We start from the raw sequence: 144,179 nt of genomic DNA on the forward strand, positions 1-144,179 counted from the left end.
GTTTTACCAGCTTGCATTCTCATCAGCAATGAATAAGGGTTATTCTTGTTCTGCATCCTCCACAGAACTTGATACTGTCAATTGTCTTTGTTTTTCACTTTAGCCATACTAATAGATGTGTAAAAGTATCTCTTTGTGTTTTTAGTTTGCATTTTTCTAAAGACTAATGATGTTAAATTTTACTACTTTTGTGATCTATTCATCTTCTTTGGTGGAGTATCTGTTCATAACATTTTTATGGGATTTTTTTCCCTATTACTGAGTTTTGAGAGTGCTTTACATTTCCTGAGTACAAGTCTTTGTCAAATATGTGGTTGGCAAACACTATCTTCAAATATCTGCTTTGTATTTTTGGCCTCTTAACAGTGTCTTTCACAGAGCAAAATGTTTTAATTTGATGAAGTCCAACTTCTCAGATCGTTTTTTTTATGAATTATATTTTTTGTGCTACATCTAAGAATACTTTACCCAATTCAAAGTCATAAGCGTTCCCCCACGTTTTCTTCTAAAAGTTTTATAGTTCAAGATATTACATTTAGATATATTGCCTTTTTTGTTGTTATTTGTTTATATACTGAGAGGGATGGTTTCAGTTCCATTTTATTTTGTAAGTTTGGCTTTGAACTGGTAACTGAGAGAGAGGAACAGACAAGTTGAGCCCTGAGATTACTGCAGTTTACTACTGAAGAGAGTTTGCAGAGTGCAGTCCAAGAAAGAAAACCCATCCAGAGAGCGGCAGTTTCCCAGAGTTGAGGAGACTAAGATACAACTTTAAGAGGTAGGCCAGGTGGGTAAGTTTGCAGGACAGAGTAGTGAAGAGGAGAGAAGCACACGGCCACATGCACAGACACACAAACTCACACAGAGCACTCTGGAAAACTGCAGAGGTTCTCCTTTAAGTGTTAAGCAGAGGACTGATCAGCACATGCCTGCAAGGAAACTACCTGAGGCTGGGAACAAAAAGATGCAACACCCAAAATGATTAAAGAGAACAATGTACACAGGCTGCTCACAGGACTAGGAATATGCTGCCTTCTCACCATTATAGGATCCTAGAGTGGAAAACTACATAATTCTCCAGACATCGAAGAGAATACTCAGAGGGGTATTTATCTGAATAGCAAACTAATATTAGCCCTATACCAAAGGCTGCTCTGATTAGCTCATTAAAAAACTTAAGCAAGGCTCAAAAGGTTCTAACAGTATCCAAGTAGTTAAAATGCACACCAAGACAAAGCTCAATAATATGTATACGGATGCAAAAATATCTGCACCCCAAAAATCCACAATACCTACCATTCAGCCAACCATTATGGTTGATCAATTAACCATCATACAAAAAGCAGGAAAATACTATAAATCAATAAAAACAGACTGATAGGAATATAAATTGATACAGCCATTATATGAAACTGTATGGAAGTTCCTCAGAAAACAACAACCAAAAATGGAATGGTAATATAATCTAGACATCCCATTTCTGTGAATTTACACAAAATATTTGAAATTAGTAGTGTCAATGAAATGTCTGCACCATTATGTTTATAAGCACTATTTACAATAGCCAAGATGTGGAAACAATTTAAGTGTCCATCAACAAATTAATGAATAAAGAAAATGAAGTATATATATATACACTGAGCACAACTCAGTTTTGATAAAACAGAAACTTTGTCATTTGCAACAACTGGGATGGAATTAGAGAACATTATGCTAAGTGAAACAAGCCAGAAACAGAAATACCACATGTTCTCACTTACATGTTGAATCTAAAACAATGGAACTCAAAGAAACAGAGAGTAGAATGGTGGTTGGTCATCAGAGGATAGGGGATTGGGGTATATGGGAAGATGATAGGTGAAAAGTATGAAGCTTCAATTAGACAAGAGGAGCATGATTTTTTTCTTTCAGATATATTGTGTATCATATAGTCAATAATAACTTATTGCACACTTCAAAATTGCTAAGAGAATAAATCTGAAATGTTCTCAACAAAAATAATTATTTGAGGTGATGGATGTGTTAATTAGTTTGCTTTAATTATTCCACATTGTATTCATAAATCATAACATCACTTTCCCATAAATATATACAACTATCATCTGTCTATTTACAGTTTAAAATGTTTTAAAAGACTCAGAAATGACGCGAATAATAGAATTAGTAAACGAAGACATATATATAGTTATTATCACTGCATTCCTTACATTTATTGGAGTAGAGGAAATTTTGAACATGTTAGAGATAGGAAAGACAAATATTAAAATCAAACTTTTGGAGTTTAAAATAACGTAAAAACTGCACTGGATGAAAGTAAGTTAATTCATTAACTTAAAGACATGGGGAAACTATCCAAGGTGAAACCCAGGAGAAGAAAAAGAGCTGAGAAAAAAATAAACAGAGCATCAGTGAGATGGAACAATGTCCATAGCCTACGGGATGTATAACTGAAGTCCTTAGAAAGTTGCTTTTTATATTATGTTCAGGGTTTTTCATAGTGATCAGTGAGATAGACAAATTGCATTGAACTTATTCCACCTGATGGAGCACCAGGCAAATAATAGCCTTTTACAATCACTCATAGAACTCAATCATTCTTGTTACTGACAACTCATAAATATGTATTCAGTTGACTAGTTATGAAGACGGTCAACCTCAGCCATTAATAATCTATTAAAAGAAACTACCATTTTATATATATGATATATAATTAATGGCTGCCATATATATATATATATATATATATATATATATATATATATATATATATAGGCTTTGCCAATTCATTTCACTTTTCCCTTTTGTGTGTTTGCTCTATGAAGAGTTTGAATTTCTCATTGTAGATTCTCTCACCTTCAGTAGAAAAATTATGACTTGCCTTAGAATAAAATTAAATAAGTAAAATGAAGAAAAGCCATTGAATGACATACTTTAACGCTAGTCTCAAAGGAAGAGTGTCGCTAATTTATTTGATGTATTGGTCTGTAATAAAAAATCCTTTGAGATGATTCCAATTCCTTAATACTCAGAGTTTCAGTCTGACTAATCACCTTACATAGTAAACATTTGGCCACATGTACTAAATTTTTTAAATCTTTCTATTCAAAAATCAGTTCCTACGTGAGCTAATATGTTTAGTCATCACTTAAACTAACCAAATAGAATTGACTAAAAAGAATCAGAAAGTAGTTTCATTAATTCTCACACAGGGAATGCAGGATTCTCCTGCAGGCTTCTATACTCCGGAGAGAAATTTTAAATTCCTGGCAGAAGTGTGAGAGCTAATTCCATGGTGATTTGTTGGCATGCAGAGCTAAACTACCATACTTCTTGCATCCTGATTGGATGGCCATTTTTGAAATGTGTTATATCCTGGGGACCTATACAGGCGAGTCACCTGTATATGATCTCTAGACAGATTCAGGTCTTACAATCTCTTACTTAGATTACTGCAATGGCCTCTTAACTGGATACACAACCTCAAAGCACTACTGTATTTAAAGCCTTATGAAAATGGATACAGAGTGTTGTGTGTTTACTCTCTCTTTAAAGCCATGTAATTTTCTCGTTTCCCCAGGACTGTATCCACTGTCCTTAGCATGACATTTCTTTACCTAGTTCTCACCACTAATGTTGTATTCACTTTCTCCATCACACACAGCAGTGTTTATAAGACACCGTTGTGCCAAAGGTTCACCTTGAATACCTTTTTAAATTCAGGCTTTATAGTGGGAAAGGGACTCAGGAGACTACATTTTTAACAAACTTTCTGGGAATTAGTAATGTAGGTGGTCGAGGGGCTACACTTGAAGAAACACTGCTTGATATCCTATTCTCATATGTCTCAATTATAACTACACATTGGCATTAACTGAAGCACTTTAAAATGTTCCATTGCTTGAGCCTAGCCTACTCTGGTTTACATGGTTTGAGGTGCAAGCTAAGGAAAAAATGCTGTTTCTGTTGTTGTTATTGTTTGTTTTAAGTAATTCCTTTTTTTCATTTTTTGAGATGGAGTTTTGCTCTTGTTGCTCAAGCTGGAGTGCAATGATGTAATCTTGGCTCACTGCAACCTCCACCTCACCGGGTTCAAGCGATTCTCCTGCCTCCACCTCCCGAGTACCTGGGATTACAGGATTCCCCACCACACCCTGCTAATTTTGTATTTTTAATAGAGTTTCTCCATGTTGGTCAGTCTGGTCTCAAACTCCCGACCTCAGGTGATTGCCTGCCTTGGCCTCCCAAAGTACTGGGATTATAGGCATGAACCACTGTGCCCAGCCTTTAAACAATTCTTTAAGAGGCCTCTAATGCACACCCAGGTCTTAGAGTCTCTGTGTTAACGACAGCCCTCTAAATATGACTCTGTGAAATTATTCCTCTTCCTAACATCTTGATCTCTTTCTGACTTAACTAAACCTTACTCAAGCATCCAGGCCTAGATGAAGTGTCCTTGAAACATACTTCCAGATCTTCCCAACTTAATGAAAGCAGAGTTAATTGCTACTCCAGAATTCAGCCTAATATACTAAGCATATATATTTTTTACACATTTGCCCTTCTGTCAGACTATGAGCACCTTGAGAGCAGAGACAATGGTTTAATTCACCTTGGCATCACCAATGTTTAGAACAGTGCAAAATATTCCTGGGAGCTCAGAACTGGCTGTAGAACAAATGAATCACTGCATGAGTGTACCAGTCTCCTAGGTGAGCTCACTCAGCCTCAGGGCTTTTAACACCATCTGTATGATGGCAATGTTCATATTTCTGTCTTTGGTCCAGATTTTGCCTCTAGATTTCACACTCTTCTATCCCACTGTCAACATAGAATCTCAGTTCAGATGCCATTTGAATGCATGGCAACATTGAAGAGGCTTTTGCCCCTAACCTGACTGACAACCCACCGCCAGTCTGTCCCATCTAAGTTTCATGGAAACTTCATCTTTCCTGTTGTTCCGGCTGAAGACATGGCAACATTACTTTTCCCCACTCTTTCACTTACCCTTCGAATATGACCTGTCTATAAATCCTATTAAGTCTCTCTATGAAATATATTTGATGCAGATGAGTTTCTAAACCTTGTATTTCTCCATTCTGTCCTAAGCCATCTTCATGTTTCATAGATTTATTGAGCAACACTCCTAAGCAATGTTCATATTCCATTCTTATCCCAGTACTCTATTCTCCTAAAAACAACCAAAGCGATGCTTTCAAAAATTAAATCTAAGTTTGTCATTCTTGGTCCTCATATGACTTCCCATTTCATTCAGAATAAAGGTTCTTAAACTGACTAGTAAGGCTTTGCACGAAATTCCCCCCACTTGACCACACCCTTTACCACCATAGCTCTTGTTCACTCTATTGCAGTCACACAGGGTCCTCAGGACTTGCATATACTGATGCCATTGCCTAATGCCCTCTTCCTACAAATGGCTTCACTTCTTTCAGGTCTCTGCTTAAAGTTCACCATGGGAATAATGCCTTTTAGAAAATAAGAGTCCCTAACACCATGCTGAAATTCTTTATCTTTCACAGCTTGGTTAATTTTATTTTCATAATGCATATTACCACCTAACATATTATCTGTGCTCGGCTGAGTAACATCTCCAAATGTATCAGGTCCTAAACACCAGAATTTGCAAATATTACTGTATTTAGATTAAAAGGATCTTTGCAGATGTAAGTAAATTAAAAGCTTTGAGATGAGGAAATTATCCTGGGACAGTACGTAGTCCCCAATTATAATCCCAAGTCTCCTTAAAGACAGAGGCAGAGGAAGATTAGATGTGCACACACAGAGAGGAGAAGGCAGAGACTGATGTGGCATCAAGTCAAGGAATGCTGGCAGCCCCTAGAGGCTGGTATAGGCAAAGAACTGGACCTCCCTTAGAGAATCAGGATGAAGTGTGGCCTTGAGGAGACCTTAAATTCAGCTCAGTAATACTGATTCCAACGTCCTAACTCCTGAAAACTGTGAGAATTAAGTTCTGCTGTTTTCAGCCATCCAGTGTGTGGTAATTGGTTGTAGCAGCCATAGAAAATGAATACATTATCTAATAGTATTTGCATCTTATGTGTTTATTTTGTCTGCTCTGACCACATACACACAAGAAAGCAGAACTCACAAATGCACAGACCTTTTCTATTTTGTTCACTGCTCTATTTTCAATATCCCAAAAGATGCCTGACACACAATACAATTCTAATAAATATTTTGGTTGGGCATGTTGGTTCACACCTGTAATCCCACCACTTTGAGACGCCAAGGTGGGAGGATCACTTGAGGCCAGGAGTTTAAGACCAGCCCTGACAACATAGTGAGACCCTGCCTCTATAAAAAAAAAAAAATATTCAGGCACGATGGGTGCACACCTGTTGTCCCAGCTATTGAGAGACTGAGGTGGGAGGATCGTTTGAGCCTGGGATGTTGAGACTGCAGTGAACCATGGTCATCCCCATTGCATTCCAGCCTGGGCAACAGAGAAAGAACTTCTATGGAAAAAAAAAAAGAAAAAAGAAAACACACACTTTTTAAAAAAAATAAATAAATGAATGTTTGTGTCAAAGAAATTAACTGCTAAAGGACCTCCGAATGACAATAAGAGGACATCAATGGGCCAGGTGTTCAAGGAAGGGCTTCCTGAAAAGGTGAATAAATAATGTCCTCCAGGAAGCAGTGATCACCACTGCTAAACGTTGATTGTGGAAATGACTCCTTTGTTCTGTTAATTTATGCTGAGCTCTGTTTCCAGAAATTACTTTATCTCCTGAACAGAGGGCAATGGCCAATATGAATAATTTTCCATGGATTTATTGTCACATGGTGACTGGCCACAGTTGTGCCTAAAAAAGCATGAATGGCAAAAAGTTCCTTGTACCTGCATGATCATCCTTTGTAAGGTTGATAGTATAACAGGTGACAGCACATAAAACGTGTAGGTCTGGGAGACCTGCGTTGAAATCCTGGTTCTGTCACTTCTGATAATAGTGAACATTTATTCAACACTTAACCATGTGTTGAGAATTGTCCTATGTACTTTTGGGCTGACTCCATGCCAGCTGTGTAAACTTCAACAAGTCATTTAACTTTGTATCCCCATGATGACTCTGAAAAGAGAATATTTTCAACCCTATAGTACAGCTTCTGGGCAGAAACTGAAGCATGGGTTGCTGAGGATACCTGCCAAAGTCATATAATTAATAACTTTTGAAACTGAAATGCATGTCTCTGGTCATTTTTACTTCAAATTTCATTTACTTTCTGGTATAATCCATGCATCTCTCTCAGCTAACTTTGATGTGATCTTTTTTGAGCCTCAGTTGCTTTGTCTATAAAATGGAAATAATTTCACAGGATGGTTGAAGAATTTAAAACTCAGTGGATATAATATAAAACGTTCAACAAAGAAACCGATCACACTCTTAATAAAAAATGCAGTTGACCTTGGGTTTTCATAATATAGCCAGGAAACCTCAGCTCTAGTGTCCTTACCTTTGTCTTTTCTGAGGTTGCAGTCTCCAATCTCTGCCTCTTCTCTATTCACCCAGCTTTTCTGCTACTCTGTTTTCTCACCCTTCTCTCTAGAATGATGGATCAGGTATTTCTGCTTTAATGTAGGGTTGTCATCACTTCATCCATGCTGAGGGATTTGACTTTTAAGGCCATCTTTTAGCATTAAAATTTTTGTTGTTTTGTTAGCAGAGAGGGATGTGGAGGAGTAGGTTCTGAGGTATCAGCAGGTGAACCAGTAGTTTAGGAAGCATCAGATTTTCCGGGTTCTCTAAAAGCACATCAAGGGAGCTTTCTCAGGCCTCTGAAACGGAACACAAGCATTTCCCCTGGTCAAAGGCAAAGCACTTCAGACCATTTCAGACCAATTGTTTCTCCGCAGATAGGACCAGTCCACACTCTTGCCACTTTGCAAGCTGTGCAAACATGTGTGGGCTTGAGGCAGCTCAGTTCCGAGACAGCTCTTCATGTGCTCTCCTCCTCCTGTGAAGACACAAGGCCAAGTTCTGAACTGGTAAATCCATATGACAAGGAGGCCTGTTGGGGAGATGCAGTGTCCCCCAAGCCGATCTTCCTGCACACATGACCCAGAAACACAATTCTTTCTTTCCTCAGAGAAGTGGCTCTGTGCCAGTGTCTCTAACAAAACCCTCAAGGGTGGGGCCGACATCTCACATCTTTTGCTTTCAGCAGATGTTCCACAGGAGTGGCTGCCAGGGCATTTCTGTAGCTGGGAAGGTGTTAAAGCTTCAGGCCGTCGGAATATGTCTCTGCTGACAGATTGGGGGAAACATGCTAAAGTGCTTATGGTGATGAGCATGTAAAAATAGGGCACAGATGTCTAATTTAAAAGACAAGAAAATTTCTTGGCATTTACATCTTATTAGTCATTACTATGTTGTTCTTGTATTTTATTCACACATTTAACTTTGGGTGTTCCTCTGATTCACTTTGCCAACTGCAAGCTACCATCCCATAAACCAAAAAAAAAAAAAAAAAAAAAAAAAAAAAAAAGACACCAGTACTATACATTCCAAAAGATCATTAAGAGCAATGGAAATTTCCAGTGATCTTTGCTTGGCACCTCATTTAGGTTTCCACGTAACTGTATTCAGACTAATATATCCACACATTGGGCCATCTTGACCTGATTTGGTAACAAGGAAGGAGCTTGGATGCATGCAAAATGTGTCTATGAGAGAAAAAAAAAAAAAGGACTTTGAAAATTACCTCCAGAAGGCTTAGGAAATAACCTCTCTTTGTTTTAATGGTTCAGCTTTATGTTAATGTATATGATGACTTTAATAGTTTTACCCAATTCACATCCATAGCGTGTTGAACAAAATCTAAGCGGAATTAAAAAGAAATAATAGTTCCAAAGTTACATACACAGTTCTTACCTTCATTAGCTTTTTATGAGCCTTACAATCAGAAAAAGAGACTGCCTCGTGGACTTCATGGAGGGAAAAGATTTGACTCAATAGACGGGAGGGTTTTGGGATCTTCAAAATTCTAGAACAGCTGGCGGTGCTCACATACAAGCAAAAAAACAAAAGCAGAGAAACCAAATATCCGATGAACAGTTTTCCCTTTCCAACACACCTTAGGGCCAGTTTTTCCGTAGCACAGAATGAAAGATCCTAGTCCATGCCGATAAATATCTTAGAGCAAAAAAAGAGAAAAATGCTGCATGTTATCAACATCATCAAAGCATGTGCTGATTAAATGCATACCACCACCTGGTGCTGTGAGAGGGGCTGCCCCTTTTCTTTTGGGCTCACAATACAAAGGCACACACACGCATACACACACACACACACACACACACACACACACACAACTGATTAGAGTTGTGAGTGATCAGTGGGGACATTACAACAAACTACCAAATTATGCAATTAATAGTTTAAGAAACTCTATAAATACCTACACAGCTAAATCTCAGCTACACTACACATTGTCTCTGTGGCACTGGGGAAATCAAGAACAGTCTTTAAGCTTCAGTTTCCTTACAGATAAAGTGTGGGATCACGTCGCCAACTCACTCAAGTGCTACAACATGTGTAAGATACTTGTCACGTTCCCCGCAAATTCTAAACACTCAACAAATAGTAGCTATTGTTCATTGATCTTCTTGGATGCAGTATCTTTAGAGACAAATTCAAGGATGATCAATAAGTAAAGCAGAATCCTGTTCTTCAGCATGTATTTTTATGACAAGTTTCTATTAAGTGTGCATACCTGTCTACCTTTGCGCAAGCACTTGACCTTTTCAGAAGCCAATAATAGACCCGAATATGCCAGATTCAGGACAAGGCAGAAATAACTATTGCTGTTGTTTTAATCGGTGGCTCTGAGCACGGGCTGCTCTGGAGTTTGTGTGAGATGAGCCTCCTGTCCTTGCTTGTGGAAGTGAAGTTCCCGTGCAGTGGGCCATGAAGAGTGCTGAGTCCGTCATCTCAAATGTTCTCTGCTTGTCTTCAGGAGGATGCACTGCAAAAGCTTTGTCTTCATATTGCAAAGTCCTCATTTCTAGAAACTTTTTTTTTTTTTTTTGAGACAGAGTCTCACTATGTTGCCCAGGCTGGAGTGCAATGGCACGATCTCAGCTCGTTGCAGCCTCCACCTCCTGTGTTCAAACAATTCTCCTGCCTCAGTCTCCCAAGCAGCTGGGATTACAGGCTCCTGCTACCTTGCCTGGCTAATTTTTGTATTTTTGGTAGATGTGGGGTTTCCCTATGTTGGCTAGGCTGGTCTCGAACTCCTGACTTCAGGTGATCCACCCACCTCGGCCTCTCAAAGTGCTGGGATTACAGGTATGAACCACTGTGCCAGGCCCATACCTAGAATTCAAAAAAGCTATTTCTTCAGCTAATTCACTCCTCTGGTAACTTTCTTGGCATACCCCCTCAAAACTCAGGGAGGGTCCTTTTTTTCATTAATCCACACGGTCAAAATATTTTTAATTAGTTAAGATAATGTATATGAAAAACACAGCACAGTTCCTGATGCATGCAAAGCACTCAGTAAATGATAGCTATAATTATTATCATTATTATTATTAGCCCATTTATAGAAAATCAATTTCTAGCACACTTTTAAAGCAATCATTAAAATTAAAATCATGAATGCAATCACTATTTGTAGTACCTAATTTTATTATAATTATCTTTATCTTAATAATCCAAATATTACTAACAACTCACAGTTATTTCAATTATCATTAATTACTTCTAACGTTATAGCAATCTATAAAGTAATGGCAGGGCCAGCCTTCAGCTAAACACTGAAGTAGACATATTGCTGTTTGCTTCCTGTCCTCTACTCCTGCAGTATTCTTCTTCTGTCTTGTGAAGACTTCTTCCTAAAAAGGTCTAGCTAAATTAGTCCTCAATAAGGAGAATTGGCTAATACAATCTAAGGCGTGGCCCTTCTGACTTTCCCAGTCCTTCTCCTGTGTCACCCTCTCTCTGGCCTGGTTTTCAGTGGCTGCCCACAAACCCCTGGTGGGTGACAAAGAAACACTTGGCCCTGGTTATAGTCGCTGCCTCTGAAAAAGTCCTCTGAAAGGCCAGAGCTAAGTCCGACCAAGTGGATTTCAAATGACAGGCTTCGTGCCAGGAATCCTAACTGAGGACCTTTGGGGAGGGCAGGCATTTTGAAGATGGAGTCTCGGTGTGAGAGAGTTTTGTTTTGTGTTGTTTTAGATTTGGAAACCCTGTAAGAGGTCATAATGTTGAGCGGCACCGATTCACCTAAAGGAAGGGATAATGAATCCCAAGTCACACTGTCAGTGGCTGCCTGCTTCTTTTACAGGAACAGCCTAACAGTAGGGGTGGCTTCGTACAGAGGGGCCTTGTCATTGTCATCAACACTTACAGAAAATATGTTCTGTGAGTTAGAGAAGAAAATTGGCCAAGTTGGCCCCAGTGACAGGATTTCAATTACAGAAGCTTATCACAAGGGTTAGTTATCCTTTGGGAGTCAGTACGTTGTTTTATTTGTTGTTTTTGTTGTTGTTGTTGTTGTTGTTTCTGCAAAGGCCTTGAAATGTCCCTTTCCTCCTCCTCTTTTTTCTCCTCCTTTTCCATTTTGTTTTCCTTTTAAAAAAATGTAAAACACATCCTTGGCTCAAAAGCCACAGTTTGCCACCTTTTGCAAAGTGACTGAAAGAGTCATGGGGATGAATATTGTGGGATGAATAAATATGGCATAATTTAAAAAGACTTCTGGAAAGAAAATAACAGAGATGTGGCCTCATTCATCCACCTCCTCATCTCCAAACCCTATAGATGTGACAATTATTAAGTTAGTGGATTATAGATGACATCAGTATAGACAAACTCTACAAATAGAAAGTAAAAACAGTATGAAATTTGACCTATACCCAGAGGTCTAATGAAGCCAGTTATCTACTGAGATCTACTGAGCAAGAAAGGGAAAGGGGCACCTTTCTCTCTGATTGAGCCCATTCTTTTTCACCATCTAGCTGAAAGGATAACACAGGCACAATGACCTCTCTAAAAATGTTAGCAGACAACAGATAGCAATATGGAAACTGACAACCTGGAGGAGCTGTCAGAAAGGCAATGTGCCATTAGAGTTATGAACTCATTAATTAAATATCAGTGTATCAAATGGGCTATGAGCTATTAATTCGAAAGCTATTACTGGCTTTGAAGTTGAAATTATAAGCAAAGCAATTAAAAAGTAACTTCTCAATAAGAGTGCAAAGAGAGCATCATATGTGTTTACGTACCTCAGCTCTTTAATTGGGGATTGAATTGCTCCCTTAAAACTAATGATTACATAAATGATCAAACTACCTGTTTTATTGCAAAGCCTGGCTGCTATAGTTAAAAGAAAATCTGTAATCTTCTCCTTGCTGCAGTTGTACCATGCCATGAGTGATACTCTCTCTTTTCCACATGGGTAAATATGGATCACTGTGAAAATTACAAATCAGGGAGAGAGTTGAAACATTTAAGATCCTGATATTTGCTTTGGCTTACTTCGTTTTATACACCATAACTGCAAGAGGGTCAACTATGATCAGATGATAGATAGTTTTGCAATTCAGAGGTGGATTCATGTAAAAAAATAAATAAAACAAAAAAGGATATTCTAACTCATGAGTCTACAAGATTGTTTTTTGGGTTTTGATGGTTTTCCCCCGCCCCGCCTCAAGGCTAAGTATTCTCACTTTGTTACCCAGGCTGAAATGCGGTGATATCCAGGCTCACTGAAGCCTCCTCCTCCTGGGCTGAGGGGATCCTCCCGCCTCAGCCTCTGAAGCAGCTGGGACCACAGGCGCACACCGCCCACCCAGCTATTTTGTGTGTGTGTGTATTTTTAGTAGGGATGAAGTCTCTGCCATGTTGCCCAAGCTGTTCTTGAACTCGTGAGCTCAAGCAATCCACCCATCTCTCCCTCCCAAAGAGCTGGGATTGCAGGCATGAGTCTCCATGTCAGGCCCAGTACTGTTTTTCTCAACAGACATAGTATTTTTTACTCATATCCTAATAGTCAACTTGTAGCACTCATCTCCTTTAAAGTATAATGAAATTCCCATTCGCATCCTTCAGTTCACATCCTTCCAAACTTCGGTATCTTTTCTTCTCTGTTGTACTCACATAGCCCTCTTTCCTCTCCCCTTACACTTTTTCTCCATCATTTTTTCATTTTACCTTTATTTTAAATACACATATGCAAGCCAAGCAGTTACTGGAATCATGCGGAAGTCAGGATCTCTCTAAATTTCATCCTTACTACAGAAAGATTAATTAGGAATAAACAAACTATCTCTATGAAATAAGTTGTATTTTGGGCAGAGTTACCATTCTGCTTGTTTAGACCAAGATATCCTTTTCCTCCTGTCATTCATGAACCAACCACAGCTGGTAGGGGTTTTATTAAGGACAAAAACTTAAGGGATTCAAAGGAGAAATGTCTATAGTTTATAAGGAGTGAGGAACTACTCTGAAAAAGCAGCTAGAGACTTTACGTCTATTTAGTTGCAGTTTGTAGAAACTTCTGTCATTTTTTTTTTTCTCAGTGAATTCGAAAAGGTTCATGTTTTCTTCCAAAGTGTGATCTTTCCTTTTCTATAACAAAACAAAAATAGTGGTCGGCAGTCCAAAGCTGGCACTGAGGTCACTTCAACCTGGAAGATCCATTTACTCAGCAGTGATTTGTTGAGCGTCTTCATGTGTCAGGCACTGTTCCAGGGAATTTGAGATACAGTACTGAACTAAACAGACAAATAACCCTGCCTCCAGGGAGCTTACATTCTAGTATTAATCATGTTTTAATTAAGTGTCAATATTGCTATGTAACAACAGCATTCTCAGCACATAGTGGGCTAAAAAATCTTTGGTTTTTTTTTTTTTTTTTTTTTTTTTTTTTTTTCAGACGGAGTCTCATTCTTGTCATCCAGGCTGGGGTGCAGCGACACGGTCTCATCTCACTGCAGCCTCTACCTCCAGGGTTCCAGCGATTCTCCTGCCTCAGCCTCGAAAAACTTTGTTTTCATCACTTAGAAACCTAAAACTCCTCACCAGTTAACCTCAGCCATTGTTATGCACGGAATGTTTGTGTTCTGCCAAAATTCCTGGGAGAAAGCCTAATCTCCAGCACCTCAGTATTAGGAGGTGGGGCCTCCCTAACGAAGTGATTAAGATATAAGGGTGGAGCCCTCATGAATGGAATTAATGACCTTATAAAAAGAAACACAAAGGTTTCCTTTCTCTACTCCACACCATGTGAGGACATGGCAAGAAAATGGCCATCTCGAACAAAAGAGGACCCTTACTAGGAACAGACCATGCGGGTATACTGATCTCGGACTTCCTAGCCTCTGGAACTATGAGAAATAAATTTCTGTTGTTTAAGCCACCTGGTTTATAGGATTTTGTTCTAGCAGCCTGAATTGACTAAGACGGCCATCAAAGGAAAGTCATAAAATTTGGATGGTTTCAAGACTAATGTCACCCACAGAGCAGCTCTGGGAAGCAGAGTATCACAGTGCCCACTTTGGTACCAAGAAGCAGGGGCCCCAAAATGAACCTTTTCATTTAAAAGATATATGTTATTAAAAATCTAACCCTCCATGAGATTCACTTTGATCATTTGCTTAGCGAAGCCCCTACTCAAAGGCTCTGTAAGGATATATGAGGATAATATGTGTAAAACACTTAACACAGTGCGTTCCCCTCAGCAAGCAAGGGTGAGTATCCCCAGGAGGCTTGCGTTTGTTTTGACAGCCAGAGCCTGCTGAAGAATGCTGGCAGACTTCCTTTCATCCAGGTGCAACCAGAACTTAGCGTGAGGACATGGTGAGGGAGAGAGAATCTGTGATGTCTTCCGTTGGGCTCATGAAAACACATGGGTAGTTAATGTCTCCTGGGCCAGACGCAGAAGTTTTGTAAGTTTTATGAGAGTGTTGGGTTCTGCAGTAATATCTCACATTTTTTGTCTACAGCTCTTCTGGAAATAATTTATACTGTTTATCAAAAACAAAGCCAAGACCATCAGATTAGCGAAATCCAGGATTCGTATTTATCCTGTTGTTAATGAATGATGGAACAGAAGATACAGCCACAATTATCCCATCATAACAGATTTGCCTTATTTCTGCCATGTGCTAGTCTTTTGATCATTGAAACAAAAGGAGAAAATATGTAGCTGCATTCTTTATAAGTTTTCCTAGTGCATCAATATTCTTTCCCAACTACACTCCTGATTCTTTTAATTAGGGGCAAGCAAATCACAATCACAAAGGTATTAATGCTCATAAAGCTTAAAATCTCTTGAATCTCAAAAGAAATACTTGTTGTAATTAAAAAATGAAAATCTATCATTTAAAAAACAGTTTGACAAGGCATATTTGTATTTGGAATTATAATAGTTAAGACTCTGATATTTATTTGTGGTTTACCAGCTGAAAAGACATAAGGGAAGGTATATCTCCATTCTCACTCCAAATTTGTTATTTTGCAGCAGGAAGTGATTATAGGAGAGAAAGTATCTGAGGGAACAAATGTGAATATATGGGTTTCAGGGAGGGAGGTGGAAAAAATCACATGAAATATGAGAATGCTCATATCCTGATCCATAAAATGAATATGTTCTAGCTTTACAGTTTATCTCTTCCCCTGAAAAATCATATTGTTCAATGAATCTACAAGTTTAAGATGTAATTCAACCATGGCAGCAAGTAGAGGTCATCTCCTCTAGGTCTAACATAATTAATGAAGGCAAATGGGCAGTCCAGAAGGGATTTAAAAAATTAATTTAATAAGTCTTTGTGAGGATATTTTACATGGCTGGCTCTGTGCTAAGTGCTGTGGGAAATGCAGAGCTCGATAATACAAGGTCACTTGCTCAAATAAGGCATACATCCAGGGCAAACACAAAGAAATGATAGGTTTATTAAAATACTAACAAACTTTAAAAATCTTCATTAAAATGTTCTACAATTGAGCCAAGATGGAATACTCATAATCTATGGATTCCATCATCTTCCTTTTTTTTTTTTTTTTTTTTTTTTTGGCTTGAGTTCTGTGTCACATTTATACTCTGATAAGCTTAATATCTTTAAATGACTTCTACCATTGCTTTAGTATATCATGATATTCTCTTGCATTTTGCAGCCACTATACAACTTTAGGTAATCTGGTTATGTGATAGTATGAAGACCAAAGATAATGACTAGGCAAATATCACCAGAACCACTTCTGGACCAAAATGTGCTTTTCAATACATAGACGTTTGTTAGCATAATCCAATCATGTACCATATTATATAACACTATGAAAAAAAATCTACTTCTGTTGACTACAGGTTGGGGTACTGTCTTCTCCTAGGCCCTGTGCTTAGCACTTATAACTGTTGGGAAAACAGAATTAGTTCTATATTCAAAGTAAGAAAGAGTTTTGTGCTTGTTTATGTGAAAATATATTTTAACTCACTTGTTGTTTTTTTAACACATGTAGAAGTAGACAGAATGGCAAAATAAACCCCCATATATGAAGCCTTAACAGTGGTCAGCTCCTGATCAGTTTCCTTTCCCATGTATATATCATGGAATACACCATCCACATACATATCAGTATGAATGAATAGAAATAATTTTAATACAGTGTTCTAGAAGTTACAGAAAAGTTGGAAGAGATGAGTGAGAGAAGGTCAGAGAAGCTACTGTAAGACTTCACAACTTCTGAAAGCCTCGGCAGCCACAGGTCAATTCCTGGAAGATGCACTCAGTTGCCTGCAGTAGGGGGCATGGGATTTGAAGGAGCTTGTTCAAGGAGGCTGTGGTAATTGATCTCTACTGAATGCAGGAGTAAAGTGAGCGGTTTGAGGGAGTTGACCAGAATGAGATCCTGTATCTTGCATCTATCTTTTGTTTACAACTTTGCCTGCAGCTGCCTTTACTTCCGCATCGGCATCTCAGACCACGGTTTCTCATTGGCAGACTCTTATTTATTTATCCACTTCTTAAAAAATTTTAGCCGGGCGTGGTGGCTCAAGCCTGTAATCCCAGCACTTTGGGAGGCCGAGGCGGGTGGATCACGAGGTCAAGAGATCGAGACCATCCTGGTCAACATGGTGAAACCCCGTCTCTACTCAAAATACAAAAAAAAAAAAAAAAAATTAGGTGGGCATGGTGGCACATGCCTGTAATCCCAGCTACTCGGGAGGCTGAGGCAGGAGAATTGCCTGAACCCAGGAGGCGGAGGTTGCAGTGAGCTGAGATCGCGCCATTGCACTCCAGCCTGTGTAACAAGAGCAAAACTCCGTCTCAAAAAAAAAAAAAAAAAAAAAAAAAAAAAAAAAAAAATTTAGTCTACAGCACCTGGTATTCCCAGGTACTCTCATCCAAGTGCTAACTGGACCCAACCCACTTAGCTTCCAAGATCACAGGAGATCAGGTATGTTCAGGGTGGCATTGCTGTGGACCAGAATATAAAAGTGTACTGGAAAAAGATTCCGGGCAATGTAGCCCCAGCTTCTCCACCATGATGCAATGGACAATAAAGATGAGGGTGGACGTGAGGCTGAGCTGATGACAATTTGGCATAGCAGCATGTATGTATTACTCTATTTAAAATGTTCAATAACTTTAATAAACATTTAATCTTTTTTTGAAATAAATTATTAATCTCATTTTTACAGAAGAGTAAACTTGTACATAAAAAGTTAAATAACTCATCCATGGTCACTCAGTTGGCAGAGCCATGATATGACCCTATGTTATGTATAAAATCCAAAGTCCTTGGTCCTATTCACTACACATACTATTTACCAACATTATGTCAATAAGAATATCTTCAAGTGCCCATTCTATGATTTATTTTACTCTACCTAATGCATTTCATTGATCTTCCAGGTTAGTTAACTTATTAACATAGGAAATTAGAATAAATCGATATGGCTTATTCTTTTTTTTTTTTTTTTTTTTTCACGGAGTTTTGCTCTTGTATCCCAGGCCGGAGTGCAATGGTGCCATCTCAGCTCACTGCAACCTCCGCCTCCTGGGTTTAAGTGATTCTCCTGCCTCAGCCTCCCGAGTAGCTGAGATTACAGGTGCCCACTACCATGCCTGAATAATTTTTTTTTTTTTTTTTTTTTTGGTAGAGATGGGGTTTCACTGTGTTAGCCAGGCTTGTCATTACCACCTGACATCAGGTGATCCACCTGCCTCAGCCTCCCAAAATACTAAGATTATAGGTGTGAGCCACCACATTTGGCCAATATGGCTTATTCTTAACAAAACCGTATACTATTTCCCTTTCTGATCACTTAAACATTTTCTTTTTAATATCTGATTCTAGATTCTGGCTCAGTATCCATGCCATGGTCATCTTTCAAAATTTAATTTATCCTTATGTCTGAGGTATGAACTGAGGCTTCCAGTTAAACATGAAGATTTAAACTCATTTGATTACTTTTAGTGACTCCCAAATCCTCAGTGACAAAGTAAAAGGAAAAGTAGGAAACAACAAAAACAAAATGACAAGGTAGAGGCTAGATGAACAAGTAGTAACTCACTTAACAGACTCAGAGGATAAACACACAAGCTAGTAATGACACTAACAAGAATCATGAAGATGTGAGTATATGTCAGGGAACCCCAGGAGAAAAACACACATTAGCGGTGCAATAATTTCTAAAAATGAGTTTCAGTGAGGCTATGCAAAATGGACTGAAAGTCTATAGGAGAAGTTAGGTTCTCTAAGACACACTCTTATTTCATTGACCAAGTCAAACTGGGCATTGCCCGCTCTCCTTTAATGGCGTGTGACTCTGAATTTTGAACATCAAGGCCGGCTCAGGGTAGGGGTGCTATGTTGAAAAGGTGGAATAACCAAAACCGTACAGAATGAGTTTGAAACCCCAAACTTGTGTACCCAACTTTCTTCTCCTTTATCCCTGGAAACAAGGTTTATATTCTGTCAGATATGATGTCCAGTTTCTGAAAAACTAAAAACTAATTTAGTCAAGTGAATAGAGTTACACATAGTAATGGCTGTGGGTTGTCCAAGAAGCAGTCTAACCACCTCACCCAACAATGACCTCATTAACATGAAAAAAAGAAAAACGCTCATGAACACAGACTTCCTCAGTGTTTCGATAAAAATATGAAAGCAGAGACAAGAATCAGTGGAAAGGGGGAAATAAATTAACAGAGAAAAGGATATATAAGAATAGATGAGAAAAGACAATGCAAAAAGATAAAACCCTAAGACAAAACAAAAACAAATAAAAACAAAACAAGCCACAACCATCTTTACTTTCTCCTATCTTCACAGCAACAAAATAAGGTATTCTATGCACGAACAAGAACAGAATGCCGTGAAAAGAAATGTCTGGAGAACCACAAAAAACTCTTGAAGATTAAATTTACTGGAAAAGATTCAAGTTAAATTTAGGAAATCTCCCAGAAAGAAAACAGAAAAAGACAAAGATGGAAAATAGACACCATAAAACAAAGCAAAAGATCATCAAAGGGTTAGCCACTTTGTTCAACAAGCAAATAAGATAAATTCCACAAAAGGTGAGCCAAGAAATTAAAGGTAAGAAAAGAAAGGCAGCACCTGACAGTGGGAGCTGGCCAGGAATTCTCAGCTGGGCCCTGGTATTGCTGGAAGCTGACCTAGCACTTAATGATTGTCTAGGCCTTGTTCTGTCCAACACACACAGCTTCACAGAAAATTAACATCAGACAAGGGCACTCTGTGTCCATGATGGAACAAGGCAAAAATAAGGCTAGTTCATAATCCTGATGAGCACAGACAGAAACAAGAACATTGTCTAAACTACAAAAGTACACAAATAGCCCTTTCCTAACTGATAGGAGTAAGTACTGCTTTTTTTTTTAACCAATCAGAATGTTAGCAAGCTTCATTTCTCTCATGTTCTAGAAAGGAATGTTTAAGATGCCCCATGTGATTGCCCCTACTTCCTGATGGCATCCAGCTGAGAACAGAATCCAATTCCTTCAATCCTTCCCAAACTTACTTACTACAAGACCAAACCCTATAATTAGTCCTTTAGTGAACCTTATTTCTGAAATGGGCCATGGTTTATCACAGATGTTGTCAAAAATGTTATTAAATATCTTTCTCAAGAAAATACTACAAAGTGAAACAAAATGATGGATTATCAAGACAAATGGACATGTGGAAAAGGAAATTCATCCCAAAAGATAGGGTCATAAAATCCAAAGACGACGGTGAAGGGAGACCTCAGAACAAGAGCTGGACAGCAAATCTAAAGAACAACTCATCAGAGTGGAGCGGGAAGATGGAGAACTTCTCCGAGATAAACTAATTCATTAAACTTAACAAATCTAAATTGAGAAATTCCCTGATGTGCTTAAATATGCCAAGAAGAAATATATATTGTCACCTGAAATCTTGAGGATAGATTAATGGTAAGTATAATAAAAATTGAAAGATAAGGGAATTATTAACTCAAGGAAAAACAAAAAAGTCATAAAAATGTACAATCGTACTATACCACATGGCTCAGCCACAGATACTATTTCATAGGCAAATAATAAAAATGCTAAAATTAATTTAAGCAAAACCTGATAGAAGCATATTTTAGGATGGAAAAATGAGAAGCCTGTATATGGAGTAATGTATGATGGATATTTATTTTCAACAGTATAAATGCAATGAAAGTTTCTTTAAAAATAGTAACAACGTATGCATGTCACTTAGAATGATGGAGTTGATTGGTAAAACCACAGGTTTAGAAAACCATGTATATGAGTAACTATTATGAAAATAAAAATTAAACTGAGAACAGAATAACAATGACAAAATTGCTCATGGAACATTATTGTGGTGGAAGCTTGAGGAGCAAAGCATAAAACCATGGCAGATGAGGCCAGAGAGATAGTGAGGTCCTGCACCCTGCTATGCCTTCCAGTTCTGCTAAGAAGCTCAGCAGCCAGGCTGCTTGCAATAGGAAGCCACTGCAGGTTTTTAGCTGAGAAGCAATAATCTCCAAATTCTGTTTTACATGGATGTTTGGGCTACAGCCTGAAGATCACCTCCAAGAGGGCCAAGATGAGGAGGATGAAGGTCGGAGGCTCTTGCACTAGTTCAGATGGTTAATGATGGTTTGGGAATAGGGTGGTTGGTGACATTAATAATATTTAAGACACATTTAGGAGGGAAAATCAGCAATATGTAGTGATAATTACTATGAGTGGGCAAGAATAACTGAGATGTTTCTAGTTTGCATAACTGAGAAAATATGAACACAGAAAAAAAATGCTTCCACCATAAAAAGAGATAATTGGAAGTTGGGTTTTTTTGTTTTGTTTTGTTTCGTTTTTGTTTTGAGACAGAGTCTTGCTCTGTCACCCAGCCTGGAGTGCAGGGACGCAGTCTTGGCTCACTGCAAACTTCATCTCCCGGATTAAAGAGATTCTTCTGCCTCAGCCTTCCAAGTAGCTGGAATTATAGGTACCTGCCACTATGCACAACTCATTTTTATATTTTCAGTAGAGACAGGGTTTTGCCATGTTGTTCACGCTGGCCTTGAACTCCTGACCTTGGGTGGTCCACCCACTTTGGCCTCCCAAAGTGCTGAGATTACAAGCATGAGCCACCGTACCTGGCCAGAAGTATAGTTTTGTACATATTGAACTTGAGATGAATTTGAACACAGTTTCCAAGTAAGCAGCTTCAAGGAGAAATCTGAGTTGCAAACCTCACTTTAAGAGGCAGATCTTTATTGATATTGGGATATGTAAAAGCTGACATGTCAAGCTTGATGTAAAATGTTGGTTATGAGATAAAACATAAAATGGAAAGAGAGAAGGCAATCTTTTCTTAAGGGCAGTCTTAAGCGCAATATTTAAGAAATACAAACATTTGAGGAAATTCCATTTGACCCAGCAGTCCCACTACTGGGTATATACCCAAAGGGTTATAAATCGTTCTATTATAAAGACACATGCACACATATGTTCATAGCGGCACTGTTTCAACAGCAAAGACCTGGAATCAAACCAAATGCCCATCAACGATAGACTGGACAAGGAAAATGTGGTGCATATACAACATGGAATACTATGCAGCCATAAAAAATGTTGAGTTTGTGTCCTTTGTAGGGACATGGATGAATCTGAAAACCATCATTCTCAGCAAACTGACGCAAGAACAGAAAATCAAACACCACATGTTCTCACTCATAGGTGGGTGTTGAACAATGAGAACACATGGACACAAGGAGGGGAGCAACACATAGTGGGGTCTGTTTTGGGGGATAAAGTGAGGGATAGCAGGGGGTGAGGAAGTCAGGGAGGGATAACATGGGGAGAAATGCCAGATGTAGGTGATGGGGGGATGGAGGCAGCAAACCACATTGCCATGTGTGTACCTATGCAACAATCCTGCATGATCTGCACATGTACCCCAGAACCTAAAGTACAATAAAAAAAATTATTTACTATCTAGTATAATTTTGAAACAGGTAAGAACTCTCAGACATGGGCATACATACATTTTAAAAGTCATGTGAAATTAAAACAGAAAAAGCAAAAGTAATAAATGCACTATAAAATTTTCATGAATTGGTACAATCAGTGGATCTATTTCTGAGAAACATATCACTAGAAGAGTCATAAACTTTGCAATAAAAATGCAGTTGTCAAAAAAAAAAATACAAACATTTAAAGGTTTGTTAGAGAGGCAAGAATTAGCATAGAAGAGTATGGAGAAAGCAGGAGACAATTTAAAACGCTGCGACAGGAAGTAACATGAGGACAGGAAAATGTCCTTAAGATTAATGTTTGTAAATGCGACAGTGCCAATGCAGTGATAGGAGCAGAAGCCAGGCCAAAGTGTACTAAGAAGTAAGTCAGGGGTGACCAAAGTCAATAATAATAGAATTGTACATTTAAAAATAATTAAAAGAGTATAATTGTTTGTAACACAAACAGTAAATGCTTCAGGAGATGGATACCCCATTTTACATGATGTGATTATTATGCATTGCATGCCTGTATCAAAATATCTCATGTACCCCATAATATACACATCAACTATATACCCACAAAAATTAATGTAAAAATGTTAAATTAAAAAAATAAGTAAGTCGAATGTTGGGAAATACAGACCACTCTTAAAAGTTAGGCTACTACATAGTAGATAAAGGAGAATTCACAGTCATTCTCAAGTAGCAGTTGCTCTTTCTAGGTCATCTTTCTTTTCTACGCAAAGTAACTACATCTTTTGCTTAGGATAAGTGGAGCTTACCATTGTTCATAGCTTTCAGTTCCTTGGGGGTTTTTAGTATCCCTGTCATCCTTCTTACCATTTTATATTTGTTTTTGCTATGTGTTACTTTCACTTCCTTTCTCACCCGCCTTGCAGATCTGACTCAGTCTGTTAGTTCTTTGGCATCTTTTTAGGAACCCTGGGGCATTTCTGTCAGTGTTGCTCATTAGAATCATTTACCACTATGAGCTCGAAATTCATTGCTGATATCTCCCCTGCAAGATCAAATCTCTTCTTCATGTAGAAACTCACATTCTTGGCCGGGAGCAGCAGCTCACCTATAATCCCAGCACTTTGAGAGGCAGGGGTAGGTCGGTCACCTGAGAGCAGCCTGGGCAACACGGCGAAACCTGTCTCTACTAAAAATACAAAAAAAAAAAAAAAAAAAAAAAAATTATCTGGGTGTGGTGGCATATGCCTGTGGTCCAGTTACTCGGGAGACTAAGATGGGAGGACCACTTGAACCTGAGAGGCAGAGGTTGCGTTGCAGTAAGCGGAGATCATACCACGGCATTCCAGTCTGGGCACAGAGTGAGACTCAGTTAAAAACAAAAAAACAAAATCAGAAACACCTCACATTCTGAAATCTGAAATCTTGTATACTTTTTCTCTGAATTTTCGACATCTAAATACCTCAGGTCCAAGTCCTGTTTCTTCTCCTGTCATTAATTATGGGCATGATGGTCTCCTTTTTCTAAGATACCTTGGCTTACAATACATAAACCACTTCTTTTTTGTCAGAGATAGAACTTTGTTTAAGGCTTTCCTTTTGGAGATTAATTTTTTGGTAAAGCAAAATTATAGATCATTAGATGTTTTGCCTTTAGCTGAGTAAAACTTCTAGCACATATATAGGAACTTGAAACCTCTATTACTACATTCTCTCTCAGTACCACGCTTGAGGCCCAGTATTGAAATACATAATTTCTTCCACTGAGTTCAGTGGCTTGGAGTATACACGTATGTTCATCCACTCAACAAATATCTACTTAGTGCCTACTGTGTGCCGAAACAATTTCGCTTGTTTTGCCTTCTCCTATCATCTGTTTTTTATAATGTATTTCAAACAAATTCCCTAAAACGAAGACTGGAGTATTTGAAAGGATAAACAAATCAGTAATATTATATTAAAATGCTCCACTCTAGCTAAATTTAAACCCCAAAATAATTTTAAAATGTTGATCCTGTGGCCAACCCAATTTTGATGCCATGAAGGTTGATAAGACATATACTTTAAACTAGCTACCACATCTTCATGTTTACCATACTCCGGTAGCGTGGCAGGCATTTATACATATGCACATAAGTCATCCCCAAAACAACTATAGGATATGTCTTTCTTTTTTTTTTAACACATGGGAAAACTAAGATTAAAAGAATCAAATAAGTTTGCTGGTATCACACAGTAATTGGTGACCCTGGCTTACAATTCAGATCTGTTGGACTTCAAAGTGCCCTTGAGGAATTTACAGTGTAGTTTTGTGGTATAGAGACCCTGTGGAGAAGTCATTGAGAAAATGGTGAAAAGAACACAACATAAACCACAAGGGAAATGTCTTCCAGCAAGAACGACACCAGCTTCTCCATCCATCCAATTTCATTTGAGGCTCACACTTCGAGGTTCACACTCTGGTCCTGGCCCTACACTGACAATTACTTTCGCTGAATTGCATCATCAGAATATATGATTATATGACAATTTTTTTTTGAGATGCACCACTGCTCTGTCGCCCAGGCTGGAGTGCAGTGGTGCAGTCTTGTATCGCTGCAATCTCTGCCTCCCAGGTTCAAGTGATTCTCCTGCCTCAGCCTCCTGAGTAACTGGGATTACAGGTGCCCACCACCACACCCAGATAATTTTTATAATTTTAGTAGAGACAGGGTTTTACCATGTTGGCCAGGCTGGTCTTGAACTCCTGACCTCAGGTGATCTGCCCACCTCGGCCTCCCAAAGTGCTGGGATTACAGGTGTGAGCCACTGTGCCTGGCTGATATGATGATCTTTAAGGTCACTTTGTACCCACCTATGCATGTAAACATACAAAATGAGCCTCCTTGACCAGGAAGGAAGCCTAATAGCTTTCAGAAGCTGAATTGCTTCCACTACCGTCTTCAAGACAAATTTCAAGTATAAGTTGGATTTTACTGGGTCTTCTAAATGATTTTTTGGGGGGCAGGAATTATCTGACACAGAGAACAGATAATGGTACTAGACAGCTCTAGGGTGAAATGTGAAGCTTTGTAAGAAGACTAAACCAGGAATTGACTGTTGTCCTTGAGTTTTTTTGGGCCTTCCTCTGTCCAGGTGTGTCAGAGGTTTGAAGCACTTGAGTTCAATGATTGAGACTGACATTCTGTCAAATAGGCAAACCAGAGGGTTTTCTTAAAAATACTATATTTGGGTGAAATCTTGATGAAAAAGGTAGAAAATATGCTGTTATGGAAGTACAGAGTCAGACCACTGAAACCACTAACTCCTGTGAATTAGTGGTTATTACATGCGGAGGGAAACACAAACTTTGTTAATACTTTTCCCATCTACTGTGAAATATTGAAACTCAGCTGTGATGTAGCATTTAACTGCACATCGAATCAAGAGTCCAGTAATAGAAATTGCCTTTTTGCAGTAGAAAACAGGGTTAGAAGCAAACGAAAATAACACATAAAACAGATCTCCATGGAGAAAATTGAAGGCTGTTTCTAGCATGTAAAGATCGAGAATGCAATTCTTGTTCTGTGAAAAGCTTTTTTCCTGGGGTTTTAAATTTTCCTCTTGATTATGTGTGGAATCAAGGGGTGTCTGCGTGATTGTACCCATGCATGACTCTGAGGAACAGAAATGGGGCAGACACAGACAGATGGTGACAGGCTCATTTTTAAGCCCAGCCAGCAGGAAGAGAAGTCAAGAATGGAAGGCAGATCATACAGTTGGCATTACATTTTCATTTCCAAATTCTACATCTTCAACTGGTTAAAACTAAGTTTACTTTACTGGTAAATGATAAATTCAGGAAAAAAAATGGTAAAAACAAGTCCTTTATTGAACTAGCTAATTTTAAAATTTAAAAATAATCATTTATACTCCATGTTAACAAGGGTACAGGAAAAAGAATGTTCTCCTGCATTGTACTTGATTTGTAAATTGGAACAGTCTTTCTAGAAAACGATTTTATATACGAATGATTATTTATGATGGAGAAGAATGACAAACAATCCTACTTTCTCAAAAGCAGAAGATTTCCATATCCATTTGAGCACATCAATAAAAATTATGTTTTCAACGAATTTTAAAGACAGAGAAACCTGGACATAATAGCCTGTTTTGCAAACCAAATGAAATACAAATCAAATATCCAGGATAATTCTCATAGATGGATATATAGTGAGTATTTTTTCCCAAAAATACATAATACACTCAAAATGTTATCAATTATAATCTTAGTACTAAGCAATGAGTTATTTTTACTGCTACAGCACATTTTTTAAAATTTTACTTTATAATATATAGTATTTTAGTGAAATGTGTTTAAAAACAATATATTTTTTCCTTTTTGAATGCAAATCCTTTTACATCTGCCAATGCATTTTTTAAGGTATATCCCCATGTTATCATAGAAAAATAATTCTCCTCAGGTAGGAGAAACACATCTCTATTGGTTTTGTTGAGTCTGGGCTCATACACCCTTTCTTCTACTGTGTGATATGACCAGAGGTGAATGTCAGAATCAGGATCACAGAGTGTAAAAAAACACAAACACGTATTGCTCCATCTCTCAGTTACTTCAACTCTCCACAAGACAAGGTGCACAAGAGAACAATGGCCAGATATTCACGGATTACCTTCCACGAATATACTCTCTAAAATGCAGGTGTCTACCAATGGATGTCAAAAGAGAAAACAGAAAAGAATCACAATACCCAACTTGCATAAAATGAATATTTGCTGACTTTGCTCAGAGACTCTCACTGCTATGTTCTAGCAACTTCTCAGCTCACTGAAAGCCTACTATAGTTGTCTGAAGGCTTCTTACTCTCTTCCTTCTTGAATCAATCCATTCTCTTTAAACCCAAATCAACTAAACTTTTATAATACTTCCGCCTGTATTTGTTGCTCACGCTTTGTTAGTTTCTGCATACACGTAAATATGACTTTATACAATTAATTTGCTGTGCTGCAGACACTTTTCTATGCACGCATTCTCTCTCCCTTTATTCTTTTTCTGTTTCAATTCATTTAATCAGCAAAACCATCTAAGAGGCAACTAATATTAGCTCTATTGTGCCTAGGAGAAACACGAACAGAAAAAGACTAATTCTCCCAGGGAGGCATGACTAATTCTTAGTGAAGTTAGGACTCAAATTCAGGTAGTTTAGCTCCTAATATTTTTCCTTTATCCCATTACTGTACACTGGCTGCACCTGATAGCTCCGTACAGATGTTTTCTCACTTGGGTCAAACACATGACATATGACATATGACAATTTATCAGGCCTCAGAAAAACATCTGATTACAATCCAATATGCAGTATGCCTTCTCAGGTTAGCAAAAACGATTTAAAGTCTAGAGTAATGATCCTCGGAATACTCACAGATCAAGTTTTCTTTTGGCCCATAATAATATGAAAACCAGACTAGACTTCTGTAATCCCCACCTCCCTTCAGATCTACTGAATCATAATCTCCAGAAACTACATAATTATATATAGGGTATATTTTATTATGTATCTTTTATTTGTAATATTTTATGTTTTATATATAAATGATTATATGTATGTTTACATATATAAATGTTTTATATATACATATATATATATATATGTACATAAGGCAAATAATATTATTAGCTCTAGTATAACTAGGAAAAACATGGAACAGAAAAAGACTGATTCTCCCAGGGATGCCTGACTGTGTGTGTGTGTGTGTGTGTGTGTGTGTGTGTGTGTATGAACGACTATGTATATATAAAACATTTTGAGATCTGAATGGGAGTTTCTTAGCTGGTCTTTGGAAAGCAGGTAATATATAAAATGTGCATAATTGGAAAAGTATACAATGGCAACAGTATATACATATACATATATGTATATGTATATATATATATATATATATATATATATATATATATATACATATATATGTATATGTTCTACAACTGATTCTCATGCAGACTGTTTGCTACCTATTAATCTAAGGAATTGAGGGCATTTCCATCTGGACCATTTGGATGGTCATCAGCAGATAAAATAAGACTGTTTATAGTTAAGGGACAACCAGGATTCTTGGTTTAAGATTTCATCCAGGCAGTGTTTAATATCAGGCCATCTTCTCCTTAAGCTTTAAGCACTTTCCTAATTTTGACATGCATTTCTTTAACAATTTAAGTACACAGTTATGTACCTTTCTGGATGGATGTATGAACAGATGGATACAATTCTTCATATTTGTATTTGGAGGAAAATACATATAGCATCAAATCTAGAAAACATTAACCATGTTTTTCATCATGCTTATCCCTTTTTGTCAGAAAAAGAAAATACATATGTATTATGTTACTGATACTTCCCTTTCCAGTGCTTCCTAAATAAATCAATAGACATTATTCTGTACACTTATGGCATTGTGGTATCAATTTTGTGGTGTGGTGGATTTGGGTGCCTTTTGCATTGCAATGATATTGAAAGTGAATTTTACTGAAGTAGTCATTTCTTCCTGTAGCAGGGTAGTTAGGAATATTCTGTGAAGCCTGATTAGAATAACTGCAAAGTAGCTTTGTCAACAATTAAAATAAGACACCAAATGATAGTCATAGACTGTGAAAAGGGTATATTCCTCATGTCTGACATACATTTGAGCTATTCGAATCTCGATCTATCACTTAAACTACTTTGACCCCTGTTTCCTCATACTTAATAGGGTTGATTTTCATCTAAATTTTCTAACAGAGTTCTTCTAAGTTTGAGGACTGTTGAGTTCATCTTGGCTACTGTCACTATAAATCTGAAGTTTATTTCATTCTAGAAACTTTATTGGCCAGTAGTTAGATCAACAGACTGTAGATTTAAAGGTTAGAAATATTATCAATATGAACATTCTGACTCATTTAAGATGACCCCTGTGGGAATGTTTTCTAATCAGCTAAGTAAAAATTACTATTCAGCCAGTATAAGGCTACTTTCTTTAGTCAAGACAATGAGGAATGGATTTATCACTTTCCCTAGAAAATAAGACATTTTCATGAAAAAAAATTATGACATACTCACACAGAAATTGTTCATGGGGCACAATTTTCAAATAAAACTCTTATTATATTGATAGACATTGAAATTGCTGCTTGTTGAGCAGGGACATAAATATCCATTCTGCCCAAAACAAATTTAGCAAAATCAAAATATATAACACTAAGAACATTTCAGCTTTTCTCTAACACATGGAGCCAGGCTTACATGCCAACCCAATTCTATCGCCTCTCCTCATTAAGCTTGAAAGCATATTTTGTGTTGCTTTTAGCAGCTCCTAAAATTTCTTTGTCTCTTCGCACAGCACCATAAAAGTTCCCACCTGACAGATCATAAATCGTCCTCACAAAGCAGTCTGTCCCCTGGCATACACTGGCTACACCCTATTCTCCAGATACATTACTAACAGCATTTATGCACTTTTGCACAAAACTTAGTTTCAAGATCTGGAAAATGCTTGACCCTGTCCTATCACTTCATAGCAGGGAATGGCCCACTTTTGACAGAGCATTTATTCACACTGAGAGTGAAAGGAGAGAAGGTTTTCTCCGTGATGAAACGCATTTCAGAACAATAAAAAGTGGGTTATCTGAAGTCAAGGATATGTAGACGCACAAACACGACCTGGATATTAGGATTTTCTCACACACTCTGGGATCCATATTGGTGGTATCTTTAACCCTGCCTCTAGATGATATTTAGGCTATGTAACTTGTATGTCATTCTATTATTACAAATAACGTCATCTAGAGGCAGGGTTAAAGATACCACTCTATCATTATTTGTAATAATAGAGTGACATACAAGTTACACAGCCTAAATGTAACTTGCACTTTTTTGAGAACCTACCAGATTCTAGACACTTTTCAAAGTGCTCTCTCAAAGACAGAAGGGACACAGGCCCACCACAGCTGTATGCAGATTTGTGGGTGGCGCGTGCAGCTAGGCAGACAAATTCGGTGAAATGCAATAGAGGTGTTATGAAGCGAGGAGAAACTTTCTCTGTGAGAGAGAAATAGGAGTCAGGAAAGTTTTTATAGAGAACATGAAATGTAAGAAGAAATTTGAGATCTGAATGGGAGTTTCTTAGCTGGTCTTTGGAAAGCAGGTAACATAAAATGTACACAACTGGAAAATTATAAGGTGGCAAGCAGTATACATGCATATATATCTCCACTATATAAGGAGATATATATATATATATATATATATATATATATATATATATATATATAAGGTGTATATACATATATATATCCAGTATATAAGGATATATTTATATCAAGTATATAAGAATGCCAAGCAGTTCTGAATGAGCATAATCCATGTTCTACATGGTAAAGATGAGGTGAAGCTAGAGAGGTTAATATAGTCAGAGCCCAGAAGGCTCTAGATGTGAGTACAGGAACCCCCATTATCTGCGGTTTCACTTTCTGTGATTTCAGTTTCCTGCGGTCAACTGTGGCCAAAAATACTAGACAACTCCAGAAATAAACAATTGGTAAGTTTTAAATCATATGCTCTTCTGAGTAAAGCGATTAAATCTCGGGCTGTTCTGCTCCGTCTCAGGTGGAACGTGAATCATCTTTTTGTCTAGCATCGTTATGTTCTATCTGCTACCTGAATTTAGTAGATTTCTTGTTATGAGATCCAGTCATTATCATAGTGCTTGTGTTCAAGTAACAGTTTTTTTTTTTTTTTTTTTTGAGATGAAATTTCACTCTTGTGGCCTAGGCTGGAGTCTGGAGTGCAATGGTGCCATCTCAGCTCACAGCAACCTCTGCCTCCCAGATTCGAGCAATTCTCCTGCCTCAGCCTCTGGAGTAACTGGGATTACAGCCATCCATTACCACGCCTGGCTAATTTTTGTATTTTTAGTAGAGATGGGGTTTCACCATGTTGGCCAGGCTGGTCTTGAACTCCTGACGTCAGGTAATTCACCCACCTCGGCCTTCCAAAGTGCTGGGATTACAGGCATGAGCCACCGTGCCTGGTCAAGTAACATTTTTTATACTTAATAATGATCCCAAAACACAAGGGTAGCAATGCTGGCATATCGTTATAATTGTTTACATTATGTTATTGTTGTTAATCTCTTACTGTGCCTAATTTATAAGTTAAATTCTATCATAGGCATGCAGGTATGGGAGATAACAATATACATATAGGGTTTGGTAGTACAGGCATCCAATAAGGGTCTTGAAACATATATCCTGAGGATAAGGGGTGACTACTATATAAACAGCTTTAGCTTTATTTCTTTGTTAATAGAAAATAAGTGAGGATATGGCATAGTGAAGTTAAATGGCCAGATGTTGACACTCTTATTTAAATATCTATCATTAATACAAATAACTACAAAAAGAATAACCAGTTTGAAAGAATGCAAAAATGGTCACAAATTCTCTCCATCCCTATACGTTTGATCCTTTGCAAAGTGCCTCTTAAGTTTCTCCCATCCAAGGTCCAATGAGTTTCTTTATTCATATAGTTTTTGCTTTGTGATGTCTTTGCTCGATGGAAAAATAGCAAACATAGCCATCAAAGATTTGACGCTTTTCATAGAGAGACTTGCACTCACTTGCTGTTATTGAAAACCTCAAACATGGCCGGGCGCGGTGGCTCAAGCCTGTAATCCCAGCACTTTGGGAGGCCGAGGCAGGTGGATCACGAGGTCAACAGATCGAGACCATCCAGGTCAACATGGTGAAACCCCGTCTCTACTAAAAATACAAAAAATTAGCTGGGCATGGTGGCACATGCCTGTAATCCCAGCTACTCAGGAAGCTGAGGCAGGAGAATTGCCTGAACCCAGGAGGCGGAGGTTGTGGTGAGCCGAGATCGCGCCATTGCACTCCAGCCTGGGTAACGAGCGAAACTCCGTCTCAAAAAAAAAAAAAAAAGAAAACCTCAAACTGTATGTAATGCAGTCTGGGCAAGCCTCCTGAATAATGACAGACATACTTCCAAGTCATCTTCAGGCTCTGCCTAGCAGCCTGATAATAGGCTGACACGTGAGTGAGGCCATCCTTGATCTCCTGGTCACCAACCCAGCCATGATGTGACCTGACAGCTGATTATAGAAATATCAGAAGAAAAGAACCAAGAAACTATCAACTCAGCTATCTCAGACAAGAAAAGCTATACAATCAATTCAAATAATTAGAGTTAAATAAATGGTTGTTTTAATTCACTGAGCTTTAGGATAGTCTAAAAAAACTTGACACAACAAATAGCACTATTAAATATGGAATTATAGTGACAATTTGAAAAGTTTATGTCCATCACCTCATGGAATTCTAGATAAAACCTTATGAGTTATGACTTATGTTCCAGTTTTATGGGTAAGGAAACTGATCTATAGCCATCCTTTTTGAATATTGAGCAAAATGAGCTACAGAGAAGGTCAAATAAGAAATCCAAATCTTTTTTTTTTTTAATTGCATTTTAGGTTTTGGGGTACATGTGATGAACATACAAGATTGTTGCATAGGTACACACATGGCAGTGTGGTTTGCTGCCTTCCGTCCCCTCACCTGTATCTGTCATTTCTCCCCATGCTATCTGCTCCCACCTCCCTACCCCCCCCGCCCCTCCCCCATTTCCCCCCAACGGACCACGGTGTGTAGTGCTCCCCTCCCTGTGTCCATGTGTTCTCATTGTTCAACACCCGCCTATGAGCGAGAATATACGGTGTTTGATTTTCTGCTCTTGTGTCAGTTTGCTGAGAATGATGGTTTCCAGGTTCATCCATGCCCCTCCAAAGGACGTGAACTCATCGTTTTTGATGGCTGCGTAATATTCCATGGTGTATATGTACCACATTTTCCCTATCCAGTCTATCATCGTTGGGCATTTGGGTTGGTTCCAGGTCTTTGCTATTGTAAACAGTGCTGCAATGAACATTCGTGTGCACGTGTCCTTGTAGTAGAATGATTTATAATCCTTTGGATATATACCCAGTAATGGGATTGCTGGGTCAAATGGGATTTCTATTTTTAGTTCCTTGAGGAATCGCCACACTGTCTTCCACAATGGTTGAATTAATTTACATTCCCACCAACAGTGTAAAAGTGTTCCTATTTCTCCACATCCTCTCCAGCATCTGTTGTTTCCCTATTTTTTAATGATCGCCATTCTAACTGGTGTGAGATGGTATCTCAATGTGGTTTTGATTTGCATTTCTCTGATGACCAGTGATGATGAGCATTTTTTCATATGTTTGTTGGCCTCCTGTATGTCTTCTTTTGTAAAGTATCTGTTCATATCCTTCACCCATTTTTGAATGGGCTTGTTTGTTTTTTTCTTGTAGATCTGCTTTAGTTCTTTGTAAATTCTGGATATCAGCCCCTTGTCAGATGGGTAGGCTGCAAAAATTTTTTCCCATTCTGTTGGTTGCCGATTCACTCTACTGACTGTTTCTTTTGCCGTGCAGAAGCTGTGGAGTTTGATTAGGTCCCATTTGTCTATTTTGGTTTTTGTTGCCATTGCTTTTGGCATTTTGGTCATGAAGTCCTTGCCTACACCTATGTCCTGAATGGTTTTGCCTAGATTTTCCTCTAAGGTTTTTATGGTATTAGGTGTGATGTTTAAGTCTTTAATCCATTTTGGTGTAAGGTGTCAGGAAGGGGTCCTGTTTCTGCTTTCTGCACATGGCTAGCCAGTTTTCCCAACACCATTTATTAAACAGGGAGTCCTTTCCCCATTGCTTGTTTTTGTCAGGTTTGTCGAAGTTCAACAACCCTTTATGCTAAAAACCCTCAATAAACTAGGTATTGATGGAACGTATCTCAAAACAATAAAAGCCATTTACGACAAACCAACAGCCAATATCATACTGAATGGGCAAAAACTGGAAGCATTCCCTTTGAAATCTGGCACTAGACAAGGATGCCCTCTCTCACCACTCCTATTCAATATAGTACTGGAAGTTCTAGCCAGAGCAATCAGGCAAGAAAAAGAAATAAAGGGTATCCAAATTGGAAAGGAGGAAATCAAATTGTCTCTATTTGCAGATGACATGATTGTATATCTGGAAGACCCCATCGTCTCAGCCCAAAATCTCCTGAAACTGATAAACAACTTCAGCAAAGTCTCAGGATACAAAATCAACATGCAAAAATCACAAGCATTCCTATACACCAGTAATAGACTTCAAGAGAGCCAAATCAAGAACGAACTGCCATTCACAATTGCTACAAAGAGAATAAAGTACCTAGGAATACAACTAACAAGGAACGTAAAGGACCTCTTCAAGGAGAACTACAAGCCATTGCTCAACGAAATAAGAGAGGATACAAACAGATGGAGAAACATTCCATGTTCATGGTTAGGAAGAATCAACATCGTGAAAATGGCCATACTGCCCAAAGTAATTTACAGATTCAACGCTATTCCCATCAAGCTACCAATGACCTTCTTCACAGAACTGGAAAAAAACACCTTAAACTTCATATGGAAGCAAAAGAGAGCCTGCATAGCCAAGTCAATTCTAAGCAAAAAGAACAAAGCAGGAGGCATCACACTACCGGACTTCAAACTATACTACAAGGCTACAGTAATCAAAACAGCATGGTACTGGTACCAAAACAGAGATACAGACCAATGGAACAGAACAGAGGCCTCAGAGGAAATACAACATACCCAAAACCATCTGATCTTAGGAATCCAAATCTTAAACTAAACTAACAAATCCAAACTAAACTAACAAACCAGAGTAAAAAGAGAGTAATTCCTTGATTGGGGATGGTGATGTGTGGTCCTATACAAATTCTATCTGCCGCCAGAGATTTGATAAAACTATCTAGACAGCCTCTGCGAGATGTATCCATTATTGCGTACCTGGTTTGTAAACTTAATTTCTGACTAAGTACAGTTAGGAATATAAATGAATGGAACAGAATTATGTTGGATATGAGAAGAAAACAAGGTAGAGAACATACTTCTTTTAAAATAGGCAACCTACATCTAATTGTTATCATGCAAAATGTGGGCCCAATATTTTCACACTTTCTAAGTCTTCGGGAAAGCTGGAAATCCGAGCTTAATGTGAAATAATCTAGCACAGTTGGCAGGTTTGAACTCTGTAGGTCCAGGTCCACTTACAAGTGGACTTTCTTCATCTCGGCCATCCCTGAGACAGCAAGACCAACCCCTCCTCTCCCTTCCTCTCCCTTCTCCTCTTCAGCCTCCTCCACATGAAGATGATGAGGATGAATAAGTGTATGATTATTCACTTCACCTTAGTGAATAGTAAGCATATTTTGTTTTTCTTATAATTTTCTTAGTCACATGTTCTTTTCTCTAGCTTAATTCATTGTAAGAATACAGTATATAATACATATAATATACAAAATATGTGTAAATTAGTGATGCTATTGGTAAAGCTTCTGGTCATTAATAGACTATTGGTAGTTAAGTTCTGGGGGAGTCTAAGTTATATACAGATTTTTGACTGCATGGGATGATGGCACCTCAACCACCGTGTTGTTCGATGGTCAACTGTTTTTAAATAATTGTAACAAATTCATAGCAACGTAAATGCCAGGTGGGAAAAACTCAATGTTTGTGTTCCCCAAAAATTCATATGTTGAAGCCCCGACCCCAAATGTGATGATATGACACAGTGGGGCCTTCACGAGGTAATTAGGTTGAGGTCGTGAGAGTGGGGCCCCCATGGTGGGATTAGTGTCTTTATAAAAAGAGGAAGAGACATCAAAGTTTTCTTTCTCCCCCAGGTGAGGACACACAGCCCTCATGTGCAGGTCCGTGTTTTCCTCTCTGTCTCAGGCTCTGAGAATTATTGTACCTTTGGACAAGAGAATTTGGATTTGCATAATTTCAGCTAAGGAGCTCAAAAACTACAAGATTATCCTCTGCATGCCACAAAGAGGGTCCTCACCACAACTTTACTGTGCTGGCACCCTGATCTCAGACACCCCAGCCTCCAGAACTGAGAGAAGTAAACATTTGTTGTATCATACCTGCCGAATGGCGTTATGTTGCTGTGGCATGAGCTTACTAAAACAGAAGGTGTGTCACAAACCAAACATCTTTGCTAGCATTTGGCTGGTGGGCATCCAGTTTGTGGTCTGGATGCGGTCAATCAATAGCTTGGATGAAGGTAGTGAGGACAGGTTGGCCAGTTGATTTTGAAGCTCCTGAAGTCACTAGCATCCTTCGAAGTTCAATGTGGGACTGCTGGTTTCACAGGGACAGTTTACCTGGAGGACCGGAGTCCATTGGTCCAGATTTTTACTTAAAACAAACAAACAAACAAACAGAAAACACCATTTGGGCACTATTCTGGCACTAGAAAGAGTGAAAACTTAGCACCTCTGGCTACTAAACTGTACCTATCAAGATTTAGTGTTGTAAACCTTTCCTAGCTACAAGCCAGAAAACATTTCGAAATCCTGGTCCTTCAAAAGTCCTGCCTTCTAGCAACTATTTCCTCCCACTGCCCAATGTGCTAGAACTTCTTGCCAGTTCTGTCATCTCCCTTATTTCCTCTGGAAGCATGTTCAGTTACTCCTTGTTTGAAGTCATTTAGTTCTATCCACACTTTCCAAAAAAACTGCCTTGTTATTTTCTTGGAGCTCTGCCTGTCTCGCCCTGGATGGTTCTTGAAGTTCTGTTTTGTTTGCATCAATGAGAAAGCTAAGGAGGTTCCCTCCTCATTCCCTATCCCTGCAGGGTGCAGGACAGAGGCTTGTAATTTAAGCCTATGTCTAGTGAGACCGCCTGCAGGTCACATTATGGGCAGAAGAGGGCAGCATTGAGAAAGGCCAAATTGCCACAGCAGGGACCACTCAACTCCAATGAAGACCCCTGACTTTATAAATTTTATTGTACATTTTACCAACAAATCCTACTTTTTCTTTGATACCAGGCTGCCTGCCCTATGCAGGTGACAGTGGCAAATGGGCCAGAATTTCAATGTCTTCTTTGTATTGATTTCCATTTATTTTGATCTTTACAGTCTTTTCTCTTTGCCAGAGAAAGTTTTTGACCAAGGGAAATGTGATTTAAACTCAGCTTCTTTCTAAATTGCAGCACTTTAAAACACACAAGTAAGTGATAAGACAAGTGACAGATAAGGGTCAAAGAGGACTGATCAAGGGTAAGTTGTAGGAAACCACATCAAGGCAGAATTTGGGAGAAAAGGAAGCCCTCATGTGCAGGTCCGTGTTTTCCTCTCTGTCTCAGGCTCTGAGAATAATTGTACCTTTGGACAAGAGAATTTGGCTTTGCATAATTTTAGCTAAGGAGCTCAAACACAGCAAGATTAAGCCAGGTTATATTTTTGAATTTGCTCTGATCTGTGCAACAGGACTAGAAACATGAAATGTGCTTATAACACCTGTTCCAACACCTGCACCCTGCTTCAGTCACCTGCCAATAGTTGAGCTCCTTAGACATAAGGTCGTGCCTTTCTTATTCCAGGTTTTCCCGCTGTACAGAGATGTGTAAAACCAAACCAATTTTTTTGAACCTCATATCCGTTGTGAATTTTTCCTAACGTCGTTTTTCTGCTTAATTCTTTACATATATTATTTTCTAAAATTCCTCATTCCTGTGTCTAGCTTTTTTCCTGTTTTACCACTCTGACTGCTGACTTTTTATGGCCTATCAGGGAGTTGGCTGTTCATCTATTTATCACCTGGATGTGCCCCACCTTTGACCTCAAGGCCTTTTTCCATCTCTTTTCAGATTTAGCATTCCTGATCTGCTGCCATTTTAACATGAAAGAAGTGTGGATTCTTTTCAGTTATTCTTTCTGGGTAGAATGCAGTAGATCTCATCAAGTCAACAAAGTTTGTTTGCAATAGCTAATAAAAACAGATGAGATATATATATATATATATCTCCTATTTTAAAAGACATGGGAGAGCTGCAAAATTAATGAGGACTAAATGAATTAAAATTCAGGGAAAAGTGAATGTGGATTTTTGATGTGTTGAAATTCACAGGAGATTTTCTCCCTTGAAGGTATTTTTCCATTTTGGATGTGGGCCAATAATCAGACTTGTCAAAAGCTGAGGGTGTCTACTAAAGGAAAGAGAAAACAGTGTTGTTGTTGTTTTTTTAAATACACAGGTTGATAAAAAAGATTAGAATATAGTAGAGCCCCAAACACACAGCTGGTTTCTCCACAGGGCATTTGCTGAATTTGGGATGGCATGGGAGTATGGATAGCTAGATCAAAAACTGCTAAAAACAGCAAGAAATCTCTTATGGTCTCACAGTGTTTTAAAAATAAAGTCCAACCAGAAGGACTCAACCTATGACTAGTCTCTCCTGAAGAATTTGAGTAGGAAACTAAAGAACTAAAATTAAAAGTCTAGAGGGAAGTAGTGAATCTCTCTGTTTTCCAGAGTGAGATCAAAAGCTCAGGGATGCCACATTCTACAGAGATAACTCCAAGCTGAACAGAGCCTTATGGAGACCCAGCTATGAAGAGAACGTGCAAACCCAACTGTCATGATCAGTGGCCCACATTCTCTGCTGACAGGTTAAACACTCTCTGGGGGAAATACAGCATCATTTAAAGTTTCTTTTTACCCTAAAAAAAATCATAAACATGAACATGTTTATGTGGCAGGAAAATGTATCTGAAAATCAAGAGAAAAGATACAATGGAAGCCAACTTGCAGGTAATCTGAATAGTGGTTTCAGGTGACAGAGACTGTTAACTGTTTAAACACATGAATCTTCTTAGGATTTGTTAAGCTTTTTTGGTGTCTGCCAATATTTCCGGAATTTCTTTTCACCTGTTGTCATTTCCAATGCTACCTGCTGCCTACTGTTGCCTCTAGAACTCTGTTTAGATACATGGCGGTCTACTCTCTTTATGTTGAAATCTTAAAATCCAGTCTTATTGCCCAGGCATAATGCACCTCTCAAAAGAAATATTCTAGATTGTTTCAATGAATTGCATAATGACTGCCTAGGTCACACCTGCATAGCTGTGAAAACATAGGAGTAGTGGGACTTTTCCTCTTTGAAGCTGACCATGAATGGAAGAATAGAGGAGAAAGCACTTCATTGACTGTTATAGTTTTGTTTTGTTGACTCTTCTGTTTTCTGAATGGACTAGTTGCTGATATGACTGGTTCTGCAAAACACTAAGGAGTAAACCTGGTGACACATGTGGGGAAGAGCAGGGGTGAGGGAAAACGGTTGGTTGTTCTGTGGATTTTCCCAAGAAAAGTCTATGCATCAACAGTAGCCTGCCCAACTTAGAAAAGGAAGAAAAATGAATCCCCAGCATTTTTTTGCCTAAGCAATGCAAAGGAGGCCACCAGCTCACTATTTCAGGACAAGAGAGGTACAGTGTGAGATCATATCACTTTGATTGAAGACTACAGCTTACCCCTGGAAAGGGATACACAGGTGACCTACACACCAATTTCTTCAATATCATGGGTGTTAGAAATGCCAGCTTTGCTTTGACTTTCATGACATGTGCTGTTCCTTTTCCTGTAAGGGCAAAAATTTGGAGCAAGGTATTATAAACAAGACCCTTTCTCCAGGATGATCCTGCAAAAGTGAACTCATGGTTGCTTTAAAGTTGTAAACAGCTCTTCAAAGAGGTAGTCTATGGAATTCTTAGAACTGTCATGAACAAAATGGCCTTTTCATTGGAATACGCTAGAGAGATTATTCAACTCACAATGATGGGATTTTTCTTTAAGCCATGTCTAGTGATTGCAGCCACATTGCCTAGTCTGTGTTCTATTCTGTGAGGATCTTGGGTTTTGTGCAGACGTTTATGAGGTGAGACAGCAGAGAGCTGTACGTGTGAACATGGATCTCAGGACAAAGCTCTAGTTTGCCTATTTACATTAATCAGCAGGCAGTCGAAGTGGTTTATCAAAGATGCAGGCCTCCATTTCTCTCCCCATACCCTTTCCATACCTTTCACACTTTCCGTAGAGAATGCTTCTCCCCCGGCTGCAGCTATCTGTAGCCAGAGGGCCCTGTGTATCTTTTCTCGCCTTACTTTGTACATCCAGCTGAGCAAAGTTTATTCTGTTTTATGTACCATAATCTGTCATAGCTGAGTTTGTTATAACAAGATCTGAACAGATGGGGAATGGTTTGCTCAAGAATTACTTGCATATGAGTGACCTATAGAAAAAAATTGGAAGCTGGAATGCAATCCCTGCAATAAAATCCCAAACTCGTTATCCTCCCTGCAGGACGCCCGTGTATCTCGCCCCCACATGAAGGTGTTAATGACTATTCCAAAGACCTATAAAGGAGTCTAGTCCTCTGGTAGATAGCACACATACAAATACAGGAGTAATACAGCAACAGAGAAAGGCAGCAACAGTTTTTTGTCATGACTTGTCTTTCTAGTACATATTTTTTCCTGTCAAGTGACACATACTTGAAAGATACAAACACAATCAGTTAACAAGGGAATGAAAATACTGCAAATAAAGCAATTTCCTTAGAACTGGAAAATCTCCAGAATTAGATAGACTCTCATCATCATTTAATAAACATTTTTTAACACCTACTGAGTCCAATTTCGTAGTTCTCCAAAGTTCTTGCTAAACATAACAGAGAAGATAATCAGAAATCCTTATGGACAATATGCTGTCTAAAAGAGTATTAAAAAAACAAAGAGTTCAGGCAAGGAGGGCTCCATTAATCCTCTAATCCAACTGCCTGTATTTATGTTGATTTCAGAAAAAAAAAATGCCATATTAAGTTGTTAGTACCCTCTACTCCAAAGAGATCATACAAATACATTTTAAAAATCCATACTAAACCACAAGTTCTCTGTGGTTTAGTATGTTTTGCAGTGACTGTTCAATTAGATCCAGCCTGAAGCCATTTCTACATTTAAAAAATTACAACATTAACCATACGATCTTTCAACAGCATTCATGGTCAAACTACATATTCTCTGCAAGACCTAAATTAACATGAATGGAGAAAATAAAGAAAAAATGGAATTTTACTTTTTATGAGATTCTTTCATGGACTCCTGCTTTTGAAATATACTATGTCTTTCAATCTACTTACCCACATCTTAGATATTTTTCATCTCTATCATAACTTCTCTAACATTTCTTTTTTTAAGACGGAGTCTTGCTCTGTCACCAGGCTAAAGTGTTGTGGTGTGATCTCTGCTCACAGCAACCTCTGCCTCCCAGGATCAAGTGATTCTCCTCCCTCAGCCTGCCAAGTAGCTAGGACTATAGGTGACCACACCCAGCCAATTTTTGTAATTTTAGTAGAGACAGGATTTCACCATGTTGGCCAGGATGCTCCATCTCTTGACCTTATGATCTGCCCACCTTGGCCTCCCACAGTACTGGGATTACAGGCGTGAGCCACCACAATCAGCCAACACATCTTTTTCACATATCAAAACTAGGGCATCATTTTTTGCCAGTATCTCAAAAGCTAACACTTGAATAAGCTATACCTCTATTGTCTTTTTCTGTTTTAGGTGAAATAGTTTCAACTGTACAAGTAAAATGGATTTCTTGAAGGTAAGAACCATTGACTTTCATCTTCTACAGTTAACCCTAAATATCATGAAATAAATAAGTACTAACTTCCATAGTTAATACTTAATAGTAAGATTAATGTCTAAATTTCCTTTTTTATGACCAAACACTTCACACCATGCCTCCTGAAAAACAGCACAAGGAATAGAAAGCTGTTTACTGAATGATTAAAACTGAAGATTTTTCATGAGTTTTGGTAACGGCAGATTTGAAGGTACACTTTCTAGATTTAGTACGACTCCATAGGTAGCTTAAGGCCTTCTGAAAAGTTAAGCTTCAAACTTAGCATCCTGAAATGTTATTGGCTGTCTACACTTTGAGTTCAGCATGGTTAGAAATCTAGAGTTTTAACACTGGAAACTTTCCGCACTGTGACTCACAAACTTTGCCAATCATATTCCAAAGCCACTCTAAAAAGTGAGTCACCAGGGTAATGACACTTAACATTTCAACAGCTCTTTATCCCTGTTAGTTAATTATCCTGCAACACAGAAAATCACAGTGGTTCTAATTTAAGAGGAAAAGGAATGGTTTTGCTCAAGTTGAGAAGGCTGGTGAAATTGGACCCCAGAACGCTGGGCATTTTGCCTCATATATTCCTGGGGGGATACATTTGCCTCACCCCTTTATTCTCTCCTCCCTAGCCATCCTAGCAACAAGAACTTTTCCAGTCAGTTATGCTGGCCGCTATTTACCAAGAATTCAGGCAATTATTCTTTCATCAAACTTTTCTCTGCTGCATTGCTTCCATGAACAAAGTAAATGACAGTGAGCAATTGAGGATCATCGGACCAATGATTCTCAGCTTTGCCTAAAATTAGGCAAACAATCATGGCTTGAACAGAAGAAGCAGCTGAAGGTAAAATCCATAGGGATTTGCTGGTTTCCCACCAACTATTTCGCCTACCGAAGTACTGCCACTTCCTCATCAACCCACATCGTCACCATCCCCATGGCCACACACACGCACATATAGAAACCATTAATGACATATCAAGGGCTTTCAAAATGTGCTTTGAATGTAAATACTTAGTATCATATTCTATAAATTGTTTTATAACTCACTTTTTTCTTAACACCATGCATTTAAAATTTCTCCAAAAGAAAAAGGAGACAGAACAAGAGAAAAGAGAAAGGAAGGAAAGAAGGGAAGGGAAGGGAAAGGATGCAGGAAAAAAATAAAAAAGGAAAGAAGGAAGAAAATGTATTTATTTCAAATGCTCTACAGTACTTCGCTGTTGATACTACATTAAATTTTATTAATTAAAAATTAGTGCCCTAATAACTCATCATTGGGCTTGTTCCAGGTTATTTTCGTGATTGCATCCAATGTGTCCATGTTGGATGTGATGTGTGACCTTTTTATTCCTGCATCATTTATTAATTTATCTTTACCTCATCGATTTGCTATTTTTTAAATAAGGAAAATTTTGTGGCATTATCTTTTTAAATATTCCTTCTTCCCAGTTCTTATTTACCTCATGTTTTTGAACTATAAGAAGTGTTTTGGGTCTTCCTACATAACTTCTACCTCTTCTAATTTCTACATTTCTTCTCTCTCTTTATATTTTAGGCTACATTCTTGAGGATTATTCAGATCTATGATCTACTTCATTAACTTTTTCTTTATCTGTGATATTTTTCCACTTAACTCACATTAACCAATGGAAGAGGACAGAAAACTATTAACTGTTACTTCTTTTCTTCTTGTTTTAATTTAACTTCCTTTTTAAAATTTTCAACATTTATTATAGGCTCAAGGGGCATATGTGCAGGGTTGTTACATGGGTATCCTGCACCCAGGTAGTGAGCATAGCACCCAATAGGTAGTTTTTCAACCCTTATTTCTCTAGTAGTCCCCAGGTCTATCATTCCCATCTTTATGTCCATGTGTACTCAATGCTTAGCTCTCACTTCCAAGTGAGAACATGCAGTATTTGACTTCCTGTTCCTGTGTTAATTCATTTAGGATAATGACCTCCAGCTGCATCCACGTTGCTGCAAATGACATGATTTTGTTCTTTATTATGGCTGCATAGTATTCTATGGCATATACATACCACATTTTCTTTACCTAGCTCATTATTGGAAGGCTTCTAGATTGATTCCATAGTTTTTTTGTTGCGAATAATGCCATGATGAACATATGTGTGCATGTGTCTCTATGGTAGAATGATTTATATTTCTTTGGGAGTATACCCAGTAATGGAATTGCTGAGTTGATTGGTAATTCTGCTTTGAGCTCTTTGAGAAATTATCAAACTGCTTTCCCCAATGGCTGAACTGGTTTACATTCCCACCAGCATTGTGTAAGCGTTCCCTTTTCTTTGCAACTACACCAGCATCGGTTATTTTTTGACTTTTTGCTAGTAGTCATTCTAACTAATGTGAGATTATATCTCTTTGTGGTTTTGGTTTGCATTTCCAAAACAATTAGTGATGCTGAACATTTTTTAATATGTCTGTTGGCAGCATGTATGTCTTTTTTTGAAAAGTGTCTATTTGTGTCCTTTACCCACTTTTTAATAGGATTGTTTTTGCTTGTTGAATTGTTTAGACTTCTTACAGATTATGGATATTAGACCATTGTTGGATACACAGTTTGCGACTACTTTCTCCATTCTTTAGGTTGTCTGTTTACTCTGTTGATAGTTTTTTTGCTGTGTAGAAGCTCTTTAGTTTAATTAGGTCCCATTTGTCAGTTTTTTGTTGTTGTTGCTTTTGAGGACTTAGCCATAAATTTCCAAGGCTGATGCCTAGAATGGTGTTTTCTAGATTTTCTTCTAGGATTCTTATAGTTTTAGATCCTACATTTAAGTCTTTAATCCATCTTAAGTTAATATTTGTATATGATGGGAGGTAGTAGTCCAGTTTTATTCTTTTGCACATGGTTAGCCAGTTATCCTGCCACTGTTTACTGAAAATGGAGTCCTTTCCCCATTTCTTGTTTTTGTCAGCTTTGTTGAAGATCAGATGATTGTAGGTGTGTGACTTCATTTATGGGTTTTCTATCCTGTTCCATTTGTCTATGTGTCTATATTTGTATCACACTGAAGCCTTGTGGTATAGTTTAAAGTTAGGGAATGTGATGCCTCTGGCTTTCTTCTGTTTGCTTAGGATGACTTTAGCTATTATTCAGGCTAATTTTTGTTTCCAGTGAATTTTAGAATAGCTGTTTTCCATTTCAGTAAAACGTGATGTTGATAGTTTGATAGAAATAGCATTGAATCTGTATATTGCTTTGGGCATATAGTCATTTTAACAATATTGATTCTTCCAATCCATGAGCATGGAATGTTTTTCCATTTGTTTGTGTCATCTGTGATTTCTTACAGCAGTGTTCTGTAGTTGTCCTTGTAGAGATCTTTCACCTTCTTGGTTAGATGTATTCCTTGGTATTTTTATTTCTGGCTATTGTAAATAGAATTGCATTCTCGATTTGTCTTTCAGCTTAAACATTATTAGTGTACAGAAATGCTACTGATTTTTGTACGTTGATTTTGTATTCTGAAACTTTACTAAAATCATTCATCAATGTTAGGAAACTTTTGGCAGAGTCTTTAGGGTTTTCTAGGTATAAAATCATATTATCAATGAAGAAAGATAATTTGGCTTTTTCTTTTCCTATTTGAATGCCTTTTATTTCTTTCTTTTGCCTGATTGCTCTGGCTAAGACTTCCAGTACTATGCTGAATGGGGGTGGTGAGAGTGGGCATGCTTGTCTCTCCTTCCGGTTCTCCTGAGGAATGCTTCCAGCTTTTGCCCATTCAGTATGATATTGGGTGTGGGTTTATCATAGATGACTCTCATTATTTTGAGGTATGTTCCTTCAGTGCCTAATTTGATGTGTATTTTCATCATGAGGGATTTTTCTTTTTTTATTTTATTGAACGCTTTTCTGTGTCTGTTTAATTTTGCTTATGTGGTGAATCACATTTGTTGATTTCCATGTGTTGAACCCATCCTGCATCCCAGGAACAAAGCCCCCTTGATCATGGTGAATTAACTTTTTGATGTCCTGCTGGATTTGGGTTGCTAATATTTTTCTTGAAAATTTTTGCATCTATGTTCATCAGGACTATTGGCTTGTAGCTTTCTTTCTTTTTTTCTTTCTTTTTCTTTTTTTGGCACAGCTTTCTTTTTGTGGTGTGTTTTTTTTCCCCAATTTTTATATCAGAGTGATGCTGACTTCACAGGATGAGTTGTAAAGGATTCCTTGCTCCTTAGATTTTTGAAATAGTTTCAGTAGAGTGGGTACCAGCTCTTCCTTGTATATCTGGTAGAATTCAGCTGTGAATCCGTCTAGTGTGAGGCTCTTTTTGGTTGGTAGGTTTTCTATTAATGATTTAACTTTGGAACTTGATATTGGTCTGTTCAGGGCTTTAATCTCTTCTTGATACAGTCTTGAAAGGTTGAGTGTTTCCAGGAATTTATCCATTTCCTTTAGGTTTTCCAGTTTGCATACATAGAGGTGTTCATAATGGTCTCTGAGGATTTTATTTCTGTGGGATCAGTTGTAACATCACCTTAGTCATTTCCGATGGCAATTATTTGGATATTCTGTTTTTTGTTAATCTAGCTAGCAGTCTATCAGCCTTGTTTATCCTTTCGAAGAACCAGATTTTGGTTTTGTTTGTCCTTCGTATGGATCCTTGGGTCTCAGTTTTATTCAGTTTTGTGAATGCTCCAGATTTTGTCTCTTACCTATTTTCATTTCAATGGCTATATTTGTTATTTGTTAATTTTTTTGCTCCTAATGTCCCTAATAGGCTCTATTTTCTTTATATCATTAAAAATTAGAAACATACTTTTTAATTTTCTCTTTATTGTTCTTTTAGCTCTGGTCTTTGCTTGTAAATTTTCCTGTTTATTGAATCTATTACTTTTTGCCCAAACCAATGGTATTTCTCATATGTTTGTAATTTTTTCTTGTGAGCTTTTCTTGGTAGAAGATATTTTGCTTGAGAATAGGATTCTGAAGTAAATCTTTTACTTGTCCTTTCAAGTTTTGAATCCTGGAGAAAAAGTACATTTGTTAACACAAGTGACTTATTTTCCACTCTTGGCCCAGGCCATGTGACTTGCTTTTACAGTGTGTTCAAATTTCAGTGGGCAATGTTTCTTTATGCTACCATATCCAAAGGGCTATCATTTATACAGCATGCCTCGTTTCCACTTCTTTCTTGATACAGTGCCTGCAGCTTTGACATCCACACCAAGATAGGTGGACATCCTTAAGTAAGAATTGACAATCATCTTGGTGCCAATGTCTAATCTCCATGGATTTAAGTTTCTTCTTCATCTCTGGCACCAGAAATTTCTTTTCATTAATTTGGATCTTCTATTCATTTAAAATTGGGTGTATGCGATGGAGGCTTCCTTCCCAGATATACGTGGTCAGTTCTTAGTCTCTTTTCCTCTCCATATCCTTATATAAATCATATACCATTTCCCTATAAATGCCTGGATCAGCCTCTTAACTCTCTTTTTCTTTCTGCTTATGAATTGGTTAGCCTTACATTACAGCCACAATGTTTTAATTAACACATTACATAATATCTTAATATCTAAAAGGGCAAGATTCATTCATCTGGCTTACTTAAAATTCCCTTGTCTATTCTTGAACCTTTAATTCTCTGTAGGAATTGTGAAAAAGTCAGTTTGTGGTAGATTTATTATGATTATGGTAACCATTAACACCAAGGTATAGGAAATCATACCCAGATAAATATTTGTTGATGGCATTGTGACCAATCTCACTCATAAGATTGCCTCATCACTAAATTATAACAACAGGCTACTGTGTGTTGTTCAACTGGGACTTTCTAAAGCAAATGGAAGTTCCACTTCTGTCTCTTGCTCCTTAGAGACATAGCCAGCATGGTACTGAGACAAGTCAGTGGGTAGCCTATCCATCAATGGGAAGATGGACCTTTCAGAAATGAACAGATTCTTCCTACGGGAAAGTCAGGACCTGAAAGTGCCAAGGCCTCGAAGAGCAACTCTATGGAAGAGCCATTGCCATACCCACTTAACAAGAAAACACAACTCTCCAGGATTATCCTCAATTAATGTTTCTAAACTTCTAAGTTAAAGCAGTAACTGAGATTTTTGAACCCAAGAATAATTCTCATTAAGTGCTTGGCTATTGATAAAAGAAGTCTGGACTGGGAGGTGTGGGAATTTTATTCCTTTCACTGCATCACACCTTTTTTTCCCTGTACCTGTTCAACACAAGCAGCACAACATCTTCTAGGCTGTGACAGTAAGAAAGGCATCAGCATGCACTGGGGTTCCAAGTGGGGGCTTTGTTCAGCTCCCAGAGCCTGGTTAATGTCTCAGTTCTAGGAAAAGGAGGGGTATGGGGAGAATGTCAAGAAGGAGAATGAATCACCACACAGATCTTCATCAATCTTACCCATGGCTCTTTAGCACATACAGGAGCAGGTAACTGTGGTAACTCTAACCATGTTACAAGGACAGTGTATTATCACAAAATTACTAATTTGTTGAGGCGACAGTACAATTTACACATCACCAGTCCCATCTCTAATTGTCTGACACTTATTTGGTGCTGAAAAGAAGCACACAGCAGGAAAGGGTCTGAGAGGCAAGCCAAACAGGGACAACTTTCAGAAGCCACAGTGGGCTTGCAGTGCTTCCCAAGGAAAGGTGGCAATGGGGAAAAAAGCCCCATATCTGTTGGGACAAGAGATTTTTGAGACAGAAAGCACTGTTTGATAGAAGTAATACAGGGAACATTTCTGCTTTTCTTATGCATAGGGCTGCTGTGAGGGAATTTGAGACCCTGGAGAAATGCTTTATAAATCTGGAGTGTTGAGACGTGAGGGAGGCAGACGTATTTTGGGGCCTATGTCATTCATCAGGACTGGAAGGTTAGCAGCTTCTACATCTTACTGGATAATTAATTGATTCCATTCTTTCCCTTGCTTTTTTTAGTTTTTATCTTTTAAGATCTCTAAGTCACTGATCAAGCCCAGGCTTTCTGCTTTTGTCCTGTAAATATTTTGGCAGACATGCAAAAAATGACAAACATGATGACAGCCATCTTCTGTTGTCACAAAGGCAACCGGGAGCTTCCCAAATTAATGGAGTCTCACTGTAGTCTAATTCAAGTCAGACTGAGCCATATGCAACAAAGAACAGTGCCTCCTTCTCAGCTCCCCAAAGACCCCAAAAGTAAAGGGGAACAATCAACTTGGAACATCTCACCTTAGAAGTTAAATGCAAACAGCAGCCACTTAATGTTGTAAAGCCGAAAAATATTCAAAAACCTATGACAATGAATTGCATGAATACTTGGTGGAATTAAAAGATAGCCCCTGCTAACAAAGGACTTCAAATATCTTACTGGAATATATATACACAGGAATGCACACTCATCTGTGTGTAAAGAAAATTAACATGATAAGGCAATATTATACCTGATCAACTGTAGGATGCTAACATAAAAACATGCTCTGAAATTTCAGAGAATGAAGAAAACTTTCTGCTGATGAAGAAAGCAAATGAGGCTCTTTATAGAGGAGGTCTTAATTAAGAAGATCTTGAAATACCTGCATATATATGTTGTTTGTTTCTTATTTTTTGTGTCTCCTGGAATATATGTATGTGAATATATAGTAATATATATTCCAGGGGACACAAATAATAAGAAACAAACAAAACAGAAGGCATTTAATGTCACGTCAAGGAATGGTAGGTTCCCTGAAGGAAAATTAAGCAGAGTGAGAAGATAGAGGGTTACAGAGTCAATGTGATAAATAAGGTGGTCATAGAATGCCTGCGTTACATTTAGGAAGAAACCAGATTGATATGTAAACAAAGAGAGGGGAAGGGAGGGGAAATATCGACAGATCACTTGGAGATATCATCAGTGAGAGCTCTACAGTGAGACTGAACAAAGCTTATTAAGAAGACAGTGGGATCACGTAAGTGGGAACAGAGGATCTGTGAAAGATAGAAGAGCAAAATTTTGAAGAGTTATTTCGTGAGATTGTAGGACATCCTCATACCAGGATACAAAGAAGAATAAAAAGAATTAAGGAAGATACTAGTCCTTTGTCAGATGCATAGTTTGCAGTCATTACACAAAAAAGAATCTTACACACACATTATAGTAGCACAATTCACAATTGTATTGCGAAAACATGGAACCAGCCTAAATTTCCATCAACTAACGAGTGGATAAAGAAAATGTGGTATACACCATGGAATACTACTCAGCATTAAAAAGGAAGAAAATAATGGCATTTACAGCAACGTGGATGGCGTTGGAGACCATTATTCTAAGTGAAGTAACTCAGGAATGGAAAATCAAATATTGTATGTTCTCACTTATAAGTGGGAGCTAAGCTATGAGGACAAAAAGGCCTAAGAATAATACAATGGACTTTGGGGATTCAGGGAGAAGGGTGGGAAGCGGGTGAAGGATAACAGACTACACATTGGGTACAGTGCACATGCTTGGGTGATGGGTGCACCAAAGTCTCAGAAATTACCACTAAAGAAATATCCATGTAATCAAATACAACCTGTTCCCCCAAAACTGTTGAAATTTAACATAAAAATAAAAAAGGAAAGAATTAAGGAGAGATTTAGTCATCAACACAGTGTTAAACAGTCCCAGCCACTAGTGGCAGCTAGTGAATGAAAGGAAGATGAGACTCAGGGCATATTAGAATTGTTGCTTTACCCAGAGGCTGCTGGTCTATCATGTGTGAGTTTAACTAAACAGTTGTAATTTATTATAATGCTTAGTCCTTCGATAGTTCTTATCAAATAAGTTTGTCGACAATATGCTTTACCTGGTGACAATTTTGTTGAATCATGTTTATTTACTCTGTTTCTGTAAGAGAATAAAGACTCTGGAGGAGTCTGAGATGGGCATGACTTGCCATAACCTCAACAAGATTTTAATTCATTTAGAATGAAACTGTCAAAAAAACTAATTGGAAAAATAGTTTACATCTACCTCCTATCAAGTCATTAGTCATCAAGATAATTGAGATTAAAAAGCCGACATAATGTGTAATCTAGGGAGATATATGTAGGTCACTGTGGCTCCAAGCTCACTCTGCATTTTGCTATGCATATCACACTTTTATAGTGGTCGTGAGCTAGGATTGAATAACTAATTTAAGTGGCAAGTGAAAAATCAGAAACTATTCCATGTGTACTGGCTAAATTGCAATCATTAACTTGGTTTGCATTAAAAGATAGATGACACTTAAAGAATAAACCAAAAAAAGTATGATTTCAACAATGGAAAACAACATCTAAATGTTAATTTATTAGATTGTTTATCCAGAGAGTTATCCAATAATATTTATCAGAAATATACATAAATTTAGCTAGATATCCTAAGCAAGTGATGAGCCTCCTCCAAATAAAAGCTGAGAGTAAAAATGATATTAAATGTTGGGAACCAAATTTTAGGCTAAATACTCACTTTTCCATAGATTCATTCATTCAGTAAATACTTATTGGGTGTCTATTATCTAGAATTACTGTTTTAGGTATTGGACACACAGCAATGAACAAAAATAGTCTTCACAAGAAGCTTATATTCTAGGAGACAAAAATAATAAGAAACAATTAAAAATAAGGCATTTATGTCATGTCAAGGAATGGTAAGTTCCCCGAGGAAAAATTAAGCAGAGTAGGAGGATAGAGTTTGAGGCATGTTGTTAAATAAGTTTGTTTTAACAAGGCCAGTGTAATGTTTAGGAAAGTACCAGACTCAAGAGGGGAAGTGGCCCTGAAAATACCTGGGGAAAGATAATTATAGGCAGAAGTGTTACCCAGTGCAGATATCGTCATAGGATCATGCTTGCTGCAATGTAAGAGAAAAAAAGCCAATGAAGCTGGAGCAAAATGAGGAGGTAGAGAGTGGTGGATGAATTAGCCGGACGCCCAAATATGGGACACTGAATTCATGTTAGGACCTGGAATTTGAATTTAAATATGGTGGAAAGTATTAGGAAAGTTTTATGTAGAAGACTTATTTAATTCTTTCCAGGGAGTTCATTCTAGCTTTTCTGTAATAAATAAACTGAAGAAAGCAAGCATGAAATTAGAGAAATCAGAGATTACTGCCATAGTTTAGGTAAGAGGTTGTGGAAGCTTGAGCTGTGGGGGTAGCTATGGATATGGTGAATGTGCTAAGTTTGGGAATAGATTTTGAGGTTAAGACTAACAGGATGGATTGCATGCTGAGAGAGTGGGAAAAAGAACTCTTATCAAATTTTTGGTTCAAACAGTTTGTGCCTCATATTTGGTTGGGAAGCCTGAAGAAAGAGATCAAAGCGGGTGTGGAGGGAATTGAATGCTTGTTATGAAAATGTTAAGTATCTTGAAGAAAATACCCAGGTGTGCTTATTTCTGAATGTATTCCTCTTTCTTTGATTTTTGTATCAGTCATTCCATTGCTTTTCATATATACCTGTAAGACATCCAAGTGGACAGACTGAGTAGGCACTTGATTATAAATCTGGAGGTGCCTAAAGGTCTTGGATAGATAGAAACATTTAAGAGACTTCAGCGTGAAAGTGCTAATTTAAAACTATCCAATTGGTTAAGAAGACATCTAAAGTAAATGTAGATAGAGAAGCAATAAGCAATTGCATGACCGAATCCAGGGCATTTCAGAATTAACAGGTTGCAAAACTGAGAAGTCAGACAAGGACAATGCAAATGCACAACAGAAAATTAAAAGGGTTGCTGAGAGAGGTCCCAGAGGCCAGGTGAAATGCTTCAAGAAGGATGATGTGATAAATTGCACTAACTACAACTGATATGTCAAATAAGAGAAGACTGAGAAATAATGACCCAGTCTTAAAATGGAATCACGGGTATAAGGGGGAAAAAGTATCAGTAGAAAAGTGAATACAAAGTCTGAGCACAGTGAGTTCAAGAGAGAGTGAGAATGGAAAGGCCGGGAAAATTTTATGTGATAAAGAGAAGTGGGAAGACAACTGAAGGCAGAACTTGTTTTCTGATTTGTTCTGTGTGGAAACTGGACAATTTATTACATTGCAGTAAGTGCAAGTGTATCTCATCAACTGGATAAAAACCCAACCCAAATTGGCTATTGTTCAGATTACAGTAATGAATATAGGTGTATTCCTTTAAATTTATTTTATTATTAAATCTATCAAACAGAAAAGTGAGTATATGTATATATATTTATATATGCATTACATATGCAAATATACATATATTTGTATGGGCGTTTATGTATATATGTGCATTGTGTGAGAGAGAAATGATGCATTCACAATTTAACATAAAAATAGACACCATTGGCCAAGCATGGTGGCTCATGCCTGTAATCCCCACACTTTGGGAGGCTGAGGTGGGCAGATCACCTAAAGTCAGGAGTTTGAGACCAGCCTGGCCAACATGGTGAAACCCTGTCTCTACTAAAAACAAAAAAATTAGCCAGGGGTGGTGGCAGGTGCCTATAATTACAGCTACTCGGGAGGCTGAGGCAGGAGAATTGCTTGAACCAACGAGGCAGAGGTACAATGAGCTGAGATCATTCCACTTTATTCCAGCCTGGGCGAAAGAGTAAAACTCTGTCTCAAAAAATAAATAAATAAACAAAAATTAAAAATAAATGCCATTTACCTTTCTCCCAACTTTAGGAATATAACCTCAGCAGCATCTAAGATAGTCCAAGTGTGCTCATTTCTGAATGTATCCCTCTTCCTTTGATTTTTTGTATCAATCATTCCATTGCGTTTCAAAAATAGTTTTATCACATATTAATTATTTCAAAAACAATGTTATTGTTTAGTTTGGCTTACTATAATTTTACTTAAATGAAAATACTCTACATAAGTTGACTTATGACTTACTTTTCAATGGACATGATATTTTTAAGATTAATTTGATTTATAGCTATAGCCCATTCAGCTTCACTATATATAATATTTATTGTGGTATATAAAAATAACAATATTTATCTATCAATTTTATTACTAAAATTTTTAAGTTGCTTCTAGTACTTTGCCCTGCCCCCCCCCAAAAAAAATGTTGCTATGTACTGTTTTGTACATAGCTTCTGATACACATGTACTACTTTCTCTTGGGTTTATACCTAGAAATTAAATTGAAAGGTCATGGGATTCATCCATCTTCAACTGTCTGGTAACAACATACTGCTTTTCAAAACTGCTGTAATAATTTACAGTTCTCCAGCAGTTTGCGATGGTTCTCATCACTTCAAAACCTTGCCAGCACTTGGTACTTTCAGACTGTAATTTCATTCATTTTGTAGGTGCGAAATAGTAACACGAACATAAGTTAATTTGCATTTCTCTTGTTGTTGATGACATTAAGCATCTTTTCCTATTTTTATATCCCATTCAGGTTTTCTATCTCACTGTGCCTACTTTTCTTCCCTCTCATTTTTCTCTTGGGCTTTTGGTTTTGTGAGAATCCCTGTAATGATAATATCTAATCGCATTACGAATTATTCTGTCTCCTGCAACTTCTAAGCGCAGTAAGGGTACAAGTCTGTGATAATCCTCTACAGGAAAAAAAAGGGGAGGGGCACTGGAAAGTTTTGCTTTGCTGTTTCATATTATTAATTGGGATAGTTTCAACTCCCAGAAAGAGAGAAGCTAGGCACAAGCACTCGCTCATGCTTATCGACTTCATGGGCTCTAAGTACAGTGGGTATTAACTGAGTGGATTGAGTACAAGATTGCAGACTTCTCTTGCCTTGCACTTCATCACTCCAAACGATGTCATTCCCAATGCAGGACTGACAGGCACTCATGTCCAGTCTCGGCTCTATATCCCTAATCCATTACTATTGGCTCGGGGTCAGCTTTTTGAAGACAAGATCAATTCTAATATAGTTACATTGACTTCCTTGTCTATCAGGGAGTAGATATAAAGTTGAGAGGGATCAATACATTCCAAACAACAAATCAGAAAATACGTGGCATATATAAGCCAGTTAGCATGCATGGATTTCTCTGTGCTGGTCATTGATTTAAATATAGGTAGTCCAGAAATAACATGCTTGGATCCATATATGAAAGCCAAAATGGAAATAACTGTTTGAGCTATGTCTTTAGTTGAAGAGAAAATAGGAAATGACAAAATCCTTGGCCTTGAGCTCAAATATCTTAACTTTTCTGGGTCTGTATTACCATTGCAGACCAATGTATATATATTTCAGCCTCATGTATATTTTTTTCAAGTGTTTTTCTCAGGCTAGTCAAATTTCCTTGTACAAGAGAGTACATGGTCCTTTGTATATATTTTCCAGGCTTCACAAATTATCGCCCTCTACCTGTCAACTCCACCATCATCATAAATTTCCTTCCCATCCCTTTTTTGCCTGTAGAAACCATCCTCAACCCAAGGCCCTCTCCAAATCTATGTCTTCTATGAAGTCTTTCTTCAACTTCGTGGCTCTGAACAGACAATCAAGCTGCCAAAATCCTGTAGCACTTATTATCATTAGCACTCATTTAGAGTATGTCTGCCTTATTGTTGGTGCCTTGAATGGTTAGTTTCTATCTTTGCTACCTACCAAAATAAGGAAACCTGAAAGTCTGGGAAGGTGTCTGAAGTATTGATGTATGTTCGACCCACATAGAATATTGCCTGAATCATGTTTAACTAACACTCATTCTTTAGTATAGACATGAGCTTGCTCTCACACCTCTCAATGATAGTATGTTAATCAAAGTTGACTAACCTGCTCCACTAAGATCCTGCTTTCCTTTTTACCTGAGGTTCTAAGCCTGGCAAGTTCTATATGCCTGTTCTGTTCTTCCACCCATACAGACTGTAGTTTTGTCTATTAAACCAAGAGTAATAAAGCTAAAATAGGCTATGTAGTCCTGGCTGAAATGTTTGACCTAACAAACACCCTATTCCTTCCTAAGGTCTAGTGCAGGCATCCCCAAACTTTTTACACAGGGGGCCAGTTCACCGTCCCTCAGACCGTTGGAGGGCCGCCACACACTGTGCTCCTCCCACTGACCACCAATGAAAGAGGTGCTGCTTCCTGAAGTGCAGTGGGGTGCCGGATAAATGGCCTCAGGGGGCCGCATGTGGCCCGCGGGCCGTAGTTTGGGGACGCCTGGTATAGTGGCACATCTTGGTATCTCAGAAACTCTAGTTCCTTATTTCTAAATCTCATTACAGATATCTTAAACCCTTCTAAAGATCAGACAATCAAGTTCTTGTAGAATCCTGAGCTATCTTTGAGACTGATAACTTATGGAGATGATCATTATATTAATAATTAACAACTTCTGTAAAAAAGCCTCATGTAATGCTTATTATACACTAGGCACCATTCCTCATGCTTTAAAAATATTAACTCATTTAATTTTCATTAAGAACTCCATGAGGCAGGTACTAGCACTGTGCTGAACATTCCAATATCCCCTATTCGTCACCTGCTTCAGCCCTCAAGAGCCTGACCTCATCAAGCAGCCTGCTTAGTTCTCTGACTTGTCATTGAGTTCAGCCTGTAGGAGACACCAACAGTATATGGATGATGGAAGGAGAGAAAAATCACTATTTTACTTCATTAGCTTCCTTTCTGCCAACTGCACTTTGACAATAAATACTTTTCTCTGCCGAAGTCCTCAATTGCATAGCTAACCCATTCCTACAGTTATAACTGTCCTGAGATTCTATTCACCTTTCTCCCGCCTTGCCTCTTTAGACCTAGGCAGGCTAAGATGTTTTTATTGTCAAAGTACTTTATGATTTGTTATTAGTTTTTCTTAAGCCTGTTCACAACTTTGTGAATATTCCTTTTATTAAAATATATTACATTGCTCCTGTTTAGTATAATATCTGATTGTTTGAACCCCAATCATTACAAGTCAGGAAACTGAGGCACCGCAATATTCAGTTCCTTGCTTAAGATTATGCAACTAGTGAGTCGCAGAGTAGCATTCAGATCCTGGCTGTGTGGCTCCAAAATCTGTGCTCTTACCAGTACACTATGTTGTCTCTGAGTCTGTGTGTCTCCACATTTAGCCAAACAACTGTCTTTCATCCCTGATAGAGGCCTCTAATTTCTCTTTCCCAGCTGAAGTCAAGAGTAACAGATTCTTCCTTTGCCAAGAGAGAAAGATCATCCAATCTATTTTAGAAAATATCATGGGCAGATTTAACCGTGAAAAAGCAAAGTTTCCCTTTGGGCAGTGGTTTTCTTCTAATCTTCTGAGTACTACTGCTACCTGTTTTGCATTTAAACAGGAGTGATAGGAATTAATTTAAGAATAATTAAGCAGAGTACAGAATTGAAAACAAGAGACAATTGAGTCATAGAGAGCTAGATTCGAAAGTCAAAATCCCAACTGGGCACCTCAAAGGCTCAACCAGTCCTTAGTTCAAACCAAAACCAATAGTGAGGTTGAATTTTAATCCAGAAAGGGACTTTGGAAAGGAAACTTTCACGAAGTTACTCAAGGTGGCTGATGAGACACTCTATTCAAATCCAACAATATATCCCTCAAATTCTACAATTAAATTACAGTGAACCACTGCAAATCAGTTGCAGTGGTCTTCCTGCAATTTACCAACAAGACAATATTGTTTTAATGCCACTGTGTATTAAATACCTACTCGACGTAAAGAACTTTATCCACCTGCTTCTCATTGTTAAATTTCTCCACAGTCTTGAAAAATATATAACATTAGCCCCACTTTTCAGGTAGGCAGTGGAGGATTGATTGATTAAATTATTTTCTTAAAATCAAAATATAAGGACAGAACCAAGGATCCAAAATGAAATGTGACCTGAAATATTGTGTTGTGTGTGTGTTGATTATTATTATACTCACCAATGTAGAAGTACACGATCATTCCAAATCTGATACCCTGGGAAAGATGAAAGCCACCGTGAATTCTGCTTAAGCCTTTCCCAGTTCTGCAGTACATGTGTCCTTTTGCTGGACTTTTGAGATTATGCAAATGCAACAAAATGAATTTTTTATAGTTCCCTGATAACAACCACAAGCGAGGTAAGAATGAAATATTATTCCTTGTATATAGTTGAAATCTTCACATCTGAAAGCTGAAATAATTAAACATGTTAACTCTACCAAACTCTGCCAGTTGTAGGGTATACTTGGCTTTTTGCAATGCACAGGTCTCTGAAATTTTTATGACATGGGATTATAGGGAAATCCTGTCCTTTCCCTGAAGACTTCTAAGACCATTTAAGAGTAAGCAACCTCAATTTTTTATAGAACTCCTCTCATATTCTTTCCATCTTCTTTCCCTCGTCCTTGGCAATGTGCTCAGCAGTAAATCAAGTACCTTATTAAACGTCATTTAATAAAAAATTATGGTTAGCTAGACATAAGCCAAGAGTGTCTACATTGATTGTTCAGTTTTGAGAGACTTCAATAAACATAACCACAAGATCTGGTACAGGGGCTTTTTCTTGCTGCATACAATTTTCTGCGCAGAGGTAGAGAGATTGTAGACTTCTGCTGTTGTAGGCAGGGCTGCTAACACTGTTTACAAAAATGGTTGAGAAAACCCGTGTCTGTCTGACAGCTTTTTACCACATCAATTATAAATGCATTTTCCCTTGGGTAGCATTATCTCTCGCCCAAGGAATTTTCCACTGTCCTGGAGCATTTGCTGAGGAGAATTGATTAGGAAGGCGGCTTCCCAGTAGATGGAGGGAAACTGCAAATGCTACTTTTTGTTGATGCTGTTGCCCTCGTAGCATAAGTACTGCAAGAATGTGAACAATTACAGCCGAAAATTCAAGCGGAATCTGCTGTGGTAGAATTGGCAATTCACCCCCGCGAAGTGGAATAGACCCAAATATGTGGAGCTTGAATATATCTACCTGAGTAAAGTGATATTTGCTGACAAGGGAATTACAGACATCAGTCATCTGTATTACAGGTATTTTTTTAACCCTTTCTGTTTATATATGTGACGTTTACAATGAGTACATTTATTTACTTACTTTGATGATAAAGCTAAGTTGAATTTGATTCTATGGTAAGGTAATTGCATCTCAACTTTCCTTGCCACTCAATATTGGATTAGGGTGGCAAAATTTTGTTTTATGAGACTTTCTCTGTAACATGTGGCTCAGGATCAATGTATAGTAAGTATTGAATAAATTACCTTTAAAAAAATACAGCTTAAGGTTATTGACTTATTTGGAAAAAATGAGTAAGTATGAAACAAAAGTCTTGAAATTGTTCAATTTTTAAACTAGTAATCCCGTGACTATGAATTTTTGTTTAAGAAATTCTCCAAAACTGTTGCCTAACACAGTAGCCACAAGCCACACACAGCACGTGAAATGTGATTAGTCTACATTGATGTGTGCTATTAGCGTAAATACTGAATTTTAAAGACAACATAAAAAATGTATCTTTAATGATTTTTACTTTGATCACAGTGGGAATGAAATATTTTGAATATATTAGATTATATAAAATACGACATGAGAATTAACATTGCCTGCCTCTTTTTACCTTTTTTTAAATTTTTTTTTCTTTTGAGATAGTCTCACTCTGTCACCCAGACTGGAGTACAATGGCACAATCTCAGCTCACTGTAACCTCCACCTCCTAGGTCCAAGCAATTCTCCCGTCTCAGCCTCCTGAGTAGCTGGGATTACAGGTACCCACCATCATGCCCGGCTAATTTTTGTATTTTCACAGAGATGGGATTTCACCATGTTGGCCAGGCTGGTCTTGAACCACTGACCTCAGGTGATCTGCCCACCTCGGCCTCCCAAAGAGCTGGGATTACAGGTGTAAGCCACCACACCTGGCCTCTTTTTACTTTTTTAATGTGGCTATTAACAGTAGGATATTAAAGGAAATTTAACATTAGGTATGTTGTTCATATTTGTGCCTTGCATTTTATTTCTGTTGAATAGATGTTCTAAAGGAAAGGACTACATGCATATAAGGATGCCTGCTATTACACTGTCTATGATGCAGACATTTTAGCATGCAACTAAAATATTTATCAATGAGAGAATGGCTATGAGTATTGTAATACTGATATACTGAATAGTATGCAGACAATGGGAAAAGTAATTTAATGACTGCAGCAATATAAAACCTATATAGGATGCATATACAAGTGAGAAAGTAAAAAGAGAACTTGTATGTAAAATAGGCATAGAACTTTTTAAGAATATGTTTGTGAACAGAAAAATACCTGAAAGAAAATATAAATAATAATACTTATTATAAAGTAAGGTTTGGGAAGAGTTGCTTTTCTTTTTAAAAGCCCCATTATTGGTATTATACTATAATTTCACAAGTAAAACAAATAGAGTAAAAAGTTAAAACTGATATAGAAAGGTGTTTTAACCACAATCAAATCTGGGTTAAGAGTTTTCAAGAATCCTGCAAACCTGGGTATTGGAATGCAGTCTACATTTCGTCCACCTTTGGGCTTTGTTGTAGAAATGCTAACCCTCCACATCACCACCAAAGTACAGTTTGAATGTTACAAAAGAAATCACACCATCTCCACCCCCGCCAAACGCAAATAGATTGATCCATTTTAACCACTAAACTGACAAACACAAGTTCTTCCGCTAGCTCTCTCCACTAATCATTTCTATTTCAATTGCAACCCCTATATTTAAACTTGATTATCCCATTGTCTCATGTTTTTATGACTTGATAGTAGCCTTCTCACTGAACTCCCTGCCTCTATTCTCCTATCCCTCCAGTCTCTCCTAGACATTACCCAAGATCAGTTTCCCTAAAGTGCTTCTCTTATGAGGTTTTCCCCTTGCTACTAGGAAAAAATGATAAAAACATACGTAACAAACACTTTCTTATCTTTAGACTCAAAACCAGTTGCCTTTCTATGGGTTTTTATTCAGATCACCAATCCTGTGCTCTCTCTCCACAACAGCACATAGATCCCAGTCTCCAGCTAACCAGGTCTAACGATGCTGATCTACTTTCTGGTCTTCATGAATTAACACAATTTTTATCCCTTAAGGCCTAGCCCCAGTGTCACCTTTTAATAAAATATTCCATCTACTACATACCAGTTACTAATATTTGGGTAGAGGTATAAAAACGAGATACTTGACTTTAACAAACACACTGTATCTTTATTACTAAAATCTATTCAGACCTCATGATTCAAATCTGGAGCTCAAACTGCATTCTGCCTTCTCCTTGAATAAGTGCGCTTATCAATGCACATTATTTTCTGTTGGTTTTCTTCCGAAGAAGCCCTCTGTTTTATCTCTTCATCTCTACTTTTTCTCTATTTTGTGCCTACCATCTTCAAGATGCCTGGATTCTGACAACTGCCTCCTAAAGGCTCTTACCTCTTCTGATCTTGTTGCATCAGCCAAACCACTCTCCACGTAACCACTAAATAATTATTCCTAAAACACAAGTCTGATATTAGTCATTCCCCTCACTGAAGACTTTCACTTACTCTAAATCACCTTCAGGGTGAGATTCATAGTGGTTTACAAAGCTCTTCATTACCAGCCCTATCTAGCCACATCTCTCAGCACATGTTGTAGTTTAGGCTCCAGCAACACCAATACGCTTGCTTGTTGCTAAATACAGAGCCTGGTTTTTAGGTGTTGTGTCTTTGCTCCTGATCTTCTCTGTGTCTTTGACCTTCCCCTCTCCCACTCCATATAAACAAACTCCACAGGACTTATTCCTCTTTATCATTTGAAATTAAAATGAGCATGGTTTTCCCTTGGAAATGATTAGAAAATTCGTTCTGATTGATACTGACAGCTGGTTTCATTGCATTTCCTTTTTTCTCTAAACCTACAAGTATTTATTCATTTCCACAACATTTCAAAATTATTTGTGTTTATCCCCTGACAATGGAAAGCTTGAGAGAAGAGAATACATTGTATTCACTTCTCTTTCATCAGTTCCTAATATGTGGTGGGCACAATACCAGTTTGTAGAATGAGCTAGCAAAGAAGGCCAGCCTGGCTCATTGCATATAATAGGGTTATAACAAGCGTGCAACACAGTTTTTATTTGTATGTTTCCAGTGATGAAACTGATATTTTTTTATTTAATCGCAGGACACTTTTCTATTCGAGCCACAATATTAACACTAAGGTGGACAATAATTTTGGCTTCTCTGGCATGTTAGGTTTCATATAGTGAGAGATCTTGACACAGACTACCAAGAGAGACACAGTGGGAAGGGGTGTGCAGGCAGAAATCACCTTGCATCTGTTTGGCAACTTTCAAGTTTATAGGCTCAGTCAGTTGCAGCTTGAAAAGGTGAATCTAGGTCCGGGTAAATGTTAGTATTAGATATTTGAGTTTTGCAAGAAAAATATTTTCCATTGGGTTGCTCCTTTTAAATACCATGACCAGAAGTGTCTATGGCCTGCAGGGAAATCAAAGAAATGTGTTTGCCTTTACTTCTCCTTGTATATGTGCTATCTATTCCAGGATTGTGACATTGTACTGCTTTTGTTTGGTGAGTATGAATTTCCTAAGAGGCCCTGGTATCTTTTGAAACACCAGAAGGTAAATTGCCATCTTATACAATTAGCTGAGTAAGAATTTATGTTACATTTACAAAATGCCTGTTGAAAAGACTTTTTAAAAATCTAGCTACATTTACATACATTTTCCTCTTCTTATACAATTTATTGTAATAGGAACTAGAAATAATGTTTCCATGAAATGAGTAAGTAATGCAATAAGACCTGGTTCTAAGTGACACAGGGGTATTTCAAAAGAAAACAAAATATATCTTGTCAACTAAAATATATATTTAGACTATAATTCTGAAAGCTACATGTAATCGTAAAATGGCAGGTTTTGATAGTCTGATAATTTCCTTTGTAATTCTGTACTAAAGGATAGGCCACTCTTGAGTTTTACCAAATAAAAACTTAAGTGAAAAATGTATTGAAATATTGATAAGGTACAGCATTAATTTTTTAAAAGAAATATTTTCTGAAGAATGTGACCCTGTATTTTAAAAGTGAGTTTATCCTGTTTCATGTGTTGTCCTCAGCAAGCTTGATCATTGAGCAGCTAATTGACTGGATACCTTTTAAATATCTATTGCTATCAGGCTAATGTGCTAGGATATAAGAACTCTAAGAAGTACACAATAATTCAAAAAACTTTTTAAGATAATTGAGACAAGACTCCAGTGAAAATACTCAGTAAAATCCCAAAGACCACTTGAGAGACTTACTTTAAGGCCACATAACATCTAGATGTCAATGAATAGCATTAATAAAAGAATTAATACAACACAGTAGTTTCGCCATTCGCCAAAAACGTATCCTAAATTTAAGTCTCCATTTAATGCATGTTGGCATTTCTCATTAAAATGTTTTAAAATGGAGAGAGTACAGTGAAGAGTGAAAATAAAATCATTTAAATATTTTCAAGTCTGTCGTTGCCAAGCCCAGGGTGTGCTGTGGGGTGGGGAGAGCAGGGTCAGGTGTAGAAGTGATCCTCTCCACAGCCCTGCTCTTACAGATGGCCCATTCCAGACTGTGGCACAAAGGCTGCCCTTCTGGCCAGTAGCCACCCCCTGCTCTAATGCCATTAGATGGCACTAACGAGGGCTTTGCATAGCCGCTGATGGCCAAATAATCCAAGTGTAATTAAAAGTCATGTTTAGAAAACAAAGAGAAATCCCCGCAGAGCGGTTTCCAGGAGGAAAGCTATCAGGCATCCACATGGAAGGCCAAATACAAAGGATATATGAGCCAAAAATGACTTGAGAAAGAAAAGGGACCCGGCTAAAGATGGAAAACTAAGGAGAGAATCTGGAAACTCACAGGCTCCAAAAGCAATGGCTGCTCGGAGCTGATTAGCTCACCTGAAGGCAACAGGAGAGGAAAATAAGAAAAATTCCTGCCTTGGACCTGAAACAAGAGAAATGCCCTAAGCTCATTAGCATCAGGAAGCCAAAAGGCTTTGTTCCCACACAAAATTAGCAGAGAGAATTACAGAATAATAAGCGTCTTTGGTAAACAGATTTAATGCATAGACCTAGCTCTCCTGCCCCAGGTCCACAATTTCTTCTGTGGACAAAAGGGAGCATTCCTATTGAAGTCTCTGATGTCAACTAACAAGCTTGGCTGGATTTTCCCTCCGGGGGCAGGAGGAACTTATTGAAGCAATGAAAAATTATAAAGTGGTAAAAGAATTTTGACAGAAAAACCCTTTAGAAGAAAAAATACCCTTCCTTCATCAAGGCAAGTTTCTGTGATTTAGATGAGAAAATAAACATGTCAAATGTGTATTCCAGGAAAATCATATTACCTGAGTCTTCTTGTTGGGCAGGTTTATAGCTAAATACTGAAGGATGACTCTTCCAGACACCATTTTTTCTGGATTATCTCAATTTTACAGAAGACATGATCCCATAATGAAATATTTATGCTGTAGGTAGGGAAGTAAATTTGCCTCTGTATTAATAGAATCATTATCTAAAATTCCTATCCAACTATCTGATTTCTGCCTGTTGAAGAGAAACAGGGTATTATTTGGATCACCTGTCATACAGAGCAGAAGCTGACACAGAACCTGGACTGTTTTGTGCAGAGTGCAGGATAGTGAATTTGGGTTTTTTAAACTGCTGATTTAAAATATCTAAAGAGTACTTAGAAACTATGCACATGAAGTTATTATCTTTCACATAATATTGTTTCAGACCAAAAAGCTGGATAATTTGGCATCACATTTGAAGAAGTGCTTAGGGTGATCTGGCTTAAAATATAAACTGTGTGGCATTCATGATATTCAAGTGTTTTGGAGGCTCTGAAAAAATGTCACTTATCTCTAGAGCAGCTGAAATTAAGGCCCAATGAGAGGCTTATGTTACTGTCAACCAGGAAGGAGGAATCATTATAATGGCTACAGCAATGAAGGAGGGTGGGAAGTAAAATATAAAAATTTAAAACAATACTATGATCTTTCTTAGAAAAGTTACGTTTCCATTCTGGAAGGAAAGACCCAATATAATTTCAAATATTTGAGGAAGCACCTCCATTGGCTATGGGAAAGAGTAGAGAAGTCTTTTTCTTTTCTTGAATTACTCTGAATCATACAGAATAAAGTACTGTGTATAGAGAAAATAAACAGCGTACATTCTAGGCTGGAAATGACAAGCACAGATATTTTAAATCATGGGCAATGATGTATGATCTAGCTGTTTTTTCATACAGGCAACTGTAGCATGAATGGCTGTATACTCATTGGGATTTTAAACGATACTTAATAGTCTGAAGAAATCCTATAGACACCATATATTTTAGAGTAATGATATTAGTTTTGTTGAAAAACACTTTATATTGAATAGGACCACAGGATTCTCTGGCACAGGTAGCTAGCTCCTGGTTTTGGTCTGACATATCCATATAGATATTTCCATGGGAGGCATTAAAGTATAGCGGATAAGAACAATGATTATAAAGTAAAATAAATCTGGAACAAAATCCTGCCTCAGGCTGCACATTACTTAATTTTTCAGAACTGTAATTTCTTCATTTATGAAATATACAATAGTAATAGTATCTACATTAAGAATTATTATAAGTATTAAATGAGATAATGTGTGTTCCATGCTTAGCACAGCATCTGGCAATGGATAATCATTTAAAAGTTACGCAATAAAATAAACAAAATAGACTCAATAAATCATGAATGATGTTCTATTTAGTGAACCGCTTTGGAGATTAACAATGACTGACATTGAGTAAAAGGTTTCTTGGACAAGGAAACCTCTTGAATATAAAGTCTTATTACTCCATGGAGAAGTAAGATTGCAGCAGCTGCTATTATTATAAGGATACCCAAGAACACAAATGAGCAGAATTATTTTATCTGCAGCCCTCTCTTTCTCTTCCTGGATTTCTCAGGGTGGTAAAAGCATCAGACAGTACCAGGTAGCCTTCCCTGTTCTTTCTGTTGTTTTGACAAGTTGCTTTAGTGTGCTTCTTCCAAGACCTTGACAAGGCCCACTATGATGTCAAAGTAAATTTTAGGCAATTTATTTAAATCGCAAAGTCAAAGGGCACAAAACAAAATAGCACAAAAATCCTCTTCTACATTTACGTGATACAGTGAAGCTTGAAATTAAGGGAATTGAGAGGAGGCAGAGTTAGTGAGAGGTGGGATCTCACAGTTACTTAAGGAGGACTTTATCTCTGAGTCAAGCAAGAAAAGGCATTTCTTGACACCTCCCCTCCCCCGCCACCCCACGGCAGCCTGCTGGATACCATGTAACACTAGTTTTCCCATCCAAGTGGATTCTTCTAAATTAAGCTCAGACACTCTGGACAGCCACATATTTTCAGAAAATGCAATAATTTATCTGTAAAACATGATTTTGGTGCTTTGGTGAAGAAAATTTATTGTTATTCATTGTTTTCTAGAGCTGCATAGTATGATTTAAACAAATCTTGGCTTATTGCCACACAAACCATTCTCTTCACGGGCCTTAGACCTTAAATCAATACTATTTAAGATAATTTTCAAGAAATTCGAGTAGAATGTGAATATTATTACTGTGCAGAAATTATTTGACTTGCCAGGAAAATTCTTAAAACATATGAATGAGTTTCAAGTACATTTGTCTCTTTTTTTTTGAGAGAGAGAGAAAGAAAGAGAGAAAGAGAGAGAGAGAGAGAGAGAGAGAGAGAGAAAGAGAGAGAGAGAGAATATGTATCTCTTAAGGCATGTTTGGTCCTGTGAGTAAAGTGAAAATTTCAGTATGCAACCTGGAAATCATTGTAATAGCTACAGTAGTGAAGCAGGGAAGGAAACAAATTATAAAATATAAAAGTATAAAACAAAACTGAAATCTTTCTTGGAGAAGTTATGTTTCTACTCTGGAAGGAGAGGCTGTAAGATTTCAGATATTTGAGGAAGCATTTCCATTGGCTACAGGCAAGAGTCGAAAAGTCTTTTCCTTTTCTTTTTTTCTTTAATCACTCTGCAATCAAAAGTCAGTTATATCTAAAAACAACTTTTAGAGGTACATTCTGTTAAATAATTTCAAAATTTAGATAGATTTACAGAGGAAATAAATCCAGGTGATACATTGTAATAATGTATCCAGATAATACAGAGGTAATAAATACAGGCACATCAATGGTGTAGAACTTTCCAGTTACCTAATTGACTTCAGGACAAAGAAAGAGAATACTGGCACATGAATTCAACCTGAAGGATTTTAAATAATTCTCTTATTTCTTGAAGAAAGCCTGCTTCCATCTGCAATGTGAGCCATGAGAACTCTGATACTCTTCACCTATCCTTAACTTTGTGAGTCAGAACTTTCAGTATTTGCTGGTGTCAAAACAAAAAGTCAGAATTGGTCGATGTTAAAGTTGACATCTATCTCATTGAAATTTACTTCTGAACCACAGAATGGGTTATATTCTGTTTATTTTCTACAGCTTGGGTTTATTCGCCCTATTTGAGGAATAAAGCATTTATTTTTGCATGAAAAATGAGAAGCATAATATTTGTGAAAAATTTTATGGCCAATATATGTGAAGGAAATATACTCCCAATGCAAAAATAAGTTGTGTGAAAACAATTGCCAGCATATGTTTATGTGCATTATTCTGTGAAGGAATTTTATAGATTTTTATCAAATTCTCAAAAAGTTCTGAGAGTCAACATGTATTGAACAGATTACCTATCAGGAAACTATTCTGAATAGTTTAAAAATATATTGAATAAGTGAGAAAATAAAAACAGAAAGTTTAGATTTTGAAGAATATTAGACTTGTAATTCATGTTTTTAAGTGCTCTTAGTAATAGAAGGGAGAAGTGTGATGGCTATCTTTCCTGAAATTACTTAGGAAATGTCAAGGGCTAGGGCACTATGTATCCAATATCTCAAATAAATTAAACCAATTAACTTTATTCTTTTTTTGAGGTAAAGTTTTGCTCTTGTTTCCCAGGCTGGAGTCCAATGGCGTGATCTCGGCTCACCACAACCTCTGCCTCCCGGGTTCAAGCAATTCTCCTGCCTCAGCCTCCTGAGTAACTGGGATTACAGGCACGCATTACTACGCCCAGCTATTTTTTTTTTTTTTTTTTTTTTTTTTTTTTTTTTTGGTAGAGTTGGGATTTCTCAATGTTGGTCAGGCTGGTCTTGAATTCCCCACCTCAGGTGATCTGCCCTCCTTAGCCTCCCAAAATGCTGGAATTACAAGTGTGAGTCACAGCACCCAGCCAGAAACCCATCAACTTTCTATGAAGAAAAATACGTTTTTCCAGGCTACATTTGAATTTGAAAGTATATCCTTCATTAATCAGAGACACAGAATCACCTAGAAATTATTAAAATGCCAATTCTGATTTTGCAAGTGCAGGTAGGGCCTGAGATTCTGCGTGTTTAACAAGTTCCCAGGTGAGGTCACAATTGTTGCTAGGTCACATACTGAGTAGCAAGGCCTACAGCTAACAATTAATGTTGTGGTGGGCAAAGAATATGTTGCAGTGTGTTTTCTCATCGTGCAGTGTTTTCTTTGCCTTGCTGGTTTATCTTGTCTCGATGCTTGGTTGACTTTTCTCTACTGCCTAATACCTACAGCAAGCATCATTAACTTATATCTACATTAATGCAATTAATAGCCTATTAACTGTTCTTCCTGCACCCTATGTGTGCCTCTTCCAAAAATAATTACTATTAATATTATTGTTATTATTATTATTCATACTGTGTGCCAGGTACTCTTTTAAACATATTGTAAGGATGGACTCATTAATTACTTCTGCTGTCACATTAATCAACATCTCACATTATTCTTATCTTCTGAACTTGTCATTAAGTTCCTATACTTATTTAGACCTGGTGCAGATTTTTCCCTTGGACTTTCCCAAACATCACCATTATTCTAAACTCACTCAGCTTCCTTACTGAGACAAATTTCAAGTGACATAAATTTGCAAGGACTCATTGCCAACCTTGACAATTCAAACTAACTTATTTAGAATTTGAGACCTGCTATTATATTATTGGTCAATGACTCAGTCTCATTTCACATAATATCCCAAATTTAATCTGTGCTTAATACAGATAAAACACCTTGGAATTCTGTCAGTGTGTCAACAGTATTTTAACCTCCATACCTTTCCTGAAACTATGAACCTTAGCTGATATAGCCTACCCTCTCCACTAAAGACATCCTATCCATTCTCTAAATCATCACTAAAGTTGCATCAGTGTTTTGCCACTCTTTTCTGAAAGACCTTGTTTCCTTCTGAAATGGTGAAGTATATCCAACCCAAGTCAAGGGTTTTCTTGACTTGCCTTCTCAACTAGTTCCTGAGAAAAATACCTGCCTTAAACCACTTGAACACATACCTCTAAGCCCTGTAAACATTCAAATTCTGATTTCCCCAGTGCACGCATTGCTGAGACTCAATCAAGGTGGTGCTCCCTACCATGTGACCCAGCAATTTTCCCTCTGAGCATATACCCAGAGGAAATAAAATCACCACCTTGTAAAGACATATGCACTCCCGTGTTTACTGCTGTATTATTCACAATAGGCAGGATATGGTCATTCCCTCAATGCTCATCTACAGGTATAAACCGTTTTACAAATAGATAGACAGACAGATAGATGTTAGACAGACAGACAGATAGATAGCAATAGGATATTATACAGCCCTAAAAATAAGATCTTGCCATTTGCCACATCGTGGATGAGCCTGTAGGATATTATGCTTAGTGGAATAAACCAGACACAAAAAGAAAATTGCATGAGTTCACTTAAAAGCGGAATCTGAAAAAAAATCAGATATCCAGTGATAGAAAACTGTGGTTCCAGGACAGGGAGGGTGTTTGGGTATGAAATGGAGAGATACAGGTCAGAGGATACAAAGCGGCAAATACGTAGGATGAACAAGTCTAGAGACCTAACACACAACAGGAGGGCTATGGGTTATAAAACTTTACTGCATATGGGTTTCATAGTAAATAAGTAGATTTTATCTTCTCTTGCCACAGAAACAAAAATAAATGGGTAACTGTGAGATGATGAATATGTTAAATTGTTTCATGATAACTTTTTTACTATCAATATGTATTCCATAACATCATATTTTATTCCTAAATATATACAATTAAATTTATTCTTTTAAAAAGACACAAAATCTTAAATTATAACACAATAGTACCGAGGCTGAGCAAATTAACTCAGCCTATTGATCCTTCTAAAAATGTTACTTATTAAGCTCTTAAAAAAGATGATATTTTCTTTTAATGCAGAAAATCTTAATACATTTAGTTTTTCTTGATTAGCAGCTTTCTAAGGATAATTTAGGGGTTCAACATCGGAACATATGGGCAGGACTTTCTTACACTCTGTTCATATACCAAACCCTGGCAGATACAGAGAGATGTACTTCATAGAGGAAGGAAAGCAGGAAGGCAAGACTTGCATGTGAAGATGAACAAAAAAGCAAAGAAAGAAAAGAAAGAAAGCAATAGTCCTGGGTGTCATTTGTTAGCCACATGTCATGGTGTGAGCCATCACTGTGCAAACAGCATGTGCTATGAAGAGCTAAGGTTGAGGAAGAATCTGGTCGTGAGTTGGAGCTTCTCTTTTAATTATACGTACAATTATTAGCCACCTTCTGGGACATACATTTTCAAATTGATAAGTCTCTTTCCTGGAATTTTAAAGTAATTATTCTTAAATTGTATCATAACTCTCTAAGGAAACCAGGAATCATGGGAAGACCTCCTGAAGGTACAATGAAGAATCTCCTCTGGATTGGGTACTCTCTTGTGGCAGTGGCTAAGGGGGCTGCAGTGTTGAGGTGATGGGTCACTTACTGATACCTAGAATTCTGTAGAGTAAATTCACATTCGTTTAATGTTCATGTCACTGATTATTTCCAACTATATCCTTCTGCATCATTTGTGTTAACTATATAGATTATCCTTCTATTATGACCTGAACATTAAAGAGAGAATAGGGCTTTTAAGTAAGTAAATTAGCAGACTCAGAAAATGAAACATACGGGAAACCAACAATTCTACACCCAAACTTTGAAAGGAAAAAGTCTGTATGATGCTATCAGGAAAACCTTAGAATTATCACCAGAGAACAAATGATAAGGCATCTTGCATTACTGTATTATGAGGTGGGAAAAGCGTATTTAGATGGTAGGCTAAGTCCCATCCACAAAACCAGCAAGCAGGAGGATAACAGCCTTTCTGCCCTTGGCCTTGGTCATACAGCATAGCAGGAGACACTGCAGTATGTGCTGGGTGGAAATCTCCATCCTCGGTGGGTGACTACTATGCCTTGGAGAGTACACTAACCTACGAAAACCTGTCAAAGGACCCTTATCGAGCAGCAAAATACCTGGATTGTTTTCTCTCCTCTGTTTTCCATGGTATCTTTCTGCTGCCCTTATTACAACATTCATTGTACTCTTATGTAGTTTCTTATTTATTCCACCTTGATTCTGAGTTATCTAAGGTAGGAACCTTCTTTATACATTGCTACATTCAAATATTACACCAAGTGTCTGGTATTTATAGATTCCCAGTCATATTCGGTATACAAATAAACATAGTCCTAACTCAACATTGGCTTTTCCTTGGCTTACTTCACAACCTTAGGGTTTCCAAAGATACTTCATGAAAACTCTGAAAGATATTATGACCACTGTTTTCCCTAATTACTAATAATACAACTCTTCTTTAGGCCTGGTCATTTCCATTGTAGGGGCTTATTAAAAACTTCTCATTTCCCTATAGTTTACAAAAAGAAAAAAAAGTGGAACTATATAATGTCAAAGCAATACTTCAGGAAAACAGAATAAAAATTGTTCTAGTATTTGGTCATAAATGAAATAATACATCAATATATAATGAATAAAACAGATATGTAAATATACCTTTTTAAAAAGCTTCCAATCAAATTATAAGAGTTACTGAATACACTGACATATTTAAGAAAGACTATATTGTCTAGAAAGAGTATTGGTCCTCAAAGTGTTCTTCATGTTCATATGACCCAGAATTATTTTCTGAAGTTCTATAACTTACTTGGATAGTTCTGTGATTGTCAACTGGCTTCCAGTGCAGGACCTCCTACTGAAAGACGCTGACAATTTCCAGAGACATTCTGACTTGTCTCTGACCATGCTACTTCTCAGCACATTACTGGGCTTCTTGTTTAGATATAAGTCCCCAAAAACTTCTTATGGTGAGGTCTCTGAAACATTGAACTGCTTTCAATGTAATGGCGAAATCAGATCTCTTAGCCTACAAATATGAAGCCCATGTAGGTCACTCTACACTTTGAATTCTTTGACATCATCACTTTCCTCTTCAATATCACCATTTGCCCAAATGCTTTAGCCTTTACCCTTTCACCTTCCATGTTACAGAAAAAAATAGAACTCCTTTATCTCCTCTACTTCAAACTCATCAATCCAATTTACTTTATTTTATATCCATATTTTCGTCCTTCCTTATGGTATCTATGTATTTATGCATGTATGTGTGTGTATATATCCATCACTCTCATATATATCTATAATATATATGAAATAATATATATATAATTATAATATATATATAATATATATAAAATCTTTGTAAGAGTATAAATATGTGTATCTATGCATATATGCTTCCATGAATGTATCTGTGTTTATCAACTATCCTTCTACCCTTTTAAAAGTGAATACTGTCACTGTGCTTTTAATTCCATTCTACCCCTCTTAACTGGATCCTTTGTGTTACTAAATTTTCATTCAACAAATTTTAATAAAATGCTTGCTATATCACAGGTACTATTCAGAGTCACAAATTTCTTCTTATCTGCATTACAACCTTTCAAGGTCAGCATTCCTATCTCAAATTTGCAGAAAAGGAAATAGTCCCAGCAAGATTAAGAACAAGACAGATGGTAAGTAGCACAGCTGAGATTTGAAACCAGGCCATTCTAATCCGTAACATTTTTTTCTTGTTTGTTTATTTCTTGTATTGCTTTTTTCTTCCATGAGAATATTGGCTCTGTGATAGCTGGGCTCTAGTCTATACTGAGAATGAGTGTACCTCAAATCTTAGAATAGTGACTGCCACATAACATGTTTTCAGTTAAGCATAGTTGAATAGATTTATGGATGAGTAAGTGAATTCTCCTTTCACTCTCAAGGATACAGAGGCTGAGGCTCTGTTCCTCTGCTCCCTTTGTTCTCTGAAACCTGAGGTTCCCACTCTACTCATCGCCTTGTAAACATGATTCTTCCATTTTCCTTGAAGTGGATTAACTTGGCCAAAATATGGCTGTTTTTCATTGATAGTTTTCCTTTTGAGTTATTTCCAGTTATTTCTCATCTTGAAAGATTCTGGCTACTTCTGACACAGCCTGTGCAGAAGGCTGAAGGGGAACAATTTGGTGCCCTTTTCAGCCTGGACCTGACCTTGTTGTTTCAATCACCCCCAAGCCAATTCTAAGGTATCTTTTGCCGCATGGGCATATATTACCCCAGTTTTCAGTATTCAGTAGCTTGGTGTATCTTACATTGAAGTTCTTTAACTAACAGAACCTCTACGTTCAACTAACTTCCTCACCATATTTTCTTCTAAGCAAATAGGTTATATTTTTGAGGATAGAAATAGCTGGTAGGCATGCTTTCTTCTCAAGTCTCCTTCCTCTACTGCCAAGAGCTGTTGAACTGTTTCCACGGGACCATTTTCCACCTCTTCCTTACTTCCTCCCTGATCCTAGATCTCATAACAATAATCAATAGATTGTTAGATGTGCCTTTAGGGAAATTTCTAAGTTCCCAGAAGTCTGTAATCCCGTCTTTCCTCCTATGATGCTGCTTATTTGGGGCCAGAGTTAGGGATTAGTACATTGTTTTAAATGTTTGCCCCATGGAATTTGGTGCCACTCTCTCAGTCTTCTTTGTCATGACTTTTTGTATTTTATCTAGTAGCTAATATAATTTATTAGAAATATTTGTTGTTGCTGCTGCTGTTTTTAAAATACAGAATCCCAGGGCCTACTCTTGGAGAGTCTGACCACAGATCTGAAGTTGCATCTAAAAAAGCACATTTTTAAGTGCTCTCTGAGTGATTCTCATGCATGTATTTTCTCAGCAACACCTTGCTACCGAGATATATGTTCTTTATAGTGATGAGCAAAAAGGAGAATGGGTCTGTTATTTCTCTCTCAGTTAAAAAGCAAATTCTTATAGGGGTAGATACTTGGCTTTACCTTCCTTTACAACACATTGCTTGTGAAATAATAGTTAAACATCTCATCAAAGCTTTCAGGAATTTACTGAGGCCCAGGTTTCTGTATAAATAAAGAGAAGGGATGGAAGGTAAGAAGTTAAGTCAGTTTTCAGCTAAACATAAATGAGGTAGAGGAAGAGAAAGCAGGGTCTGTCCCTGGAGATTTGAAGGACTTAAATGTTAACACTAACATATTGAACCTAATTCTCAGCTTCAGAGGTAGTCAGGGCAATCACCCAAGAGATCAATGCCTGCTCTCCCCTGAGGATGAATGCGCTCCTGGCTTTCCTATTCCATACCCCAAACCTCATTTCTGACCAACTGCTCAAGACAGAGAATAGTTGTTATTTTGTTCTTCTTCTTTTGCAGTGAAAAATTCATTTAGGACATAACATCATAATTCTCCACTCCCACTCATTTTTCTTCTATTGTAAAAATCAATAACCTATGGGGCTGGATTCTATGAAAGCTGCAGCAGTTAGAAGAAAATAAAGAAATGAATCTTTTGGTTCATTATATTTCTCACACCCACCTGCTTACTGCCTTTGTGCCAGCCAGAAGATACTCAGGGAACACTAGGTATGGATGCCATGTGTCTGGGCAGTATATGTGACAGAAAAGACAAAAAGCAGATCCACCAAAGAGAAAGAGAGAAACAGAGACCCAGAGACAGAGAGAGCCAGCCATGGACTGAGATGCCTGAGTTCTGATTACAATGCGTGTTCCATGAGTAGATGCCAGCCGTTAAATATATGTTGACAAAGTGGCTGCTAACTAACTTAATAAATTAATGAATATATTAATATAGAAATAGATATTTGGTAGTAAGTGATAGAATTCCAGCTGCAAAAATACTAGAAATATCTAACTTTTATGTTAACGGTCTAGAGAGAAATTTTACTTCTCTTATCTTAGGGTGCTGTGATCAAAACTGTTTTGAAGATTCCTTAACCTGGCAGAGGTGTGTAGGTTGTATTGGACTACGTTATATTAACAACAAGCAGTCCCATTTTGAGAATAGTTTTGTGCTCCAGGCATGTGATGAAGACAAGCCTTAGTTTAAGGATCATAATGGTGCGCCGTGGGCAGTAAGAGGTAGTACCTTAGAAAACAAAAGGAGATTGTTTAGAAAAATACTAGAATCTGAGATGAAAGACAATGAAGAATCTTGTAGGAAGACACTTTCCTACAATTCAAGAAGTGATTATCCCTTCTAGGGTAAATTTTCCATATGGTTAATTACTACCTTCTCTGGATTTTCACTGTAATTTATACATGTTTTGTGTAGAGTTTGCATTGTAGGTTTAATTTCAGTTGATTTGCTTTTATCTTTATTTATATTGAATTGATGGCTTTGGGGGAAGTTATCTAGTCACAAACAAACAAGAATCAGTGCATTGGTTCCATGTAGGGGTCCTAGGATAGTTATTAATGAAAGACAAGACTTGCTTGGTATCTGTCAAGTGTTTCCAAAATGGAGACAGATTGATTAGAGGGTAAAAATACACAGTTTGGTGAAAGAAGATCTTTGATAGGTAAGTAGGGTGACTATGACTTAAAATAGTCTATTGTATATTTCAAAATAGCTAGAAGATAATAATTTAAATGTTTCTAACATAAAGAATAAAACAAATATTTAAGGTGACGGATATCCCAATTACACTGATTTGATCTTTACAAGTTACGTAAGTGTATTAAATTACTATATGTATCCCCAAAATACGTACATCCATTATGTAACAGTAAAACATAAAATTACAAACTGGAAATCCAAAAGACATATTACAAGAGTAAGTCACAATTTAGACCTAACATTAGAATCCAATGGAAGCTCCATTGCAGAATCAGAGTGAACACAAGATAGAAGGTCTATGTAAATAATCACGATCATATGTTTTGAGCATATATGGTATGTGCCAACACTATGCTAAATACTTCCACTGGTTAATTCTTACATCAGTACCAAGAAAAATATATTCCAATAAGCAAGCCTAAGTAACAACTTTTATCACTTGTGTTTATCTCCTCCTCTCTCTCCTAAAGCCTATTAAAGTTACCATCAAGACATTCGAAAATATGTTAAAGAGGAACATAGTGAGTAAAAAAGAATGCAGCAAAAGGTAAAACTTTCTGCATTCATTTTTTCAATTATGGGAAGAGGTTATGATCTAAGTAGCTAACTCCAGAACTCTCTGTTCTTCCCCATCATGCTATGTTGTCATTATGGAACAAGAAGAGATTACATTGCTTGCTAACCAGTGGACTCAAAGGTGTTTTCATGTGATTCTTTCAGGTGATTCTACATTGAGTGCTAAGCAATGAACTCAGGTGTTTTCAAGTGATCCTGAGTAGCATATTATAGAGGAAATTTGGGGTTATCTCATGTAACCCCAAGTTCATTTTTAACTTCAAATTGAGTATTTGTTTTATATATTTTAGACATAGTCATACATATTTCTGAAGACATTTCATTCTAATTGAAAAGTCAGAAATATGAAATCAGGGTTGGCATGCAGAGTGATGAAATCCATGAAAAAGGAATCTGCAAATGTGATAGGAGCCCAGAAAAGAACCATCTAATCAGACTGGGAAGGCCATTGATATTTGTGAGGATGTAATTTCTGAGCCAATTCTGGAATGGCCTGAGTTAAATAAAGCCCGTGAATAAAGAATCCCCTAGAGATATTGGCAGAATGACAGATTTGGGAAAGTACAAATAATCTGTTCTCCTTCCAAACTGGGAGGTTTCTCCTTCATCATTGTTGAGAAAGTCATAACGTCTACAGCAGTCCACCGGTGGAGTGGGAGACAAGTTGTTCATTTGACCTTGTCTTTAGCGTAATTGTTAAGAAAGATGATTTTGCCCTAACTAGTATGCTGAAGCCATAGAAAGGATGTCATTTTATAAAAAAAAAAAAATGTCATTTTATAAGATGAAGAACTACCTTAATTATTTTGCATTTTATAACACACAATATTGAGACCGTAACACCAGTGGCTCAGACTAAGTCCTATTGGTCATCACAGAAAAAGCCAATCACTGAGACAATGAATATTGCCAGGGAAGAAAGGCTTTATTCAGGAGACGTCAGCTGGAGAAATAGAAGCCAAACCGTTTGAACCTAGGAGGCAGAGGTTGCCGTGAGCTGAGATCGTGCCCCTGCACTCCAGTCTGTGCAACAAGAGTGAAACTCTATTTCAAAAAAAAAAAAAAAAAAGGAAGCCAAACCTCAAATGTCTCTCTCCTTCACAACCAACGTTAGGAGGCTATAAATATAAAACAGAGAAGGAATGTAGCTATGTGCAGAAATTTATCAATAAGAAGCAGATGACATTTTGGGAGCCCGAAGAGAGCAGATCACCTGAGGTCAGGAGTTTGAAACCAGCCTGGGCAACATGGTGAAACCCCATCTCTACTAAAAATACAAAAATTAGCTGGGCGTGGTGGCGGGCACCTATAATCCCAGCTACACAGGAGGCTGAGGCAGGATAATCGCTTGAACCTGGGAGGTGGAGTCTGCAGCGAACTGAGATCAAGCCACTGCACTCCAGCCAGGGCAACAGAACAAGACTCTGTCTCAAAAATAAATAAATAAATAAATAAATAAATAAATAGAGGCAGGTGATTGGTTAGGCAGTCATAGGGGTGAGGGATACAGGGTCTCATCGTACAGATGCGATGATACAATGGGCTTCAATTCCTTGAGATTATCAGAGAGACCTGAGGTTCAGATTCCTGAGAAAAGAACTTGGAGAAGACAAATGTAAGTTTCAAGCTTTAAGACTGAGAGGGACAATTTCTCTGCTTATTTTTAAAAAGAACATAAACATCAGTTCTATGGGGAAATTGAACCAGTTTCAATGTTTCTAGTAAATAACAACAAAAACTGTTGTACAACTTTTGCCCTAATCCCAAAGCATTCCTTTGTTTTATGGTGAGTTTTGTTTCTCAGTCCTTTGTGTTATGATATTCCTCAAATTATCTGTAACAGGCATTCACTTGAGTCTACCGGTACTATTAGGTCTACCATATTTTTCTAAGTGAGTGTCCTCATCCCCCAGATTTTTATCCTTGGGATTGAGGTATAATTTTCTCTGAATGAGGGTGACTTTTCGGGTGCGAAAATGACACAGACTTGGTCCACATAGAAAGGATATGCCTTTTTGTTCTACTTCTTGAAACTTCTTGCCTTCTCCAAGCTCCTGTATGACAACTACAGCCTCCACTTTAAATAACTAACAGCTCATAAATTGACAACTAGTCCAAAGTTCTAGGCTTTTACAGATTTGAGTAACTTAGGCCTGCAGAAATGATTGTTTTAAAAATATATTGCCTTTGGATATTACTCTTCGTGTGATGGTGGTTTTGTACATTTTGGTGTGAGCTTCATTCCTAACAAATAAGGCAGGAACTTCAGGTTCAATGACCATCCAGTAGTGTACAGCAGGAAGAAAAACAGTGGATTATGTTGGCATGCAATTACGGAGACAACAGTAAGTATGAAAGTTAGTAAACTTGGAGAGAAGTTAGTAAGTACTCACTTCCTCAAGACTCAGTTCCAGGCTGCCTGAAGCAGAATGTTTTTGAAAATCTAGACATTACATCATGATTCCCCATTTTCTCTCTCATTCTAAATTGTGTTAGGATTTTCCTTTTTATAAACACAATCCCTCAGACTTTGGGGTTAGCCACAATATGATTTAACAAGGGTAAGAGATAAATAATGTATCTTTCCTCTCATCTAGATCAAAATTTGATAATTTTGTATATTTTTTCTATATTTGTCATCTATACACAAATTATCTGCAATGTATTATTGGAACATCAAAAAAGTTAGATATACCTATCACATCAAAAAGTATTTTGTTGGGAAAAGCAGAGACTACTCAAAAAAAAAGGGAGGGGGGGAAGATAAATCTATCTTTTGCCTTTACTAAAAATGTTTGTTTCTTCCATATCCTAACCCTGTTATCATTGTTAGGTGTTTGCATTCCAGGTTGGGGAGGCAGTTGTGAATAAAAGCAATTAGATGATTTAGAAGTTGCTGCAAATACAAAATCTTTGGTTAAGGCTAATTTTGTTGTATTTAAAAATTTTAAAGCCAAACAATAAAAATAGTACCTAAATCATATATTTCTATGTCTGGAGGATGACTCATATGTCTCTTACTTTCACCTTCTACTATCATTTCTGATAACTCACTAATATCCCTAGCTAGTCTTGATATTTTGCAGTGATGAGTAATCTCACCCCCACTAAGGAGGTGCAGTGAAGATGGGTTTAAATTGCACATATTTTATTTCTCATTTCTTGACACTGAGTTTATTCATTCAGTCATTCAACAGACCTTGATTAGTGCCTCTCCAGCAGCAGGGCTTTCTCTTAGCATAAGAATTCATACATAATGAGTTTTAGCTAATAGATAATTCAATGACAGTTTCAACATTGACAACTCTTCCTGGCTACATCCACATCTTCTGTACAAGAGTCTTGATGATTTTTAGCCATGAAGAATTGCCTGTCCAAAGAGATCTCAAGTTCAAAGTAATATCACAGAATTGAGATTAAAGCAATCTCTACCATAATACACCTCAAGATATATTTGTTCAATAGAATACCAGGGCAGAAAGATAAATATTGCATAATCTCACTTACATGTGAAATCTAAAAAAATGAAGTCACAAAAGCAGAGAGTAGAATGATGGTTACCAGAGGCTGAGGGGAGTGGGAAAGAGGAAGGTAGCAAGGGTACAAAGGGTACAAAGTTTCAGATAAATAGGAGGGATAAGTTTTGAGATCTATTGTACGGCAGGGTGACTATAGTCAATAACAATATATTGCATTATCTCACAATTACTAATAGAGTAAATTTCAAATGTTTCACCATGAAAAAATAATAAGTAAGCAAAGTGATGGGTATGTTACATAACTTGATTTAATCATTCCACATTGTTTATATATTTCAAAACATCACATTGTATCCTATAAATGTGTGCACCAGATTTGTTAATAAAAGCATTGCTTCTGCTCTGGTGGGTACAATGATCTCAAAGGCTTTGAGATGCAGCCCAAAATTACGGGACTGTGGTCCTACAATAATCTTGGTTACTAGCTTCTCCTTTTGCTCCCAAAAGCGACCTTGTTTGAATGGCTAATTTTATGGGCACCCTATCTATATCCTGATTTCCATAGAACTTGCAGAGTGGGCAACAGGCACCCATTTTCTTATTAGCTGAGTCCCAAGAAAGCTATGTTGACACATTGAGGTATAGCTGCAGAAAACAAAACAAAACTCCCTAGAAACTCTGTCCTGGGCAAAAAGCCCTCCTATGGTTTGAAAAGATAAGCTGTTATCATGTTAGTCTGGCTTCATTCTAGCAGATAATATTTGTCCCTGTATACATTTTGTTTGTTTGTGTTCTTAGCAGTTATCAGCTGTCTCATGTCTAGATTAGAAGCTTCTGGGAAACAGCTATCCATGTAGCATAATCAAGATGGTGCCAGTGATGAGGAGTGGGCACGTGTCTCATTTTGCCCTTCACAAAGAATCTATGGCAATTATTTAAAATGAATCTCAAAATTCTATGAGTTATTTTCATTTACAGGCAAAGAAACTGAAGCCTAGTTTATGATTAAGCATGAGTTGACATTGCATTGATGGTGCTGGTACTAAATTCGGTCCTCTGAATACAAAGTTGAATCTCTCTCTACTAGACTACCCCTCACTGTTTTTGTTGATAAGAGTTACGGTTACAACCAACACCATGATAGAATTGGTATGGCATCAGGAAACCTATTGGGCTGTACTTTAGTGGTTTTTTACATTCTCTCAAGGTTTCTTCCCTTGCTGGCCCCTGAGGCTCACCCAGGTTCTTCTGCCAGTCGCTTGATCCAGCCTGAAAACATCTTCCTTTACCAGCCTCACACCTCCCACTTGTCATTCACGTCCTCACCTCCTCCAAGAAGCCTTCATTGGTGCCTCATATCCATGAGATGTCTCTTTTCCCTGATTTCTTACTCCACTGAATTCTGGAAGCATTCACTTAGAAATTCAGTTGTTGACTGTTCATATGTGACTGTTTCTTACCTCCTCCTTAGTCTCATGTAAACTCACTGTGAGCAGAGATTGTGCCTCTTCATTGTACATTATGACCAGGACTCAGAGACTTGGCATGCAGAACAGACACAGGCAGAAAGTGTTTGACAGTGATGGAATCCTCTGGCTAAAGGTTGGCAGTACTGTCTCCCACTGTAAAACTCATTTCCGCTAACCAAGATCAGGCTTCCTGATGGGCTGTGCAAAAAAATAAATCAGGCTCAGGGACCCAGCAGCAACGTAGGCACTACCCTTTGCCCTCTCTAGTCCCTTCTACCTCTGGGATCTAAAAGGCTTTTGCTCAGGGCGTAAAGAAGCAGGGAGGCCTGAACAGATCTCTGCATGGAAATCTCTTTTCCTGAGGCTGGAATGTGTTAATAACTGTGACAGTTTCTGAGTTCTGATGTGTTCAAGTCTCTAACCATCATGAGACTAAGCCTTCTTTCTGCCACAGGCTGTGGTATCCGTTCTTGTGGGGTTTCACATCAATCATGACAGGCCCTACCATTTCAAACCTATTAATTTAATTCATATTTCAAAGAGTAGGGGGAGTCTCAGAGGGAGAAAAAGAGACAGGGAACACAATTATAAAAATCTGTTATATCATTTAAAACTATATATGTGAGTGTATTCATATTTTAGAGGCTTTTCCTAGATACTTTCTCTTCCTGGGATACTTGTCCCCAGAAAGCCACATGGCTAAACCCTATCTTCACAAGGAGTATTATCTTTACCAGTAGACTCAAAATTACTAGTGCCTCCATCCTGCTATCTCTCCCCAATTCTCTTTCTTCACCCTGTTCCTTTTCTAAATATCTATAGATGTTTCTATAAAACATCTTTATTTGTTCTACATATTAATTATTGTTTCTTCCTTTACTGAAACGTAAAACTCTGTGTGGGCTGGAATTTGGGGCTATTTTTGTTTGCTGATATATTGAAAACACTTCAGGTAGTTCCAGACACTTAGTAGGTACTCAATAAATTATTCTTCTATGAATAGAAAGAATGAATGAATATTGCATCCCTATGAAAGCTTGCATATTTAAAGACTAGCTCACCTAGAGAGAGTACAGTCAGAGGAGGTGTCAGGAGACCTCCAAGAGCACAGTACTACCTGGGAATAAGCCAGTCACTACAGACATATGGTCTCTAAGAATGTGTCTCAGAATCTTCCCTGCAGGATGGGACCCCATTGGGATCTTTGCTGTTACAAGCTGTGAACCCAGCTAGGAGAATGTTAGCACTACGACTTTCTAAAGACCCAAGCATTTGAGAAGTTAAACTTGAGAAGTTGCATATCCTCCTCAGCCACCTCTCATGGACAGGGATATGTGTCATGTTCCTCACATTGGGCTCTACTTTAATGAGGAAAAATGCAAAAGGGCAACGATTGACCCTGATATGAAGGTGTCTATGGTTAGGATACAGGCGATGATAAAGGAGTAACGAGAAATGACATGCTAGGAAAAGTGCACAGAACCCAAGCATTCACTAAATCTCCATTACGATTCAAGCTGAATTCTGGGTATTGGGCATATAATGATGACAACATGGGATTTCTGCTGAGGATCTAGGGGGTCTGTAGATGCATCACTACAAAGCAATGCTATAAGATTTGTATTTAGAGAGTGCTATGGAACACAGAGATGATAATGAATAAATTTTCCCATAAATGTAAGGAAAGCTACAGTGATACAGTCACGTTTTACTTGGGCCTTGAAGGATAAATAAATGTTTTCCAAAAGTGAAAGGCATTTCAGAGAAAAAAAATGGTGGAGGCAATGTATACATATTAGCATGACTTGGATTTGGGAAAGACAAGACCCTCAGTGTCCTCAAAGAGCTTTCTTTACACACAGTGGCAGAGCATGTCTGTTTCTCTTGGTCTTGGTCACAGGATATTGGAAAGTGCCTGCTTCTCAAGACACACTCAAGTATAAATTTAGTAAATGCATGAAAGAATAAAAGCAATCAGGTCCTAGTCAGATCATCAATCAGGGATCCTAGCCCATGTCCTAATTTTAACAGAAGGGCTGATGTTTTCAAAAACCTACTCTTATACTCCACAACTTTATAAATCTATGCTCTGATTTTGCCAGGATTCTTCTCCATTTTGAAGGTGAAATGATTGCCCCCTGCAATCAGGGGTCACATAGCCGCTTCTGACCCTGGAGGGCTCGGCACCAAGTTTGAGCATTTGAGTATGGGTTGATCAGTCAGAAAATGATATAGAGGAAGAACCATATGGAGAGGCATTAGGAGAGTCAGACAGACTACTCGAACGCTTCCCCTTCCAGCTGCCAGTGTGTGGTCTTGCACAACTTCTTAATATCACTATGACTCTATTTGTAACACATGAATAAAAGAGTCTAAGTGCTAGTGTTAAAGATTCAAATGGATAATACTAGATGAATGCTTTGAACAGCACCTATGACTAAAACAGGTTCTTGGTAGTTAGATGTTGTTATTAAGTATGACACCGATTTGATGCCTCCTTGCCTGTAATGCTGCTCTGTCAGTTGTCTCATCAGAGAGAAGGAGCTGGGGACCAGGTGTTAGGAGGCCTCTGTCCCACCCCTGTTTGTGCCTCAAAGTAGCCATCTCATCTAAGGGAAATAACTCTGCCCTCTTAAGTTAATGATAACTCAGCTTCTTAAGGGAGTTATCATTAGGCTCAAATATGACTATAGGGATAAAAAAACTTTGCACACATTTCATAAAGCTCTGGGTTTTCAATTTTTTTTAGACTCCAAGATAGGTACCAGAGTATTGATTTAAAAGTTCCCCAAAGGGCTGGTGCTTCTTTACAACTGGCTGAGGAACAGGGCACAGAGAAACATCCTGAACTCTGGTCTAAGAACCTGGCGCTATGCCCAACAGAGTATGTGTGAAGGCTTCACTGTCAGCCCCCCTGATGTGGTTCAACTGGACCTTGGACAAACTAGGCACAGGGAAAAGCAACCCCCTCTGCTCCTGGCATGGTGTGAAATGCAGGAGAAACTTCCTCCCAGCAGCAAGCACAAAGTGATGGGAATGTGACAGTTAAAGTATCTGTCTTCCCCTCCACTGAGGCACTTAACTTTTTGAACTATAATTGCAGGATTTACTTATCTGTGATTCCTGCCAGATCATGAGCTCAGTAAGGGCAGGGACTGCGTATTATTTTTATCTATATCCGTAGCATCTTGCAAGGTACCTGAGACAATAAGTATTTGTTGAAAGGTAATACGTAAATGAAAAAGAAGTAATGCAGTAGTCACCACAATAACAAAATTGATGGCAGCATTTAACTCTATGTTAGTCTGTGCAAACCTGTGTTGTGCCACGTACTTTGGTGCGAGACTATGAGGTGCCTACAGCTATCCCTGATTCAGAGATGGGGAAAGAAAGGCTCAGAAAGACTAAGAAGGACCAACAAGTTCACACAGCCAGCCATCAGAAGAACCCAGATTTACGCTGGTGTTTGCATGAATCCAAAGCACTGGTACAGTCAGAGGTAAGGTATTCAGCATGTGAATGGATTAATCAGAGCCCCCACACCTAAAGAAAACCTCCAACCGAGCGAAACTTAGATGTCCACAATTTTCTTCTTTCCCACCTAGTTTTTTTTTTTTTTTTTTTTTTAAAGTAAAGCATATGTGCTCAAGTCTTTGAATTCTTAGTTTTTTCAGCACCATGTCTTTATCTGGTTGTGTTGGCAAGTCCAGGAGGCAACAGTCAAAAGAAAACCATCATTGGCAACCACCTCCAGGAGGTCAGACCATGTCCATCTGGGGGAAAGGAAAGGGGATTCTGAGCACTGAAAAGTCCACATGGGTGCTTTGCTCTTTCAAATAATTCTCTTCAAAAATCTGTCTAACTGAATCTTAGTTCAGCATCATGTTGCACATCAGTTTAACTGGTATTCCATGCAATGCTCTGCAAAGTCCACTCTGGTAAGAAGCCTGATTTTCATCCTAAAGCCAAAAATCATTAGTGTCCTATTTGTTAATAAGACTATTAACTGGACACCGTGCAAACAATGGGGCTCTTTCAAGCAGCGATTTGTTTCTTAGGTGCCTCGTAATTGCTGACACTGGAAATTCTAGACTAAAATAAAAATCTGACACGATGGACTAATTTAATCTTAGGGCAATTAACTTGATTAATCACAACTGAGAGGCTGGAGGAAGAAAGAACAAAGTGATCCATTTTTAAAGAACTTATCATAAAATAACTGATTTGGGGCTATTTATTTGCACAGTCACATTATCATCTGAAAAGGTAATAAATGAAACAAGAATTATTATTTCTTGGGGTTGTTGTTTCTATTATTGTTTTTATGTGGACTACATATGGGGAAGGGATTGACAACCCCAGAGAATTAAGACCCACAATGTCTCAAAGAATATGAGCAGAGATGCAACAGGTGCTCCAGAATAAAAGGAGTAAAAAAGAACTCTCTCGGGAGAAGCGGGAAGATACAGGGCTGTGCTCAGAATTCTCTCCTGCCCATTAAAGGGAAAGGGCTCTGATTCATGGGCTATATCCAGATTGCAGAATATTAACTTCCCTGGGCTCATGCCAATCACTTGGGTAAAATCTGGGTGTTGAAGAGATGAAATGTCGAAGACCCCTAAGCATCAAGACATGCAAAGTGTCAACAACTCTAATTAAGAGTATTACTGAAGGAGAGAGAGCTACAACCAAGGGAAAAACCAAACACTAAAGGAGGCCTTGCAGGTCATGAGAAGTAAACTCTAAGTTAGGAAACCACAAGTGAAGGCCTCAAAAATGAGCATGATCAGCACACTCACTACCCAGCCTGACACCATTTTGGATGTAAGTCCCAAGTTCAAGTTTGTGGCTGGCTATCAATTTGTCCTGGATAAAAGCTGAGAATCGAACAGTGAACCACACATAAGTGGTCCTGTTTCTCCTGAAGTTGATATTATATTGGAGTACACAGGAAACACAAAATATAAAGATAATTGCAGGTTAGAGTGACTGACTCGTCACAGGTTAATTAGCCTTATTGTTTCTCTTCCCTCAATATTTGAAAATGTGGAAATAATCATGTCCACCTTGGCTAGATTCGGGGGTAGGGTGAGAACCAAATGGAAAAGCTCCTGAAACATGTTAATCCTATTAACGTAGATGTTGCTTCATTGTTTTAAATTGCTTTGAATAGTATGTAAAAGATAACGGCAATTAAAATAATAGAAAAGATTCGTGCAGATATTGGATTGGAACAATGAATGCTTACAATGGTTGAGAGAGAGAGAGAAAAAGAGAGAGAGAATATTCTGGAATCAAATGAAGAAATCAGGCATCCAAAAGGGTGAGAGGTGACTCAGCTAATACCAGTGGCCAAATTTTAAAGCAGCATATGCTTACTTCCACGAGAGAGCTGTCACTTTTGGAATCTCTGTGTCTCTTTGTGCCAGTGGGAAATGACTGAAGACAATTTACAAGGTGGCCACACACCCAAGACTGGGAGCCAGTGTTACCAGGAAACAGCCATAGATGGGTTTTTATTAGTCTGTGAGATATCAAGTATACCAGAGAATGGAGAAATGAAGAAAAGAAAGCAGGAAAGGATATTTATAAGAGTAAGGGGTGTGTATGTGTGTGTGTGTGTGTGTGTGTGTGAGAGAGAGAGAGAGAGAGAGAGAGAGAGAGAGATAAAGAGAGAGAGAGAAAGAAACAGGGCCAGGACAAGGAATATCCATGAAGAACCGCTCTGTGGGACAGTAGTAGTCACTGATAAGGTGCTTAGTAGTAACAGAAATAACGGAGATGCAAGAGACCACACAGGTTGGCTTTACGTAGAAAATGCTTGGAAGATTAAAGGCCACACTTTTATAAATCACCTAGAACAATATTCGACCCAGAGCGTGCACTGATAATATGCTAGTTTCATTTCATTTTCCTCTCCTTTATACTGTGAATAAATTGAGATCAGATGTCATCCCTCCCATATCTGAATGTTTCACAAGAGCTTCACCCCCACCATACAAATGCTTGTTATTTGGGGAGAGTTTGTTGAGTTTCCATAGCCAAGCTTCTCTGCCAGGTAACAGAAGTCTAAAAGCCTGTGACATCTTGAGTAAAAAGAAGAAATGTAACTCCAAAGCACCTCAGAATACAGGAGATTGGGATGTAATGTTTTTATATCCTGAAGGAAGAGGAAGTAGGAGTTGAGATGTTCTTGAAGGTTTTACTAAAATAAGTGGAAATAGTTTGTTAAAATGAGGTGATGGTTATATGAATGTACACATATAAAAACTTATCACGCTATTTACCTAACCTGTTTGCCTCTTTCATAGGACAAAGGGAAAAGCAACTGAAATACATTAACTGTATTAATTCACTGTATGTAATTAATAACTAACAAGCATGTACTAGAAAGAATGTACTAGAAAGAAGGTCAACACCATTTCTGGTTTCACAAAATAAATTGGGTTACTGCTACAGGTAGTCCATGGAAGAGCTGGACACACCTTAGGCTATGACTATCACATGGAAAATACAGCATTTGTCAGGAAGGAGGGGGCCATCTAGGTGTGAGCTAATGTCACCAACATAGCATGGACCCAGTGTTTGTGCACTGTTGACACGAAATACTCTGGGAGGAGGAGAGAGGAAACCACCAGTATTCTAGGTCTTACCATGTGCTTTGCAAATTGAACCCTCACTCTATTTAACAGGTGAAATCACTGCAGTGCATGCAGAGGGCTACATTTTCCCAAGGGAGTAAAATGCCAGGAAGAATCAGAGAAGAGAATGTCCCTGGCAGAAAACGCTTCTTCATGCCAAACTGGGACACTGTGTTTCTCTGCTTTTTATTTTTCTAACTTGAGTGATTCCCAAGAGATTCTAATGGTGGTCAGAAGACGATTCTTTTATAGGTTGTTGTCTACTCCGGACTGTTTTTTCCTCGTGTTACTGAGCAAAGCAAACTCTCTCCTGGAGTAGAATACCTGTGTGACAGCCGTTCCTCAACGCAACTGCCTCCATTACTCACCAGATGAGAACCATGGTGAGGAAAACACAGAATGCAGGCTGGGAGTAGGCGTTTTAGAGCCTCCTCCATTCCCGTGCACAACCCCCATTAGCAGTAATGGCTGTGGTATGCATGGGCCTAGGGAATACTCCACTTCATTAAGAGGTAATGATACACACAGTTACATGTAGAGTAAAATGAAACAGCAGAATTGCTGTTTGTCAGCCAGGAGCAGTGGTTCACGCCTGTAATCCCAGCACTCTGGGATGCCGAGGTGGATGGATTACCTAAGGTCAGGAGTTTGAGACCAGCCTGGATAACATGATGAAACCCCATCTCTACTGAAAATACAAAAATTAGCCAGGTGTGGTGGTGCATGCCTGTAATCCCAGCTATTCAGGAGGCTGAATCAGGAGAATTGCTTGAACCCAGGAGGCAGAGGTTGCAGTGAGCCAAGATTGTGCCACTGCACTCCAGCCTGGACAACGGAACAAGACTCTGTCTCAAAAAGAGAATTGCTGTTTGTCTACAGAAACTCTTTCTTATCGATGCATGTAAGTGCAAGTAGATGCTTAAAGAGATTATTAACGCATGAGTTGCGTGCGCCACACTATCTGATTGACTAAAAGCCAACTTTTAAAGGAGGGGTATGGCTTTTTCCTACATTTGTAATAAGAATTTCCCAATCTTAGAACCAGGATTCTGCTGCCTAATATACAGAATAGAATGCAACATTTCTGGCTCTTAAACAAATCTGGAAGGCAAACAGCAAAATGTGGTGAGCTAAGCATGTTTTCTCTCACCTCTACCTTCTCTACTAAGCAAAATAAGTTAATGAGTCAACTCATCCCCAGCCGGCATGTTATGTGCCAATTGCTGAAATCAGATGAGAAGCTCTTTTTTCCTAGTGCAGGACCCAAAGCTCATGTGAAAGTTGTCAGATTTGATAAAGTACATTTGTTCTAGAAGAAAACACTCCCTTTCTATTTTCTAGGATACATCTGTTTGCCAGAGTGCATTTTCCAGCTAATACCAGTTTGTCGACAGAATTTGCAATGAACTTTAATTGTGTGCTTTACCTGACAGTCTTAATTGTAATCTGACTTCCTTCAGGTAGCAATCAGCTGAGTGAAATAATCATATCTCCCTGAAGGCCATAAATACTACCACCTGCACCTCTTCTGTTGCGTGTTCCTCTTTTTAACTCCAGCATCACGTGGAGAGGCGATACAGAGCCTGAAAAGGTACAGCACACTCAAAATAGCTGCTATTTTCCTATCATTACAGTGGTGTATAATTAAACACAGGCAGAGTAACTGAGGACAAAAATAATCCTATCATTTTAAAATTGTAATAGTAAAGCTGCTGTATAAGCAGAGATTGCCTTTTTTAGTAGGGAAGAAATTGGTTCTAATTCATGCTCATGCCTGCCTTTGTAGGTTTCTCTGGAAGCTCTTCTTGGTATGTGGTTTTCTGTCTGAATATTAGGAGCCTTCCCTTCATCCATCTCATCTTGAACCTCCACCCTGTTCCCTATTCTCTATTCCCACTGCTTACTTCCCTGGTGCTCATTACTGCTCTCACAGATTCCTGAAAAGGATTGTAGTTGGTCTCCATGTGTGCAATTTATCTCTGTCCAAACTACACCACTTGTGATACTTGAATAATCTTTCTAAAATGAAAATCATTTCAGGTCACAGATCCAGGCAGAAACATTCAGTGAGCTGAGTTGCCCAGAAAGATGACACTGTAATTACCAGTTTACAAATTATCACCACTGTCTGCCCAAAACCCACAGAAATGACAAAAAATAATAATAATAATACAAAGGATGTAGAATAACTTTGCCAGGGTGAAAACTAATAAATAGACCCAAACCGATACAAAAATCATGGACTATAAATCCCATTTTTATAATTAAATGCATATGTAAAATATACACATTTTAAAAAGAGAACACTACCTAATTAGCATCATGAATTCATCTATGTGTATTATAAATTCTTAAATTAGATATTCATCTACAATTAACGGCATTTTACTGGTTGAATGTGATATAATTGCCTTTCACAGCAATTTACTGGGCAGTTTCCTTTTTTCAACATTGGCTTTTTCCAATGTTCAGAAATAGTAGAGATAACAATATAGGATTAAAAGTTTTCAAGCATAATCAATTATTTCCTTGAGGGAAAAATTTCTTAAGGGAGGTGAAAGAATAGGCATATAGTTGAAATTAGTTATATTTTCTCACAAATTGCTCTCTAGAAAAAAAAAATGCTTCAAGCAATATCAACCAGTGTGTTCATTTTCTTAGATTAGGAATGAGATTCATTATTTCATTTGATTATTGGCCATTTCTTTCTATATCTATTGTGTGTGTGTGTGTGTGTGTTTATTGTAAATACAAATTCTATCTCATGTTTTTATTGGAATGTTCATCTATTTCTTGTTAACTACTGGAACTCCATATATATATATATATATATATATATATATATATACACATAGCTATATAGCTAGATAGTTATATATATATATAGGTATATACAAATATAGTTATATAAATGTCATTACTGTAATTTTATGAATATAGATATAAATAGTATATATTTAGAACTCCTTATATATAACTCCTTATATATAAATAGTAATTATAATATATTTCTCTAGTCTATTAACTCTCCCAATCTTATAGCTGGCTATTCCAGTTATTTTTCATTTTGGCAAGCCTACCATGCTTCCTCCACTATCCTTACTTTTATTAAGTGTCCTTACTCCCTAGTTCATGGAAAACCTGAAGCAATGAGAAGAGAACTACAAGTCACCATGTATGAGCACGTACCAATATCTGCACTCACACAAGCCGCCTTCTCTCCCCTTACTAACGATGAACTTCCCGCCTTCACCTACAATCACTCATTTCTCTTCTGCATCAGCTCTCAATTCCTTGAGGACTAATCGAAAAGATTACATTAGCAATGTTTACTTTTCTTCCTTGTATAACCAATACTGGATTACTCTGCTAGTACATAAAAGTTCTCTTTTTATTTCTCCCATCTAAAAAATTGAAAAAAAAACTTGTCTGTTGTCTTCATTTCCACCTCCAGCTACCAGTTCATATTTCTTCTCTCCTTTCCAGCAAAAGTCCTTGAAAAGTTGTCTCTATTTCTATTTTACTGTTTCCAAATCCTGTTCTTATGTTATTTCTCAAGCTAAACCCTAGACTTTCTTCCCCACAACTCCACCATTTGAAATTTTCTTTTGAAACATTTTCAAATAATATCTCATGTACCGCAATCTTCTGATTTTCCTTTTTTTATTGACTCACTCATTAGTGAAAAAAAACAAACTAAAAAAGTTTACATTTTTGTGCTGTCATGCCACAAGCCTCAATCTTTCTTTCTTTCTTTTTCTTCTTTTTTTTTTTTCAATCCTGCCCTCTTCTTTCTTGTCTGTTAATACTCAGCCTCTCTCTCTGAGAGTTCCTCAATTGCTTGGCTTTAAATTCTGTGTGAGAGCTGAACAGTCTCAGGATTGTGTCGGGAGTTCACACTCAGATTTCCAACAACCTCATCCATGTGGAGATTAAGCTTCTCAACTGTAACAGGTCAAAACTTGAGCTTGTGTTATTTCCCCTCAAATTTGCTTCTTTCAAAATCTTTTCTAGATCTGTTATGGCATTTCAACCATTCCACTTGCTGAGGCCAAAATTTTCCTTGTTTCTCTCTTTTCTCTTTTAGTCCACATCTAAGTCATCTATATCCATCCAGATTAGATGTGGGTTAAGAGAGCAAAGGAAGAAACAAGGGGTCAAATTCACCAGACCATACCTCAAAATATGTTAAGAACCATACTACTTCTGATACCTGTTTTATGCTGTTATCATCATCTCATAGCTTTATAACTAGTCTCCCTGCTTTTTATCTTTTATTAATTATTTACAATAGAAAAATCAGAATGATCTTGTGAAACATAAATACAATCACGAAACTCTCCTACCAAGTCTGCCCAACATGATAAAACCCCGTCTCTACTGAAAATACAAAAATTAGCCAGGCGTGGTGGCATATGCCTGTAGTCCCAGCTACTTGGGAGGCTGCGCCAGGAGAATCCCTTGAACAGGGTGGGGCAGGGTGGAGGTTGCAGTGAGCTGAGATTGCATCACTGCACTCCAGCCTGGGTAACGGAATAAATTCCTATCTGAAAAAAAAGAAAAAAGAAAACAAGAGACACTCTTCTACCCAAAGCCCAGTGGTTGACCATTTCTTGTAGATTATAATCTAGAGACTTTTAAAAGGCCTGAAAAGTTTGACACTAGACCTGTAATAGGTCCCTGACTGCATATCCTGCTGCTATCTTACTTTTCTATGTCTCTACAACCATGGTGACCTCCTTGCTTGTATTCAGATGTGCCAGATACAGTCCTATAACACAGCTTTATAATTTGCTGGTTTCTGCCAGGAACCTTCCTCCCTATAGATATGCATTGCTCACTTTCTCAAATACTACATCCATTATGAAGATTTCCCAACCATGTTTCTTAAAATTTCCACTCCAACAAAAATTTCCACTCCAAATGTGGGTTTCCACCCCGCCTTCTGCTTTATTTTTCCCATAGAGTTGTCATTATATAAATTGCTATATAGTTTACTAATTTAATTTGTCATCCATCCAACTTTCCAAATTTGACTATAATTCCATGAAGGCAGGGTTTTTCTATGATTTAGTCACTAATTTATATCCCATATCTAAAACAATACCTGGAACATAGTAAAGATTCAATAAGTATCTGTTGAATAAAAAGTGAGTGAGTTAAATAGATAAATTAAAGCCCCTGAGTACCCACCTCAACTTGCACACAGAGGCCTAATGTTTGAAATTGCAAAATAAATAAATAAATAAATCACTGATAAGCAGAAACATTTAGAAGCCACAAGGGAGAGAAAATCGATCTTCAAAGACCAACAGTCTGATTGACGCCAGTCTCACTCATTAAAACAGTAGGTGCCAGTGCTTGAAGGAATAACATCTGAAAAGTGCTAAGAGAAAAACTGTCAAGTTTACATTCCTTAATCAGCTAAACTTCTATATGAAAGCATGAAGTGGAAATAAAGACACTGATGACATCAAAACTCTGAAGGAAGTGAAATAATCAAACATCGATATCAATGTTATTATTCCTTTAGGGAATATAATTAGCAAAATTGTCCCCAAAATAGTTAGAACTTCACAGACTAAAATTCACAGAAACAAGTACAAAGGCAGTTGTGGATTTACCCATATGATAATATTATGTCTAGTTAATTTCTAGCAAATAGTTCATTACAATTAATAAAGAAACATTATTAGACTTAAGACTCTGGTATTGTGTGTTTCCTAATTGTGTGACATTTTCCAAGTTATTTCACGTCTTAGCTGTTATTTGATAATAAGTGGATAGTTATATTATTGTTTCATCTGGCCTATTGTAAATAAGTGGATAGTTATATTATTGTTTCATCTGGCCTATGGTAAGAACTCAGTGAGGTTATACATGCAAACCTTTTAGCATATTCTCAAACTTTAGCTGTTTTAGATCAATATTATTATTAGAAAACAGAAGTCTCTTTACTACATTTCAAAAGCTTACCCTAATTCTAATATTCATCTTAGCTACTAAATGAAATAAAAATATATTAATTTCACATATAACTCTAGATGAAATATTGTAGATAAAATAATAGCAAATCAAATATACAGTGTGTCATTACTACACAGGGTGTATTCCAGGAATGCAATGCATGAATAGACTAACATCAGGATATCTATTAATGTAATTCAATATATTAAAAGATTAAAAGTGAACAACTATATGATTATCTCCATAGAGTGCTGATAAAATGCAACAGGCAATTTTGACAAAATTCTTAGTACACCAAGAGGAACTTTCTTATCCTGAAAAGGTTTTGCACCATACCCATACAGTCCAGATTCCCTCAATCCCGTATTCCACACTCCCTGTTAGTGCTGTGCAACATGCAAGTTGCATATTTATTCTACACCTTTTCCTCATATGAAATGTGGATGCTCTATACTCAGAGTATCATTGAATAGTAATGAAGTTTAATAAAACATTAGTAAGTATTCCCAAATGATGGCTTACACTGTAATTGTAAAACATGATTTCCACTAAATTAGTGATGAAGGCAACTTAATGTCAATGACTTTTTAACGTATTATTGAAGGTCCCAGAAAAGGCATTAAAATAAGAAAATAAATAAACATTGAAAATGAAAATTCAAGATTCAAAAAAGTCCCAAATAGAAGCCAATATAAATATTTACAAAAATTCTAAAGATCAACCAAAGTACTGTTAGAACTAATATGAGAATTTAATTGTCTGAATACAAAATTAATGTAAAACATTACACAGTTAAATTAGAAATCATTTTGCAAATGTGATTTTTAAAATCCACTAACAAAATCTATAGAAAGCTATTCATTCTTAGGAACAACATTAATGAGAAGCAAACTAGATATCTGTCAAAAGTAATATAGACATTTATAAAAGACCTAAATAAAGACTTCTCATTAGGAAGATACAATATTGTAAATCTGTCAATTTATTCCATACTCATTAGCAAACAAATCCCAGTACATTCTAAAATATATCTTGTTGTGCTGATTCTACAGCTGATAAAGAAAATGCACAACAATAAAAAGTTTACAGCAAAGAATAATTAGGTAAAACATGACCCAATTCACACTATAGAGTAACTTACAAAAGAAATGGAGATGTGTGCCATAAAGTTCAGATCTAATAGAGTTTTACATCTTTAGCTTAGGGAAGAAAAGATAGGCAATTTGACATGTTTTGGAGATAATTGGATATCTTTTTTGCAAAAAGCAGACAAGAATCTCATCTACTTGCTTTCCTACACTTCTACCTCCATACTCCATTTCCCAACAGCAGCAGAACAGCTTTTGGTTTTTTTCTCTTTTTTGAGACAGAGTCTCGCTCTGCCTCCCAGGCTGGAGTGCAGTGGTACAATCTCAGCTCACTGCAACCTCTGCCTCCCAGGTTCAAGCAATTCTCATGCTTCAACTTCCCAAGTAGCTGGGATTACAAGCACCCACAACCACCCTCAGCTAATTTTTGTATTTTTAGTAGAGGCAGGGTTTCACCATGTTGGCCAGGCTGATCTTGAACTCCTGACCTTGAGTGATCTGCCTGCCTCGGCCTCCCAAAGTGCTGGGATTACAGGTGTGAGCCATGGCAACTTTTAAGATGCAGATCTGACCGTTTAGATTTCCTGCTGGAAATCCTCTAATAGCATTTTACCACACTTAGAATAAAATCTGAATTTGTACTTATATTCTGGTTCTGACAGCCTCCTGGCTGCTGTTCTAGACCTTGTATCATCTCCAGCACTCTGCCTCTTTGTTACACAGCTCCAGCTTTCCTGGCCTTCTTGCAGGTGCTGTGCCTGCAGTTTCGTTCCTCCAGATCTTATCATGGCTTGCTAAATCATCTCGTTCAGACCTGCGCACAAATGTCGCTTCCCCAGAGAGATCTTCTCCATAAACCGTACCTAAAATAGCTACCATTATCATTGATTCATTCTTCTTGAGTTCAATTTTTACTACATCATATCATATCATATTTTATCATACATTCATTTTTTATTGTCTGACTTTCTGATGTAGTTTTGTTCTTTGTTCTCACCCAAATCTCACCTTGAATTGTAATAATCCCTATGTGTCAAGGTTGGGACAGGATGGAGATAAGTGAATCATGGAGGGAAGTTTCCTCCGTGCTGTTCTTATGATAATGACTGAGTTCTCATGAGATCTGATGGTTTTGTAAGGGGCTTCCTCATTTGCTCGACTCTCATTCTATCTTGCTGCCCTGTGAAGAGGTGCCTTCTGCCTTGATGTAAGTTTCCTGAGGTCTCCCCAGGCATGGAGAACTGTGAGTCAATAAAACCTCTTTTCTTTATAAATTACCCAGTCTCAGGTACCTCTTCACAGCAGCATGAGAACAAACCAATACCATAAATTGGTATCGCATCAAGTAGGATGCTGCTATAAAGATACCCCAAAATAGGGAAGCAACATTGGAACTGGATAACAGGCAGAGGTTGCAACAGTTTGCAGGGCCCAGAAGAATGCAGGAAAATGCAGAAAAGTTTGGAACTTCCTAGAGACTTGGAGGGCTCAGAAGATGGGAAGATGAGGGAGTTTGGAACTTCCTAGAGACTTGTTGAATGGCATTGACCAAAATGCTGACAGTAATATGGACAATTAAATCCAGGCTGAGGTTGTCTCTGATGGAGATGAGGACATTTTTGGGAATTGGAATAAAAGCAATTCTTGATATGCTTTAGCAAAAGGACTGGCAGCGTTTTCCTCTGACATAGAGATCTGTGAAACTTTGAAGTTGAGAGAGCTAATTTAGGGTATCTGGTGGAAGAAGTTTCTAAGTGGCAAAGCATCCAAGAGGAAGCAGAGCATAAAAGTATGAACAACTTTCAGGGCAATGCAATAGAAAGAAAAATTGATTTTGGGGGGAGAAATTCAAGCTGGCTGCAGAAATTTGCATAAGTAACAAGGAGCTGCATGTTAATTGCTAAGATAATGGGGAAAATGTCTCCAAGGCATGTCAGAGAACTTCAGGGCTGCCCCTCTCATCACAGGCCCAGAGGCAAAGGCAGAAAAAGTGGCTTTTGCCTCAGGCCCAGGAACCACTGTGGTGTGAAGCCTGGGGACCTTGCATCCTGCACCCTAGCTGCTGCAGTCATGGCTAAAGGTGGCCAAGGTACAGCTTGTGCATGGTTGCAGACGGTACAAGCCTCAAGCCTTAACAGCTTCCATGTGATGTGGAGCCTACAGGTGTACAGAAGTCAATAACTCAGGTTTTGGAACCTCTGATTAGATTTCAGAGAATGTATGGAAATGCTGCATGTCCAGGCAGAAGTTTGCTGCAGGGGTGGAGCCTTCAAGGTAAACCTATGCTAGGTCAGTGGGGAAGATAAATGTGGGATCAGTGTACCCACAGAGAGTCCCCACTGGGACACTACCTAGTGGAGTTGTAAAAAGAGGGCCACCATTCTCCAGACCCCAGAACGGTGGATCCACAAATGGTTTGCACTGTCTGCCTGGAAAAGCTGCAGACACTCAATGCCAGCCCATGAAAGCAGCCAGGATGCGGGGCTGTACCCTACAAAGCCACAGGGGCAGAGCTGCTCAAGGCCATGGGAGCCCACTTCTTGCATCAGCATGACTCAGATGCGAGACATGGAGTCAAAGGAGATAATCTTGGAACTTGAAGGTTTAATGACTGCCCTATTGGATTTTGAACTTCCATGGGCCTGTTGCCCCTTTGTTTTGGCCAGTTTCTTCTATTTGGATTGGGTGTATTTATGCAATGGCTATACTCCCATTATATATAGAAGGTAACTAACTTGCTTTTGATTTTACAGACTCATAGGCAGAAGGGACTTGCCTTGTCTCAGATGAAACTTTGGACATGGACTTTGGGGTTAATGCTAGAATGAGTTAAGTCTTTGGGGGACTGTTGGAAGGGCATGATTGTGTTTTGAAAAGTAAGGATGTGAGATTTGGGAGGGGCCAGGGGTAAAATGGTATGGTTTGGCTCTGTGTCCCCACCCAAATATCACCTTGAATTGTAGTAATTCCTATATGTCAAGGGCAGAACCAGGTGGAGATAATTAAATCATGGGGATGGTTTCCTCCATGCTGTTCTTATTATAATGAGTGACTTGTCACAAGATCTGAGGTTTTATGGGGGGTTCCCCCTTCACCTGACCCTCATTCATTCTCTCCTGCCACCCTATAAAGAGTTGCCTTTTGCCATGATTTTAAGTTTCCTGTGGCTTCCCCAGCCATGTGGAACTGTTTAAGTCAATTTGACCTCTTTTCTTTATAAATTACTCAGTCTTGAGTATTTCTTCATAGCAGTGTGAGAACACTTTCCCAACTATAATTTAAGCTCTATAAGAGCAGGGACCTTGTGTTGTTTTATGCCTGTGTCACTAGGGCCTAGAACAATGGAAGACACTGTAAATAACTTAGTAAATAACTGTTGAATAAACAAGTTAATTAAGTTCCCTTATATCATATTTTTAAAAAATCTCTATTAAACTGGAGTAGAGAGTTAAATGTTTAAAAATACAAACTCAAAAAAGGCTAGCATGGAATAGTAATCAATTAGTCCTATTTTATAGTGGGAAAGGTTTCTGAATAGAAAATTCGGAATCCATATAGGCAAAGGGAGAGATTTCATTTAAGGAAAAATATCAATGAGCAAATGTAAGAAAACTTTACACATTTAAATAACAAACTTTATGTGACAAGGAAAGTGATGAAGCACAGACTGGAAAGAAAGTATTGACATCATATTTCTATTGACAAGAAAATCATTGAAGAGGTTCACATAGGAGATTGTACATGTCAGACAGAACAATACAAACAATGGAACAGAAAAAAATAGATGAACACAGTGTATAGCTAATTCAGAGAAAAATACATTGAAATAGCTTTTAAATGTGTTCAAGTTTGCTAACAAAGATAAAAGTATAAATTGCCCACTAGCATAGCCAAAATTGAAAAGATTAATACTTTCAAATATTGGTAAGAAATACAATGAAATAAACATTCACATATATAACCGGCAAAACTGTAAATTTTATAATTAATTTGGGATGAAAATTTTACTCTGTTTTATTCAAAATTAAAAGGGCAAACCCTAAACATGCCTCAAAGTCAGAGGAAAATTGATTATAATATATTCACATCATGGTATTCTACGCAGTTAGCAAAAAAAAAAATCTTTAAAATTATGTCACAAAGAGAAAACTAAGTCACAACAATTTAAATTATATGATCAATGATATTATGATACCACAGATATGCATATAAACACATGAAAATTATTAAAAATGACATGTACTATATGTACTAAGAGTTAGTACAATGGTTATCTCTTGGTAAGAGGGAGAAAAGTGATTGGGAGGCTGACATGTTTTATTTTATATTTCCAAATATTTGCTGGAATTGTTATAATCATAAAATATGTATTTTTCTACTATGAATTACAAAAAATTTAAAAGTGAAAAGACAAATGTTTAAAGCAAGCAAGATACAAACACAAGAACTTGAAGAAAATTAGTATATGCTTACTGCTTTTTAGACCCTACTGTATGCTAGGCACCATAGAACATTCTTTGTAACATTGAACATTTCTGTGCTAACATCAACTGAATTAGGTATTTTCACTTTCAGTTTTCAATTGGAGATCCCAAGATTTAGAGTAATCCAATAACTTCTGTCTTCTAGTTCCAATAATGTTCACCCAATGGCAGAAACATCTGCAAGAGTTAAAGATGGCACCATGGTGAGGAGGGCTAGGGAGAGGACAGGGACAACACTGGCTGATATGTAAGAAGAGAGCCATGTGAAGCTGTGCTTGCTTCCCTGTCATCCACGTTGTTGTTAGCCAAGCATAATCGCTAGCCAGGCTCCTGACAAACATCTCCAGCAAACAGTTCCACACAGCCAGAGCAGACCAAAATTGTCTTGAAAGAGGATGGCGTGAGCTTCTGGAAATGGAAGTTCACCAGACTGTCTCAAAAGAAACCATCTACCTCTGCTCCCTCCATCCTTCACCCATACACCAGTCACATCAGGGAGCCATGGAATTAAATTGACTACAGAAGCTGAGAATTGTATTTCTTTTTATGTCCTATTATCCAGTATAATATTGATTCAGGTTATTGCCATTTGCAGATAATTAAGATAATTACTATCAATAAGTGTTTCTCAAAAACAATGGGGCTTCTCAAAATAAAATTTTGGTCCTTAACAGATTAGATCTTTAATTCCTTTCATCTCTAAAAGCAAACAAACATGCCAGGAATAACTTAACATATTAATTTATCTTCAATTATTATTATTATTTTAAAAAATCAATTAAAAGTGAATCTTTTTAAGAGACATTTTGTAGCCACATGTCATAAAAAATTTAGTGTGGTTTTATTAAAGATAAGAGATCTTTGACAATTACCTTGCTGGTGAAGGAACTTGAAGAGCAAAGCCTTAAAAAATAAATGATTTTTGTTAACAGTGCTACAATAAACGTACATGTGCCTGTGTCGTTATAGTAGAATGATTTATATTCCTTTGGATATTTAGCCAGTAACAGGATTGCTGGTTCCAATGTTTTTTCTGTTTCTAGATCCTTGAGGAATTGCCATACTGTCTTCCACAATGTTGAATTTACATTCTCACTAACAGTATAAAAGTGTTCCTATTTCTCCACAGCCTTTCCAGCATCTACTGTTTCCTGATTTTTTAATAATCTCCATTCTGATTGGCATAAGATGGTATCTCATTGTGGTTTTGATTTGCATTTCTCTGATGATCAGTAATGTTGAGCATTTTTTCATATGCTTGTTGGCAGTGTAAATATCTTCTTTTGAGGAGTGTCTGTTCATATTCTTTGCCCTCCTTTTGATTAGGTTGTTGGTTTTTGTTTTGTTTTGTAAATTTTTTAAATTCCCTGTAAATTCTGGATATTAGACCTTCGTCAGATGGGTAGATTGCAAAAATTTTCTCCTGTTTTGTAGGTGGCCTATTCACTCTGATGATAGTTTCTTTTGCTTTGCAGAAGCTCTTTAGTTTAATTAGAACCCATTTGTCAATTTTGGTTTTTGTTGCAATTGCTTTTGGTATTTTTATCATGAAGTCTGTCCTTGCCTATGTCCTGAATGGTATTGCCTAAGTTTTCTTTCAGGGTCTTGTGGTTTTGGGTTTTACCTTTAAGTCTTTAATCGATCTTAATTTTTCTATAAAGTGTAAGGCAGGAGTCCAGTTTCAGTTTTCTGCATATGACTAGCCAGTCCCTAGTACCATATATTGAATAGGAGATCCTTTCCCCATTACTCTTTTTGGTCAGCTTTGTTGAATATCAGATAGTTGTAGATGTGCGGTGGTATTTCTGAGGTCTCTGTTCTGTGCCATTGGCCTATATGTCTGTTTTGGTTGCTGTAGCCTTGTAGTGTAGTTCGAATAGCATGGTTTGTAGTGCAGTTTGTAGCATGATGCCTCCAGCTTTGTTTTTTTTTGCTTACACAGGGTCTTGGCTTATACACGGTCTTGGATTATACAGGGTCTTTTTGATTCCATATGAAATTTAAAATAGTTTTTTATAATCCTATGAAGAGTGTCAGTAGTAGTTCAGTGGAAATAGCATTCAATCTGTACATTACTTTGGACTATATGACCATTTTCACAATATTGATTCTTCCAATCCATGAGAATGGAATGCTTTTTCCATTTGTTTGTGTCCTGTCTTATTTCCTTGAGGAGTGGTTTGTAGTTCTCCTGGAAGAAGTCCTTCACATCTCTTGTTAGCTGTATTCTTAGGTATTTTATTCTCTTTGTAGCAATTATGAATGGGAGTTCATTCATCATTTGGCTCTCTACTTGTCTATTGTTAGTGTAAAGGAATTCCTGTGATTTTTGCACAGTGATTTTGTATCCCGAAACTTTGCTGAAGTTGCTTATCAGTTTAAGAAGCTTTTGAGTGGAGATACGAGGTTTTCTAATTATAATATCAGGTCGTCTGTAAACAGAGACAATTTAAATTGCTCTTTCTATTTGAATACTCTATTTCTTTCTATTTCCTGATTGCCCTGGCCAGAAATTTTGATACTATGTTAAGTTGTAGTGGTGAGAGAGAGCATCCTTGTCTTGTACCAGCTTCCAAAGGGAACGCTTCCAGCTTTTGCCCATTCAATATGATATTGACTGTGGGTTTGTCTTAAATAGCTTTTATTATTTTGAGATAAGTTCCATCCAATGGAACTGCCATTTTTGGTAAAATATTTTTGTAGGTCCATTTACTATTGCTTTGTAAATAAGTTTTCTTTCAGAAAACATAATTCTTTTTATTTTTAATGCTATTTGATTTTATTATAATTCAACCAGGTGTGGGTGTTCTTTCTATTCACCCTATTTAAGACTTGGGGGATTCAGCCAAACTAAAAAAATCGGACTTTCATGTAGATGAGAAATTTTTGAGTGCTATATTGTGCCTTCCTTATTCTCTCTCTTCTTTCATTTCAAACACTCTGATTTCATCATGTCTCCTAAAACCTCTTTTCCCTGTTCTTACCATTTTGTATGACCACAGCTGATTTCCTGCCCTTTGTCTTACAATTAAGAAATTCACTCTTTATATCAGATTTCATCATAAATCAAATAGGATTTATTATTTTTATTTCAATAATTTTGTTTTCTAGAAATGTGTTTGGTTGTTTTACAACAATGTCTCTATCTGTACAATACTGAATTTTTCTTTGAACATTTACTATTTTTTATCATCTAAACATTTAAAAATTCAAGTATTTTAAATTCACTTTTGAATTAATTATATCTAGTTCTCTTCTTTTTGGTATGCTTGCTTGCTCTCTCGCTCTCTCTCTCTCTCTCTCTCTCTCTCTGTCTCTCTTCTCTGTCAATTTTTCACTTCATACATGCTTTATAATTTTTAAAATTTAAATTTCATCTGCATCGGGAGCTACATTCTGTGAAAGTTCTGTTTTTCCTGGGTTGTAAGAATGTCATTTCAGAGACAGTCAATTCTAATAGACCTTTTCTTTGAACTACTTTGGGGTGTGGATTGTGAACTCTGACTTTAGTGAAGGGAGGAAAGCCTGAGATGATGATTTATTTTGGGTCACTCTTCTGACCATGACCTCAGGCAAACTTGAGATTTTGAGCCATTTTTCACTGCTTTTAGGAGTTTGTATAATTTCATAAATGGGTCAGACCTTATGAATCTTGGTTTTATGCAGCAGCTCATTTCTAATTATCAGCACAAAGAGTTTCCTTCACTTACAGTGGTAGAGTCCAAGGCTCAGCCATTAATAATGCCCATAAGTTCCTGGGTATCAGTTTCCACTCACAGCTCCAATGTTAAGTTCCCTCTTTATGTGGAGATTTTTTTTCTTGTTTATATTTGAGCTCAACTATATGTTTAATGTGTAGTCGTTATATTTTAAATGGCATTTCTGTATGTTTGAAATAAGAAAGATGATTTTCTGGATCAGTTCGGTCCAGATATTTAATGGAAATAAACTTCATATTTACATGAAATATTCTAATTGTCAATTTAAGCTTCAGTCTTCTATGAAGAATGATTTCCTTGAGGGCAAGGACTATATTGTATTGATCTGTGTTTCCATTTGTTAAATGGATAAACTTATCACCTATGTCCTCATCTTACTTTTGCTATTTTCTGGTGTTTCTAAATTTGGCTGGCAGCTGATCATTTTTGCAACATTTAGTTGCTACAACACAAACATATGAAAACCACAGTGACCTTTACTGTTTGGCGGGGTTTAATGAAGCTTTGTCTGAATGATGGTTTGAAATCCAGATGTAGAAAGCTGACTTTCCCAGTCACTGTTATTAGGAGGAAATGAAAACAGAAGCATAATTATAATGTATGTCTTTAGTAAAGCTGCCGCCTGGGATTAGAAGTAGGCTTCTTTTTATTGAAAATGTTAAATAGTTGCTCCAAAAGTTCAATGAATCAATTAACATTTCTTCTTTGTGTTTAGGTCTGCTTTTTGTGGGGGAAGAAAGTTGAAAGTATTTTGCATATATCCTATTCTTAGCAAGAAAACGCATGTTTTCATTCTTAAAACAAGATTGAACAATATAATTTTATTAACTATTTTTGAAAAGTCTCAATCCAGTAGAATAATATTGTTTTAATTTGTCAACTCTAGTAGACATTTCTATGTTTACAGTTACCTATAAGAACTCCTATGAAGGTTCAAAAGATACAGGCATAATTAGCTTTTGAGTATAGCACATGGCTAGATTGTGATTATGTCTCTTTAGATGATAAGTAGCAATATCATTTTATGCTTTTTCAAGGATGGTGATGAAACGAGCACAATTTTCAGGTAACTACCCCCTTTAATTCTACTATAAGAATTAAATTAGAATTTCTCGTTTTTTTCTTAATCCACATGGCTTACAATGCTTTCTCAGTTGCCCGCATGTTCCAATCAGCCAAGAATATATCATAGAGCTTTTTTTTCCTATAGCCTCTTTTAAGAAGGTGAGTACATTGAAAATAATTTTTCAAATTATGCCTCTGCATTTCAGAATATTTTTTCACAGGACTAACAGCTTTAAAATAAATATGGTTGGGTTTATACTGGAATATGACCCACCATAAACAAAATTTTACAGTTCATATCCATTAGTGAAACTTCTTTCAACAAGAATGGATAAAACTCAAGATCTCAACAGGTTATTCTAAATTTCTACTCTAACGAGACAAGAACAAATCTATTCTGAGATTGGCAAATGCTCAGCAAGACAAAATCCAGTCCATGGATTTTTTGTTAATAAAGTTTTATTGGAACACTGATATGCCTATTTGTTTCTGTAATAACTAGGGCACTTTCTGAATATATTAGTGGATTGAGAAGTTGCAAATGTTGCAACAGAGACTGTATGACCCACAAAGATGGAAATACATACTATCTGACTCCTTACAGAAAAAGTTTTCATATGCCTGCTTTAAGTCACTTATGGCAACATTGGGGTCAAATTTCTTAAATTAATTAATGCATCAGGAACTCTTCCACTGGCGTGGCTTTGTAATTCTAGAGTCATATTAGCTAAGTGCTTGAACAGATTTGGTGATAGTATTATTGTTCAAAATATTTGCTGTGCCTTTCTGGGAGGAGAATTATATTTTCTGGCTTCTTTAACATCAACCCTGGTCATATAACTTTTTTGTCCAATGAACTGTGAATTGAGTAATATGTTTCACCTCCAGGAAGAAGCTTTAAAATCCAATGCTTGACTTAACATGCATCTTTTTTCATCTGCAAGGAGACCGGTGACGTCTCAGAGGATGTTCTGTCAGACTGAGCCCCCAGTGACAGCAACATGGAATAGAGCTGCAGGAGACCCACAATAGACATCCGCGTGGATGAGAAATAAACCTTTGTTACATGAATACCACTGAGACTTTGGGGTGTCACTATACAATAAATAAACTAGAGTTAACTAATAACAAATTCGTTAAAGAAGATGTTTTGTTTTTATGAGACAACAAAAAGCTAGAGAGATTAAATAGGCAAATCAGCGCCAAATAAATGAATGAATTTTTTTAAAAGTCTGAATCTAAATGAAAAACAATTTAAAACTCCCTCTTTTAATCAGCCATGTTCATATCTACTAAATAGTATCAGAATAAGTTAAATAGAGAACACAACTTTAAACATGTATAACATAAGCTGACATAAAAATAAGAATCACTATGCTTCAACAATGCAAAGTTAAAGATAAACCTAACTTTCTACATGTCTATTGTACATATGCAATAAAGAAATACGTTCAATTTTGTTATTTGACTAGCCAGATTTGTGTTTACTTTATTCTTTCCTTATTCATATACTAGTATCTAAGATAAATTTAAACTAATTTTAGAAATATCACAAATGTAGAAGAGAAACATTTCTGGACCAGTTGTCATAAGTGATTTCAAAACTTTAAAAGTGAAAAACTAAAATCACAAATCAATCTATGAAAAGTCTATACATAATAGATGTATTAATTAATGAGAAGATACCTATTTCTCCTAAATGATAGGATATAATCTTAATGCCTAATATCAACAAATACATAGAAAAATATGTGCCTTGCCACGCCCTCCCCCACCATACATTGCTGGTGAAATGGTAAAATGGTAGAATCTTTCTGAGAGACCATATGATGTCTTATATCAAAGATTATTATAATGTTCATTACATTTGATCAAACAAGTCTACAACTAGGAATTTATTTTATGAAAACAAGCATATGTGAAAATATTAATTTGCAACTGATAATAAAAAATTGAAAATAACATACTATTTAAAACGTGGAACTGGTTAAATCATCATGTCAGATCTTTGCATGGAATTTTATTTAGCAACTACAAGTGAGATAATAGAAAAATAATAAAGTGGAACTAAAGTTACAGTTGATTATTAAACAAAACAATGTACACTAAGATAAAGATCATTTTATATATTAATAGTATGATTACATACTACAATTACATAGTATGAATCATAGTGTGATTACATATTAGCATAGGAAGTACTTTAGAAGATATGTACAAAAGAGTGACTAAAGACTAATTGTGAATTGTTAGATTGGGATGATATTTAATTTCTTTTTCTTCTCTTTATTTTCTAATTTGTCTTTCACGTGCACATTCTTTAGGTGAATAAATACAACATAAACTAGTAAAAACCAACAAAAGTAAATAAGGGTGTAGCAGAAAAAATACATGTTACTAAGACCTAACACCATAAAAATCACAGAAGAAACCTAGGCAATACCATTCAGGACATAGGCATGAGCAAGGACTTCATGACTGAAACACCAAAGCAATGGCAACAAAAGCCAAAATATACAAATGGGATCTCATTAAGCTAAAGAGCTTCTGCACAGCAAAAGAAAATATCAGAATGAACTGGCAACTGACAGAATGGAAAAAATTTTTTACAATCTACGCATCTGACAAAAGGCTAATATCTAGCATCTACGAAGAACTGAAACAAATTTGCAAGAAAAAGACAAACAACCTCATCAAAAAGTGGACAAAGGCTATGAACAAGACACTTCTCAAAAGAAGACATTTATGCAGCCAACAAAACATATGAATAAAAGCTCCTCATCACTAGTCATTAGAGAAATGCAAATCAAAACCACACTGAGATACCACCTCATGCCAGTTAGAATGGCGATCATTAAAAAATCAGGAGACAATAGATGCTGGAGAGGATGTGGGGAAATAGAAAGGCTTCTACACTGTTGGTGGGAGTGTAAATTACTTCAACCTTTGTGGAAGACAGTATGGCGATTCCTCAAGGATCTAGAAGTAGAAATACCATTTGACCCAGCAGTCCCATTACTGGGTATATGCCCAAAGGATTATAAATCATTCTATAATAAAGACACACATACATGTATGTTTACTGTGGCACTGTTCACAATAGCAAAGACTTGGAACCAACCCAAATACCCATCAATGATAGACTAGATAAAGAAAATGTGGCACATATACACCTTGGAATACTATGCAACCATAAAAAATGAGTTCATGTCCTTTGCAGCAACATGAATAAAGCTGGAAACCAGCATTCTCAGCAAACTGACACAAGAACAGAAAACCAAACACCACATGTTCTCACTCATAAGTGGGTGTTGAACAATGAGAACACACAGACACAGGGAGGCGACCATCACACACCAGGTCGGGGGTTGGGGGGATATGGAAGGGATAGCAAGGAGTAGGGGGCTAGGAGAGGGATAGCATTAGGAGAGATAACTAATGTAGATGACAGGGTGATGGATGCAGCAAACCACCATGGCACGTGTATACCTATGTAACAAACCTGCACATTCTGCACATGTACCCCAGAACTTAAAGTATAATAAAAAAAACATGTTACATATAATATCTAAGACATATTTTCTCTGTATATAAAACTTTCCTGTTTATACATAATACGTTCTATATACATACATACACATATGTGCACATATATATATATATATATCTCCTAAAATATTTCCTGAAAGATTACATATTATATATATTCAAATCTGTGATGAGAAATGCAGCAAACTCATACAAATGGAAAAATAATACTTAGCCTATCAAATTAGAATATACTTAAATATACATATTTTAACTTTTATTTTATGTTTAGGTGTACATGTGCAGGTTTGTTTTATGGGTAACTAGTGTGTCATGGGGATTTCGTGTACAGATTATTTCATCACCCATGTGATAAAGAATAGTACCCAACAGGCAGTTTTCTGATCCTCAGGCTTCTTCCTCTGTCCACCCTCAAGTAGGTCCCAGTGTTTTTTGTTCTCTTCTTGTACCCAATCTAGTCCATGTTTAGCTCCCACTTATAGGTGAGAACATGCAGTATTTGGTTTTCTGTTCCTGTGTTAGTTCACTCAAGATAATGGCCTGGTCCAGCTTCATCCATGTTGCTGCAAAGGACATGATCTCTTTCTTTTTCATGGCTGTGTAATATTCTTTGGTGCACATGTAACACATTTTCTTTGTTTAGTCCACCATTGTTGGGGATTTAGGCTGATTCCATGTCTTTGCTATTATGAATAGTTTTGTGATGAATATATGCATGCATGTGTCTTTATGGCAGAATGATTTCTATTTCTCTGGGTATGTACCCAATAACGGGGTTGCTGGAACCCATGGTGATTCAGCTTTGAGTTCTTTGAGAAATTGCCCAATGCTTTACACAATGGCTGAACTAATTTACATTCTCACCAGCGTGTATAAGCCTTTCCTTTTCTCTGCAGCCCCACCAGCATCTGCTATTCTTTTACTTTTTAATGGTAGCCATCCTGACTGATGTGGGATAGTAGCTCATTGTGGTTTTGATTTGCATTTCTGTTAATGATTAGTGATGTTAAGGATTTTTTAAATGCTTGTTGGCTTCATTATTAAATATTTTTAAAGTAAATAAAAAACCATATAAATTATCTCTAAACTAGTGAAAGTTATATATAGACATACAAATTACATACTTTTAATATTCTTTATGCTAATAATATTTTGATAAAATTATCGAGGAAAATATTGATGTCTAAATATGTATTTTTACAATTTAAAATCAATTATATTACCTTTTTTACTTAAGCTATTCTTAAATTTTTTTCTTAAAATTATATTCCTTTACTGAGATATTTTTGGCATACAGAAGGCTAGACATATTTAATACGTACATCTTAGTGAGTTTAGAACTTTGCATACACCCCTGAAACCAACTTTACAATCGATGTCACAAACCTATCTAATTTTTCCAAAAGATTTCTTCTATCCTATTTATTTATTTATTATTACTTGTGATATCACTTAACATAGGATCTACCCTCTTGCCACATTTTAAAATCTATAATACAATATTGTTAACGGCTGACAATATGCTGAACAGTAGATCTCTAAGACTTCCTCATCCTGTGTATTGAAGCTCAATTGTGACCATATCAGTACTTTGTTCAAAAATCGCCAATGGCTCTCCATTAAATAATGACAGACTCAAATGTCTTTGGCTACTCTTCAATAGTTCCCGAATTATTTTTCCAATTTTAATCCCATTAGTTCCTTTTATGCATCCCAGTTCCCAGTAACAGCAAAGTATTGCTTCTTATGCATTCTCTTTGATTTTTTATTGCTTTTTTATTTTTACAGATTTCCTTAGAAAAAGAGGGAAATCAGTACAGGTACAGATTTCTGATATGCATATATTGCAAAGTAGTGAAGTCTGGGCTTTTAGTTTACCCATCACCCAAATGGTGAATCTACTGTCCCAATCAGTAATTTTCACTTATGTCAAATGTATCATGGTTAAAAATCAAGTTAAAAATACATGTACTACATCTGATAAATTGATTTTTTTTAAAAAACCCTTTTTGACATAGGACAGAACTAGGCAGTTCAGAAAAGATAAAATGTAACAAAGAGAAAAATGTTCAACTCAGAAAAGAAGCATAAATTAGATTGAGAATTATAAATATATTAAAGCAGCAACATGTATGATGGAAATCAATAAAGAGCAGGTTGCAAACAGCTAGCAAGAAAATACACATCTGTGTATATTATGAAGCAAACTTTCTGGAAGACAAATTTGGCACTATGTATCAACAGCCATGGCTACATAATATACCTATACCTAGCAATCCACAATACAGATTTTAAAAACACTTTAATATTTTCCTATGAAAATATATGCATATGCATTATCAAATATTGAGAATAACAAGCAAAGCAATGAAAAATAGGAAAAGCATTTGTAACCACATGTCTGAGGTGTATTTATCACTGCCAATCTGTTAATAATACGATGTTTTTGCTGCTACCTCTTCATGTCTCTCCTTGCTCTTTCTGTTTATCTCCAGCCTCTTCTCCCCTCCCTCCCTTTCTCTTACCTAGCTTTTATTTATATAGTATCAGATTATGAGCATTAATTTTTGTGATATGTCTTTGGATTTCATCATACAGAAATATTACAATATGTATACCATTGCAACAATGCTCAATTCTGTTGTTTTATCAAAATTTTAACTATAAATAACCAGCCAGATAAATTTTTGTACATAAATCTTTATTCATATCTATGCTTTCTGATAATAAATTTTTAGAAGTGGAAATGCTGCATCAAATGGTCTAAATACATATTAATACCAAAACAGGTATAGATATAAATATATACAAAGATAAATACACATATGTAGTTCTAAGGTGTATCAATACATCTTGTTTATCTTGTTACAACAGAAAATGTAACAAGATAAAAAGTCTCCCTCCTTTCCTCACACCCCATTTCCTTGTTTCTCCATTACTCAATCATGCTACCCAGAGACAATTGTTTTGGACAGGTCCCTGTGTATTATATTATCAGAAATGTTATACACATACACATGCATGCACACAAGGGATGATAGAAAATTAATCGGTGATATGTTTTCTAATCATAAAATGGGTTATTTTGTTCTTTTTCCTGATTTCACGATTATAGAACATATGGTTGTAGAATGATCATCCTTAATATATCAAACCTGCCAGCTGAACAGCACATTTTTAACTTCCCCTGCCATGTCCTCCCAAGATTTTTACCAATGCAATTACGTGTTTGAATTGCCAAGAAAAAGAGTATGAATGTTTCCTAGTACTTGCCAAATTTTTTCATCAAGGTTGCCCAAATAAGAAACTGAAGACAATCTTCAGGGATTCACTAGTACTCATCGGAACCAGCATGTAGATGGGTTTATGGCTAGGATTTCTTACATTAACATAGGGAGGGCACACAGTTGGAAACTGAGGACAAAAACACAGGTAGAGTCTGGAGGGATCCATGCGCACGCTTCCTACACTCGCCAATATTTGACCTATTATGTATACATTTTGTATTTCACTAACATTTTAATTTGGTTAAATACATGTGTGTTTATGCATACACTCCTAAGCATTTAAAAAGAAGTTTGTTTTCATTTTGTTTTTTTAATGTTGTATTCATTTTTTAGAGGTAGGTATTTCAACAATTAAATATTTTTTATATTTACAACCTCTTATTATTCTCAATTTTAGGAATTTACATTAGGTAATACATAATTTTCTATATTCTAAACTAATAATGATTTTAGGACTTGCTATCAATTTAATATATCTTGTTAATAATATGTAACAAGCAAATTAATTATGCACATAGATTTTAAAACACGTCCTGATTTTAGAGTAGTTAAGATCTTTAAAAATACTTAATTTAGGATTGTTTATAGTCACTCATATGATGAAAACAGAATGACATTCACGAAAATATTTACAGCAGAATTATTTAAAATACAAAACTGATAAATAAATGTCTAAAATTAGAGAAACACCTCAGTAAGATATAGTGAGTCTAAATCTTATGCAGCAATATAAAATAATTATTAACATATAATCATAAGGAGAATATTTATGAAAAATCATGGAATGAACAAAATAATAAAGAATATAACTATGCTACAGATAAAACTCTCTAAAAGCATGCCTGCATAACGATAAACACTGGAAGGATATACAAGAAAAAAATTGTAAAAGCATTTTAAAGGTTACTAGTAATAAGTTTGGAGGGAATTCTACTTTTTGTTTTCATACCCTTCAACCAAATTTGTTCTAAGGCTATTTGGCAATACATAGAAATAAAGAAAAATGTTAGCAACTTCAGGGACATAAAAGCAAGCAGCCAAGGCAGTCTTATTTTATCTCCCTCCTTATCCTGCCTACGGCTGAGAAAACAACAGGAGAAAAAACTGGGTGCAGAATTGGCTTTTCCCTCCTCTTGCTACCTGAGCCATCCAGACAGCAAAGCTGCCCCACAGGTAACTAAGCTGTGTACCTGTGGTTGAGAGCTCCACAGAACACAGCTTTGTAGAGCGGGTCAAGTCCTGGATGCACTTGAAATAATATTACTCTGCTCTTCCAGTGATCTTCTCTGCTAATAAGAACCTTTAAGCTGAAGACTGAAGGCAAATATAAAGAAGTTTTTGGGAATGGCCGTAACTGTCTTTGTTATCCAAGAAGCAATTATTGCCCATGGTTGACTTTCTCTAGAATCACTGATGTCACTATACTTTCTTTCTCTGGTATCTCGCTTTCTTTCTCTGTTTTATATTGCTATGCCTTGCATTTCTAATACATTTCATATCTTCGAGGAAAGGCTTATGTCTTTTTCTTTTTAATCGGCTATGTGCTTTTTAAAAGTTTGGTTTATAGTAGATACATAAATTATGTATATAGTGGATATATATAGATAGGTACATATAGATATTGAATTGAATCAAATTTAAATGTGTTATCTCTTAATGAACATTTCTATTTTCTTAATGGTCCCTAAATTTCCTCCAAATAACCCATTTTAAGGTGGAGCTTGAATCAAATAGTTCATTTTAACATGCCTATAGAATAATGCTCTTTTTTTTTTTTTTTAATTTGCAGCCATACTGAAAGAAGAACTTGTCAACAACATCAGCTTTCCACCAATACCTCAATGTCTGCCCACTTTTCTCTTGGTGACCTGTTTCCTGGCCAGCTGATATTCTTATTTCATGTACTCCTTATTGACAAACTCATTATTTTTCCACCGACATCCTTACTGTTGAAATCTTCGTTTCCTCAGTTGTCCCATGTTGTTTTTACTCAAACAATCATATGCAAAATTTGACCTGCACTCTTTAGATTAATCCCTACCCTACTCCCAGTCACACACAGACACATTTGCTTTTCCATATCAATTTTTTAAAAAATCAAATATATAAAATATATTTTGGGGGAAACTATTTCTGCATTTTTCAATACTTTTTAAACATGATTATACAAATTAAATATATATGAGTGTTACTTTATCAAAGTACACTTTTCAAAAAGCTAAAACAACCAATTACATGCAAACGTAAAGTGAGCATACGTCAAAGTTTTTTTTGAGCTCATTAATGACGAAACCACCAAGATGCTAAAGCTGGTTCCCAAGGTACTGAAGATATGTATAGTGGCTATGAGAAAAACAAGATTTCCAGGTCAGGTACAAAATAGCTTAATGTTCATAAAGGACAATAAAACTATAATCTTTAGTCAAAAATTATTTGCATCTTGCACACAAAATTTATTTCTGTTGCTATTTGATGAGAATCATCTATATTGCTATCCCTTTTCTGAGGGTTAACATATACCCTCGGAAAGTTATAAGGGTTACTATCCTGAATAATAGTAAATAGCAAGTCAAATAACACAGGAGAATTAAGTAATGTCTTGGCCAGGCTTCTAGACAATGTCTTAGAGGATATTGAAAAGAATCAGTAATCTGGCCGGGCACCATGATTCATGCCTGTAATCCCAGCACTCTGGGAGGCCAACGCAGGCAGATAAACTGAGATCAGGAGTTCGAGACCAGGCTGGCCAACATGGTGAGGTATTGTCTCTACTAAAAATACAAAATATTAGTCGAGCGTGGTGGTACATGCCTGTAATCCCAGTTACTTGGGAGGCTGAAGCATGAGAATCACTTGAACGAGGAGGTAGAGGTTGCAGTGAGCTGAGATCACACCACTGCACTCCAGTCTGGGCAACAGAGTGAGATTCTTGTCTCAAAAAAAATAAAAATAAATAAAAATAAAAAGGCTCAGTAATGCTATGTTTTGAAAACTTTTTCTTAGTGCAAATTTCTGAGTAATGATCAATTCTTCACTGATATAATAATCTACCTGTAAACATGCCCACATTTGGTACAAAAAGAGTGGTGTTTTCATGCCTGACTAGATTTAAACTATCTTAAAGTTCAGGGTCTTTTTTTTCTTCATCCAGACAGCCAATCAGAATGGAATGAACTATTTCAAGTAAATATCCTTCCTCCAAGAGACACTTAATGGAATGCCTGCTATGTGTCAAGTGTTGTGTTATACAGAAGACTATTCAATTCTTCTTCTTCAGAGCTGAGAACTTAATTAGCAGAGAAAGGTACAATGAATTAGCAGTAGACTCTAACAAGTATTTGCAAAGTGCCATTGGCCTTTTGGGGTACAGCACCTAATGCAAAGGCTTTGGAGTGAAATCTGCCTGAATTTTACCACTGAATATGTTGTTTATTGACTGACAAAATAACCAAAATACCCTTTTATACTTCAATTCCAAGCTCAAAGATGTTTTAAAAAGTGTATGACACAATTCTCTGACTCTCTAACCTGGGGTTATAAAAAGAACTTAAACTGATGAGATAACTCTGGGTCATTATGCAAAATACACAGTACTGTGCTGCACTGTCACTCAGCAATGACCCAGAAAGCAATGAGTCATAAAGGACATATCTTCCTTTATCATAAATAACCCCAGCCTGCTATGTTTTTAAATTACTGTATCTGATTTATATGATTTTATGTCTTTTGAAGTTCTGTTCAATATCACTTTGATATGTGCAGCAAAAATATTCATCACAGTTACGTGGTATTTTGTATGAAATGATGTAAATACGTGACCACTGGACTGTGGGTTTTTTTTTTATGTCTTGATAAATTAGTTTAGGTCACAATATGAATGATAAATTGTTCTTTATTTTTGTCTTCGTATCTGAAAAATGGGTGGACTGCAGGACAATAATGATAGGATATTACAGTATTAAAAAGCCTCAAAGAAGTTTGAAGAATCTTCTGTAAGACATTATGATGCAAGAGCAGTGTTATTTTGGTTTTGTAAGGGATAATTATATAGTTAATCTTGTTCTATATTACATTGAAAAAGCTTTCAACACTTCATTGTGTTCAATTATGCTTCTGATTACTCAGAGGGAGAAAATTTGGAAAAGTTTGGAGATACTTAACTGTGAGTTGCTGATGAAGTGTTTTCTCACTGCCCTTACCTCCTAAAAGGGCAGGATTGGGGTTTTGGGTCCCCTTGCAGACCTCTGTGAATTTTAGTTATCATTTAAGCTCGTGGTAGGAGCCTTCATCAGAGATTCAAAGGGTCGTTTTAATTAAGAAAGGTTAATGACAGGTGGTGGCACATGCCTGTCACCCCAGAGCTTTGGGAGACCAAGACAGATAGATCACCTGAGGTCAGAAGTTGGAGACCAGCCTCGCCAACAGGGTGAAAACCACATCTTCACTAAAAACACAAAATTAGCCAGGCATGGTGGCACATGTCTGTAATCCCAGCTACTTGGGAAGCTGAGGCCGAAAATCTCTTGAATCTGGGAGGTGGAGGTTGCCATGAACCAAGATAGCACCACTGCACTCCAGCCTGGGCAACCAAGGGAGACTCCATCTCAAAATACAAAAAACAAGAACAAACAAAAAAACAGGTTGCTGATGAGCTCGAAAGAGCTTCCTTTCACTCCAGATATCACTTGCAGCAGAGGCATCACTAGGCAAACTCAGGCAAGCCTGATGGACAAGCGCACTCTGAATCTTCTCTGTACGCATTTTTCTTTGATTTTTTCCCTCAGAAATCATACCCCAGAAACCTACAGTTCCCATGTTCTTTAAAGAGCATTGGTTTTCGGTAGAAGAATATGTCAAACAGAATTCCATTTGTCTTCCATGATCTAACTAGAGATGAACTCATTTAGGGAAAAAAAAAGAAAGAAAGAAAGAAAAAGAAACGAAATACCACTTAAAGTGACCCAGTTTGATCTGGAATGCAAATACAAGCTTTTGGTCCATGATCTGCATTTCTGCCTATTAAGTAAAGTGTAATTCAAGAAGTTTGCATTTGCTTTCTCAGAGAGATAAAGCAATACTCAAGAGCAAGGGAAAAATGGAGGCCTTTGATTCAATCAATTCATTAATCAATTCATGATTACTTTTTGTCAAATACGTAGATAGAAAGAGAGTTCTTGTCATCACCGAATTTATAGCGAAGGATCGACATTGGGCAAGGTTAGTTAATGCAACTGGTGCTTTGTAGGAGAGGTACCAAGGATATGGGTATGAAGACAGTGAGGACTTAGCATGGCCTTAGAAAAGGAAATGATGTGTTAGCTGAGGCACAAACATGAATTAGACAGTGAGTGAGGTGGATGTCTCTGTAGGTAGAGAAAACAGCATATGCCAAATTACAGTCAGTCTATCAGGGAAGTGGCATTTTTGGGAAAAAAACACATGAGGACAATTTCAAGAGAACAGTTCCAGGGAATTCCAGAACTGAGTGTGGGTTGGTGGGTGAGGGAGGGTACTCCCAGGGACTAGGATCAGCCAAGATAAATCCTAGGAAGAGCCTATGGCATAAGCCACAGTGAAACTCCTACTGAGTCAGGAAGCTCAAAGCACAAAGCAGTCCATCAGGAGTAGGGTCAGCGAGAGAATCATCCCTGACAGCCATCTTCCTGCGAAGTGCTCCTTCTGAAGCCCTGGGCTGGGACTCCAGGTCTCTTCTCAATGCTTCTTGAAGTGACAGGTGCCTAGGGCAAGCCATGGGAGTGGTGGCTGACATCTATATGTTATACCTTAGTTATCTGTCATATTTTTTTTAAAAAAGATGAATTGTTTCTAAGGGCAGGATAGGTATTTTGTCTATAAGCACATAGTCAGTGCCTAATAAATATTTAATTAAATCAAGTATTTCAAAAGCCTCACTCTTGCTCTATTAGATATATAGGTAATTTTAGATAGCAAATTCAAATACACGTATCAACCCACTTTTCTATCAGCAGCTTCCTAGCAAAACTTTGGATGCAAAATCAACATACTGAGAAGTCAACAGATACTTTTGTTTCTCTGAAGCAAAAATCTTTAGTGATTCACTGTCCTCTTCTACTTCCGCTTTTTTCTTTCCTCAGCACACATCTCTTCTTTTAATTTTCATCCCGATAGATTACAAAATCTTGCAGAAAATTAGGTCGCTATACGCCTTACCCAAAGGGAAACTCCAAAAATGTAGAAAAGAAAATTAGTTCACCTTCAAGAAGCAATTTTAACTTCAGTCTAAAATAAAAAGTCAGAACTGTATATTGACAAAAGAAAGGAGAGCTTTCTCTTCTCTTAGTATTTTTCTCTATTTTCCCATGTTTCAGGACAGAGGCTGCTACGACAGAGCCTGTTCTTTGGGTTCTGGAAGACACTGTGCAGAATGTAATGCTAGGGGCTTGCAGAAATATTACTGATATCTTCCCACATGAAATCTTGGTCTTTTATTTTAATCATTGCTGCCTCTGAATCTCAAGCATCTAGGAATGAACAGTACAGAGCAGACATTCAAGCAGTATTGGGTGAATAGAGTGACACATTATCAAATCAACACCTACTAACTTTATAAATTTTGGAAAATACATATGGGCAGGTGCATGTGCAATATTACCATCCTGATTATCATTGTTACAATTTCAGTGAATTTTTTGGAAGATTCCATACTACTGTTATTGAAGCTCCTGAAGAGATCATGATGATAATTCCTAGAAATGTTAATTGAGGCCATCAAGAACCCAGGGACAGGCAAACAAAACAAAACAAACAAAACAAAACCTGATTTTAAAGAGAAGCTGAGAGGCCATATTAGGATGAATCTTTTCAAATAAGCTCAAGCAGACCAATAGAATCATTTACTCTAGAAAATCTCACTAAGGTGACTTCAGGAACACAGTTCAAAGGAAAAGAAGATAGTCTCTGACTGTATGAAAAAAAGAAGCTATAGGTTGAAGTTTCTGTTTATGGTAGATAATATATGGCACTTGACCTCTCTAACCCTGTAATCTATGAATCTCTACTATTTTCCTTGATATGTACAAGCCTCAAATTTAATTCTACTTTGACTGGCAGTGAGAGTTGTTCACATTCCAATATTTACAGAAAACATCAATTTCCATAAGCCTAGATATTTATGAATTACATTAGAATTATTTGTGTGATATACAGCAAATGTATTGCTGACCTAGTTAGAATTCTTTCAAAAGTGCTTTGTTAGTGCATTTGAGAAGTTTAATATGCAGGGTGGCCTGTTTAGAGTAGGTTCCACTTAATTCATCATGCCTAGCTATAATGACAGCTACTTTAAGTTTTGGGCCAAAAACAAGTTTATTCAATCCCAAATATGCACATCTATTCCTCCTAGAAAGTAACCTCATTGTAAGTCACCTAGCAGTGACCACAGGCCCCTGGGCTGAGTAGATTTCTTCCCCTTCTCTAGCAACCTCCCTTTGCTCACCATACGTCTGTAGTCCCATTCCTGGTCATCACAGATCTACTCAAAACCTTCTTTCAAAATCCCTGATCCTGGCCAGGAGTGATGGCTCATGTCTCTCTGTAATCCTAGGATTCTGAAAGGCCGAGGCAGGCGGATCACTTGACACTGGGAGTTCAAGACCAGCCTGGCCAAGACGGTGAAAACCCGTCTCTACTAAAAATGCAAAAATTCGCCAGATGTGGTGGTACATGCTTATAATCTCAGCTACTTGGGTGGCTGAGACAGGAGAATCACTTGAATCCAAGAGGTGGAGGTTGCAGTGAGCAGAGATCACACCACTGTACTCCAGCCTTGGCAACAGAGCAAGGCTCTATCTCAAAAAAAAAAAAAAAAAAAAAAAAAGGGCTGATTATTTTCTTTGTTCATCATGATCTCATCGATTTTCCAATTAGGGAGTTTCCAATTATAACTTCTCAGATTATTGTGCCTTGACTAACCAGTAAATAAATCTCCAAGCAAAAGAATAGCCTGAGAAAATGTGTGTGCTCAGACAGGAAAGTGCCTGGCCACAGAGCCAAAGCTCAGAACTATTAAAACAATAAAGAAAAATAGAAGATAAAATCCACATCAGTAATTCATTCAACAAATATTAATTGAAGGCTTTCTATGTTCCGGATACTAAGGTCAGGGCTGATGGTACGAATAGCGAGTAAAACAGATGGAATCCTTGCTTTGAACTTCACAGTCTATGGTGGGCAGAAATATCAATCAAGTAACTGAAAGAGAAATGTAAAATGGCAAAATGTACAACAGTTTAGATGTGTCGGTTCTAAGACAGTATTTGATGACAGGATGTGATATACCCATACAATATTCTTAAAGGAGATGCGTGTATTAAGACTATGGGAAATGGGGAACAGCACTGTGTGTTTGAACAAAGAAACAAAGGCTGGTGTGGTTGGAACTGAGAGAGATTAGCTTAGAGAGGAAAACAGGGACCAGACAATGCTGGAGATTTAAAGACATCTTCAACTACATGCAAAGGGAGGCCATTGACTTGATTTACATAGGATCTAAAACTGTACGTTCAGTCACATGATTCACCATGCTCTTGCTTTCTTACTCATTTGTCTGTCTGTGGTATTGATACTTCTTTTATGTTACGAGATGCTGATGAAAGGACATGCTTGAATGGAATTGGGGAGAGCTAGTCTGTGTATTGAACTTCAACACAAGGTCCTGATATGAGTGGTTCAAACCCATTACCTTGCATTCCTCTTCCCATTTTGTTTCCTTTTATCTTAGTTTTAAATTTCAACTTTTATTTCAGATACAGCAGGCACATGTGCAGGCTCGTTACATAGGTATATTGTGTGATGCTGAGGTTTACGGTACTCATCCAGTCACTCAGTTAGTGAGTATAATACCCAGTAGGTAGTTCATCAATCCACTCCCAACTCCCTCCAGCACCCCCCACCAGTAGTCCCCAGTGTCTGTTGTTCCAATGGTTATGTCCATGTGTGCTCAATATTTGGTTCCCACTTGTAGGTGAGAACATGCAGTGTTTGGTTTTCTGTTCTTGTGTTAATTTACTTAAGATAATGGCCTTCAGCTGCATCCATGTGGTCATAAAGGACATGATTTCATTCTTTTATGACTGAATAGTACTCCATGGTGTATATGCACCACATTTTCTTTTTTTAAAAAATAGTTTTCTGGACCAGGCATGGTGCCTCTCACCTGTAATCCCAGCATTTTGGGAGGCCAAGATAAGTGAATCACGAGGTCAGAAGTTTGAGATCAGCCTGGCCAACATGGTGAAACCCCATCTCTACTAAAAATACAAAAAAATTAGCTGGGCATGGTGGCAGGCACCTGTAATCCTAGCTACTCAGGAGGTTGAAGAAGGAGAATTGCTTTAACCCAGGAGGTGGAGGTTGAGTGAGCCAAGATCGTGCTACTGCATTCCAGCCCAGGCCACAGTACAAGACTCCATCTCGAAAAAAAAAAAATAGTTTTTTGTTAGTTTAGCATGCAGTGATGCACTGTATTATCATTTGTTTGTGGTTGCAACAGCGTGTCGCTGTACACTGTCCTGTGGCATTAGCTAGAGGTGGCCCCTTGGAATTACTTATGTTTCCCAGTTGACAATCACAGTAAAATTAGCTTGAGACATTCACAGAGATGTCCTGTCACATGATCCGATTTTCAGGAGGTCTAGAGTTACTATGGAGGAAAACAGATTTGAAACTTGTTTTTAACTCATGTCTGGAAATGTATAGAAAAAAAAAAAATGCAATTGGCAGAATTCAAATGTTAAATGTGGCAAGAGCCTGAGGGTATTATTATTCAAAGTTTTGGAGAGAGAGGATGGTGTGGTAAAACACAAATACTGTATCTTTTAGAGGCTCAGCCACTCTGATTGAGACTCACACTTCAAAGAGGGGTTTGTGGAGGGTATTCCCCATCCACCAGAAAGGTGGAGCTGGAGAAACAGTGGAAATAAAGTAAGTAAGTCATGGAGGCTTAGAAGTTAGGAGAGTAACAATCATGAGGTTAGCCCAGCAGGACTAGAGAGACCTCCGCAGACAGACAGACACCTACAGCAAGGAAGGACTGCCAGTGCGAGGGGACGTAGGAGCAGGACTGAAGGCACAGACTAGAGCTTGGAGGACAAGACAAGGAAACCTATCCTGTTTTCCTCTGGGGACTCCAAGAGAGACATAAGGAAGAGAAGGTACACGATCCTGCTGTGTGAGAGTAGGAGTTCTTGGTCTAGTATGTGCAGGAAAAAGTGGACACTTGTCATCTTCAGAACTTAGCTGCTAGTGGGATTTATGGGACAACCAGTTGTCTTGTGCTAGACTAGTGCTATATTTGAAACATACTTAGATAATATTGGTCACATGCATGTGTGTGTGCATGTACGTGTGTGTGCACATGGTCAGTGTACTAGAAAGAGTAATTTAATGGTTCAAAGATGCTCATCTTGCAAAATGTCTCATGCTATGAAGTTGAATACTGCATATCACCAGACATCAAAGTCCCATAACAGGATAACATCACCTTTAAATTGATAACTGAGATTATATTTGTAGCCCCTCTTCTCCTACATCGCCTTACGATATATCCCTTGTGCTAATTTGGATAAGAAACTTGCACAATAAGAGAAGACATGCTGAACTGGAAGGTCCATGCAATGTGGAGGGAGGTGTGCTTTTCATGTCTCTTGTACTCATTGAACCGTGAGTGCAAAATGGCTTCACCTGTGCCACAGTGCTTGACAGGATCATGATGTCAATTAGGTTTCATGAGATTCTGTAAAACAAATTTGTTTGTTTGCTCACTGATTTATACAAAGACAAAAGGAGGCCTGTGCCTCCAGCACAATAATTAATTATAAAGTCATCACACACATTGCATTAATGTTGTCTGGCTTCTCACAAGTCCCTCTCAGAGGGCAGGGGCCATGTGTAAGTATGACTCTATTTAGCATCCACTAAAAAGACACTTTGATTGGAATCTGTGTGACGATAAACTTCTTTACTAGATTCCTTGAAGTAAAGGATTTTATCTTTCATTTATTCAATAAATATTTATAACTTTATAAAGTAGTAAAAATAGAAAAATCTACATGCAGCTTATGTTCTGTTTTATAAATTTAATTGTTTTTAATTGGTAAATAATAATTGTATACGTTATGGTGTGTAATTTGTTATGACATGTATACAGTTACAGGGTGATTAAATCAAGCAATTAACATATTCATTACCTCACATATTTATCATTTCTTTGTGGTGAGAATGTTTAAACCTAGAAAAACCCTATAAAATTGAACTTTATACTGTTTGACCAACATCTCCCCTTTTCCTCTTCACCTACCCCCAGCCCCCTAGTGTCTGATAATCATCACTCCACTCTTCACTTCTACTGAGTTTGACTATTTTAGATTCCACATATACGTAAGATAATGCAGTATTTGTCTTTGTCTTGTTTCATTTAATGTCCTCTAGATTCATCCATATTGTCATAATAATGGAATATCCCTCATTTTTAAGGTTGAATAATATTTCACTTGTGTATATATACCACATTTTCTTTTTTTGTTCATCTTTTTCCTGAACACGTGGGTGGCTTCTGTATCTTTGCTATTGTGAATAATGAAGCAACAAACATGAGGGTGCGGGTATCTCCTAGACATACCAATTTTAATTCCTTTGGCTTTATACCCAGAAGTGGGATTGCTGAATCACATGGCAATTCCATTTTTAATTTTCCGAGGAGCTTACCTACTGTTGTTTTATAGTAACTACACTAATTTACATTTCCACTAATAGAGTCCAAAGATTCCCTCCCTTCACCTCTTGCTGATACTTATCTTTAACTTTCATTATGTTGATAATAACCCTTCCAACAGGTGTGACAGGAATATTTTGGTTTCAATTGCATTTCCCTGATAATTAATGATGTTGAGCATTTTTTCATATATCGGTTGGTGATATGTAAGTCCCTTTTTTTTTTCTTGAAATGTCTATTCAGGTCTTTTTGCCACTTTTTAATCAGGTCATTTGGGGGTTTTTGCTATTGAATTCCATATCGATTTGGATACTGACTCCTTGTCAGATGCGTTGTTTGCAAATATTTTCTCACATGCTGTGGGTTGGCTTTTCACTTTGTTAATTGTTTTCTTTTCAGAAATTTTTCAATAGGATGTAACGATCCCATTTCCCTATTTCTGCTTTTATGGCCTGTGCTTTTGGGGTAGTATCCAAGAATTCATTGCCCAGACCAATATCATGGACTTCTTCCTCCATGTTTTCTTCTAGTCGTTTTACAGTTACAGGTCTTATATATCAAATATTTCTCTAACACTTTTATAATGCTTACTGTATTCCAAGTGCAGGTCAAAGCTCTTGCCATATATTAACTTGAAGCAACAACCCAATGAGGCAGGTACTAGACAATTTCTATTTTATGTATGGAAGGAGACTAAAGCAGAAGCAATTTAGGTAGGTACAAAACTAGTAAGTGGTGATGTGGAATTTGTACCCTGGCAGTTTGGTTTCAAAGTCTATCTGCTTTTTCATTTTATTATATCTTTCCTTTTAAATTACCTTTTTATTACTAGCACCTAGCATAGATCTATGTGAAGAATAAATGAGTGCTAATTGAACAAGCCAATGAAACAATAACATTTATCATGCTAATGGTGATGATGGTGAAAAGATACTAATGATGGTTTATATTTATCGAGTTGCCTCTCATACTGTGTTTCATAATTTGTAAGCACCATATCATGTGATCTTTTATTACTATACTTTAAGTTTTGGGATACATGAGCAGAATGTGCAGATTTGTTACATAGGTATACATGTTCCCTGGTGTTTTGCGATACCTGTCAACCCATCATCTAGGTTTTAAACCCCACATGCATTAGGTACTTGTCCTAATGCTCTCCTCCCCTTGCCTCCTACCCCCACAACAGACCCCAGCGTGTGATGTTCCTCTCCTTGTGCCCATGTGTTCCCATTGTTCAACTCCCACTTATGAATGAGAATATACAGTGTTTGGTTTTCTATTCTGTGTTATTGGTGGTGTTTTTCAACTTTATTTATGCCCCTGAAAAGGACAGGAACTCATTCTGTTTAATGACTACATAGTATTCCATGGTATATATGTGCCACATTTTCTTTATCAAGTCTGTCATTGATGGGCAATTGGATTGGTTCCAAGTCTTTGCTATTGTGAACAGTGCTGCAATAAACATATGTGTGCATGTTTAAATGAATGATTTAAAATCTTTATAATACCCAGTAAAGGGATTGCTGGATCAAATCGTATTTCTGGTCCTAGATCCTTGAGGAATCACCCCACTGTCTTCCACAATGATTCAACTAATTTCCACTCCCACCAACAGTGTAAAAGCATTCCAATTTCTTCACATCCTCTACAGCATCTGTTGTTTCCTGACATTTTAATGATCACCATTCTAACTGGTGTGAGATGGCATCTCATTGTGGTTTTGATTTGCATTTCTCTAATGACCATTGATGATGAGCTTCTTTTCATGTTTGTTGGCTGCATGAATGTCTTATTTCAAGAAATGTCTGTTCATATCTGTTGCCCACTTTTTGATTTTTTTTTTTTTTTTTGGTAAATTTGTACAAGTTTCTTGTAGATTCTGGATATAGATCTTTGCCAGATGGATAAATTGCAAAAATTTGCTACCATTCTGTATGTTGCCTGTCACTCTGATGGTAATTTCTTCTGCTATATAGAAGCTCTTTAATTAGATCCCATTTCTGAATAGCAATAGAGTTCAACACTTGAACCCTGGACTTCCTAACCTTAGTAGCCATGCTCTTTCATTACAGCTAAAAGCCACTAATTCTGGGATCATTTCTGTCATTTGCTAAGTGGTTTAAGAACAATTATTTATAACATCTTTTATATAAATCTCACCTTATAAAATAAGATTAAAATATACTTTGCCAAGTAAAGAGTATTGAAAACATAAAAATTCTTGAATAACAAAATTAAAAAGTCTCCTTTTTCTCTTTTTCTCCACATACATACACAAACATACATGTACACACATATATACTCTTACCCCACAGAATAGAAAGTTGAAAGTCACTATGCCTCAACCATAAATCCCCATGGATCTCATTGAAAGTCTGAATGAAATTGAGATAAATATAGTAGGTGCAATGGATAGAATACAATTTGTGATTTAAGATCCATAAAACAACTCTAAAGTCATTGTGATTTATTCTATATCAAGCCCATTTCCCAATCCTAATATTTATGCCCACATGTTTCTAATATGCTATTTAACCACACATTTTACAGATATAAACATCACCATATGAGCTTTCAATTAACATTGATTTTCTTCCTGAAGAACTGCCTATTGGAATGAAATGGTAGGAATGACTGGGAACTGATGTATGTGGAGTTAAAGTGCTGTTAATTCAATTGCTTTATCTGATCCAAAGTCACTTAGATTATATTAAATTAGCCATCTGCTTGGCTTTCACCTTGGAATGTCTGCCAGATGCTGAATATGTTTATGGAGTTCATTAGCAGACCCAACCTTAACAACAACTTTCTTGTGGTATAACACCAGTGACCAGTTTTCCTGAAAAGACATCATAGGAAAAAAATGTATAAGCTACCCTTAAATAAATATTTTTATGATGAAATATTTCTATTTGGAAGGGAATTTGGACAAAGCATTCCTACCAAATACCAACTGATCTTTTACTTCTCTTTTGACAGGCAATGACAATTGATCATATTCTAATATTAATAAAAATACCAATTTTTACAGATCTAGATATTATTATGTTAGAACTATTCATGAAATATACACCAAAGGGAATCTTCTACCACTTTACACTTTTAATTTAATTTTGTTGAGTGAATTCCCACGAGCAGATGACTGTTCTACCTTGTAGTATATTATGGTGCATTACAGTCCAGAGACAGAAATTTATATGTAAAATCTAATTTTATTACCATGACAAAGAAACTATTAGGTGAGGACTACTACACTTTCAAGGAGTTATAAGCAGCAACCTATGAGTTGGATCTTTAACATTTTGGAATTAACTGCATGTAAGGCATCCTAGGGAAAGTAAACAACTATGAAAAGGCTTTTTCAGTTGGGAAGTTAATAATAGAATGTGGCAACTGGAGAAAGATAAGGCTGGAAAGACTCTCAGAGGCCAGATGATGATGAAGATCCTTGATTACTTTCTAGGAAATTTGATTGTTAATTGATAGGTCATAAACAGGGAGCCACTGAATTAGTTTAAGCAGAGAAGTTACATGGCATCACATGTCATTTAGAAACATAATGAAAGCATAAAATCTATGAAGAAATTACCCAAAGCAAAGTCACCTAACTTAAGAGATTATTGTAAAGGTAAAGCAGAATACATAAAAACCTTATCCTAAACAGAGAAAGTGGTGATGGAAAGGGGAGAGATTTAACAGTTAATTAGGAAATAAATGCAATGAAACGTGTTTCACAATTAGAAATGAGAATGTAAACAAAGATATTTCAGATAACTTTAAGATTTCTGATTTGTATGATAGATTATTATGAGTTGAAATTTGGGAGGAAGGTTATAGAAATTAGAAGGAATATGGGACCACGACTTTATCTTTGGATATTTTGGATTTAATGTGACTATTAGATATTCTTGGAATGATACCTGTAGATAATTAGCTTTATAATCCTGAAATTCAAGATAGCAATCTGGGCTAGAGATACAAAGTTAAAGTTCATTGTAGGTAAAAATTAAACGAAGCTATCTAGGAAGTATATGTGAAATAAGAAGATAAAGATACTAAACATAAGACTTAAAATAATAATATTGTTTAAGGCATAGGAGAAAGAAAAGATTGCAAGACTGCTCAAAGGAGTAGAAGGTAAACTAGAAGAAGGTATGACGGCAGAAGACTTTGGAAAAGAGAGTAACTACAATAAGCAAAAAGGATTAGGACAGTCTAATGTTACAAAGACATATTCTCTTTTACTCATAGTACTATAAAACCTCATAAGTCAAATTAAAGTCCTGAGGAAGAGGAAGAGGAAAAAGAGGAAAATGTGGTGGCAGCTGAGGAGGAGGAGCAGAAGAAGGAGGAGAAACAAAAATGAAGGAAAAGGAGATAGAGGAGGAGGACAGGCACAGAAATTAATGAAATGTTTTGTATCTATCCAAACCTGATTATACATAAAATAAATTCTACAAATTCTGAGACTAGGCTTCATGGCTTATTTACTAAGCAATTAATCCAGAATGAGAAAATCAGAGGTGAGAGAGTAGATAACATTTAATAAAATAAGAAAATATTAGCATGTTTGATTTACAGTAGTAGAATGTCTTTCCAGTACATAATGTCACAGAGTTTAATCAGCATTATGAACTACTTAGAAAATTATTATTATATCATCATTCTCATCCTCACTTTATAGTGAAAGAAATGAATACTTAGAAATATAAAAGTTGGCTGGTTGAAGTGGCTCACACACTTTGGGAGGCCAAGGTAGGCGGATCACGAGGTCAAGAGATCGAGACCATCCTGGCCAACATGGTAAAACCCCATCTCTACCAAAAAACAACAACAAAAAATTAGCTAGGCATGGTAGTGTGCACCTGTAGTCCCATCTACATGGGAGGCTGAGGCAGGAGAATTGCTTGAACCCTGGAGGCAGAGGTTGCAGTGAGCTGAAATCACACCACTGAACTCCAGCCTGGCACCTGGCGACAGAGCGAGATTTTGTCTCAAAAAAAAAATAAATAAATAAATAAAAAATAAAGAAAATATAAAAGTTGAAAAACCTACTTATTCTCATGCAATCTGTGAGGAGCATCTTCAGGAACCAAGCCCAAATGTCTTGACTTCAAATTCTAATCTATAGTAGAAAAATCAAATGCATTCTGAGTTCTGTGAAAAACACTGCAACCATCTTGGCCAGTTTGTACCTCTCCTTCGGGGAATAAATGAGAGACTCGAGAGGAACTCCTTTCCATTTCTGTGAGTCTGCATTTCTATTAAATATTCTGAAAGTTGTGCAATTGCAAATGTTCCCCAGTATTAATGAATAGTTACCCAAACCTACAAAAATACTACTTTAAATTCAATTAATTTTCTAAAGAACTAAAGTTTGTATCTCAGAGCAAAGTATTTCATTTTGATTAATTATCATTCAATATTTATAAAAGTTCACATTTCTGCTAGGTTGGAGCACTAGCTCCGATAACAGGCTATAATAAATGATAATGGATAATTATTATTTCAATTACCTTGCTCCTCTTTTTAGAGATATTCTCTTGTATTACAAATTGGACAATGCCCATTCATTTTGATGCACTAGTTCCAAAGTAACTTGTAGGCATTCATTGATAATGGTAATGTATTTGAGTCAAGGGATATTCAGAACTGAATTGACAGTGACTTACTCAACACATCAACTCTACACATTTAATCTGCTTTCTCTATTAATTTTTAAATATATATTAGTTTTTAGAACAGTTTTAAATGTATAGAAAAATTTAGACGGTGCAGACAATTCCCATATGCCCCACACCCACAACTGACATTCTACAGAAATATGTTACATCTGTTACAACTAATGAACTGATTTTGACATATTATTAGCTAAAGTTCATTTAGTTTCCCAATATTGACACACTTTTATTAACTCAAGTCCATTGGTCATTCAAATTTCATTAGTTTTCTCCTAATACCCCCCCCCCCCTTTCTTTTTGCTTTTCTAAGATTCTTTTCAGGATGCCACACTACATTTACTTATCATGTCTCTTTAGACTCCATATATTTTTTAAGGTTTTCTTGTTTTTGATGACTGACAGGTTTGAGAAGTACTTCTCAGGTGCATCATAGACTTCTTTATTGATATTTGTCTGATGCTTTTTCTGATGATTAGACTGGGACTAGGGTTTTGTGTAGGAACACAATAGAGATAAAGTGTCATTTCCATCACATCATATCAAGGATGCAAACTATTATCATGACTTATGACTGTTTATGTTGACCTCGGTCACCTTTTGGCTGAAGTCACGTTTGTCGGGTTTCTTTACTGCAGTTTTACTCTCTTTTCCCTTTTCCATACTAGACTCTTTGGAAGAATGTCACTATGCAAAGTAAAATTTAAGGGAAGGGAAGTTATTCTCCCCGTCTTTGCAGGTGGAATATTTAAATAGCTTATTTAGAATTTTTTCCCATAGATTTATCTCTTCTTCTCCATTTAATAATTAATGTATCATTTGTTTACATCAATATGTTCTGTTGGATATGTATTTAGTATTTTGACTAGCAATCCAGTACTATTACATTTGTTGCTCTGATTGTTTCAGTTCTTGCCATTGAGAACTCTATTAGTTGGCTCACGTGCCTTATTTTACAGAAACATTAGTATATATTTGTATGCTCTGGAAATAGCTTTCTAAATAGGGAAAATGGGAAAAAGTAAGGAGAAAAATCAAGTGTTCTAAATTAAATATTCTAATTAAATAAACAAAAATATAAACATGTTAAGTGAGTATGTAAAAAAATTTCCAAAGTATTTAAACAAATTTCAAATTTTAAGTTAATGATAGAATATAAAGATATTTATTTAGCATTATAAGTAATTACAGTATATGAAAAATCTACTGAAAATTAGAAAAACATCAGTATCTATGAATAACATAGCTTCATCCCTAAAAAACTAAGGAAATCCATTTATAAAAACTATATTTGATAAAATAATTTTAGTTAGACAAAATTAGTAAACAAACCCCAATAACATTCCTGCACAAGAATGGAATAAACAAGGGATAAAACAAAAGATTCCATTTATTCTCAAAAATAAAGCATAAAATCTATTTTTATGTGTACACATTTTGTTATCAAGATAACTAGACTTCTATTTCTAACTGCATGGGAGACCAGATACCATGAATAGCCTTTCTTATAGCAATAATAAATAATAATAACACTGATTAAAACATAAAAGTAATTATTAAACACACATTGTCACCAGGTATGAAACTATAAATATCTGCAAAGGCCAAAGACAAAAATGAAGAACCAGAACCATGATACGTAAAAGGTACCCCAAAATAGCTTTTATCCAGAGAATTTCTGAAATTCCTGGAGATCTTGAGTCACACAAATTTCTGGGATGGAGAAGGAAGCCTAAGGCCATGCAAGACAGTCTGTCAGGAAAACCTCACAGAAACCTGCATTCCCGGTGTGTACCCTCAGTCTAAATATAAAGAAAATCTAAACCTATTAAATATACAGGAATAGCAAGCATATTTTACACCTGTTTTGATGCTACATGTAGTGGGAACATCGTATTCAGAAGTCCAAAAAGTAATGAGTTTATAATTCAAATTACCATTAATCCATAACATTCAAGGGCAGAATTTTATTGAAATAACTCTCCATTAACCCTAAGCACCTGGGAAAGCTAAAAAGTGATTGTCTCTGGGGGGAGCAAAACTTCTATTTGATTCTCAAACATTTTCCACAAATTAAGTTTTAGAAAAAAAAAAATCAGTTCATTGTCTACAATTTGAAAAAAAAGAGAAAAAAGTTATCCATATTAGTCTAACATGTACTCCAGATATTAAAAACACAAGAGAGAATATATCTTATAACATGTTATACTTTTTATAAATGACTTCATGAACTAAAAAAAACCATAGAAAGGGACACATTGATTTGAAAATAAGTAACAAAACTTCTATAAATTAAATTTCTAAGCACTTAACATAACCAGTAGCAATAGATTAGATATAGCTGAAGGAAGAATTGGTGAATAGAAAACACATTTAATGAAATTATATATGAGGCAGCCTAGTGAAACTAAGATAGAGAAAACATAAAACATAGATGAAGAAAGTATAATACATTCCTCATAGATATTTTATAAGAAGACAATGGTACAGAGAAAACAGCTGAAGAAACTGTGTTAAAATTAAGAACTTCTGTTTATCAACAGACACCATTAATAAGTGAAAGGCAAATCAAAAGTAGAAGAGAATATTTAGATTGCATGTGATACAGGAATTAGATATAAAAAAGTCTAATACATATAATTAGTAAATGATTTGTAATCCAATTTCTGTTTAAATAAAGGGTAAAAGACATAACAAGGCATTTTACAAAAGAATATATTAAATGGCCAAAAGACACATGAAAAGGTGCTCATTCTCATAAAATATCAGAGGGATACAAATTAAAACCATTATGAACAAAAAACTGTACATTCACCAAAAAATAAAATAAAACATAATGTCTATCCATATCAAAAGAAAAGAAAGAAGCAACTGAAACTCTTATACATTACTATATCATAATTATTTTGCCGCTTTTTGAAAAATGGACAATATCTACAAAAGACGAACATGCATAGTCTACGCTATCACATTTTCACTTGTGGCTATATAGTCAGTACAAATATATACATCTCTATTCCAGAAATTTGTATAGCCATGTTCATAGTACCATTTTTTCTAATAATCAAAAACTGGAGACAAGCCAAATGTTCATCCATATAGATATATAAGTTACTAGAATCAGATAATATATATGAACATATTTGCATCATCATCACTTTTGAACCAAAAAACCCAGAGACAAAAAATTGTACAGGATGATTCCAATTACAAAGTTCAAAAACAGTCAAAATTAACATATGTTACTAGAAGTAAAGACAGCGGTTGGGATTTTGTAGGAAGGAATAATGAAGGGAAAATTCCAAGTGGAGAACTTTGGTAACTAAAAGGGGGAAGAATCCTGTTTCCGTTAACAAGGAAAAATATGATAGACTTGAAATCATGCTCTGCATGTATCTGTGCACAAATTATTTAAAGAAAAAAATTACATAATTTTGACAATATTAAACAAGACCTAAAAAATAAGAATTACATTCCTCTATAGGACAAGAAGACTGAATATGAAAATTTAAATTTTCCCCATTTTTACTTTTAGATTTAATGAATTCAAACCAAATAGCTACAGAATTGTTCATGGAAATAACAGTTTTTCTAAAATTTGTATGATAATATAAGAGGAACAAGGTTATCCTAAAAGAGAATGGGGTGACTTGCCCTGATAGGTAGCAAGACTTATTATAAACTATAGTATTTAAAATGTATGCACATGTGCAAACAATATTTATAATTGAGCTGACCCTCTAGATCAGTGGCGATAAATAACAGACTACCTAATTTTTCTTGAGTGGTAGGTTATCGATACAAAATAGTTAATTTATCCTCACCTCTCACCCTATAAATAATAATTTAAGTGGAATAAATTTTAAATGTAAAAAGTAACATTATAAAACTTTTAGAAAACAAGAAAAATAAATGTATTCATGACCTCATGATAACAAAGAATTTCTTAAACACCCAAAATGTGTGAACATTAAGAGAAAATATCACACATTTATAAAGTTCTGTTGTGACCCAGTGAAATAAATCTTTTAGACTAGAAGGGAAAACATAAAAGATGTTAAAGGTAAGCTTTACATTGGAATCATATTTGCACATCATAAGATAAATTATTAAACTTTTCTATTACAATATTACCTCAAAGCAATACAAAAAGCCAAATATTTTTACAGAAACATACACAGAAGGCAAGAAGAGAAGAGTAAATAAGAATGAGTCACAAATGTCTGAAAATAGTTGGCATCTCATTGACAATGAGAAATATGTAATTTTAAAACATGGTGTGTGAAAAAAAAAAATTAGCTACAATTTCACATCCCTGATTAGTAAACATTAAAAATTTGAACAGTACCAGATGTTGGAGAAATTTCTTAGCAAAACAAACTCATCTATTTATGGCAATGCAATTGTATGTTGGCACAACCACTTTGGAAAAGGGTTTAACTTTACTGAGTAATATTTCATTCCACTTCTAGGAAAACATACCAGAGAAACTCATGACCACGTGCAGTATGAAATATATACAAGAAGGTTCATATCACCCTTTTTCACAAAAGTAAAAAATGAAAATATCCAAATACCTATCAATGACAGATAAACTCTCAAATATTCTTATAGCAGCAAAAATGTTAATTACACTAGGACTACACAATGACTTGTACCCACACGGATAAATAATTGAAGCATTATATTGCTGCAGAGAGGCAAATCAAAGAAGCATTCATGCCACATGTTCTTGAAATGTGCATGAATAGAAGATAAACTACCTTTAATAAAAGCGTGAGGCTGATGAACACAGAATCCAAAATCGTGGTTACCTGGGGGACAGATAAGACTATTCAGTCAGTGAGGGACACCCTGACCATTTCTAAAGTCCTGGTGACATTCTTTTTATTAAACTGAGTTTTGACTACGTGGATAACTACATCATTATTATTGAAATTTTATATATGCATTTTCTAAACTTTCTGTTTCACAAGAAATCATTTAAATTATTAAGAAAAGAGAAAAATACTATGCTTTTTGAACTATTTTAAAGAATTGAATAAAAGAACTCATAAATCTTTTAGACTAGAAGGGAAAACATAAAAGATGTTTGAGATTTCTATACAGATCTAAATTCCCAAAAACAATCATTCTTTGAAGTCTAAATATAATGTGTATGCGTGTGTGTGTGTGTATGCAACTTTATATATATATATATAATCATAATATAATATATAATTATATATTATAATATATAATTATATATATATTGTGTATATATATATATATATATATATATATATATATGCACACACACAATTTATAATACCAAGAATATTCTGGGAAGACCAGAACATCAGTATATTCCTTTCTGTGACTCCATAGATCTCCCCAGGTGGGAGTCTGAAGGGCTCAAGACAAAACCAGAAATTTTACTGGGGTCTATGTCATGCCTCCGTGGCAGCCACTACCTCTTTTTTCTCTCTGTTTTTGCTTCTGCCCAGTTCATACTAAGTCCCCTCCTGAACTACGACTAACCTCCTCCAGCTCACATGTTTCCTTTCCATCACATACTCCTGACCACACTGCCTGCTACCTCTTTCAATCTGAAAGCCACCATGTTTAGCTAGAGGTGCACATGTGAAGACTCTGATCTGTCTTTAATCCCTGGAGCGTCCCGGGATTTGGGGTTGGGTGGTGGGGGAGAACATGTTTTCTAATACGTTGCTGGCTTAGGCAGCTTGCCAGTCTCAAATGTCTATAATAATCCCTTTGTTCTAGATAACTATGTCTCTTCTCACTGTGGCATCTTTCGGAGGAAGGCCACAGAACAGAATTAAGCCTGTTTTCCTTTTTTATTATAGCTTTCCCCTTACAAAGATACCAATTCAGGGAGTACCAGGGCCAGGCCAGTGATGCTTTTATGGACAGGAAGAGAACAGACACATCTGCACACTTTCCCGGTATCTCTGCATCCCTGAGCTGCTGTCACACTTAGCCTACTCTGACAAATTTCCTCCTCTTTCCCAGTGATGTTCTTTTCAGGGCACATTTGCTTCTTCGCATACGTTGACTTTCCTGGCCACCATCCCTCCCCACATTTGTCAAATACCTCTGCCTCTGTCCATGCCAAAATTATCAAGATATGGGAGAAATTAAAGACTCTAATAGAAAAAGTTACTCCATATACTAGCAAAAAATTTACCCGAAAACACTAGGTCTCCCTAGAAATACTATAACTCAAATTATAGCAAATGAGATAATGTTATAGAAGTATTAACATAGGAAGATAAAGATAATATAATTATCTAATATAAGCACAATTACAGATAATTGACAAACTAATTGCAATGCCATTTAACATTAGTACTTTCAGAAAACAAAATGACATAATATAAAGCCATAGAGATATTTGTAAAACAAAATGATGTAATATACATGCTATGTGCACACAATATATTTTGGGGAGGGGCATTTTACTGTAACCCAAAAAGATGAAACATTTCACTCTAATCTGCTAAATCTAAAGCAAACAAAATTCAGTCTACCACCACCATCAACAATGGCAACAAATTAGCAAAGCAAACTACATATTTAATATTAAGATATTATAATAAATTGTGGCATATCAAAAATAAAGCATAATTTAAAAGTTATGATATTTAGGAACAAAAATATGTAACCTATAAAATATTTATGGCATATAAATAAAAATTAGTAGTTATAAATTTACAAATGCACATTCTGCATATCAAATCTGATGTACACATTTGAAAATAGTTATTTTGTCATGGGGTGCACTTGGATTACAGACTTTAAGCTATATGCTCAAACAAAATGAAAGTGCCAAGTTTACTGTTTTTGACCTAGATAAAAGGAAGTGACATATGTTAATATCTACCATATTAAAAAGGCAAACTTGGAAAAGTGAGGATACTATTTTGCTCTCAAAGAATGTAAACCAAGAGAGTATCTATAAAGGTAGGAAGTGATAGATCCCACAGATTTCTTAATCCTCTTCAGTCGAATAGTAAACCTTTAACATTTTAAGACATATTTAAAAAGTTCTTTGAAGCCACATAATTGTTTATTTGCTACATGACACTAAATATTTTCTTGTCTTCCCCTCATTTAGGAAGCCACAAGCATAAGACAGTGATGAACGAAGGGTACCTAATAACATGCAGGCCCATATTTCTACTAAAATTCCAGTGTGCCCTCTGGCACAAGGCTTCAAACCTAACCTGCTGTCTTTTAGCTTCTCCTGCCTATGCAAATCCATTTGGTCGAAACAACCTGAGAAAACTAAAATTATCTGCAGAATCCCTGCAAGAGAGTTGAAGCATGGAAGAATCATTATTCATAATTTGCTGCCTATGGTAAAAATCAGTACCAGTCTGTTCATTTTCACTTACTTATTCACTTGATAAATCATCGAGTAGACATGATTTTCAACCTCCCCCAAGAAAGACAAAATTCTTTCAGAAAATAATCACTCAATGATTTAAGCTTAAAATATAAATGTAGTGCACACAGTACACAGAAATCTCTGTCAGCTATATAAATCTTATGCACGTCCTCCTTTTCTTCTGTGGTATGACAATGCTAAGAGACCAAAGAATGTTTATAAGCAAAGATTTTTTAAAATTCTCAATGTCAAGAGTTTCTCATGACATTTTCAAAAATAAGTTGGCTATAAACTCCACCCAGTGAGTCAATTTGAGGAAAATGACTTTTTTTTTTTTTTTTTCAACTCTGGATGAGACCAGATTTCTGGTAGAGCCATTTTTAAAGGCAGTGGGTTGATAAGTCTAAAAAACAAAAAGGCACAAATGAGCAGAAAATCAGATTTAAAGTAGGAACAAAATGGGTGGGGGGAGGACAAAGGATAATATTTTTTTTACAAATGGAAAGAGACATAAATGATGAAAGAGGAAATATGTGTATGAAAGCCCCTTGTTGATTCTGCATTAATCACCTGTGTTAGGCTATGTCGTGGTAACAAATGACTCCCGATCTCAGTGGCTGATGAGGACAAAGGTCTATTTCTCACCCCTGTTGGTTGGAATCCACACTAAAGAAGCAGCCCGCATGCATCTATGACATGCACTCTCACGGCACGGGGAGAGATTCAATGGGGGTCTTAAGGAATGTCTCTTTGAACATCTCAGATGTGATCTGCTACATTTCTGTTGGCCTTCTATTGGCCAAGGAAAGTCACATGGCCAAGCCTGACATCAGTGAAAGGTGATACATATTCCTCTTGCAGGGAGGGGCTCTTTAATAAAGGATCTAATATAGAAGGGTAGCAAACACTTGGGAAGAATAATACAATATACCATTAATTTCCTATAACATCTTCTATCTACCTCAGAGGGAAATTTCTAGATAAACTTAACTTAGATTAAAAAAATAGAATTGTTCAATTGTCTTAATAGAAGCTTATATAGGGATTAATTATACTGGATTTAAAAAAAAAAAAAACTATTGTGAAGGGGCTGGAATTTTTTAACCATATAGCAGGCTCCTTAATTTGTTTAAGTTCATATTTGAGATAGGTATTATAGTATGAACTAAAATTGATTGCTACCTGCATAACTTTATTCTTCTCACCTCACGGCTTATGGCTTGGGCTATAAGGAGCTAGTAAGCTTTGCCCTTTTCTTCAGTCCCTGAGATTGGAACCAATTGGGAAATATAAAAGACAGAAAAATAGAGATGAAAATATTAGTTGCATTTATGGAAAATCAGCTAGACAGTGTAGCCTTAGTTCCTCCTATAAAAGAGCTTAATAACACTCACTCCCCTAATATCAAACAGACTGACTCAACTATGACTGAGAAAACTGGAAACGTTCAAGTCTCCACCTCAGAGAGAGGCACTTAAATGCATGGATTATTACAAACCAACTTTTACTCCTTCTACAGGTGAACCAACCTGAAAGAGGAGACATAAGTTAGCCTTTGCAGAATATGCTCAACTACTACTTTCAAGGACATCAACCAAGAAATTTAACACAAACAAATTAGGCCAGAAATCTGAGTTTAGATGAAAGAAAAACATAAAGTGTATACAATAAGTACCCCTTCATAACACTTCAGCTTTCTATTCACTTAGCTGTTGATCTTACATGTTAAGTCTATCGGTAAGCACTGATGGAGGTATCATTTACTTGCATCCTCGTTAGAATGTTCCCACAGCACTGAATGCCTGGTTTTGTGTATCTTTTTCATACAACTGGTGAGGAGTTTAAATTGCTTCCAAGAAGGCTCCAAAATGAGATAAAACAGTACATTAATTGATTTGAAGGCATTTCTGTACCTAAGGAAAAGAATCGCTTCTCTTATGTGTTCCATCCCTTAAGTAAGCATTCAGTCGTTGCAGCCTGGGATGTTACTCACTGGAAATAGTTTTGTTTCTTCAGGACCACCTAAGTTGCTTTTGTTCAGCATCACATTTCTTACATGCCTCTTGCATTAAGGAGTCCGAAGAATGTAGGGCTATCACAGTACACATAGAAAACAGGCCAATTGTAACCCCAAAGGATTTGTCTGAAGCCAAGTGACGTGGCCAGAATCCAGTACTTAATAATGCCAAAGAGCCCTTTATCAGGAATGATAATAAATAAACAAATAAATAAACAACAACAAGAAAAACAGGTCATAATGTGTCATCTTTAGCTGGGAAATGCAAAAGGGGGGAAAATGGCCTAAGCTGACCATGCTAAGTTCCTTCTTCCAAACCATCATTCTGATAATGCACCCCCTTCTCTTGCAGGGATGAGGGGTGGAGAGGAAAGCCAAAGTGTTAGTGAGCTGGAGATCCTCCACATGTTGATAGGAGAAGTGAGGATTAAGTACTCCTTCCTAACACATAGATATAATTATATAGACAAGGTCTTTACAAAAAGTAAACAGAAGGATGGCTTTTCTATTTCCATGTCTTACTGAGATCTCAATAATTCTATGCATCTGCTCAAAGGTCCTTTGCAAGATGCATCCTCTCTAACCATAAATTCATAGACCACAGATAATGCAAAGTAGACTCTAATTAATTCAGACCCAGCAGTAACTGAGTTAGCACTTCTCTCGGGATTCAGTAAAGGCTATTAAGTTAGCAAGATAACTCCTCAGACAGAAATCAGAGTAAATTAAATATATACCATATTTGTAAATACCATCTTCTTTAATAAATAATCTTCAATGAATTATATTTGAAATGTATGGTAGATTACTGACATATATGGGGGGTCAAAAATGACATTTCTTCATATAACAAGGTCTTAGCAAATATAAGAGGAGCTAAGAAAAACCTGGTTACACTACCTGTAATGATTAATTCACTTTTTGACCATACTTTAAGCATCTCAATTAATTATCATAGGCTGAGAAAGGCCTCAAAGGAAAAATTTTCTGCCATAGAACATCTGGTTTATAAGGCTATTTATTCCAGACCATAAAAATTTAAATTCCATCTATTGTCTTTCTATTCTTTCTATTATATTTCCACTAAATAGTCATTCAGACCATTCCAGTTAGCCATGAGTAAGAGAATCCAATGGATCTCACCTGAAATGCTAAGTAAATATGTATGTATCTAAATGCTATCTGTGTTTCATGATCCACTGTATATCTCCTCTATACCAGGAAAGTTTCTCAAAGTCTCAAAACTTCACGGCCAGCTATTTATACAATAAATGCTCATGGTTAGATATCATCATACATGCATATATATTTTGTCAGACAGATGTGAGCACTGTACAGAAATAATGTATACTATGGCTACTTTCAAGATAATTTGAGGTCATAGATAATAAAATTACATTCAAAGCAGAATAAACACAAATAAACATTTTAGAAAATATTTAGAAACTCAAGAGCCATCAAGCAAAGATCAATTTGGTATCCAGTGCTGAACTGTAGACATCTGTGTGTTTTTGACCAATAAGAGGAGCAGATGACAAAAAAGACATTCAACTATGCAAATAAAAAAGCCTGACTTATTTTCTTGGCTAGATATAGGAGCATCTATCAACATTGTATCCATAGAAAAATATGGTTTTTCTCCCCTAAAGTTGTTTTGGGGGTCTATATATTAGAATAGAGGTGGTACAACAGGGGTCTCAACATCTTTTTTTTTGAATCAAGTCAATTGTCTGCCATCTCAGGGTGACTTTCGTAGAACATATACATCTGGACTGCATACTTTTTTCTCTAAATGAGTAATTATAAAATCATTCCCTAGTAGATAATAGGTGGAATTCAATGTTTCTCATTTTGATGTTGGGGAATGGTAGGTAAAAATAAATTTTGTAGTTTTGGTCTAGCTGTTAAAATAATAAAATACTTTGTTGTTCTAATTGTTTCTCTTTACATTAGTAATCAGAAGAATAAGGTAAATTCTGAAAAACATATAATTAATATCCCAATCCATATAGACATATGTTCCTATATAAAGACCATATGTAAGGTGTTGGTCTTCAAAGAAACAATGGATAAGAACAAAGATTTAGTAAAGAAATAAAACATTCAAATTTGTGATCATAATATAATGTGTTTAATTCTTAATAGTCTGTATGGTGAAATTACGAATGGTCTACCAGTGGATTCTTGATTTTCTTTGTCATGACCAATAAACATGCTTGCAATATATCTAAAAGCTGAGTCATATTATTTAAGGATATGTTAATGTGTTAGGGATTTGAGGGAAAATCCTCACAATATTACTTTATAATTACTTGCAAACAGTCAATGCACTATTATTTCTCAGTCTGATTCTGGGAGATATATAAACATACAAGCCTTAAAGCTACATCAATATCCTGGGAACTATGACTAACAGCCCATGTTATATCCTTTTCCTTAAATCCTACTTCAAGCTAGTCATATTGTCAATAATCAATATATAGAAATACACATTTGGCAAATACACAAATATATACATAATATTGATTATTTATTGAATGACCTTTATAGAAAGTATTTGGATATTCATTATTATATTCCCACTTTTGTTTTAAATTCACCTTCAAGTATGTACAGGGAACATTGTGACAATCAAAAGCTCATTAAGAGATTGAATATGGATTATGTAAGTTACAAAGCAGAATATTAATCAGATTTTTTTAACAGATTTGCCTTTTAAAAACATTGAATTACTTAGAGAATTCTGCATCATGTCTGTTAACTTTCAAAGTGTCCTTCTAAAGCAATAAAATCAAGACTTAGAAATTCACAGTGTACACAGTTATACCATTATTCTGGCTTGATCCGAAGATTTGTACTTCTTCAAATCAACAATTGTGCATTTAACCCTAACCAACATTCAATCCATAGCTTGTTAAGAAATCTTTGTCAAATAAAACAAGAACATTAATACCCTCAAGCCATCCACAGCCCTCCTTCTGCGTCACCATGGTAAGTATGGGGTCACAGAACAAGAAAGCCCAGACTTGCAATTCTGGCCTCACAATTATCCACAAGCATTTTGGCAAGTGTCTGATGCGTACTTGGCCCTATGCAAGCCAGGGAGGTGGGTGAGATATGACATGATGTTTATTTTTATGGAGCTTAAATTCTTGATTCCTCTTTTTTCCTCCTCTAACATGAAAGCAATCATCATATTCATTGAATGATGGCTGTAAACCTTTCATAAAAGAATTCTATCATTCAAATTTCCACTTCTCATTATCCACATGAAGTGTGTTTAATCAAAATTATTGATTAATTGTACATGTGGAAAAGTAAATGATTGACTGCAGCCACTGTGTTACACTGGCATGCCCATTCCCTCAATTTTTCAAACAATGGATGCTTTCTAATTTGAAAGTAATAGGCTTTTAGGACTAAAATTTACTTTAGTATACAAATAATTGTAAAAGCAGAGTAAAGGTTCATTAATTTACCAAGCTACTGGTAGTCTATGTTGGTCTTCATCCAGAAAACATTCACCAGTGGTAGGTTATAAAGTATGCTTTTCAACGTCCAAATGATATGTATACTCTATTAAGTGCTTAGAGCAGCCCTGGTGTGCCAGCAAACAATGCTAACCATCACTCACAAGATCTGAGATGTGACAAATGATAACGAGCTAAAGCTCTGCTCCATCCCCACATTCAATTTGAGGATCTTTCTGGATAAAAAGGCTATTACATCCAGAGATGTCACTGCCATCACAACAGTCAATAGAAAAGTCATTTATTTTTAAGGAGCTTTGCTTCATATGTTAACCTTTTCAGATTTAAGTTCTAAATTCTCCAGGATCAATTAGAATTAATCCAAAGCATAATATCAGACTATACTTCCCTTTTATTTATTTATTTTTAATTCTCCTACCAGAAACAGAGAGGCACACCAGTTTTGCTACTGAATAGCCCTATACAAAGAAAAATATTTCCTGACTATGATCATTACACAATGCAAATATTTTCCTGGAGAATCTTATAATTCATCATGCTAAATAGGAAGATGGCATGGCCTTTGTACATCGACTATAAGTACCCGGAAGAAAGCTCACTGGTCTCTTGATGAGTTAGGACTGATGATGAGTTGGATAGGAGCAACTTCCTTCATCTCCATCTGCTGCCACTTCATTCCACTAGGGATTAATTGACTTGAACCAAATTAGCAGATACTCTCTGTGCAATTGCTTGATGAGTTGATGATAATTTCAATTCAACCACTGATTAACTTGTTGGAATGCCCAGGTGAAGTGATAATTGTTTTAGAAATCTGAATTTAAAATTTAAAACTAAATTTCTGCTGACAACATAGAAGAAACAGAACTTAATCAGGGAAAGCCTGCACTAATATGTATTTGCTGCAGCAGTAAGGAAGCTCAAAAGATTGGTTCTACCTTTGATGCATGTGCTTTAAATGCCAGTGGCATGTCTGCCATCCATTTTTCATTCTCCAAAAGACAGGAATGGTTTAAAATATTATGTGAAGAATGTATTTCAGATTTTTGAATCAACAACTGTAAAGAAACAATGTGAGTAACCAAATTAATGATGTGACAGTTGAGAAATTGGAAACAAGTTATTATGGAGCATGTGTACACTCAAGGTTCGTAAAAGGTTCTTAAAATAGAATTAATCCTTACAAGCCACTAATGTTTCTGTACTAGATTAATGCTACTATTCACAGAGGCTGATCATCCCCAAGGAAGTTCACAGTACATCAAACTAACATTGTTCACTAAAGGGCAATTATATTTGGTAGAAATAATCCCCTTGAAAGTAGAAAAGGAAAGGAAAATCAATCACTTCATGATTTAATGAACTACCCAAAGCAATGCTGGCCATTACCAAATATGAACTACTGTGACAATAATTAGAACTCACCTTATTAAAGAAAAACATTCACATTTTAGACTACTTTAAATTAAAACTCATTAAAAATTAGTTCATATTCTCTACAAAAAACCTATCAGCAATTTTGAAAATGTGTCGCAAGTTCTAGATATCCATTAATGATGTGATTATTCATTCATTTAAGAAATATTTATTATCTTTAATAGGCAGGCAGTCATTGTAACACATATCAAAAACATTTTTTTAAAATGTGGATGCACTGTCTTCTGATCAATGTTTGTCTCAATCATGATGGTTAAATTTTATGTTAACAAATGTAGGAACAAGTTTAATGGAATGGAGAACTTGTCTTTAAAAACTTGTTTTGTGTCTATTAAAATCCTAGCCTTATCTCTTACCTCCCTTTCTGTATACCTTACTCAAAGTCTTGACCAAGCGTATCTTATGCTGTACAGGTTTCCACTAGCTAAGTTCAAACTTTTGTTTATGTTCCCAGTTTGTGTCTAAGATTCAGCGTTTCTATCTCTACCCGACATCCAGGCCCTAGTCAAGTCCAAGTAGAATTAGTAGGTATTTTCAGTCATGGCTAGTATCTCCTTGAGGCAGGGCTCTCATGTCCTTGTATACATATCTCTATTATAGCACTTTTTATACTTTTTCACAGCTGGGAATTTATAAAGGTTTCTTCCTTCTAGATCTCGAGATCCTGGAAGGAAGAGTCTGCATCTTTGTTAGCTCAGAGACAGAAACCTATGTAGAGTATTTGAATTAGGAAAATTAGTAGAGAAAGTTGCAAATCCATCTGGGAAAGAATCCATCATCTCTCACTAATGATTTCAATTAGTCTGACTTTTTATAAGCTTAAAGCAAAATCAGCAGACATAAAATATAATAACTGATCTCGTTATAAAAATGTGATCTTTACCATATTTACATACCTAAAAATTATATTTCTATGGAGGTTTTTGTAGTATGATTAGTGATTAATGAATGTTATTCATGGATATAGAGTCCAAGATCTACCTATGCTACTTAATTACATGAATATGGAGAAATTCTGTCAAATCCCTAAGGCTCAGGTTCCTCTTTGGAAAATAGTAATGACAATAGTGTTATCTCATAGGACTTTTTAAATATGAGTTAAATGCATAAAAAGCAAACTGTATGGGGTAAACATAAACTATTACTAGACTGGAACTC

The sequence above is a fragment of the Saimiri boliviensis genome, chromosome 1, assembly GCF_048565385.1.
Source record: "Saimiri boliviensis isolate mSaiBol1 chromosome 1, mSaiBol1.pri, whole genome shotgun sequence".
NCBI classification, from domain to species: Eukaryota; Metazoa; Chordata; class Mammalia; order Primates; family Cebidae; genus Saimiri; species Saimiri boliviensis.